This window comes from Platalea leucorodia, assembly GCF_965183815.1.
Source record: "Platalea leucorodia genome assembly, chromosome: 1".
NCBI classification, from domain to species: Eukaryota; Metazoa; Chordata; class Aves; order Pelecaniformes; family Threskiornithidae; genus Platalea; species Platalea leucorodia.
The window spans coordinates 107,640,943-107,785,121 of record NC_138823.1 but is presented as its reverse complement, the minus strand read 5'-3'; the positions used below and the strand labels follow the sequence as shown (position 1 = coordinate 107,785,121).

At 40.4% G+C, this 144,179-nt stretch overlaps 1 protein-coding gene across 2 annotated transcripts; it reads left to right on the top strand.

Moving 5' to 3' along the window:
• The first annotated feature begins 40,451 nt into the window (after nucleotides 1-40,451).
• RAMP3 (receptor activity modifying protein 3) lies at nucleotides 40,452-99,922 on the top strand. Of its 2 annotated transcripts, XM_082315936.1 has the most exons (5): nucleotides 40,452-40,506; nucleotides 43,454-43,522; nucleotides 63,567-63,596; nucleotides 66,303-66,435; nucleotides 98,563-99,922. In XM_082315936.1, the coding sequence occupies exons 3-5, from the start codon at nucleotides 63,578-63,580 to the stop codon at nucleotides 98,816-98,818; spliced, it is 408 nt and encodes a 135-aa protein (XP_082172062.1). In that variant the 5' UTR covers nucleotides 40,452-40,506; nucleotides 43,454-43,522; nucleotides 63,567-63,577; the 3' UTR covers nucleotides 98,819-99,922. The 2 variants fall into 2 exon arrangements, with proteins under 2 accessions (XP_082172062.1, XP_082172061.1); XM_082315935.1 differs by lacking the exons at nucleotides 40,452-40,506; nucleotides 43,454-43,522 and adding an exon at nucleotides 44,922-45,047.
• Nucleotides 99,923-144,179: the final 44,257 nt, after the last annotated feature.

Genomic DNA, 144,179 nt, shown 5'->3' with positions numbered 1-144,179 from the left:
ATTGTGATTAATAACCTGGCATGATGACCATGCAGACTGCTGGGTACAAATGACTTGTGAGAAGTCTGCAGCTGAAGCTGCTTTCAGAGGAAGCAGGAATACCAGCAGGGGGAAGTGGTGTGCCATTATAAAAATAACTGAACAGCAGGCTAGCGGCCGCTAGCTATAAAGCAGGGATGATGCTGAAGCATTCCTTTCGAAATTCCTGGACAAACTGTAGCTAGAAAAGAATATCCCGTGGCTCGTTTTGATTTCTGTTTTGCTCTTGTGAATACTTGTCTTTTCTTGCTCATTGTCTCCCTAGGACATTTCTTTCATCAAAATTGTGTGATGATAGCTCATCAGACAAAACATTCTCAAGGTCACATTGATGTTTCCTAATGTCACCTGGAAGCATTTCAGGGACTAAGGAAATGTTGTACAGTACTTGGAAAAAAGTCGTGTTTCCTTAGCAGTAAAAATCTCTTTATTAGACTGGTTGGAGTTTTGTCACAGGATAAAGGAGTTGCTTAGTCTTTTTAGGATCATTAATTGCTCTGTCTTTAGATTCAACTTCATGACATGATCTTATGCTGAAATCCAACTTAATTTTATGTTGTGTAGACTATGTATAAGATTCTCTGCATTGACTTATTTGCTATTTAGCCTTCTATTGCTGTCTTCATAGCCTTCTGTTGCTGTCTTCATAAATGAACAGTTTCTTATTTGAAAAACACGTTGAGTAGTTTGTCTAGTTTTTGCATCAATAGCTAGCTGCTCTGTAGGGTTTTCCTTATGTATTGCTTTACAATATATGCTTCAGGATTTTTTCTTGTATCCAAACCTTTAATTTCAGGATGTGGTGCCTGACTAAAATCCAGGCCTTGTTTACTTTTCTCAGGCCACTAGATGCTCTTTGCTGTAGTATCATAATCAGATAAGCCACATCTGAGGAGGGGAAAATAAATGAATGTTTCTTTCACACCATGTTTTTGTTCTGGGAGGCCGACATGGATGGACAAATTTCCTATAGTATTACTATGGTTCTGCCAACTTACTTACCACACCTTAGAAAACAGATTGACAAGCTTTTGCTTTTATTAGTTGTTCAGTAGTTCAGTTGGTTATTTAATATTAGTAATAATGTCTCTGATGATACTAGAGACAAGATTTGAATGGCTGCACTTGTAAAAAGGTGAAACACTTTTGCATACATCTGTACTTTCTCATTTTGAAAGTATTTAAAGAAAAATATGCCCCTTTCCATTGTGTGCTATGCAAATTGAGAGAGGAGAAGGTTCTTTAAACAAATAAAATGGTTACTGTTAGCAACCTGAACATCTGTCTGCTGGCAGAGTCGTCAGTGGCTACAGTAGGATCAGTCTCTGCACACACAGTTTTCCACATCACCTCTGTTAAATGTAAGTGTGAGAGCATGGAGGAGCAGAGAAGGGAAGAGTGAGTCATGTGAAATTCAGTGTGGGGGGTCAGTATAAAACATATTGTGTCTGTAGAAGGTTGTTCTTGCTGAGTGGTCTAACTCCATCAGTGTTTCTGGGCTGCATAACACCGTCATTTTGCACCTCCAAAGCCTTCCCTCAGCTGCAGGGTACTTTGCCTATGGCTAAAGATAGCCCTGCGGCCAGGTGCCTAATGTAAATAGCTAGACAAGGAATGCAAATATGATATTGTATCAATGCTACAGGAATTTCAGAGAGGGGGAAAAAGTTATTTTACTAAGTAAAATATTTCAGAGATATTAATAATATTTTTTTAATACAGCTTTCACTCAGGGGTTCTGTGTGACTAGTCACAGTCCTAGGTAAAAACAGAGAAGGCAATATTGTGTGACAACATCCATGGCACAAGATTATGACAATGCTGAGAAGATTTTTAAAACAAACAAACAAACAAGACTGTTTTTTGTGAGCTCTAAGAAATGGCTCACCCTCTAAGCCACCAAGTTCTAATTGGCAACTGGTCTGTTGAAGCTCATTTCATGTTCAAGAGGTTAGTTGGGAAGAGTCAGCTACGGGAGTGTTTTTGAAGTCTTAGAAAAGGATCTTGCAAGTCAGTTCCCCAGTGCTAGACAAAAAGGTCAAGTCAACTTCATCATAGTCTTCAGAGCAGACTTTGCAAGTGGGAAGAAGTTGAAGTTATTCTTCAAAATCATAACTTGATTTTGAAGCTTCAGCTTTCTGCAAAACCAGGCAACATAACTAACAGGTGTTGAGTTTTGTTGGTTTTGATCACTTTTCTGCAGTTTCAGTTCACTAACATGCTTGGTAAGTTTGTAAGAAAAAGGCATAGGTATTTGGAGTCCCACCACTCCTCTCCTAGATGAGCAGCAGGCAATTTAAATCCCTCGGAAATCTAATAAACTCTTTCCTAAGAAGTCTTCTTAAGACATTTTTTACAGCTAAACCATCAGTCTTCTGCATGCAGTAACAATTTTTTGGATGCAGTATTTGACCCTGGAAAAAAATGTAACAAAACTGTGATGAGCACATCCTGGGTTACCATTTTTGATGACAGTAACAGATTTCATGACCATTTCATAATATTTGTTAACTTTTAAAGGTTCACTGTGAAAGGCTTCCTGCTTAAAAATTTAATGTACTGCTTGGGTTTTGTTCCATTTATGCCTTAATAACCCAACAAAGCCGTATCACAGCACTTGATTTCTCTTCTAGGAAGTCAGATATAACGCCAATGCCACCATATTCAACTATGGCATGATGAACTACTTCAAAAATATTGGCATTGTTACTGAGGGTACCAAGTAGCAATGTAGACCAGTTCTCTTTTGTATGACAAAATCTTTGCTATTACTTTTATCAATATTAGCTCTTTAATGTTTGTGATATTTGTGCTGTCATCAAGGGAAAGAGAAAATAATATTTTGTTACTATAGCACCTAAAATTAACTTGAAATGTGTTTCTTCTTATTTGCAGTTTTTCTGTGCCTGTTTGTTTTGAAAGAGAAATATGAAAATGCTTAGCAACTTTGTTTTCATTTACATGTCATTCTATGACAGCCCATAACAAATTAATCATAGTAGTTTTATTTCTCTTAGAAGAGCTTATAGCTTCTGCAGTCTTACAGAGGCTACAAACATGATGCTATTCCTGTAGCTGTTTTTATGAGGATGTTTTCTAGCTGCCAAATATGTGTATTTTTAAAACGCGGTCATGTCAGCATTTTGAGATTCACCAGAATACTGTGCAAATTTGAAGCAACAGTAAATGATATCATGTCTGTTGAAACTCTTCCCTGTATCCGGCAAGTTCTTGTAAACATACAAGACTATCAGTCTGTTGAACAAAAGGGATATTAAATTTCTTTAAAATAATTGAGATTTTAAACCTCTTACTTCAGTATCCATTTAGGAATTTTTGTTTGCATAATTCCGTGTTTCATTTACTGTCACTGTCTTCTGTAACAAGTACACAGCAAAAAACATGTTTTGAATCTGTAGCTCCAGTCCGGTTCAGCTATATGCCACTATTTCTGGCTTTGGAGTGGATTATTACAGAAAGTACACAAAATACAGGCTGCAAGAACCCCTGTCTTGCAGCAGGAAAAAGTACATCTAATGCAATTTTTTTTTTTTTTGAATTAGAAATCCAGAATGAGGAGAATGTTATGGATCTGGGAGGACTTGTTGGTTAACGTCCACAAAGAACTTCGAAAGGTGGAATGCAATTGGGAAGCCTTAATTTTTCTTCTTAGGGATCCTGAGAAAAAAATGAACAAAAGCTAGGGAAGTTCAAAGAAATTGCAGCACCGTGCATGATGCCCCGTTGTGTAGAAAGGAGACTGCTAAAGATTTCCCAGAAGCCTTCTGTGTTCCTGATGTCTGGTGTTGATCTGAGTCACTGCCAAGACTCCCAGAGAAATCCACTTACAACAGCAGCACCAGCAGCTGGCTCAGGGTGGGTTAAGGTGGAAAACAGGCTTGCTCTTAGTGGGAACCGGACCACCTCTGATGAAGGGGGAAGCTGCCGTTGTTCTCTAGGTAAAAGCTTCCCCCATACTCTCTGGGTAGAAGCCTTACCAGCCCAGCTAGTATTGTGCTAGCAGAGCTTCTGGTTTGAGCTCAGGAAATTCATAGTTGATGATGATATTATTAAGACCTCACTACCCTGGTTTGTTGTCTGGACCCCAGTAGCCAGGGGCAAATAGTTCTGCAATGGAAGTTTCTTGGCAAGGCTTATTAGGGTGTCAAACAGGGCATCACTGCTTTTGGCAGGCAACAAATGCAGAAGCGATGACTGCAGCAGTAGTGTAGGTATAGTATTAAGCAGCACTGCGGAGGACCAAATTATTATGGCCACAAACAGGAACTAGACCCTAGGGAATCCATCAGTTTTGAAACATATGCCTTCCAAATGTCATGGCTGTCCCAGCATTCGTAACCGTAGCATGCAGTCACGACTGTGAGCTTGCCCAGCTACTTTTCATGATTCAGTTAAGCATAACTTTGTCTTTTTTTCAGGCAAAGCCTGTGTGATTGCATCAAGGCAGTTTGTGTATCAATCAGTCCAAAATTTTTGCTGTGGCTTAGCTGTCAAATAGGGAAAGAAATATTTTCTTTAAAACCATCTAATTTATTCATCACAGGTTTAAATTGCCTTAGTCTTTCTTGGCTTTCAAAGTGAGAAAAGTTTCTATTTTCTTCATTGTGTGTATCATGTCATTAGGTTGAGAATTTGGTATTTAAAACAAATTATCTTTTGGTGGGTCACGTAGTGAAATTTGTCAGTGTAATAAGCATTGAACTCTTCCTCTTTGCTTGTCTGTTATAACAGCAATACCATCAACAGTTATATTACGAATCTTTTTTTGCCTACCCTCTTCAAAATGTTGCTCAGAGAGAGCTTCCATTGTGTCTATCCCGTCTGTTTAAGGCGACACATTTCCTCTTGGATTCCTTCCAGGGGATGAGGTCTTGAAAGAATAGCCATATGTGAGGTATCATTTAAATTCCTGCTTTCATCAGGTATAAAACTAGTAAAGCTCTCTGTCTTTTCTCACTGTTTGTTATTCTCTAATAATTTCCATTTCTTATGCCTGCTGTTCATCAGTTTTTACAGAAACTGGCACTTTTCTGTTCAGTACAATGTTAAGTCATCATTTGGATGATTATTAAGCTAACAGTCAGTATTTCTGAGGAAAGGGCGTTTTTTCCCCAGAACTCCCATCTGCAAATGCAGGGGTGTTTTATTGTAATCCAGTAATTTATTTCTGTAATGTCTCTTTTTTTTAAAAAAAATTTTAGTGTGTTTCTACATGCGTCAGAACACTGTCTTTTCATGTGCTACCTTCTTTCTTCTCTTTGTCCTGGTTATTACTAAATTATTTTTCATGTTTGATTTGAAAATGGTATTGAATGCTCGCCAGGTTATGCCACACACTTTGGTAACATAAACTGCACAGTCTGTCTTAGAAAAAAGAAGTCATCGTCATGTTTTGGTTTTTTTTTTTACCCCTGAGAAATTGACAGGATGCCTAGCTTTGCTTTTTTATGGCTAGACATTTTTATATTTGCTCACAACCCTTGTTGTGCTGCCTGGTTCTTCAGCAACACCTGCCTGATCAACAACTGCAGAGGCCTCCCGGACGCCTTTCCTCCTTGTGCAGTGCCTCCTTGCACACCCGAAGCCCTGCCTGGTCATGTGCTACCTTGCTCTGATGGCTTCCTCAATAGCTTCCTTTTCTGCGCTCTCTGAAGATGGTTGTGACTCTACGTCACACCACTTAGTCCTCAGCGTCTGCTGCTGTCTTGTGAGGCTTGGGTGGGAGACAGTGATTACACCAGATGTCACAGGAGCAAATGTAAGTTCGTCTTTCCAGAAGCCAGCGCAGATGAAATGACATATTAGGTGCTAGTGACTGTTGATATTTGCTTTCGTAGGATGGACGGTCTGGGATGGGGGCGTGGGTGAAGACTTGCGTGTGTAATAGTACCCAAAAAAGAGCTGGATTGTTGAAATGTGAAAAGCAGCGAGGCATTTGAGGGTTTTTTGCTCTAAACCTGTGTTCATTCTTAGAGGTATTTTGCTGCCTTGCCTCTGGCCTGTAGTGGCTTGGATGAGGTGCAACTTAACATACACAACAGTGCAGCTGTTTCTTTGCCACATGCTATCCCTTGAATCCTTTTCACATAGTTCCTAAAACTATCTGAAGAAATTATTACAGTAATTTCTTTTTAAAAGGGAAAAAAAAATAACTTTCAAAAAACACATTTCCTGGAAGCAATTTAGTTGTTTGAATTTCAAATTCTCCAGAAAAATTATTTTTTTACCGACTCTTAAAATGACCTATGTAACATATAGTAATAGTTGTAAAAACAGAAACCAAACAAGGGAAAGAATTGGATTTTTGTTTTAATAAATCACAAACCAAGTGTGTGTATTAATTCAGAACACAACAATTAAAATTGCTGTGACATGATAGCAAACTGAATTTTCTGCTAAAATGCCAAACTGTCCTCTGAAAAAGTTGCAAATACAAGGTCAACTTCAGGAAAGAGTCAGTGTTTATGAGTTTCTTATCAAAACCATGTGAACTACAAGCTTTGCAGCATTTTCTTATGCAAGCTCAGGAGGATTCCTCTGCTTGATGCTCTGCCTACATTACAGAATATTAATCTACCTGACAGATATTTTTACTGTGAATCTGTTTATCACAAAATTTGGTATTTTAGTTTTTCTTTGGTATTTGTGTTATAGAATATTGATTCAGAGCTTAAACTTGGTGAATATATGAAATTAAATCAAAATAAAAGTATTTCTCCATAACTTTCTGTCAATTTAAGAAAGTAAGCCTAGCAATTGTTATCAGTAAGGACTGACTATTTTTTGGTAAGTATCTGACCAAAATCTTACCTTGGACTGCAGCACCTAATCTAAAGTTCACACTAACCTTCCTCTTCTTGTACCTTTAGTGACTGCAGTAGCCCTCTGGGCTGTGCCAGGGCTTTTCATTGCTGACTGCATCTCCTGCTGCACTGCAAAACCTCCTTCAGTCTGCTACAGGCATTTGTAACCCAAGCAGGTCTGCCTTTTGGGAGTGCTGAGCAGAGTTTGCTGGCTTTGGCTAGTCAGTGTGAATTATAGAGGCTATTAGGTGATCCCAAACTACAAGTGTGCAAGAGCAATCTGACTGAACAGCTAAGGGATCCTTTTTCTAATTAGCTAATGTTTTTTGTTGGGCTCATGAGTCAAGCAGAGATGGTCTGTGTGTAATGCAAATGTTGATCTGTTGGCTAAAGCTGGTCAAACCCCAGGGCTAAAGTGTCTGTCAATACTCAACTAGCTAATAATATGAGAATACGGAACAGAAATAAGTTAGTTTATACTTGAATATTATGTATTGGTTGACCCTATGAAGCTGTTGTTTGACTGTCTTTATCTAGAAATAAAAATTATTTAGAACAAAGTATAAACTAAGAAAATTCTTTCTGATTTTTTTAAAGTAAACCACTGATCTCATTTATAAATTCCAGAGGTCAAGACTGGGATTGATATTGGATGGATCAAATCCTATGTCTGAAATGGAAATAGAAGATAGCCCTTTAAAAGAAGATTGATTAAAAGAAGGTGAATGTACTTCAGTGTCCAGAATGAGAGAAAATTTGGGAAAGCTGTAGAGAAACACTGCAGAGTGTGAATATATTTCTACAAAAATGCTGAATTTAGGGAATGGTTAATAGAAGAAGAGAACTGAAAAGACTTCCAACAAATTTTGCTTGTATCGGTCAGGGGTGTATTTAAGAAAAAACTGACAAACTGAAACTGTGGAAGATGACACTGTCTCAGAGACGTTCAAAGTGAGTGCATCTCTTAACTTAGTCCATAAAATGAATTGCCAGTCCCTGATATGATTGCCCCATGTTCTCAAAGTTCTGATTACCACTGTTCTGGCTCGAACTTTTGGGTTAGAGGCCATCTTTATCTCTTCCTTTCAATAGGTACTGTCATGACGTTGAGCTTGTCACAGGTAAAGAGCTGTAGCAATCCTGTGACTATCAACTGCAAGTCAAGGACCGATGTTTCTGCTTCACATCCTTAGGTCACAAGCCTAAGAATTAATTTCTGTCTGAATAAATCACCTTAGTCTATGCTTGCCTTTTGAGGGGCAGGCAGCCAAGTGTTTGTAGCCAATAATCCTTTGGGATTTTTTTGGCCCATGATCTAGTTCTTATCAGACAAGGAGCTTTGGGAAGCAGTTGTTTTCCAGAAGGAAAAACATGTCAGAATAACTTATGGTTCCTACTGAAACATAATTTTCCAGAACTGTAGGTAAGACACAGTCTGCTTGAGGTTCAGTTAGATGTTCAGTACTTCCTTTGTGGCAAACCCTTCAAAAGGGTTAGGAAGGAAGACTGGAAGTCCTAATTCCCTCTCTTCTACCACCAACTAAAGCTGAATAACAAAACGTGCACTACTGTAGATCAAAAATCCCTTCTGTTTATAGCAAATCAGAACCAGACTCTTTGAACTGTGTGATATATATTTTTTTCTAACTAGCACTGTATTTTTTCCAAGATGCTCTTGTTTTCTTATGCTTTAAAGGCTCACCTAATGTATTTTTCTCCTGTTTATATTTCCAAGCACAGACTTGCAGTTGCAGTTTGTTGTATATTACATGCTTGAAATCTGTGTCATTCCCGTTGTGCTTCTAGCTTTTGTAGGAGTAAAAGCACTAAGGGATGCTTCTTCTCAGTTTTCTGCTTTCAGACAAAATCAAGGCATAAGTTGTGCTGAAATCTCAAATTCTTAAATAATTACATTGGCTAGCTTACATCCATTTTCCTCATATATGTACAGTTTGCCAAACTAAGAGTCGCATTATTGCCATGAGAATACCCTCCCTGCAATCCAGAGCTGCCGTTCTAGCCCATATGGGCATACCCAAGCTCGCTGGTTTTGGTACCAGCAGTGACAAAGCTGTTGAGAAGCTACCAGTGTGAAGGCCTTGGCTAGGCTTCTGCAATTTGTCCTGACCCAGCTTCACTGCTGTGCAGCTTAAAGCTACTGGAAGTACAAGCAAGTTTGAATTTTCCTCTGAAAGCCTGCATAATCATACACTACATTTATGTGAGTGTTGCTCCGGTGATTTCCACTTCTCCCTTTTCAGAGCCTCTTGCCAGTGTAGTACAGTAAGAGCGACCCTCTGTAATTCTCCAGATTTCAGCCACAGTTTGCCTATATGTGAATCCAGGTGGTGAAACCATTTTTACGCCTAGAAATTTTCCCATAAGAAAACATATTACTCTGTCACCTCATCCAGTGGGTGCCAACTGCTACCAATTTGTTGTTGATCTTCTCAGGTGGATTGTGGTAAGTGAGCAAGAATTAAGGAGAGCCTGTCTAAAATGCAGTCACATATAGGCTTGGAAGTCATAGGTGTTTACACTTCGAAAAACAAGAAGGGGTCCTGAGGTGCATCCTCTCCTTTCTTTTTGCCTTCTAACCCTCTGACTATGGTTAAAAACAGTTCTTTCTTCAAAATCCTGCCTGCCTCCTCCTGTCAGGGAGCGCCAGCCTCACCTCACCCGGCTTCTCCGGGAAGAGCTCACTGTTTCGGCGGATGAGCCAGGAACAGAGGCAGAGTCAATCATCTGTGGTAGTATTGTCATTAAAAACCTCCAGGCTGTGCCATGCCCCATCTGAATAGGACTTGACTGACATTTTGAGGCTTTGCTGCTTTTAAATTCCAGAACACCCACTGAGTTCAAACCATATTAGCATCTCAAGAAGGAACATCTTTCCCAAATGTGGGGCGCAGTGCAATATCAGCACAGAGTAGACAAGAGAAGTATGCAGAGCTGCATATGTATGCAGGCTGTAGCAAAATCAGCAATTTTCCATTTATAGGTATTGTGAAGTTTCTCACCTTTTTCTTTATGGTTTGGAACTGTGGAGTATGACTTTGCATATTAACAATGCAAATCTGTAACAGAGGAAAGTAGCGTATGAAATTTAGACTAGAAAATATTGAGGCTAGAAAATGCAGATATACTCCATATCATACCAAGGCAAGGAATTCAGATTATTTGTGATTGTCCTATTGAAATTAATCATAATCATTAAATTCAAATTTCTGGCTTTTATTTCCCTACTTTATCTGTCTGACACAGTTCAAATGACACACATGTTTTAACAATTTCAGCACAATTCTAGCTCATGCAAACAACAATACACTTAACAAGAAATAATTGGAAGTAATTCACATGTAAAACAATAAGGAATAACTCTGTCCAATTTGACACCATGTGATTATAACTTGCCCTCCGGAAGAACTCTCTGAGAAAGTGTATATGCTTTAGGTTTCAAAAATATCTATACAACATATAGCGAAAGTAATTGTATTTGACCCACTATTGTAAAAACTGAAATAAATTCAAAATTCTGTTACGCTGACTGTATTTAAAAGCACTGACAAGCTCTCTTTGAACTGAATTTGTCAAGCAGTTGGAATAATCAAGATTTTCTGCTAGAGCTGTTTTCAACAGCTGACTAGTTAAACCAGTTAAATGAAATTATGACATGGTAGAATAAAGATAAACTGAACCTGATGGAGTATATTCTGACGGTTCAATCAGAACAGAAACTACTAGGAGGGCTTGAAGAATTAATTGGATAAGGTAAGGGGAGCAGGAACTGGCAGATATAAAAATGAGTGATTTTTTTTTCTTTTAGGAAAAGAACGTGGTTTTAGATCATCTGCATGAGGAGGACCTATGTAACACATGACACACAATTCCATGAGGTAACATATTTTACAGTCTGGCAACTAAAGAGATTTTTACATTTAGTGATTAAACTTTCAAAGTCAAAACCACTTTGAAAGATTGTGTGCACACAGAAGGGAAATTCTTGCCGTAGTATTTACATACTCTCATGGATGGGATGTGGAGAAACAAAATGAATGTTGAAAGAGAGTCCTCCTTTGGGAGGAGGTTTGAAAAAAAAAGTTATTGTAAGATGATATTTGCTTCTGCAAGCCCAGGAATGTAAAGAATTGGGCTAGGAAAACAAAGGCCAATGTGACAGTTCATTATCTGCACGGCAAAAGAAAATTACAAGGATAGGCGAAGGCAAACTATTTTAAGAGTTGCATATGCTCTCCTTCCTACTCCCCACAAATCACTCACCAAGAGTAAATCCACTGCTGGTGTGCGAACTGCTGCTGTTTTCAGTCTGCCTGAGAATTCTTCACTTGACATTTCTAACTTTGACATCAGGGGCTTAAGTGCAAGTTTAAATAATATTTTTTAAGAGTGTCCATTAGCTCTGTTTGACCTGGCTATTGTTGCTTCCTTAAGTTGATACAGGTCTTGATTCCTACAGGAGTATTTAATAACATTAGCCAGGGCCACCTGACATATGAGACTGAGCATTTGGGCTGAATCCTCGGGCTGTGTAGATGAATACGCTGCCAGATGTTCTGTCCTTTTCAGGGTCCGCAGGCTTGGAGTAACCAGGGGCTACAACAAACACACCTACTTTTGGTTATCACCTACTGCTTTGCTACCCTATTTCCTAAAGACCCTCAAAAATCACAGTAGCACTGTCTGTAGTCATATTTATCATCAACCGTGTGTTGAACAATTTAGTCTACGGTTTGACATCAGAGTTGATGTGGATTAGACTTCCCAGGAGAGGTGGAAGGGTTCTCAATTATAGCAAATCTAGATAATCGATAGCAAAAATTCCAATAAAATCTTTTGTATTTTTGTTTAGAGTAAACATGTCCCTGCTTACACCAAGAACTGGCAACATGAAAAAGGTCAAGGCGCTGCTTTTTTCCTGGGTTGCTCTCTTAGTTAATTTGCTAGAAAGCACCATCTGAGGTTTCTGCTAAGAGAGCAAAAACCACTTTTGGTAATTACTATAATGTCCTTTCCAGAAGTCTTTACTTCTCCAATCCTGAAAGTGAGCTAAACTCAGCAACGAGGTTGCAGACCTTTAATTTCTCTTCAGGAATGTCATGCCTTTCCAGTGACTCACGAGCTGGTATTTGAAGAAAGGTAAGAGCAAAGGATAATGTACTTTGTTTTGAATGAAAGTGTTATATAGGGTGGTATCATAATGCAAAATTCAGTTTTGGTGAATCTGTGCTCTTATATTAACAGGCCAAAGAAAGTTTATCTGTGTAGAATTCAGTGTGTTTGTGTAATTAAAATCACCACTAGATGGTACTTTTCAACAGACTATAGTTGACTTAAAACAGCTGGTCCTTCTGTAACTGCCTTCAGGCATGAGGAAAGGCTTCCAAAGGGATGTGCTTGTTTATATATGTGGTTTTTTTTTCCTTAAGTCATCATTTTATCAATAATGTACAGGTTTGAGTCTTGGCATAGTGGAGAGAATGTTATTTAATCCAGAATTTGCAAATGGTCTGCATGGTGTATTGTAAATCTGTAACATTTTAAAGGAGAAGACTCAGGCTTTTCTTGTTTCTTTTATGGTGTGGATAGTGTTTTAGATGCCCTCCTCTTTCCCTTGTGTTCGCGAGGAGGCCTTCAAGGCATGGTGCTCTGAACCATATGGGCAAGTGTGCTGCGGCTGGGATATGAGTCCGCTCCTCTGAGCCAGAGTCATGACTTGAGTTAGCAAGGTTTAGCTCAGACAGGAGGTTTTAGTTGCTAACTAGCCAGTGAAGCTTCTTGGGCAATGGAAATGTACATTATATTTATTTAAAGGATGGCAAAGCAATTTCTTTCATATGTAGCAATTTCTTTCCTGCAGCCTTGTTTAGGAGTTGTAGGGATCTCAGACCTTTCTCAATACTGCTCTCCTTGCAAGCTGATAATGTTTCTATGCTAGGTGCAGTATTCTGCTGTTTTTCCTAAGAACATACCATCTGTGTGTGTGTATGTTATGCAATAATAAAACACTTTTATTTTCATAATTTTTCAACAGTTGGCTTTTTCCTATGCAAGGAATATTATTAGTAAAGCAATGAAAACAGTAAGTCTCAGCTATGTATGAGATACTCATATCCATGAGATTGACTCTTAAAACTGGTTTAAATTCAAAATATCTATTTCAGATAATTTTAGTCTTGCTCTTTAGAGAACAGCAACAGGCCTTGACATTTATTTCTATTTCATTTGTAAGCCTCAATATCTAATCACTTGTAGGAATCACTTAATAAAACTCAAACTCTACTCTTTAGAAGAAGCTTTTTATGTTTTGTAGCATAGGTTCTTTACAAGAGCAGTTTGTTATTCTTGCATGTAAACATTGCATTAAGTTTACAGACACTCATAGAGAGCTATTCAGTAAGAATGCAATGGCTGTGCTGAAATAAATTATTTAATAAATATATATTATTTAGCACCTTCCTCTGTGGTTTGCAGTGCTTTACAAAACTCAAAATGTTTTCCTTATTTCCATGTCAAAAGTGCAGAAAGGTTAAGGATCTGTATTCTTAAACTGAGATTTTCCAACTTGACATGACTAAAATCATAATTACATTTCTACTTGGAAATGGTGGAAGGCGCTGGCACAGATTTACTCTTGAAAGGACTGGAAGTGCTAATTAGTCTGTAGCCAAAAGGGTTATCTCTTGTCTCTCCAACCACTTCTTAAGCAAAGGGAACTCTATGGCATGAACAAGAACGTATCTTCCCTCCTACGGAGCAGGTAGGACTTGCATCAGGTTCATTTCTGATACCAAGTGGGCCTTAGGAGGTAAAAAGTTGCTTCTTAGGACTGAAAGAAAGAAAATGGGGCATCTGCAACTAATGCTGCCAGAAGATACTGCACTTTTCAAGCTATTTACGCTACTATATTTTATTCTGGACATGGAAATCTCACTGAAAACAATGTGAATCTTTTTACCATTCTATCTTGATAAATCAGCTGCAGTTGTCTCTCCGGTCAAAGAAGCTCCTGTTCTGTGCTCTTGTGTTTTCAGATACTTAACTTTAAAAAAAAGGTAAATATTGACACCATCACTTTTTATTTCTTTGTTTCCAGTGCTTTGTTCTCCTTTGCTGTCCTGCTATGGTTCATTCATGTGTCTTCAATGTTTTGATCATTTGCAGCACAGTTTCTCCTATAATTCTAAGAAACATTAACCTATTGTAACAATAGTCCCAGTGATCTAAATTTGCCTTTCTCCTCCACTGAAATGATATAAGTGTCTCAGTGAGAGAATAGCTTAAATACATCACACTTGTAAAGAAATACCTGTAGAACTGCAGTGTCCCACAGTTCTATTTCTCCCCTCCAAAATTGCTATGAAAATTGCATAAACAAAATGCCATGTTTCACTGGTTTTGTTTAAAACGTATTTATTTTTCAGGATTGTTGAAAAAAAACAACCCAAACCTGAATTAATAAAATAAATATAAATGATAACTCCCTTTTGTATTTGTGTTTTTACATGTTGAAGATCATGAGATACAGAATATTTACTTTTATGAAAGAGCAGGAAATTATATGTATGTCCTTGCTCTGCTTTGTGTTACAAAAGCAAATAGAAGTTGTTGCAATGTCTAAGTGGTATTTATTTGTTTTTCAAATAATGTGAAACATACTTTTCATTATTATCTTCCTTTCATGTCACTGGAACTCTCTTTTAAAAACAGAGGAATTTATGAAATTACTATTGTTTATATGATGTCCTGGATTTTTATGAAACAGACATAACATCATATAATAAGCCAATAGTGTAGTATTACATTTTTAGAATACATATTTATTAAAAGATTAATTCCATAGCACACACAATTTATTATTTATTGCCTGTGGGAAAAAAAATCTTTCCTAAATACAGATACAATTAAGAAATTGCCCTCAACTTTAAAAAATAATAACATAGAAGATATATTCTGCACTCTAAAGGAAAGCTAAAAAACATTTGATAAAAATATAACACAGCAAAATGTAAATGATAACTTGAGATTAATAGAGATCTACTTAATGAGATGGTGGAGTTCAGGGTCCTGAGGGAAGGGAGGAAGGTAAAAAGCAAACTCAGAACCCTGGATTTCAGGAGAGCAGACTGGCCCCTTCAGAGAATCTGCTTGGGAGAGTCCCATGGGATAAGGCCCTAGGGAGAAGGGGGACCTGAGAAAGCTGGTTAATATTCAAGGATCGCCTCCTCCAAACTCAAGAGAGCTCCATCCCAATGAATATGAAGTTAGGCAAAAATGCCAGGAGGCCTATGTAGAGGAACAAGGAGCTCCTAACTGAACTCAAACACATAAAGAAACATACAAAGGGTGGAAACAAGGACGGGTAACCTGGAAGGAATACAGAAACATTGTCCAACTATCCAGGGATGAAGCTAGGAATGCTAAAGCTCAAATGGAATTGAATCTGGCCAGGGATGTCAAAGACAACAAGAAAGGCTTCTGTAGGTACACAGGTGACAAAAGGAAGGCAAGGAAAAACGTGAGCCCGTTGCTCAACAAGATGGGGGACCTGGTCACACAGGACATGGAAAAAGCTGAGGTACTCAATGTTTTTTTTGCCTCAGTCTTTACTAGCAAGACCTGCCTTCAGGAATCCCAGACACCATGCACCAGGGGAGACTGGAGTAAGGAAGATGTACTCTTGGTGGAAGAAGATCCCATCAGGGAATACTTAAGCAAACTGGACTTACATAAGACCATGGGCCCTGATGGGATGCACACATGAGTGCTGAGGGAGCTGGCTGATGTCATTGCAAGGCCACTCTCGATAATCTTTGCTTAATCACGGTGGTTGGGAGAAGTGCCCAAAGACTGGAAGAAAGCAAGTGTCACTCCTATTTTCAAGAAAGGCAAGAAGGAACACCCAGGGAACTACAGCCTGGTCAGCCTCACTTCTGTCCCTGGGAAAGTGATGGAGCGACTAATCATTGAAACCATTTCCACGCACATGAAGGACAAGAAAATCATCAGGAGTAGTCAGCATGGCTTCACCAAGGAGAAGTCATGCTTGATCAATTTGATAAACGTCTATGATGAAATGACTGGCCTGGTAGATGAGGGGAGAGCAGTGGCTAGTGTGTACCTGGATTCAGTAAGACCTTTGACACTGTCTCCCATAAGATACTCATAGAGAAGCTGTTGAAGTATGGGCTGGATGAGCAGACAGTGAGGTGCATTAAAAACTGGCTGAATAGCCAGGCCCAGAGGGTGGTGATAAGTGGCATGAAGTCCAGATGGAGGCCAGTAACTAGTGGTGTACCCCAGGGCTCAGTATTGGGGCCAGTTCTGTTTAATATCTTTATCAATGACCTGGATGAGGGGATCGAATGCACCCTCAGTAAGTTTGCAGACAACACCAAGTTGGCTGGTAGTGTTGATCTGCTGGAGGGTAGAAAGGCTTTACAGAGAGATCTGGACAGGCTGGATTGATGGGCTGAGGCCAGCTGTATGAGGTTCAACAAAGCTAAGCCCTGCACTTGGGTCACAACAACCAGTGCTACAGGCTTGGGGAAGAGTGGCTGGAAAACTGCCTGGCGGAAAAGGACCTGGGGGTGCTGGTCGACGGCCAGCTGAATATGAGCCGGCAATGTGCCCAGGTGGCCAAGAAGGCCAATAGCATCCTGGCTTGCATCAGAAACAGTGTGGCCAGCAGGACTAGAGAAGTGATCGTCCCCCTGTACTTGGCACTGGTGAGGCCACACCTTGAATACCGTGTTCAGTTTTGGACCCCTCACTACAAGAAGGACATTGAGGTGCTGGAGCGTGTCCAAAGAAGGACAACGAGGCTGGTGAAGGGTCTAGAGCACAAGTCTTAGGAGGAGAGGCTGAGGGAACTGGGGTTGTTTAGCCTGGAGAAAAGGAGGCTGAGCGGAGACCTTATTACTCTCTACAACTCCCTGAAAGGAGGTTGTAGTGAGGTGGGGGTCAATCTTTTCTGCCAATTAACAAGTGATAGGATGAGAGGAAATGGCCTGAAGTTGTGCGAGGGGAGGTTTAGACTGGATATTAGGAAAAATTTCTTCATCAAAAGGACAGTCAGGCAGTGGAACAGGCTGCCCAGGGAAGTGGTTGAGTCCCCATCCCTGGAGATATTTAAAAGACAGGTAGACGTGGTGCTTGAGGACATGGTTTAGTGGTGGACTTGGCAGTGCTAGGTTAATGGTTGGACTTGATGATCTTAAACATCTTTTCCAACCTAACCGATTCTATGATGGGGCAGAGTCTACAGTCAGCAAGTTTGACACAAAAGCAAGATGACACAAAACTGGGAGGAGTGACTGATGCCAAAGGGTTGTGCTGCCATCCAGTGGGCTGGAGAAATGGGCTGATAGGGACCTCATGAAGTTCAACAAGAGGAAGTGCAAGGTCCTGTACGTAGCTAGGAACAAACCCATGCTGGGGACCACCCAGCTGGAAAGCCGCTTTTCAGAAAAGGACCTTGGAGTCCTGGTGGACACTAAGTTGACCATGAGCCAAGACTGTGCCCTTGCTGCAAAGAAGGTTAACCGTATTGTGGGCTGCATTAGGCAGAGTATTGCCAGCAGGTTGAGGGAGGTGATCCTTCCCCTCTACTCAGCACTGGTGAGGCCACACCTGGAGTACTGTGTCCAGTTCTGGGCTCCCCAGTACAAGAGAGACATGGACATACTGGAGAGAGTCCAGCAAAGGGCCACAAAGATGATTAAGGGACTGAAGCATCTCTCCATTGAGGAAAGGCTGAGAGAACTGGGACTGTTCAGCCTGGAGAAGAGAAGGCTCAGGGCGGGGTGTTATCATGTCTATAAATACCTGAAGGGAGGGTGTAAAGAAGACAGAGCCAGGCTCTTTTCCATGGTGCCCAGTGACAGGACAAGAGGCAATGGGCATGACCTGAAATACAGGACGTTCCCTCTGAACATCAGGAAACACTTTTTTATTGTGAGGGTGACTGAGCACTGGCACATGTTGCCCAGGGAGGCTGTGGAGTCTCCATCCCTGGAGGTATTCAAAAGCCGGCTTGACACAGTCCTGAGCAATTGGCTCTCAGTGGCCCTGCTTGATCAGTGCGGTGGGACCAGATGACCTCCAAAGGAATCCTTCCAACTTCAACAGTTGTATGATTTTGTGATTAACTTCAAGAGTTTAAAGAATACAATCATTTAAAAAGAATGTGCAAGATAATGTGGAACACAATATTTTGTATCCTTAAAGCTAGTTATTTTATAAGTTCTTTGTGTATTTAGTTTTTTTTTTCTGGTATACTTCTACAAAAGCCCTTTCTACCGTTTTTTGCTTTAGATGTATTCTACATTAACTTTTTACATTTGTGAATATTATTTTAATGTGTCATTGCAATGCAAGTTACTTATCAAATGTATAGTTTGCTTCCAGTATCAGCCCTAAAGAATTGCATTTGTGTTATTTGCACAAAAATAATTTTTGCTTAAATTCCACTTTTTTAAACATGTTTTAATGTGTTGATCAACACTGAACTCATTACTAAAATATATAGACTTAATAACAACAGCTAATAAAATAGGCAATTTATTCAATAAATATACACAAAATTTTTTTCATTTGAAAATAATGTAATCAGAGTAAGGAATGGGAAGTAGTAAATTCACAGTAAATTGAAGATATTATAGGAAACGTGAAATCTCTTGAGTGCTTTCCCTGGCAGAAGAAAGGGAAAATGGAGGCTGAAAGCAATGAGGACTGACCGACACCATGTGCAATTTGCTTCAGATGTCTTTTTGGCTGGCTGGCCAGGAAACCTACCATTGTCTAAGGCTTCACCTTAGAAGGTTATTTTTCTTAATGTGGCAGGTGTCTAATCTTTTCCTGAGTTTGATCTGATTTGGGCTTCTGTTGCAGCTTTTACTGTTTTGAACCAGTTTTTCTCCATGGGTATATTTATTCTGTTGAAATTCATGGTGCCTGTTACCTCAGAAGCTCAGCTTGATGGATGTGTGATGGCTCGAAAGCTGAAAGGCATGCCAGGAATGCTCAGTTCAGCTGCAAATAGTGGCAGTTCCTGCTTCAGTTTGGCATGAAGGTGTTCCTTGACTGAACAGGCAGATGGACTAAGATACTGGTTCTCAGAGATACCAAAGCTTGTGGAAGACGTTGTGAGTAAAAGAGTGGAAGACAGAGGGTTTTGAAAAGCATTCTGTTCTGGCTCAGCCTGCGCCGCCTGAAGAAGTTATAATTAGCTTAAACGGATGAAGTAGTAAGAGTTTGCTATGGGTGCATCTACATTAGTGTTTTAGTCCAAATGTAGAGCTCATGCATTTTTTTAAGTGAATCTCCTGATCGTGTCCCCTTACTGCACCTCGGTTCCCATTGTAGAGCAGTCTCAAAGCACGTGGGTTGGATGGCACTGGGAAGAAACAAAGTTGGAAGATGTGGTCCAGGTGCATACCTCATGAACTCAGGATGGCAGTCAGCATTTGATCCATAGGATCAGGCTAGTGCTAAGTAAAACTCCTGAAATGTGTGTAGTGTGGAGACTGGGACCTTATCACCAACTCTTTCAGCCATTGGGCCATGCTGCTTGGTAATGCAGTCTTCATTTCGGGAGTGGATACATAAACAGCTCAGCCTGCAGAGGTAATCTGAGGGGTTGGTAATGTCTACTGGGAGAGGAGGAAGAATAAACCAAGTCTGTTCATAGACAATCCTTTGGCTGGGGCTGCACGGCTAGAAGGCGCGTCCCCTGGGTGGTGGATAGGGGATCCCTCTCTGGAGGGTGCACCGGATAAAATTGAAGAAGGTGCCGCGAACCAACGCAGCCTAAGGGAAGGCCACCCTGACAGAAAAACCACTGGCCCTCCAAGTCATGGGGGTTGGGCAGGAGGCCAACTACCTCCTCCCGGAAAAAAAATAAAAAGTTGCAGAAACGACGAGCATCAACTTTCAAAAAAACCGAAATGGCGGAGATGGAGAAAATCAGTAATGAAGTGAGGAGGAGGAGATGGAACTGGATCGGTCATGTCCTGAGTCCGACAGAAGACTGCGCTGCCCTTGGGTGGACTCCAGAGGGAAGAAGAAAGCGGGGTCGTCCAAAAACGACCTGACGTCGGATGGTGGAGGTTGAGAGGAATGGTGCAGGCTGGAACTCTTGGGCACGGCACGCAGCTGCAGACCGATTGAAGTGGAAGAACGATGTTCGCGCCTTGTGTGCCTCCTGGCACTGAGAGAATTCAGTTCAGTTCAGTTCATAGACAATATGGGTCTATTTACATGGGGGCTTTTGGGTAAAGAGTTTGCTTTAAGTGTTAAACTTTAGGGCTTCTAAGCAAAGGAATAATCTGCTTTCTTCATGTGTTTGGGGAAGCAGGACTTTGTGTACATTAGTTGTCAATGACAAATTGGCATTTAAAATTCCCTTGTTTTCACATGAATGGCTCTCAATAATTGCTGACTGCTCCATGTAAGACACAGCATAAAAGACAATGAACACAACAAGAACAACATAGTTAATACTTTTTCCATTGCTGTGTTTTCTTGTCCTGTATACCTTCAGCTCTCTTCTGGTTTGGATTTAAGATTTTTAAAATAGTGATCTTATTACATTTTTAAGTATGTTTTTATTATTTTTGTCAAGCCTCGGAGTCAGGACAGGCAGAAAAAGCTGTCCATAAACATGCTTAGATATAGCAAATACCAGAAATAAAAATAAGAGGACAAACATATGAAATAATACAAAATTAGTTTTAGAGAACCATCAGGTATTGGAAGGTTTATTTTCTCCTTGTACTGGGAATTGCTATTGTTATTATATTCACTTTTTCCATCATCTTGGTCAGCGTGAGCCAACTTTTTTAGTGGTGAGAACTAGACACTGATTTCAGTGTCTGATTTCACCTTCTGGTGTCCACATGGAGATGACTGGGGAGGCTTTGTTCTCCAGGGTGTTCTGCTTTTATGTGTCAGAAAGCCTTTCCTCCCTGCTGTCAGTAGCACAACTCTTCTGCTTGAGATAGATACTCAAATGCCAGTGAAAATAAGAAACTTCTCAGGAGCCTGCTCCTCAGGTATTCTGAATCCTACCCCACTGTCACATGTGTTGATAGGGTTGTGGGTGGTAGTTTTTGAACTAGAGCACCCGATCTGTCTGCATTGAAGTAGAAGAAAGCAAGTGTTTATTTGTAATGCAATTTAAGAAGGAATCATGTTGCAGCTGATCAAGATTTGGGGCTGGACCTGGTTTTGAAAGTGGGGCACAAGGGTAGTATTTTGTTGTCATTACCTGTGCGCTTGCTCAGGATCCTTTGATACCTCCATTCCCCTGGGCTCTGGCCTGGGTGAAACGTCAGAAGATGGCTCCATGACGCCAGTGCTCCACTGGTGTGATGTGTTTTAAATGAAGCCAGAAGCTCACCAGCACCGTTAGGCTGAGGGTGCTCTGCCCGCTGCCAGGAGGGTGCAGGAGCCTGTCAGAGGTTCTGCTTGCTATTCCACACAGGGTCTGCCTTACCAGCTTGTTTGTCGGAAATACCATGGCACTCAGATGTGGGCAGAGATAAACGTCAAGGCTTCTATGCTCTTCCTAGATAGCATTTCTCTTGCTCCTTTTAAGGGTAGTATTAAAACTTTAGGCTTACCTAGCTATCGGTTCGTTCCTGCTCAGTTACGATAATTCGCTGGGTTTACGCTGCACTATCCTTAAGAAACAGTTATTTTAAAAAGGTGAAAATGGTGACCTTAGAGATGCTTATGTATGTGTATTGGGTTTAGTTATCCTTGCATTTAAGTCCGCTCATACTTTGATACAAATAATTTATTTTTCTTTTTTGGGTTTCCGGGGGGCGTGAGGAGAGAGAAGACCATTGTTTATTAAGTGTGGTCCACAGTGTGTTTGTTTTCATCCCATGTTCTTAACTTCCTCTGGCCAAATCTAAGGCAAAAGTCATGAGAGAGGTCATATATATGCCGCCTTGGCCTCAAAAAGTCTGCCCGTGAGTGCCAAAGGGGACTATTGGTCAACGAGAGGGCTTTTCACAGCCAGCATCGCGGCTGAAACTTGAATGCTTGTACTCTTTCGGACTTGTGGTGAGTTGCTGCTGTAGCTGTGTTCTTCATTACGTGAGAATAACTCCAGACACATCAACTGAACTAAAAATATTACTGAGTCATTTACTGTTGGTATTTTTTAAAATTTTTTCCTAGTGTGCGCAGTCACTAAAGAAATGTGTAAGATTATGCTACCTGAAGTAGACATATGTGTAAACCTAATGCCAGTCAGAGTCATAGCTGAATATACCAAGGGGTCAGGTATAGTTTTAATTAGGAGCATAGTAGGCTAATCATTAAGAATTACATAATTGAATAAATTATATCAGTTTGCCAGCCTATTCTGAGCTCACTCTGCACTTCCAATTAATGCTAAAACCTGAGCTAGAAACTACTAATGACTTCTGTGGGTTAAAATTAAGAGTGTGTGGGTGGAAATTTTAAAACATTTTTCCTGCTGAGGTATAACACATTTCTCTGAGCATTTCAATGCTGTATATACACGAACAAAATAGTTCACTGTACTGTTTGATTTAGGTGACACCATTTATCCATCTAAAGTTGGAGATATTTGAAAGTGTCGTGATGTTTGACAATTACACCCATGACCTGTTTTGTTGCTCTAAAATATAATCTTAGGAATATCTACTTTTATCCATCAAGGATGACTAGAAAGAGTTATCCCTTTTGACATGAGGGGTTGGAAAAAATTGTATGGTCTTGCAGGTAAACAAGGAGTTAAGGATAAAATCTAGTTGTTTGAGTTTGAAAATTTAAAGTGCAACCATGGCTTTTTAAAAGGAACGTGCCAAGTCCTGAACCTCAGAGTAAAAGTCATGTCTTTTGGTTCCTTGTTCCCCCAGATAATGTTATGTCCAAAAAAAACCTTTAAAAGCTTCTTTTCAGAGCGAAGCGCCCTTTAGTAAGCCCGTGCCTCTTTTTTCCTTCTTTCTTCTCTTTAGTGCTATTTTCTTCTCCTCCTCCCTTGACCCAAACCTGCACAAAGCAATAGCCATGACAACAGATGACAAAACACTTGGATGCGTTTGGCACGTGCTTTCATTCTCATTGGGACATGTGCTGATCTGGGGCTGCCAGCCTCTCTTGTTTTATGAAAAATGTTTCTTTTGGCTCTGTAAAACACAAAGGAAGTGGTTATCTCTGCAGATCCACATCTCCGAACTTTAGAGAAACACTGAAGGACCTGGATTATAAGTATTTGTTTCCTACTGTTCAGTTTTATAAGCATCATTTTTAAATCTAGAAAATCCAGTGTCCAGACAAAGAGATTTCACCGTTCCTTAAGAAACCTAAAAACCTTTCTTTGATTTCAAGAGCCCTTTCAAGGTAGGAACAACTTTTTGTGTTCATCAGCTGAAAAATCATTGGAAGCTCCACGCTCTTCTTACACAGTTTCCACCCATCTGTTGTGGTAACAGATGACAGCAAATTGTTTTGCACTCAGTTTTCCCACAGGAAATTTTTGCTCTATATTTGAATCAGGAAACATTTTATGAACAGTTTTAAACCACTGTGTGCCAAGAGGTAGGAATGGTGATGTATTCCGTGGAGAATGTCTACAGTCTCAGCTAACGTGACTTTATTTTTCTCTACACACCTGTTTCTTACCACTAATATTTTCAGCAACATATTTTTGCCTTTTGTCAGTCTTGTGCCCTTGTGCTCTCAAAAGATTTAATAATCTTAATTTTTTCCCTCTTGACGGTAAACAGGTACACATTACTTACGCTTGTACTCATGAAATTCAGTCAGGGATAATCACATTTGACTGAGTTTCAGCAATTAGAGACGCTCTGAAGCTTTTTATTGAAAATTGCATTGCTGTGCATTCACCTATGAATGCAGGTGAATACAGGGGCATACAGAATACTTTATGGTATTAGTAGACCAAGTCCAGAGCAATATGGTTTTCCTCAACAATATCAAAGCCACAGTAAAACTAACAAAAAAGCTCCTTGATTAACAAGAGCACCACCTTCTGGCACTGAAGGAGAGGTAACAAAAAGCTGAGTGGCCTTAGGAATATCTCCTAGAGGTAATATCAAAAGCTTGCACCTTTTCTTGCATGTCGAATCTGTTTTCTAGTGAAAATAGGGTTAAAAGGCAGGATATTGAAAGAGAACGATGACCAGAATTTGTGTAAGAAAAGGGGAAAGGAGAAAACCACGAGGGTAAAACCTGGGGTCAGGGCTGTGGAGATGCCAGAAGAGATGGGAAACTGTAACAGGAGGGAGAAGCATGAGGTCTGCAAGCGTCTAAAGGTGCGTTGAGGGACCTGTGAAAGCAGAGAGCCTTACAGCCAATGAGGGAGAAAATTTAGTGGGCTTTCCTATGGGGCAGGTGCCTGAAGGGAATGCAGGGTTTACATGACTCCATCCAAAATGATTCCTCTGCCAGAGATATGTTTTTTTTTTTTTTTCTTTTAACTCCCCTCTTCAGTCTTTCCATCCTACTATTCTGGTAAAAATCTGGTTTATATAAACTCTAGATATATATTCATAGATATACTCATGCATATGAGTCTATACTTTGGCTATACTGTTCATGTATAGAATCTGGTATGCTTTTGTTTTGAAAATAATTCTTTGTCATTTTGCATAGGTATAATAATATACTATGTTTAGCAACCCAATTCACAGATCAGTGCCATCTGTTGTTAAGATTGCCTGACTCACACCTAATAACTTGTGCTGCGCTGTAAGAGTTCCACACTGAAAATAATCTTGTTTAAAATATTTTTATTACTTATTTTGTTGTAATAAACCCATCCTTTACCACAACTAATGATGTACAGATGGATGTCATCATGCTACTTTGCTATTATAACCATAAATAATGTAGAAAACAATGATTATGCTAGTAGCTGAGCAACTGCATCTCAGTTTTGTATTATACTTTCCTGGGTTCTTAGTGCGTGTGTTTATTTTTATGTCTTAAGGCAAGCTTATTCTTTACTGCAAAATTTCCAGGCTATGTAATTTCTGCATTCTCATCACAATTTTTTCCAGTTACTTCAGTACTTTCTCAGCCAACACTTCTGTAATGGTTGACCCCATATGTTTTGTGTTCCGAGGGTGTTTAGAAAAGGAAGCCAAGGGACTGCAGATTCCCTAAGCCAGTTCGCTGCCCTTGATTTTGTGTTTATATACATCATGGTTTTAGGCAGATACGGGCTAAATACCACCCTTGCTGTAGCCACACAGCTTCTTGATTGTCTTGCAACATGGGCAGAGCAAACTCAGGTCTGGCTGCAAGAGACTGCATAGGCTTTCCCTGCATGGAGGTCTACATACTGGATCAAACTTCCCACAAACACAGGACCTGGAACCAATTTCTTCTGAATTTTTATGAGTTTTAGCTTCCAACCCAGACTTAAGTGTGCAGCTCCATTTCTAAAACAAAGTATGGTATAAAATCATGTATTATAGCTAAGGCTTTCTGCTTCTCCCGTTGTCATCTTTATCAGCTTCTTCCCACACTTAAGGTGTTATGTCCTCCATCTCTTGCAAAGTTGTTCGTGACCAGTACCCCAAAACATCTGACACTTCTATTATGTCCAATATATATGTGTATCACCTCAGTAATGGATTAGATACAGTTTTCGGAGCTGACATATTGACATACTAGCATTTAGCTTTCTGTAAAATATCAGTGAGCTCTTTGTAAGGTCTTTTAATGGACTATTAGCACGAGATGTAGCTACAGCTTCTGGCTGTTTTCCAGCCTGTTGCCCTTATCGACAATGGACAGCACAGGAAGTACTGAACATAGATTGCAACAAAAGGAAATTCAGGTTAGATTTGGGGAAAAACAGCTTTTGTGATGAAGGTATTGAAGTATTGAAAGAGATTGAGAAGGTTTTGAAGCCTTCATTTTTGGAAGTCTTTTACAACTGTTCAATAAATATTGTGGTTCCTGCCTTTGGTACCAGAGAGAGAATTAATCACCTCTGGATTCCAGCACTGTGATTTGATTGTATTTTAGGAAGAAAACTTCTGTCTTGTGGTTTTTTTTTTTTCCCCCCTTTTCTTTTTAAGCAGTTATAGGAGTTTACAGAGGGAAGAAGGAAGGAGACAAGACAGTGTTCATTAGAAACAGGTTAATACTATGAGTGGTGCATATGAGTCTGGTAACCTGTCCTGTCCATACTGGCAACCAGACTGTGTTTAAGCAAGTGATTTTCAAGAAACAGTTAGAAAGATGTATGAGGTAAGACTGTCATACCAGTCAGCATGGGCATTTTAAAACAATGTTTGAAAAGGTCAATGTGACCTCTTCTTTGGGATGCAGCAGTATTTGTCAGATGATCAGAGCTGAGTTCTTCCTCTGTGTTTTTTCCTGAACATACCTGTGTCATAACAAAACTCTGCAGCAGTTCTTGCCTCAAGGGGGAAGTCTGAACTCTTCCCAGGTAACCAAGAAAGGATGTGCTCCACCTGCTTTTCTGCTGCCACAAGGGAACAAATCATTGTGAAAGGCAAAATAATGACTACTTTCTTTGATTTGTCTTATGCCAAGGTTTACTTTACACATTATCAATGGCAAGTCTGAAATATGTTATTAAATATATTTGATATCTATGGTGAGAGTAAAGCAGAGGAAGAAGGGGAGGGTAAATTCCCTCTTTGTAAAATGTGATGGTAAAGCTGTTTGAATCAGACCCTACAGATGAATCGAATACTTACTTATTAATGTCAGTAAGCACATCGCTTTCTACTTGGAATCATGGAAAGATCTCAGGGTATTTTGTTATCTGTTTGTTCATAATAAGTGAACAAATTTTGCTCATTTAGAATAAACAGGTAAAGCTGCACTCAGGTGTTTCTACTTGCAAACCTTCAGTGAGTTACTGAAGTGCTACTGCCCTTTCCTTCCTGTAGGGAAAGCCTAGAAATCCCTCTGTTAAGCATTTTGCTTTTTTCCTGCCTGCTGGGCTTATCTATTTGGTTCTTAATGACGTTCACAGTGTAGACTGAGTCTCAGCTCGGTAACAATGAAGCAGCTCTTCAGTCAAACTCTGTTGTAACCCATGTTTTCAGAGCTATCACAGCAAGGATTTTCCATCACAAAGAAAAGAACTTCTGAGATGTTGCCCTAGAGCACCTTTTCCGTACCGTGCTTGGGTGTAGCAAACATTTATTGGGTGTGTATATTAATTTTATATTGCTAACAATCTCTTCTTTAAGCCTTTCCCTAGTCTTTAATAGAAAATATTCCTAGTTCCATTGAGCCATGTGTTTCATTATCCACTTCTCCCATCATAGCACCGATGCAAATGTGATGCTTGGGTCTTGAAAGGGCAGGCCAAAGTGGTTGGGTAAGATGGCAAAAGTTGAGTAAGTGTAGCTGAGTGCTCCAAGATTGACGCTGGCAGCCAACAGGAAGCCATAGCTTAGACGACTTTGTGGTAATTCAAATACCAGACAAGTGAATTTTTCAGAACATCAGTTTCCCACAGGGACATAAAATCTCTTGGTTCCCAAGTGAAAGAAAGAAAATGCATGGCTTTATTTTTAACCAAGGGAGGCAGAGAAGAGTTTACTGGGGAAGGCTGTAAGATGTCCGTGTTGAGTCAAAAACTCAGTTGTCATTGGCCCTGCACTGATCATGTTTTTGCACTAAACGTAGAGATTACTCTGGGAGCTGCATTGTGGGATTCCAAAGAGGCTTAGAAGGAGGGCTTTTTGTACCCTCACTTGTAAATTATGTGCTACATGACTCAAGGCTAGTTGTGTGACCTTCTGGTTAGTTTATCTGCCAGCAAAATGGGTGTAATACTACATTGTATGAATATAATATTAATTTGAAGTTTAGTTGCTGTATTTATTTAAAGTCTTTTGAAGGAGCTAGAATCTACATATAAATGAGCCATTATAAAACACTTGCAAGGTTTCTTGTATATCTTTAGATTATAGACCTGTTTTCTTTTTTCTTTTTTTTTTTTTTCTTTTCGTCTTTTTTGAGGGAATTGTAGCCCTGACTGTAACAGGAATTTTCAGAGCAGAAAACTTAAATATGTTGTATCCATGCCTCAATTTCATTCACTTTTTATTCTTCTCTCAACACATTCTTTTCAGACCTGAAATTCCATCAGGTTTTTAGATCTCGAGCTTTCTGGTCCTCTATGAATGTACTATTTCAGGGTACAGGGACCCCTGTACCCCAGGGTACAGGGTTCAGGGACTGAATCCTTGCAATCTTGTTTTCTGATGCTTTACAGACTGATTACTTCATTGCTTTCTAGCATTCTTTCAGAGTTTGAAACAGATCTGATAAAAATTGAATACCTTTCTGGTTTAGCCACTGAGTGGTACTGAATGGTTCTGGCGTTCATCACCTTGACAGCTATTCTTTGGTTAGTTAATTAAGTATCGGTTGGTCCTCAGGCTTATCATGGGCAACAGTGATATTTGTTTTCTGTGATATGATTATTTCTTTTTCTGTCATGCAGTCTAAGTGAATTTCCTCTTTCTCTTTATAATTCTGTTTGGTTGGTTTCTTTCTATTAGGTTTGCTAATAGATTATGTGTACTTCTCAGCTTTCTGAACTCTTTCAAACTTTTTGCTGATCACTGTGGTTTTTTGTGTGATAGTTATTTTCCTCTCTTTCCCTCCCTGCCCTAATTCCTGCTTTCACTGTCCTCTTTTCAGTTCTCTTACCTGCATACTTTTCTCAGCCACCTGTTCCGCTATGTAGGCACAAGGCCTGTGTGAATATCGGTTAAATAGAAAAATGTGCTGAATGAACCTTACTGTCTAGCAGATGAAGGAAGCAGACCACACATGGAGTCACCTGTTCATGAACAGAAGCACTTTTGCTTCTTTGCACTTTGTGAGCTACATGCTCTGAGCTCACGTCATCATTGGTTAATTATCATTATTTATTCTCTGTGTGCAGCGTTCCTTGTTGGAAAAACTGTTTCCACCAAAACCAAAACTCCCTTTGAAAACTAAAAGTCCTAAGATACACATTTTTCCAAATGTGCACATTCACCAATAAACACAGGAGATAAAAAAAAGAAAAAAATGCTATTTTTTTCCTATCATTTTACTAACATTGAAATGCTAAAACTTGTGCTTAACACAAAAGTTATTGACAGACCAATGTGAGTCAGTGACTAAAACTCCACAACTCCCAGAGACGCTTATTCCAAGATTATGCTGGTTTTCTTTATTTCTTCGGTTTTCATCTTTTTTCATTTAGTTTATTATCATTGGACTAACCTTGGTTTAGTCAGTTTTGAAAATCGATCAATTTTACATCGAATCTCTTGTCTCTGTTATATTGATTTATAAACCACATATAATAGCTTTTCCCTTGCTCTTCTCCTTATAATACTTGTTCTTTCTTCAGCAGAACCTTTCTTCAAGCTCTGAACCTCATGGCTTTCATCTTCATTATCTTTTATATTCTTCCTGTCAGAATCTTTGTTCAGAGAGTCATCTTGGCTTTTGTTAAAGTGCATATCATAAAAGAAAAATGGAAGTCACCTAGTCCAATTCCCTCAGACTTGTGGCATTGTTCCCTACTTCGTATTTTTCAATACTTCATCTATTTTTAAATATCAAAAGATACAACAGCATTAGTTATTTGTATTAGAAAATTATACAGTAGCTTGATAGCTCACTAAATTATCTTCTTCACACTCAACCATTTTTTCTCATTAATGCTATTTGCATATTGTACTTCTAAATTTGTAAGAACTGCAAGAATCCCCTTCTTTTCCAATGAGTTTAAAAATATTCTTTTTTGACCTTTACCCTATAGTCATGATTTCATGTCTGCCTCTTACTACTCATTTTTTTTAAATCTCCGTAGTCTATTTTTGTTACCAGTATTAGTCTTTTTTCTGGCCTCTCTTTAAAGCTTTGCCTTTGTTAATCGTGATGGATTTGAACAATTCTCTTCCACTGCAAGTTTTATTGTTGTCTCTAATACCTTTATCTGTATGGTACTGAAGAGGAACACTTTTTACTTAGCAGTCCTGCCAGCCTCCGTGGAGGAGCCTGGATTGCAGGTCATAGTAAGTGATCATCAAATTAAATTGACAATTCCCACAACGGAACAAAAAAATAGTGCATGTGCTGTGTTTTGAGATCCTTGACAATCTGCAAGAGAATGTGGAAGTGTAGAGAAAGATAATGATCCATTTCTGTGGGAGACCAAGACCCCAGGAGGAAGAAGCTTCAGTAGGTCCCCACTCCATGTGCGGTTTCCTCTCTATTCTTTGTCTCCAGAATTTATGAGCCTGGCAGGACTTGCCTTGAAAGATACCTTGCCAACAGCTGTCTTGGGATGTGCCTGCGGACCAGCAGGCCTGTGACCACTGTCACAGTGTAAGAGGTGGTTCTCTCTGGGGATTTGTGCACCCTTCTATTGCATAAAGTCCCCCCCTTGTACACGTGGAGATATCTGCATCCAATCTGGGGGATGACACAGCTGAAAAAAGAGAGAGATTTTCTGATTTTTCTTTTGTAAACTTCAGAGAACTTCAGGACAGGTGGGACACATAAGCCACGAGCCCCCTTCCATTGCCAAGTTCTGCTGAACTGGATGAAGACACTGAATTTTGTGGTAGTTGTTGCCTCACAGAACAGGCTTTGAAACCTATGTCTCTGCCAGGAGAGCATGAGAGACAGGGAGGCTTAAACTGGACGGAGTGCTTTGACTTTACTGCAGACACTGGGAATGCTCCCTCATTCTCTCGGAGGCACATTAGAAAGGTAGAAGTTGGGACAGTGTTAGGGGGCTCTCGAAGGGAGAGATCTGGGTGTGATAAAAAGTCTGTAGACAGATGGATCCAATAGCACTGGAGAGTCTGGTGAACCTTTCTGGAGTTCAAGGGAAAATACCAAACATGGGGGCAGAGCAGGAGGAGAGCAGGTTATCTGCTGGGAGATGTGGGACTGCTACAGGAGTAGTGGTGTAGACATGTTGAAGGGACAGGGAGTAAGTTTACATCAGGTCAGCTTACAGTTCTGGATTTTTCCTCACTAACCCTCTGTCGTCAGTTCAAAAACAGTACAAGATGACCTCTACCTGAGCTAGACAAGGGATGAGGGGAAAAAAGGAACCTCACAGGATCTGGGAATGCATTTGGATATTTAAAAATCTTTCATCATTAGTGTTGTCCCTGTCATTGTTAATGACTTATTGTGTCTTAAACAGCTCTAAGTCTGCCTCTTTCTTCCATTTTCATACTCTTTACGGATGGGAATTTTCAACTGCTGTCTGCTTTGATATCTCCATGTTGCCATATTTCTCGCTGTGATCTCATCATAGGTATATTCAACTTCAAAAAACTGAAGAGAGAGATTTTCATGAAACTCTTGATTACTATACTAGGTAAATGGTTAGCTTTCTCAGCCTTTAAATACTCTCTGCACAGTCCTTGCATTTTAATGACTTGACCACTTGAACACAGATGTTTTGGCTATTCACTTCTAAAGCAATGATGTAATTAATGTTCATTAGCAAACAGGGATACTGAAATGCTTGTTTCTCTGTGGGTCAGCCTCTATTTGGAAATGAAATTTGTTGCAGAAGAACTACTGTCAACCAGCACCTCAAGACCCCTGTTTCAGGGCTGCTCTCAAGCCACTCCTCTCCTCGTCCTGCTGTTAAGCCAGTTCATCACCCCTTCTTTAAATAGTCTGAATGTCCAGATGTATTTAGCAGGACACCCCTCAGCTGTGCCCAGTGCAAGGCCACCAAGGGCAGGGACAGCCCCCTGGGCCTCCTGGGCACAGGGACTGCCTCGGGGCCAGCACCCCAAAGGCCTTCCTCCCAAGGATGCTGGGCACAGGGGCGGCGGGCGGGGCTGCGCAGGGGGGGCCCCGTCACCCCCATGTCACAGGGCCACCACCCGGCAACGCAGCAGTCACAATGCCCCGGGCAGGATAAAAGGCAGCATCGTCCCGTGTCCCGCTGCCATAGCTGGCCTGGGCGCAGCCCGAAGACATCCCAGAGGAGGTCCTTGAGGAGCCGGTGGAATTACTTGGTGAGGGCTGGGGGAAGAAGACTGGAGCCTGGATGAGTCTGCTGGAGGTTCTCCACTGCAAAGCCAGCTCCCGGAGGGGTCACTTTCAAAGCCCATCTGATGGATGGAAATCCTGCTTCAGCCTTTGGGGAACAGATGCAAGCCCCTCAGGAGACGAGCAGAACCACCAACCCCTGGAGCTTCCCGAGGCTGTCAGGCCTTTTCAGCTGGATAGCAGCAGCGAGAGCAAGGGAATGCCTTCTTGAGGAGCACTGCAGAGCTCGCCGTCCTCATCCCCAGCGGAGCCAGGGCAGCAGCCGTAAGGAATGGGATGCAGAGGTGTTGCCAGGGGTCCCGGTGCTTTGGAGCAGCCACCGGTGCCCTGCCAGGCGCGGGAAGGATCCTTGCCCCCAAGGTCGATCAGGCCGGGGGCCTTTGGCCCCTCTGGGAAGCCCCTGAGGTGGCAGCAGGTGGAGGGAGAAGAGGGCTTGGGCATCGGCTGGGAGGCGTGACCAGGCTGTGGGAGGAGGAGGCAGGTCTTGCTCACATGCTCAGGGAACAGCCGATCGCCAGCGCTGGGGTCAGGAAGGAATTTTCCCCCGGGCACATTGGCACTGCTCCCCGGGGGTTTTTTGCCTTCCTCTGCAGCATTGAGCACGACCACTTGTCAGGGCTCCTCTCGTCCCTTTTGGCTGGGTTCCTGCCTGCTGCTCGTGCACCACGAAGATGGCCTCTCGTGCCCTGCAGCTGGGGGGAGGAAGGCTTTTTTTTCCCCACGGTGGGCTAGCAAGTGTCCCCGGGGGTTTTTGCCTTCCTCCGCAGCACTGAGCACGGGCACTTGCCAGGGCTGCTTTGGGCCATTTGGGCTAAGTACCTGCTGCTCCTGCTCCACGAAGGTGGCCCTCGTGCCCCGCATCTGGGGGGAGGAAGCTTTCCAGGCTCCCAGGGGGGCCCAGGGTGGCCCCCGGGGGTTGCTTCTTGTCCTCTGTAGCACTGAGCACAGCCCCTTCTCAGGGCTCCTCTGGGCCCTTTCCACTCGCTTCTCGCCTGCTGCTCTTGCACCTCCGAGGCGCCGCTCGGGCCCTGGCTCTCCCTGGCTCTTTTGCCCATTGCAAGGGTGGAGCAGGAGCGAGCTCTGCTCTTCCCTTGGCTCTGTTTCCCGAGCTCTTCTTGCTTGTGCCAAACAGCCGGGGCTTGGAAGGGCTCCAGGCTCGCTGCACCATCCGCAGCTGCCACTTTGCAGCTCTCCCTGCCTGCAACCCAAGCGCAGGGCAGGCACGAGAGCGCTTTTCATGCATCACTGGCCGAGAAGCACAGCGGAGCAAGTTTTGGAAGGCAAAACGTGGGCTTGTCATCGACATGTGTCCTGCTTTTGAAAATACCCCACAGCACCACACACCTCTTCTGCTGCTGCTGCTTTTCTGTGTGTGGTCGGTACCCATCCTCATTCTTCCAGTTCTTCTTCACTCTTCAGAAAAGAGGGCCTGCTTGGCCTGTGTGTCTGCTGCTGCTTTCTGCAGCTCTGTGCCTTGCCTTTGCCAGGCTGCAAGGGAGGTTTTTTCAAGCTAAACTGAAGAATACATCAGCCTGCTCCTGGCTGCACATGTGCATTGTGTTAATGCTTGTGAGCATGGCTCTGAAACGGATTCAGAAAAATGACATAAAATAGCATAAAATAACATAAAATAAAATAACATAAAATAAAATAACATACAAAAATAAGATATCATAAAATAAAATATCATAAAATAAAATCCTGTTTCCACTTGTAACCTTTTTGATTTGTGTCCTTGAGAGTGTTTTTGGAGCTGAAAAACCCCTGAAATTTCAGGCAAGTAATGGTCTCCTTGTTATTCGACTCATCATGAGTGCAGGGAATAGAAGAGAACAGAAGGGTTGAGTTGGAAGGGACCTACATCGATCCCTTGGTCCAACTGCCTGACCACTTCAGGGCTGACCAAAAGTTAAAGCCTGGCATTAAGGGCATCATCCAAATGCCTCTTGAACACTGACAGGCATGGGGCATCAGCCATCCCTCCAGGAAGCCTCTTCCAGGGTTTGACCACCCTCTCGAGAAAGAAATGTTTCCTCAGGTCAAGTCCGAAACTCCCCTGACGGACGCAGCTTTGAGCCATTGCCACACAATGTCCTGGCACTGGGTACCAGGGAGAAGAGCTCAGCACCTCCCTCTCCACGTCCCCTCCTCAGGAAGCTGTCGAGAGCCATGAGGTCGCCCCTCAGCCTCCTTCTCTCCAGACTAGACAAACCCAGAGTCCTCCGCTGCTTCTCATAGCACACACCTTCCAGCCCCTTCCCCAGCTTTGCTGCCCTTCTCAGGACACATTCACGTACCTTAACATCCTTTGGACATGGTGAGGCCCAGAACCACACACAATCCTTGAGGTGAGGCCACATCAGCACTAAATAGAGCGGGATAATCACCTCTTCTGGCTGGCTGTGTTTGATGCACCCCAGGACGCGGTTTGGCCTCTTGGCTGCCAGGGCACCCTGCTCACTCCTGTTGAGCCTGCTGTCAACCAGCACCCCCAGACCCCTTTTGCAGGGCTGCTCTCCAACCACTCCTCTCCCAATTTAGACTTGTGCCTGGCTTTACTCCGTCCCAGGTGCAGAATCTGGCGTTAGGGTTGGGGGTTATGGTTAGGGTGAGGGGTAGTGTTGGGGTAAGGGTTAGGGGTTAGGGTAAGAGTTAGGGTTAAGGTTTAGGGTTAAGGTTTAGGGTTAGGGTTCGGGGTTAAAGTTAGGGTTAGGATTAGGGGTTACGGTTAGGCTTAGACTTAGGTTTAGGGTTAGGGTCAGGAGTTAGGGCTAGGGTTAGGGGTTAGAGTTTTGCTTAGGGTCAGGGTTAGGGGTTAGGTGTTAGTGGTTCGAGTTAGGGTTAGGGTTAGGGTTAGAGTTAGGTTTATGCACATGATGTCTCTTGGGATGGAAGATGAGCAAATGTCCACCTTGTTCCCAAGTTTAAGGTATTTTAAATTCTAGAACGGAGTATATTTTTTCACACATCTAAAGGCACATGTCTGCTCTGGGAATTCATAATGAAAGAAGATGGTCCTAATTTTTCTTTTTTCCTCCTCAATCATTCAATCATTTCTAGATTAAATGCTTTCAATCAGAAACGATCTCTTTCTGCTAATGCCTCTGCTGTGTACTGTGGCAAGTCATGCACTGAGCAAGCCACTGCCTTTTCTTTTTCAATCATCTTTTTCCTTGGGCTGCAGGTTTCTCTTGGGCCTGAGATCCAAGGCTCAGAATTGGTTTAACTTGTTAGGGCTCGCTCTTTGTAGGTGTTTTTACAGACTGGAAGACAACCTTGGTTATGCTTCTCGTTCTTCTTCTTTTTCCTTTGAGTATCGGCGAACCTGCTCCTCATGAAGCAGAATTATAAGCTTTGTTGATGCTCAGTAAAAGATGTATTCCTTTTAGGTTTTTTCTGCAGTGGTTTGATATTTTGTGATGGTGTATATAGAGGCAGCTGTTCACAGACACAACGTGTATATTGAAGCAAATTGATGTGGCCCCCATCACCATGTGACTGCTGCATGAATTTCTTTTCGTACTGATGTCCAATGTATCTGACTGAGCTTTTAAAGGAGCATAAAGAGGCTGTGGTGAGGCTTGGCCAGTTCCTCCATTGCAATGTTGTGCTCTTGGGTAATATAAGATTAGGTCCGTGATGTCATTCCTGGATGTCAGCACAGAACAATCTCAAAACCTAGCTTCTCAACACAGGGGAAAACAAGAAAACAGCTTTGAGTATTTTCTTACATTATTATTTGTCTAATTTTTTTCACTCTTACTTTGTTTTAAATAAGAAAACTCTTAGCTGCTTTTCTGAAGATAAAGTTTGCACAGTAGAGGGAGCTGAAATTTTAAAAAATATATTTAGTGTGTTGTTGCCTGTAAAGACGAGAAATGTGGGTGAAGTAATGCATGAGGTTTTAGCATTGCAGTTCAGGAAGATGATGGACGTTTATTCCAAGCTATTAAGTGAAATGTGTCAGAGGATTTTAAGTCAGTGGTGTTAATTGTCTTACCTGAGAGCACTACAGATCATAAACAGCAGAGTAGATGCAACACGCTGCTCAACCGTATACTTTGCAGCTGATTTTATTAAACTCCAGCTTACCTTGATGCTGTTTATTCAGAAATACTCATTTAATGGAAAAATTTAAATGAGATATAGATCTATAAGAGAAACTTTTCAGTTACTTTTTTATGCTTTGGGAATTAAATAATCTTTCCAGATTCTTTAAGTGTTGGGTTTTTTATTTGTCTGTGTATTTTAGTTGCTGTCAGGCTGGTTTCAGTGAAGCCTGAGATTCAGTCCATCAGAGCTGCCAGTATAAAGGCATGTGTATCTACCCCTGAGCCTGTTTCTGTGAAGACGATCCAGGTTAACCTCTCATTTTCCCACCTCCATGGGATTAAACTATTTATGCTAAGCCCATTTTGATAAAACCTGGCAAAGGAGAGGCTGAATGTTTAGCTGGTCTGGTAGATCTGGAAGAAAATATAAACCAGTCTTATCTCTTGCCTTTCCAGAGCTACAGGCACCACGCACGCTCTAATGAAAAGTCCCTCGATTGGTGTTTATTTCCAACACACATGGGAATTTATCAGAAAACCCTCCAAAGAGCAAAACACCCTGTCTTCTTCACTGTGCTTTGGCTGTGTAAGAAAAATGACCTACCTGGCAGCAGGCCTGCCCGAGCCTGCCGTTTCGGACATATCTCTGAACATGTGCATGGGAGCATTGGGCGGCTTCTCTGGTCTGCTGAGGGCAGAACTTCTTTCGAGCAATTTGGCTGGGGCCCAGCTGCTTTCCTAATTGCAGAGAGGGGCCAGCTTAACCTGCCGCCTTTCAGAATGAAGACAAGAAGTTTGAAAAAACAGATTTAAGGAGTAGGAGTTTCTTAATGTGATGAGCTGGTGGGAACGCGTGAACTGGTGGTAAAAGTGGTTATTGTGAATTGAATTAATAGGGGATGTGATAGACAGAATGAGAGCTCCGGCTGCGTGGACGGTCACACCTCAGGCAGGGGGACAGGAAGGCACAGAAAAGATCCACACGTTGATTTGTGGGCTTAAAGATGAGCTTAAATTTGTGAGCAGTGTTTTGGAAACAGAAATTGCCAGTTTTACATCAGATCTGTGCTGTTGTTACATGTATTATTAAAAGAGATGGCTTTATAATCTATTATTTAATCATCGTAAATCATTCATCCGTCTGCTGTTTCTTTGCAGGTGACTGCAAGAGTGACAGTTCAGGCTGTTACCACAGGGTGTCTCTCACTGGTAGAGTTTGGCATCCTATCCGTTATGACCCATATAATCTCCAGGCTGATAATTACTTTCTCTTATTTGGTCAAGATAATTCACTTCAAAGGATTTCTTTGATTAAGCAAATCCATTAATATGATCTCTAGATGATATTAATGCTTCTTTGCTTGGGTCTTCTCGGTTACTGTTTGGACAGCACATTTTTCTATAGTTCATTAAGGAAGATTAGCATCTTTTGAAGTTTACTTTAATGGAAGACCTTCTATCAATTAATTAATATTTGCTAGGTTCCAGAATGAATTAACTGAGGAAAGTAAATCTATATGATATTATTGCAGGAAACATCTGTGCCCACCTCTTACACAGACCGATTTAATGTAAACCCCTAGAAGTGTTCACCGGAGGAATAGTCTCAAGCTCGGGCTTTCTGAGCCCATCCCCAAAACTGTCACAACGCTACCCAAAATGCTGATTTCATACTCAGCAAAACAGAAAAATGAAAGAAATGTCCAGGAAATTATGATTTTTTTGATCTTTTTATTCATTTCTTCCAAGAAAGGATGAAATGTTATAAGAAATCTGTTAAAGGAAATTTATTCCTTTAAGAGATGGAATTGCTGTCTCAATCTATGAAAACAGCTTTCCTCACAAGCTCAATCATAGACATGTATTTTATTCAGAATTAGAATAGCAATGTTCTGAAGAGTAGACAAAAAATAAACAGAGATTGTTCTCGTAGAGGAACAGTTGGGATACATGTGCAGAAGACAGAGCAAGTTAAAAATATTTGGAGGTAATGCTGCCTTTTAAAAGTAGTTGCCCAATTTATGGTGTGCACAGGTATGTTTTTCGTTAAATATTTATGCTGCTTTTTTTTTTTTTTTTTTAGCTCAACATGCACTTTAACCACTCTTGGGGAAGTATATTTTTGTTTCGGGTTATTCTGTTTGGGGTTGATTTTGAAACTCACATTTATTTGAACCTCTGATGGATGATTGAGGCAAACGACACACTTGCAACACCAGTGAAAAAAAAAACAAAACACGTTCTTGCTTATGTTCAACACCTCTTGACTTCACTATGAACTTTAAACCTTAGTTTGGCTTTTTGGCCGGGGGAGATTTCATATTATCTGATACCTCTCGCTTCTCCTAGTGCAGCGCTGTACTTTTTACACTGAGCTTTGCTTCAAGTATTCCTGTTACCCTTGCCAACATCAAGCAGTAAATTCCACCTGAAATCATTGAGCTGCAACTAATTAATCAACCAGCTGATAGAGTAGATGGAGACGGTGAGTGTGCATGCGTGCTGGTGGTACACCACCTGCTGTGCCTGTCATCCACTTACTCACATCCTTCCTCTGATTTAGAAATCTCCGGAGACAATGGTAAAGATAGCTCGCCTTTGGAATATTTTACATCTGTATCTACCAACAAAATAGCTGCCTATCTCAGTTAATCTAAGTTATTTAAGGTATTTGTGCTCATGTATATTAGTTGTTTACTTCCTTTCCATGGAACAATTTAGTGTCTGGTAAATTTAACTTGTTATGGGAACTATTGCTCTCTCATTTTGTTGCTTCTGATCTTTTCTAAGTTGAAAACACAAAGGAGCAACGGTAAGAAAAGATCCTGTGTAAGATTTCACTGATACTTTCATGAGATGCAGTAACATTATACTACTAGAGTTAAAAACAGTGAGAGATTTTTACAGCAAATCAACTAACTATGAAGGGCTAGATATTCTGCTAAAGGTAATTATGAAGAATAAAACCTTCATAAACAATGAACATTTGAAAAGAGAATCTTCCTTCCTTTCTTCTATATTTTATATTTTTATTTGAGGATAGATATTATTTCATGTTAACTAATCCATAAACACAAACTTTACTTTTAATAATAGCTGGAATTTCCTTAAAGTGTAGGTTAATTCTCAGTGAATCAGAGATTGAGCACAGCTGTTTCAGCAGCATACGCTGCTGTTTGATGTAGACTGAAGATAGCAAGTACTACCAAGATAAATCTTCAACTCATTGTTCCCACCCATGTCCTGCTCTTATTTTTGTGCTGCTCCAGATGCTTGAGACACATTATTTTCTCAAATGAGAGTTACGGTCACTTGTCACACTGAGCTACTCTCTGTCGCTTGGCATCAGCAGACCCCGAGCAGATGCCGTCTTTTCTGTAAGTGCAGTAAACTTGCTTACAGCTTTAATTGATGCACTTGTAAATGCAAACAGTAGCCTCATTGCTATGTGAGGGAAATAATTGGTCTCCTTTATTGAAGCCATTTGGAGGGAATCCCGAGGCTTATGAAAGTACGTGCTCAAAGGGTGAAAAAACCCTCATGAATGGATACATTTGAGATCCCTGGAAAGATCTATGACAGTGATGGAAAACGCGAGCAATGATGTGTCTCTGACACGTCATCTTTCTTTCCTCCCTTCCCCTTTTTCAATGGCAGTGACGATCAGGGATGTGCTTTAGGCACACTGCCAACAGATTTTCTCCAAATTTCCCATTAAGAAGCAAAAGTATTTACTGTGCATCGTTTCTCGATCCGGGGAAAGGGAGGCAGTACTTGTAAAGAGAATGTATGACACTGGGGAAGCTCCCTGGGTCTTGTCCTCGAATAATAGAAGCTGGAGCTCTGCACCATCGCGCTGCAAGGGAAACTGGACAAGTAAAACACCATGAGGCAATCTTTGTGCCTGTGTTCACATCTTATGCAAGCATTTTTAGCAAATGCTGTGAGATGTGTCTGTGGAAAGAGGTGTAAGGGATCTGTGCATGAACTGGGGTTGCCTTGGGGCTGTAAAGATGACAAGATTAAAATAGGATGACTTATTATGATAGAAATCTAACAGTGTGAATGTAATAGTAAGTTGAACTCAGCCTTAATGAAACCATGAGGTTTTCAAAATTTTCTATTTTACTTTAGAATGAGAACTAGAGGAGGCATTAGGACTAGAGAAAATTAGAAATGTTATATATCGAAGTCATTTTGTGCTTCCAAATAACCATTTATTTACGATATTTTCCATTTCATATAGTGCTGCATTTTTCCATGGAATGGAAATTTATGGAATTTCCCGCCTAAGAAATGTCCTAGGATCTGTCTTGCTCAGCCCTAAAGCCAGTCTTCCATGTGCCTAAGAAGGACAATTAGTCTGTTTTCATGCTAAGGAGATGCTGGCTGGTTCATAATTGCACTGATCAGAGTCCACGTGTGGAGTCAGAAATCCTGGCCTCAGACTGAACTCAAATAGGCTTTGCTGCTTTCTGTCGCAGGTAGGTTTACGTTCGTACTGTGTGCTGCTTCACCAATCTCTGCAGAGTCAGCTGAATATCAAGGGTTATAAATTGAATATTCCCTCAGATGGCTGCAAGAGTATTGATGTCTCGATCCTGTAAGATTCCAGACTTCAGCTCTGTAAGATTTTATATCAAGAGAAATTGTAACAGCATTATTATTTCTAAAAAGAAAAAAAAAATATGTGTGTTTTCATCTCTCTTCTTGTACCTTTCTCCCTGATTTTCCAACTGAGTTATTTCTCAGAGACACAACCATGTATGGAGACAGTCTACATATTCCCTTGCTGGCATTTCCCAAGCTGCTCAGACAGCCTGTTATGAAAAAATAAATGCATTTTCTGAGTAAAACTTCAGGGCCTCTAGAATGTAACTGACAGTGAAGTGTTTAAAAACCCATAAATTAATTTTGGCTTTATTTAGTCTAGAAGGAATAGAGCGTTGTGCACATTTTGCTAATGTTTACGTTAAAAATGAAGGCATGATTTGTTTCCCATGCCTGAGCCAAATTACAAAGACTTTCTGTTGCGCTAAAGCTTCTGCCTGATGTGCAAAAAGAAGAATAGCCGTGCGCAACAGGAAGAGAAGATCACGACACGTATGACATGCAGTCACCAGCCGCCCTGGGATGCTCCTTTTGATAAGAGAAAAACATCTGGGAATCAGTGAGACATCCCAGCTCTTACAGATTCGTGCTCACGTCCCTTGTCGAGTTTTCCATCCTAGAAACCAGTATGGAAGCAAAGTAATTGAATGTTCCGGTTCCTTCAAAGAAAGCCTGCGTGTTGTGCCAGGGGAAAGGCTGTCATGTCATAGCTGGGTATCAAAAATAAAATGGTCTTAGAGGTGCTTCATGCTCACAGCTCAGCACCTCTGAAATTGAGTGCAGATTGGAACATGTACACACTGCTTAGACGCTTCGATCTGAACACGGGAACCCTGCTGAAATCACAGAGGATATTCACATGTGCCTTAAAAAATGCAGTTTTAGAAGGCTGGCAAAATATTTGTGTGCTCCCCTAACCCGTGTCTGCTCTTACGTAAAAAAATGAAGATCTTTACATACAAAAATGTCCTTTTTTTCTCCCCCTTCGGTTCAGGAAATACAGGCATAAAGAGTTTCAGCTCATCAAATTCAACTGACTTAAAATCACTTTGGCATTTATGTGCAGTCAATATACCACAGTGTGGCCTTTGAGTCACAGGAAGAAGCCATTTTATTCACTATGGGTTTTTTTTTAGCATGTTTGTACGTTTTCTATATTCATGGTAAAAAGACAGGAGAAAAGACTTGTGTGGAATTATGCAAGCAGAATATAAAGGAGGAAATTATTTTAATGACCTGCAGATGCCTTTTAGTTTTTTAAATTTCTGGAGCGGCATGCTCCTAGGAGCACTGAATGGGAAAGATGACCTACTTTAGTTTAAAACCACAGATGAACCGAACCTACTTTTTCAAACCTCACTCTAGCAAGCAATCCCATTAAAACAGGGTCTTAAAATCTTAATGTATTTTTTATACAAAATTGCTGTGCCAGGAAGAGGAGAAGACTTTCCGTCCAACACTGGGCAAGGTCTCTCCGCACAGGCAAGCGGCCACTCTATCCGGGCCAATACTTGAGGCAAAAAGGAAAGGCAATGTTGCTTTCCATAGTGTAATGCCTTCACTTTGTTTTGTTTTCTTTTTTTTTTTTAATTATTTTATTACTTTTTAAAACATTTTTTAGTTTCTGTTGGGTGAATTTAACCTCTGGAGCAGGAGAGTTTATTACCTTATCCCGCACTGCCCTGAACACCCTAGCGCTCACGGTAATACCTCTCTTGGATGACTTGACTCCTTCCATCTTTTCTCATCTCAGACTCCTTGGGAAATTTCCATACTGAAACAACTCCCTACCTGCCTATTGCTATCATTGTTTTTTAGTCAGTGGCTTATTAGCAGATTTAAGTATTTTAAAGCAATGCCTGAAGTAATGTGATTGCAGCACCCTCTGCAGGGTACCTGAAAAGGGGTTCGTGTGACTTCTGGAGGCTGCCTGTTCGGAAATTACAAGAGACTATGGTTTTGGGGTTATCGTTACAGCATGTTGACAGGGATGGGACTCAGAGCTCTGCACAGCAAAGGGAATTTATGGCGTCTCTTATCTGAAGGTGAATCAGATTGCTGCTGCTGGCGTAGAGGCGTGATGCTAAGGCAGCTTTGTAGAATAAAAAGGTTCACAGCCTTTCCGAAGTAAATTTGTTGGCCTTACTGCAATAGAGGGGGAGAAGCAGTCTTCAGGAAAACCTTCAAACAGCCCAAGTTGCCTCTTGCTGATGGTTCTAACGCTATGACAGTTTTGTTCAGATACACCTGTGAATCAGACTTACTCATTTTAGATCACGTTGCTGAAGAGATCACCTAGCATAGTTGGCTTGTCATTCAATACAACACGCTAGTGCATTTGCCTATAAATTTTAGCTATTGTTCTCCCTCAAGGATACCATTTGCACCTTCATACTATCTGCTGCAAGTATAAAATGGGAAGTGCTTGCTGAACCTTGCTAGTTGAAAGCAGTAATGTTCACTTACAAAATTTGCCAGTTTCTTGTCTGAAACAGGTGAGGAAAACAAATACAAAAGATGTAAAGGAAAATTATCAGCATTATCTCCATATCCTATGTGTCAAAAATGCTGTCTGTGTACTGTATATTGTATAATATATTGTATATTTTTTAATGTGTAGTATTGCATATAAAGCACAATACGTCCTAATCCTCCTGAAGATCGGTCCAAATTCTTGAAAATACTAATTGTAACTTTAGATATTGCCAGTAACAGATTTTATGAGGGATATCAAGATCTTACTGGTAGGAAGGATGTTAGAGCAAGTCTGCAGTGTATGCACCTTCACGCTTGTCACTTCACTGTTGTTCCTTCTGGCAGGGGCAGCTTGCAAACACTCCTTGCAAAGCAGAAGCGGCAGCCCCTCCGCTGAAGGATGACCTCCCTGAGGTATGGTTTATTTATGGTTTATGGTATTTTACAAGGTTTGCTTTCAGCTAAGAGGAAAAGGTGGCATGCAAATGATAGGAGGTTCATTATAACCGACACACTTAAATGTCTCCAGAGCTATGTCAACGCTGTGGATTCCCAGCCTTCTCTCTGGTTTCCCAAGTTTTCCATTTCCTTCAGTGTGGATAACAGCATAAATCAGGCAGAGTTTGCTTTTGGAGGCACGTGCAATGGGTAGTTCTGCGGCTGCGTTGGGGTCCCACTCTCCAAAAGTGTTTGAGAGCACTGTGCTATGCAAGTGTGCAAAGTCAACGGGAACAACCTGACTGATATATAAAAGTACCCTATGTTCTTATGTATGGCATGCAAATCTTTCTGAAATTTGAAGTTTTATGGTACATTTGACCTTTAAAAATGGCAGTGAGTTGAGCTTCTACTGAAAGGCAGTTACTGAGGTGGAGTGTCCATTTACCTAGAAACACACTCTGGCTCTGTATTACTGAGCAGTACAATTATTTTTAGCTAAGAAGAGGCTTCTTCAGCAGCTTCTCGGTCTGGTGTTTCTTGCTGGAGATGCTAATTTCCTAGAGAGAGAGCTCCAGGAACACAGCCTTTAAATATTGATGAAAATGAGGAGCCGTACCATTCTCTGAACAGAGCCACGCAGAGATGAAATGGCAACATAAAAATACATTAAGCATTTTCCTAGAGCTCCTGGCTGCTCTGCTCTGGCGCTCGGTGGCGTTAGGCCAGCTCGCTGCCCATGTTCAGCTGTAAGTATTAAGCGTGCTAACGTGTGGGTGCCCTGCAAGCCAAACTGAATGGGCTGCAGGTGGGCTAACACAGGTGGCCCTCCAGCCCCTCACCCTCGCCCCCGCTGCCAGGATGTGGTGGCAGGAGAGGAGAGGCTGCTCCGGCTCCCAGGACAGGGGGCAAGGGGCCCCTGAGCCCCTCGGACACTTGGGACCAGAATCTGCCCCACGGAGGGGAGGGTCCTTCCCCCCCAGACACCCGCCCGGCCCCGTGGGATGGGAGCGGCACCCCTCTTGCCGTGGCTTTTGGGGGGCCTGGGGGCACGGCTGCCCTTGCCTGCACACACACACACACACACACACGTGCACGCTCACACGCGCAGCGGCGCGCACTCGCACACGTGCACGCGCATGCAGAGGCACACTCGCCCGCGCACACACGCGCACACACGCGCACGCACGCTCCCAAATGCACACCCCCATCCCCCCGGTGCAGCCCGCCCCCCCCCCCCCCCGGCGCCGGGAGCACCCCGGGGGCGGGGGAGCCGCTCCCCTCCGCGCCCGCCCCCGCCGCCGCCGCCCGGGGCTGGCCGCCGAGGCATGAAGAGGAGCCTCCCCGGCGGGGGGGCTGAGGCGGGTCTGGGCCCTGCGCGGCTGCGGACCGGCCGCCCCATGCGGGCTCCGTCCCCCGCGGCCCCTCGCCGCCGCCCGCGCCGGGATGGAGGCGCCCGGCTGCTGCCGCCGGCGGCAGCTCCCCGTCCTGCTGCTGTGGGGTGAGTGGAGGGGGTCTGGCCGGGGGGGGCCCGGCAGCCTCCGGCGTGTGCGCGGCCCCCACGGGCAGCGGTTTTTGCCGGGGCGTGGGGGCGAAGTTCGGGAGAGGTGTGAGCTCCCCCCTCCCTTTGCAAGAGCATCCCTTGGGGGGGGGGTTCGCCGGGGGTGCCTTGCGGGGGCCGCCCGGAGAGCAGGCAGGGCCTTGCGGGTGGGCCGGGCCGGGCCGGGCCGGGGGGGCTGCGGCGCTCCCCCCGGGCTCTCCGCCCCGAGCAGAGCGGCGGCTTCGCGGCCGGAGCGCTTCGGCATCGCGGGCCGGGCTGCGCGGCCGGGCGGAGCGTCTGCGCCGCCGGTCCCGTCCCGCGTCCCGCCGCCGGCGACCCTCCCGCCCGGGGGGAGCCCCGAAACACGGCCCCCCAGCAAAACCGATCGCCAGCTTCTGGCGTTAGTCAGGCTTCCCGGCTCGGATCCCAAATCCGATTGTGGGGAGGCAGGTTTGGCCGCTGAGGATGGCTTTCTGCTGCAGGCGAGGGGCTGATTCCCATCACCGTGGTGGAGTTACAGTCAGGCAGTTGTAAAAGTGCAGGTATCCTTCAGCTCTTTCACTTAATATAGGAGTAACTCCACTGCTAGAAAAGCTGTGTTTTGTTCTTTGTCAGGTAGCTTGTTTTAGGACTCGGAGATTTAACATGTTCCAGTCAGGTCAAAAGTTGCTGGGAGCAGTCAGTTCTGATCTTCACTCAACAGTAAACCCAGAGATGTAGTTAACTCCCCACGAGTCGCAGATAGGGGAGAAGAAAATCAGGCCTCGTATGATTAGAAGGTTTATCTGAGGACTTTATAACTTAGTTTGCTAACTTCATGCCCCTTCCAAAATACAAAGCTGGTAAACACTGGACATCTTTCTGTGAAAAGACTCACAAATGAATGGATAGTTATATTGACAGTGTTCGGTAGCATTGTCTTGATCTGGTCTGTCAAATTAATGACATCAAGTGCGTAAATTTGCTGATTCTCTGTGGCTTGAGGACTGCTAAAATCTTACCTTGATTGCTCAATTTTTTTGTTATTTCCCGGCTGAAAAGGAATAAAAAAATGGCCAGCACCTGTCTTGACATGTGAAGGGTTTATGCAGTCTTGAACTTAGGGAACCAGACAGTAATCTTTTTGTATGGGGAGACATCCTGATGTTACTGTGACTTTTACAAAGCAAAATTGCTCACTGGAGATTTCTTTGCAGAGAGTGAGTGGGGTGAGGGACAATGTACTTGTAGCTCAGAAAACTACAGAAAAACATTTTTCAGTGGAGAGACACAGGTAAATCAATTGTGCTAGACATTTTTGACTGTGCTAGTTGCTTTCTTAATAGAATAACACACAAAAAAATTTTAAGGATATCTGTTAACTGATAATGCGTTACTTTTTCTTGGAATTGGAAAGGATAGATATAATCAAGAACTAATGAAACCAGACTAATTTCCTATGGAAAAGCCCTGAAAGTTTTATGATGTGAAATTGAGGTTTTTAATGAGGAAAGCCTTAAGTAGTAGAAAACGAAAGTTCTTCGAGTAATGCAAACACACTTTTAATATCAGTTATTGCGGAAGGATTTTTACTTGAACTGAATGCGCTCTCCTCCCTCTGATTAACCAGAGGCCTGTGACCTGTCTCATTAAGGTAGAACTCTTGCCAGGCTCCATCGGTGTTAGCTCTCACTGAGTTCAGTGTGAAGCCTGCCTGGGTGGGGACCTGGACCGTACTTCTGTAACCTCAGACCACTGCTTTCTACATATCTTTCTGCCTAGGGCTCTTGAAACATTATCACTATGTAGAACCATCTGCTATGTTGTCCCTCCTCAACAAGGATGGCAAAAAAGGCAGTGTGTTTGCTTGCTGGGAGCTCAGTGATTATAGGAGAAGTTGGATTTGCTGCGTGTGTATGGGGTGTGTGTATTGGGGGGAAGGAATGTGTGAACTGAGGTGTCACAAAGGCACTGTTTCCCCTATGAAGTGCTGATAACATCCAGAATGGGGTGAGATGCAGAGCTGGAAACGCCAGCTGTCAGGTGAAATCCTCTGTACTTTGCTTAGCAGAGCTGTAGGTACTTAGAAGATATCTACTTACCGCAGGATCTAAGCGCCTCAGAAATAGTGATGTATTTGCCATAATACCAGATTCTTTTGTCCACTTCTATGTATGGAAACTGAGGCAAGGAGAAACTTAAGGGCTTGACCAAGACTTTTAACAGACTAAGTAGGTTTTTTACACAAGTTGTCATTTTGGCATCCCTGTCCAAACATTTGCTCCTTCGTCCTTTACATAATGCCTGCATTTCAGTGGCGCTATTTGTATATGAGTTGAAAGATGCTACCGGAGTAAAGCTGGATATTTTTTTAAATTCTAGAGGAATCTTTCTCAGTATATGTATGTATATCCATATAGAGAGAGATGGTATGATTCTTATGTGGAGCAGTTTTCCTGTGCAGATTTCAAAGCCTGTCTATAGTTGTTCGCGTTTCATAATCCTGTTTCACAGTGGTTAGCGAAGCTTAGCATTTTGGCCAGAGGTGAACAACCGGACAGTTGGAAAGCTGGGAACAGAGCCTGGCTCCAGGCTCATGTTCTTACTTTCTGTTTTAAAGAACATGCTTCATTCTGCAGACGATAATGAAAAGGCTGTGTATTAAAGTCCGAATTCTGTAAGGTCCTGAGCTCCCCTTGCGTGGAACACAGCGTCCGTAACTCCTGGGGAGCTTGGACTCTAATGAGGAAAAAAAAAAAAAAAATGAAAACAATTTTATTGAGTTAAAGTTTGAAAACCAAATTAAGTTTTTTTCCATTATTTTCTTGTGAATGTATCATGCTGTTCTGCAGCTGCAAAGGGTGGAACGAAGAAAGGGAAAACTGTTGTGGGAGTCCTGAATTTAATAGACCCAGGTGGGTATGCGTGTAAAACAAATAAACCTTTGCAAAGCAGAACATGTGATTTTGAAACAAAACTAAAGAGTTTTAACAAAAACACTTCTCTACCAAAAGGATGCTTCGTTTTCTAAAGACATGATTTTCAACACCAGGCAAACAGGTCAGCCGACCCCGTCAACATCCATCCTGAAAGCAAAGCGTCGAGTGTAAATGCAACCTCTGTTCCAACTTGCTGTTGGATCCAGACGTCCTTCCCACCATCCTTCACCCTTTTTGTGTCTCCTGATTCCTTTTTTGGGAAGGCGTTGCCCTTTTCCTGAGGTCTGCAGGGACAACAGGAGACAGGTTCGTAGTACATGCACTTGATAGGGCTAGCGGCAGTATTTTCTGTCGGAGTTGAGTTGTCTGTGGTGACTGCAAGTGGACCGCAGGTGGTAGTGCAGAGCATCAAATGCCGTCTGCAGCTGGCTTGGTCCCAGCAGCCAGGAGGAATGGCGCTCTGTGTTTGAAGGTAACTCCAGATTGAAGGTGGGAAGGAAGAAGATGGGCTTCCTGAACATGATTTACACCAATGAGATCCAATCCTGGAAACCATTTTAGCTAGAGCTCTTGCTCTTAAATTAGTAAGATTTTCCTACCTACATAGTAGTTAGGTTTTTAAACACCTTTGAGGTCTGAGGCCTTAGCTTTTAAGTTTGCTTTAGCTAAACCTGCGAGGCAAACTGTCAGAGGCTGCGAACTGAAGCTAGAAATATATACTGAGATAGACAGGTACTGCTATAGGTACAGATACACGCAAACCATGTGATTTTAAGGAAAAGGTCTTGAGCATGACTGGGTGGGCTTGAGGGGAACTCTGGGAGGTTTTGCCCATTAAGTTGTATTTAAACATTGCAGCACCAGCAGTTTTTGTACAGTTTGTTGTTTCAGATTCTCCCACCTCTCTACTGATAACAGAGATGATTCATGGCTTGGATTGGAGGCAAACGAATGAAATTCCAGTTTCTCCTACCAAGGAAAGAAATACAGCGAGGGGGTCCTTTACAAAACAACATTTGCTACCATCTGTGTCTTTACGGTTGAAATTAGCGCTTGAGAGAGAGGTATGAAGAAAGCAAACTATGTTCTCATTTAGGGCTCATAAAGAGATTAATTTTCACAAACATAATGAAGCCTGTTTTAATTCACACCTTTTTGTTTTAGTGAAAGGTGTCCCATGAACCATCTTATTTCAGAATAGAAGTGTAGAAGTGTATTATTTTGTGTTTTATGAAAACGGCCTGTGCTTTTTTCTAAAATAAGAGTCTCTTCACAGCCAGGCTTGCATTGAGATAAACTGGAAAATATAAATGAAAAAAAATAACATTATTTTAATTTGACTGTCTATGTAGAACAACCTAAAAAGCTGCCTGAAGAACTTTTGGGTCATTTGGGAGGAAGATGTGTGGGTATGAAAAAAGAAAAGAGTAGGAAAGCAGAATAGGAGAAAGGCTTCTTGTCCACAAGTTTTTAGGATTGATCTCTGTTCATATGCTGGCTTCTCTGAAACCAGTCTGAAAAGAGGAGGCAGCTTTGTTCCTCTCTAAAGGCTTTAAAAGAAAGTGCGTTGGTGCTGTTAGAAATGGTCTGAAGGCTAGAGAGGGTCCCAGCCTTTGTCTTTAAAGCAGCTTGATGTGACCTACCATATTGGCTTGAACAAGGGTCATGTCTGCGTAACAGCTGGTGGCCTCAATTTATGCCCTGGAATACAGAATTTTGTCTGTGTGAAGCCAGGTTTATGGCCTTCTGCAGATGGGATGTCACTTGCTTCACCTATGCTCCAAGCCAAGGAGACTCTGATCTGAAGAGGACAACGTGATAGGCACTGCTGGGGCCCTCGCACAGCACTGGGCTGATGAAAGCACATCTTGTTCGCATCTAACCAGATTAAGCTGAGTAAGCAAAGCACTATGCAGAAGCGCCACACCCTACAATAAAGCATCTGTCTTATTACTTTCATACCCTAATAAATGTGACTAATTTGCCCTTATTCTGGAGAGCACTATCTCGGGAAAAATTCTGCAGGCAGTGTGAGAGGAAATACTGTCATTCACGTTGGCCAGTAATGATTGTCACTTCTTATGGGAATTCAGAGTTTTGTTTCCAAATGTTGGAAGTGACAGATTTCTTTTGCATCCTTTTGTGTGCAGAGACATTGATGCTGAAGACTCCAGTCTTTAGAAAATATTCTTGCCCTTTTTGTTATCTCAAAATACATAGTTCAGGATTTGACAGGGTGTGCTGCTCTTGGTCTGTGTGGCCCTCCAGCCTTCAGTAGAAAGGAAAAGAGAGTTCACAGCCATAGGGTATTGCAAAGAGACTGGGAGATACTGGGACAGGATTAGCATCCTGTAGAAGTCATTTAAGTGCTCATCAATAGGATGTGAAGTCCAGGTTTCTTCCAAGACTTAAGCTCTTGGACTTTAGCTTTGGTCTGTAGTCCTCTTTCTTGCTCACCCTCTGTGCACAGAAGAAGATCTTCAAGGCTGCGAGGGAGATGCCCTGATGTGGTGGTGCAAAGGCCACACGAGTGCTTGCAGTCAGTCTCATTGTCTGAAGAGACTTGGCTGTCTTGGGGTGCCCGGACACATTCTGCAGCTTTGGAGTGGAGGGGCCCCTTTGCTCGAAGGGTATCTCAGCCTTGGCATCAGAGCTTTGCTGCCTAGTAGCCACATGGGGCTGTGGAACAGATTTTCTGTTCACGTTTGGTTTTGGCGAGTTGCTGCAAGTGTTACTCTGTCCTTCCACACTCCTTGAGTTCATGAGCTGTTCCAGCTTTACTCCTCAACAGTCTCCAGGTATCAAGAACATAACTTGTCCAATTTAATATTAGAAGATATTTCTCTAAATGTATTTAGCAACGTGTGATATACACTTACTATGATACAGCATTAAGCTTACAAGTTCAAGCGAAATAGCAAAAATAAATTTGTTTTGGCTTTCAATTCAGAGATGCTCAAAGCTTAATATTTCCATAGAAACATTGATTGTCATACAGTATGTGTGAAATCTGCTCTATTCCTATTTTATTTTTAGAAAAGCAGATCAATATATAGTTTTGTTATAAGCTAAATACATACTTCAAAATAACTCAAAGTTAGAACTTACTGCATCATATTAAAAAATCATGGAAATCTCCTTCCTTATTTTTGACCAGTGGACCTAGGCTGGATTTGCATTCAAGCAAGCCAGCCTTTGCTGTTAGTTAATGTTGCTGTTGAAAATATTTCCAGGGGTACGTTTGGGGTGGGAAGTGTTCTGCCATAAAATACTTGTGATGCACAGTGAAGTAGCGGTAGTGTTGCTGGAATACCCATTGGTCCAGTTTCTCTTTAACTAGCTCTAGTGTAAACCAGAAACACCAACAAAGTCAGAGCAATGTGAAGGAAAGGTCAAAGGAAAATTAAGCTCCTCAAAATATTTGTGTTTTCATGTCTTCCTGCATTTGAAGTTTTTGGAAAGAAATGTTAATGTTCTTTCTTGCATTTAATTAAATATTTTTGATAATGGGGGGAAAAAAAAAATCTACCTGGGTGTAGTAACGTAACATTTTAAGCCTGGTATTTTCAGTGAGTTTTAATTAAAGTAGGTTCCAACTCTTCTTTTTCTTACCTTTCTGGTGGGGCAGTACAGAACAGGTAGAATATGCATTACAACACCATAAGGATGTTTGATTCCTATACGGGTCTGCTGAAGATTTTGGCTCTTACAGGCTGAGTATGCCTTAGGCATATTTGGGTTTTCTTTTCCTCCCAGCTACTTCATACTTTATCATGCAATGAATTATAAAAAACCTTGTCAAAGAAATAAAAAGTGTTGGCAGAAATAATAATAAAAAAAAACACCTCTTGTAGGAAGTAGGGGATTCTCCATCACTTGCAATCACGAAATCTACACTGGAAATGTTTATGAAAAATATCCTGTCATTTGAGTAGGCGTTATTGGTTTGGTGCAGAAATTGTTGGAAGACTTTGTTTACCTTGTGTTACAAAAGGGGTAGATCTGGATGATCCAAGGGATTCCTTCTGGCCTTGGAGTGTATCATCACTCCACAGGGTTTTAAAATAAAGACGTTTGTAAGTAAGTTTGTAAGGAAAAGAATTGTTGACACATTTGCAAAATGAGGGAGAGGGAAGTCCTCATTCTTCTCCCGTTTCTACTGATTTCTTGCATGACTCAAAAATCCTGAGGAGGGTTTTCCTCAGACTTCAGGGTGAAAAAAAGTTCACCCCAACATGGGAGCAAAACCATGGGAAATTTCAGCCCAAGAAGAACGCCTCCAAGACTGTGAAAGCAGTCAGGTTTAGATAAACTGTTTTGCAGCTTCACTGATGGTGTTAGAGTTAAGCAAACCCTTATGTTCTGTAGATCAATAGAGAATAACCAATATTGGTCAGATTATGTCTATACTTGCATTTTAGTTCCTGTTTTTTGGGCTGAAAGATCTGAATATGCAATGAAGTGGCTGGAGGTCTATTGAGTGCTCTTTTCTTTAAGGCGGGGTGAGTTAAAGCACATCACTTACTCCTCAGGGCGTCAGTAAAGAGTGATAAAAAGGCTCCCATAGCAATGCAGGGAGGCTGGTTTTATGCAAAAGTAAGCAGCCAGCTCTAATGCCACTAGCTGAAGTCCCGGTTACAAAAGAGGTGTTAGCTGAGGAGACAGTCACACAACAATACAGTTGGCTCTGGTGCTTTTTTTTGAATAGCAGGACATAAATTTTTTTGCAGCTGGCTTTATGCAGATGTTTATTTGTGTAACCCCCAAAAGGAGCTTTCACTTTATTCTCAAGTTATTGAAGGCATTTTTATTATTTATAGGGTGAACGCTTGAGAAAAAGCCTCTGCAAAGAAGGTTTGGATAATAACCACAATAGGGTGGCTGTGCAGCAGGGGACTCGGGGCTATGCATCAGCCATTCCAGAGCTCAAAAACGTGCAGATTTGAAGATCTTGGAAGTCTGCTCTTCAGGGTTGGTCATGTTCACTGGTTCAACCTGGCTCCACAAATAGCAATGAATGATTTCTTCTGCACTCCCTAGCAATTCTCTTAGCTCAAGAAGAAATATGGTTTAACATTTTTCTGCACAGTCTTTACTTTTTTGGTTTTCCATACTTGTTAACTGGCATATTCCTAGCACAGTCTTCATTTTCCGATGTAAATGTAAGCACTGCTGAGCTGCTGTTGCTGAAATGTCTTTTGGTCTTGGGCTGGTTGAGAAAACAAGGTCAGACATACCACCCTCTTTTTAAATTTTCTTAATAAAATACTGACATGAAAGAAAAACAGGACAGATTATTAATGGCTGTAAAGAAAACTTTAATTTAGATTAGGGTTTACTGTCTTGTTACTTTATGTATACCTTTGTTACTGTAAGTTTTTTTTATGGAGCAGTTATTTTAAATGCTTTGTTTATATTACTCAGGAGTAATTGTAATCAACTTTCAGTACAGTGTTAATATATGAAGATTGTGGATGGTGGGAAGACGAAAGAAAAGTTTAAACTTTTCACTGTTATATCCTCTTACTCCTTTAGTGGCCCATGCCTTTTGAAAAACAAAGCAAAAGAACTGTGTTAAGAAATGTGAAATGAAAGAAAATACAGAAAGTGCAAACGGAGAGGCACCGAGTTCTGCGTGAGCAGCCAGACATGCCCTGCCTTGCCAGCTAGGCAGTGTGCCTTGAGAGGGGATACCTGGGAATTTGTGCCCATCTGGGGTTCAGGTCTGCTTCTCAGATCCACTGAGAGGAATGATTTACTCCAGGATTGGCCTAAGTGATTTCCTATGCCAGTTTGCTGCTATGCAAAGTTTCTTATGTGGATATCCATCCAGGGAGAATTACGGCGTGCAGGGATCATGCTGCCATGCCGGACTGGCAAGTATCTGTTTTCAGTGTTTATTCCTTGGAGCAAGGGTGCTATAGTCAAGAGCCGTGCACACCTACTATAAGCAGGTACATACATAGCAGTATAAGTAGGCATGTGAAGCTCTGAGATTTTGTTAGTGTTTCATTGCTCTTTTGAGTTCTCCATGGCAATATGTCATTTAAAATATTCTGTGATCGTGTAGTTGAGTATCCAGAGCTCTGGAACACTGGTAGGTGAGCTGGGCTACTGAAGAAAAACAACCCACATTTGAAAGGGCAGGCCAATGTATTATTTCATGGTAGATGTAGAGGTCACTGAAAGCATGACTCCACTGAACTTATGTTATGACTCGACACAGTATGTAACAGCATTAGGATTCTGCGAGAAGAGTACACATAGCATCAAGAGAAGGTGGATGTGCAGGGTGGGGACTTTTGTTGTCTGGTCAGAAAAGGAAAAAAACATTTTCCCAGGCCTTCTATGATGGCAGTATCTTGATTTAAATGTTCTGCCTGTCAAGGGAAGAAGAAACTTTTAATGTCTTCAAGTATCCCATGGTTTAAAACACTTCCTCAGGAGGGAGTGTGCCGTGACCCTCCTCTGTGAAACCTTCACAGGTCATTTCCCATTCCCAAGGTTATTTAAAAAAAAAAAAAAAAAAAAAAAAAAATTCCTTGGCTTCTCTTTCAGGCTACTCCACAGGAGCAGGTTAGAGTCCTTATTTGCCTTGAGGGACTGGTTTTTTACCCTCATTCACAGGTGGATAGGTATAGAGTAAAATAAGTATTGTGCTGACCTTATGTTTCCTTATTACAGGGAAACCTTATGTCACGTCACATTTTCTTTTGTGTTTTCCTGCCTTTTTGACTAATGACAGGCAGCTGGGTTACGGTAACGAGCACCTATTAGATCAAATGTGTGCCTCCAGGTGATCAGGTGGTACAGTGTCAGACTGAGGTCTCGGATGTGGATGACCAACTTAGGTGGCTATCACAATTCACATGCGGGCTGGGGGTGTGCGTCTCTCCACAGTAATTGCAAGCCATCTGGCCTTTTGAGGGGAATAAATCTGAACTGTGCTGCCTCATTTGTTGATGTACCTTTTGCATGACTTACACAGCAGACACGTTTCACAATTATCTTTTAGGCAGAGAGACATGGTCATGTTCTTCAATTGCTTTGGTAACGTTTTCTGAGAGAAGGAGGTAGTGGTGAGATAGAAGTCCTGGCACAGGTCCACCAGTGGGGTCACACTGTACACAGCGTGATGCTTGTTCCTGTTTGTGACCTTAGACAAATTTCTTACTAGTTTTGTCATTATTTCCATAGTTGATGTAAAATGGAGACTGCAATAGCGATACGTCACTAGGCTATAATGAACCTGAAGAAGTGCAGATGTTTAGGGGGCGAAAAAAAGATGTTCACCTCCTCTTGCTAGAAGCGTATTTATCTGTAATCATAAATTATTAAGAGCTATGATGTGTTTGGTTTAGAGATTATACATCTGTGTGACAACGACTGTATCCCAAGACCCAGAAGACCAGGTCTCACAGGCAGAAGTTAGATGACAATGAGGAGCACAAAGCCTTTGGAAATCCTGTAGATACATCCCGAATAACAGTCTTTTCCTAATATCCTGGGGAACACACACAGAAGTGAATTCAGCCAGAGATGGTCTGGGTTTGTTAGGAAAGCTGTTCTGCTCATCTCTGCTGGCTGTAGGCTGTAGGACCTCCTGAGGATCATACTCCTTTGGAACTCTCTTCCATCCACCTTTAAATCAAATCACAGTCCCTGCATTGTTGTTAAGTGTAATCTTTAAACAGTTGCTAATGCCACAAATTTCTTTCTACTCTAGAAAGAAAGGTACTCCTCTTATTCTTCTTCAGTTTTACTCTCTGGAAGGATCTCGAGTTGGGATTTCCATCAAGGAGCATATTTGTCTATACCACTCTTTTAAAAGAATGTGAAGAGAGTTTACTTCAAGCAATTGATTCTCTATTGGAATATTTAGTTCATCCACTGTCTGAAAGTGAGTGGCTGTAAAAAATACCATTTTATATTTCAGTTGCGCAGCGCTTCATCAAAAACATAACGAACAGAAAAGGTGAAGAAAATGTTACATGGCATTTCAGGTTGAGTCGTGCAACTTCTGTTGCAGTACAGATCTCAGCATTTGTTGATTGCTAAGTAGTCCCCTCCCTAAGTATGTTGTTGAACTGGTATGGTTAATTTAAATATTTATTTAATAAATAAATAATTAACGTATAATAAATAAATATTTAAATAGAACATATTGGTTGTATATTTATTTAAATAAAACATACTGGTTTCAAACAATGTAGCAGAAAACCCATCCAGCACCTATGGAAGTAGATGTAGGCTGTTCAGAAATTGTTGAGTATTATTTATATGTTGCCAGCAGTGATTTAAGAACTTCATAAAGGAATGTAAAGGACAATCATTTGTATTTCTGCTCTGAAAAAGTCCCAATTGAAATATGAGTTCAGAATAATTGTCAGATTTCTTTGCAGTCACTAGAAAGCTGGGGAACTCTGAACCAACATGAGACTGAACAGTTGATGCCCTCAGTAATGCTCCCTGTTGATTTGCACTGATGAAATGAAAAAGCTTAAATTACTTTCTTTCATGCTTTTCTTGCTCTGCAGGAAGAAGACTCTAATGTCCAAAATTGTTAACTGTCTGAAATTACCTTACCAATTCAAAAGCAATAATGTAATGCCTCAAACTGTGATAAAGTACAGCACTGAACTGCGCTTTTAGTTTTGAATGTTACATTTCCATGGCTCATATACATCTTCCATATAGTTCACACAAGGAAAAAAAAAATATTAAAAAGGATTCAGCATCAAGGCAGGGGATAATGCAAAGCTGACTTCCGAGTTACACTAGCTTTCTAGATAACTTCTTGGATGTAGGAACAGATCGATCCACCTTGCCAACAGGTTTACCTTCCTCCTGCATCTCCATGTGCTAAGGCGTGTTTTTTCTGGGCCAATTTTGAATGCAAGTGTAACACTTCTTTCAAGTACTATATTTATTGCAGGCTTCTGTTTATTTCTGGCATCCTTCCTTTGTGTTGGGTTCCTGTCATTGCCCGGCTCTGTGAACTTCAGTTGCCTCATTTCCTCAGCTGCTTTCACACTACGTGATAACGTTCTTGCGTCCTGTCCCTGTCCCCTCCTCCCCATCCCGCTCCGCTTATAAAGAAAAGTGTCAAAGGGACAGTTAGTAGCTAGGAACAAAAGATGACCTTCTAAACCATATATATCGTAGCGAAGGTTATTTAAAGATGGGTAGGTGGGGCTTTAGTTTTTGTACCAATAGCGTTATTTTTCCTTTCTGTACTTTTGCAACAGCCTCTGGACTTGAAACAATATGGTCATTCGTGTTAGCTTTCTCTCTGAGGGCGGGCCACCTGAGAAGATATGTTTCATTTTCCCCAGAAATATATGCATGCATTTCACTGTGTAGCAAGTAGAGGTATCCAGCTGGACCAGTTTTTGAATCATGTTCATTAAGCCTGGGTGGAAGGCCAGTTTTTTTTCCCCCCCCTGAGTGTGTTTCAAACTCTTTCATAGCTGAAGTTTATGCTTTGCCCATCTATGTAGCAATTTCATGCTAAATTGTCACTTTGTTATCTCTGCTGAGTGTTTAACATCCTGGTGTGATTAGCTGGAATAAGAATTGGGCTCAGAGAAGCAATTTATCGTTTAAAAAATGACCCGGAGCTGCAGTTTGTGGGGGTATGAAGTAGGCCTGTAAGGGCTGTAAGGATAAAGGCTTAAGCACAGGCTGCAGCGGAGGGAGGACCAGCCAGCTCCCTACAGCACTCGAGCAAGGTGTCTTGTGTGGCTGTTGAGAAATACGTTGCTTCAAGCTTCCACAGCCCTGTAGGAAGCTATCACTGTTAAGACTCTTCTCTCCGAGTTGCAGGCAGTGGCACTGCGGGTGTTAAGCCAAATCTCTTTCAATAACTCGGTTATCACGTCTGGTAAGTCAACGTATGTCAGTCAGCTCCTCAGCGGACTGAGGTGGTCAAAACTCAGTGAGTGCTCTTTTATACTAGCTAAGGATCAGCCTCTTTTCTCCCAACAGCTGGCGCAGCAAACCTTGGCTTTTAGCTGAAAGGACAGAAATGGTAAGTTCTTTCACGTTTCTCTTACTGTTGGGACCAGTTTCTGTACTCCCAGCTCTGTGGCCATATCCTAACTTGGTCTCACCTCTGCCCCTCCTGCCAGCACTGTGCTTGAGCTGGTGATACAAAACTGGGTGCCCTAACGTGATGCAAAATTGGAACAGAGAGATGTACCTTTATATGCCTTTAAGAAATGCTTACTTGATGGTATTCAGCTGAAGCTAGGTATAGAGACTATGCAGGGAAAAAAGTGGGTTTTATGAAATATATTTGAAGAAACTGTTTTGTCTTACAGTCGTCTTATTCAAAGCAGGAGGGCTCAGACCTTTGTGGGACCTTTAGGGGCTTTCCCGTCAAGTTTCAGGATTGCTCAGCCTCTTTAGAGTCTGAGGTGTCTTGGCCACATACGTTTGACTTGCCCCCCATAGAGGGCTTTTAGAGAAGTCTTTGGAAGGCATCCACGTGACGCCTGTGTTAGCTCATCTTTTCCTTCTGTATTCATAGAGACCCTAGTGAAATGAGGCTCTTGAGCTCATAAATGCCCAGGAAGACAGATAATAAAGAAACCCTACCCCAACTGTAACCAGTGTTTTTCTGATGCAGTAGGATGCCTCTTGACATTGTGTCAGAGCATAGGTGAAGTTGCTTCTGTGGGAGTTTCTTATGCATTAGATACCCTGAAGTGTCTGCACATTCCTGCCAGAAAACCTGTAATGGTATAACTTGGTGGTTACATAAAAGATTGGTGAATTTAACATGATCTTTAATACCACCTATGCAACAGGTAACTTTATGTAACATTTAAATACCTGGAGAAACATTTGTACACTTCTGTAAAATCTGTTTGTTCAGTATTTAAAATCAAATTTATAGAAAAAATATGGGTAATGAGATTTGATCAATATGACAAAGTGATATTAGTAGAGTATTAATCTCTCTCCCGTGTTTCCAACATATCATAGGTACATGACTGCAGAGCAGCAGTTGCTATTTCAAACTGTGGTTTTAATTGCTTTCATGAACTGTATGTTGGAGCAGTTCTTGCGCAGTTATGTGCTGCTATCAGTAAAACTTCAGGTTCTGCAGAGAGGTAAGTTTTTGTTTAGTGCATAACTTCCAATATAGATCTGATGTCCTGACATATAGTGAAAGATTAGATGATGGTAATTGGCAGGATTGTCTTTAAAAAGAAATATAGAAGTAGAGTCTTGACATGAGGTTTAACTTGAGGTCATTATGTGTTCTTTTTTTTGTATGAAAATTATGATTGATAAAAATATAGTTTTGAATTGGACATCACAAATTTCAAAGAATATACATAGGATTACACTGCTGTAATTGCTGGTGAAAAACTGCATACAGCGGTCAGGTAAAACAAGAATTATTTGATATCTGTATTCTGAGAAAGTATTGGAGTCGTTCAAAAATCTCACCATCCTGTCAGTAATTGCAGCATCCTGAAGAAATGTTCAGGCAAGGGAAAATAATATTCTAACATTTCCCTCTTACATACTTATACAAGGTTTTCAAAATTGTTCTTACGAAGTGTTTGGAGGAGCATGCAGTAGGAAGAACACACAGCAATTCATATGCTGCTTCAGATTTATGAAGCAGTTGCAATACAAAGACTTTCAGTGCTACTTTTAAGCCTCTGGAAAAAAATACCAGTGAATAATAACAGTATAGCAGAAAAATAAATATTGAGAAATATTTATCCATTTCACAGAAAAACAGAAGTTTATATGCTTGAAAAATTATAGGACCATTACCCTCTCATGTATCCCAGTAGTGAATTTACATATTGCTGTGAATCCCATTCTGAATTCCCTTTTTAATGGCAGAAGAATGTCTGTTTACAAAAGGAGAGCGGAGAGTAGATCATAAGAGGCTGCAGTGAAGGTCTAGGATCAGATTTTCTTTTATTTCATGGACAAGATTTTGGAGTAGGTTGTTAATAAAAACTTTGTTTTTTCTGGGTTTTCTTATGTGGTAAGTTGGCCTTCGCTGGACGCCAGGTGCCCACCAAGCTGTTCTATCGCTCCCCTCCTCAGCTGGACAGGGGAGAAGAAATATAACGAAAGGCTCGTGGGTCGATATAAGGACAGGGAGAGATCACTCACCAATTACCATCACAGGTCAAACAGACTTGACTTGGGGAAATTAGTTTAATTTATTACCAATCGAATCAGGGTAGGATAATTGGAAATAAAACCAAATCTTAAAAGCACCTTTCCCCCACCCCTCCCTTCTTCCCGGGCTTAACTTTACTCTCGAGTTCTCTACCTCCCCACCAGCAGCACAGGGGGACGGAGAATGGGGGTTGCGGTCAGTTCATCACACGTCTCTGCTGCTTCTTCCTGTCAGGGGAAGGACTCCTCTCACTCTTCCCCTGCTCCAGCGTGGGGTCCCTCCCACGGGAGACAGTCCTCCATGAACTTCTCCAACGTGGGTCCTTCCCACAGGCTGCAGCTCTTCATGAACTGCTCCAGTGTGGATCCCTTCCACGGGGTGCAGTCGTTCAGGCACAGACTGCTCCAGCGTGGGTCCCCCACGGGGTCACAAGCGCTGCCAGCAAACCTGCTCCAGCGCGGGCTCCTCTCTCTCCACGGAGCCACAGGTCCTGCCAGGAGCCTGCTCCAGCACAGGCTCTCCACAGGGCCACAGCCCCCTTCGGGCGCATCCACCTGCTCTGGCATGGGGTCCTCCACAGGCTGCAGGTGGAGATCTGCTCCACTGTGGATCTCCATGGGCTGCAGGGGCACAGCCTGCCTCACCATGGTCTGCACCAGGGGCTGCAGGGGAATCTCTGCTCCGGCACCAGGAGCACCTCCTCCCCCTCCTTCTCCACTGACCTTGGTGTCTGCAGAGTTGTTCCTCTCACATGTTCTCACTCCTCTCTCCGGCTGCAGTTGCACAGGTTTTTTTTTTTTCCCCTTCTTAAATATGTTATCACAGGCGCTGCCACCACTGCTGATGGGCTCAGCCTTGGCCAGCGGCAGATCTGTCTTGGAGCCAGCTGGCATTGGCTGTGTAGGACACGGGAAGCTTCTAGCAGCTTCTCACAGAAGCGACTCCTATAGCCCCCTGCTACCAAAACCTTGCCATGCAAGCCCAATACGTTCCGGCCCTCATTCTATTACTTTATCCTATGTTGCTTATCTTTTCTTTTCCTTTCCAAAGGCTCTTCAAACCTGTTTTTCCCTGTCTTTCATTCGATGGTGCTTTCTTTCACCTCTTGCTCCAGCTCCAAGTTGGTTGGTCCCTTCACATCTGATTCCACTAATGCTAGGGGCTGCTACAGTGTACGGAGAAAATAAAAGTTAAAGGCCATTGCTATGGTCCATTATTAGCATGATTTAGCGTGCAGGCAATTGGTATAGTTAAACTGAACTCCCTTTTCCCTCCCTTAAATGTTGGTTCAGGTAGGAGTGTATGGCAACTGTTTGTTTTGGGATCGTGGCAGTATCTTCCAACACTGTGATCCACTTTGCTTCCTCTGTGTGTCTTCTAATGAGATGTGATGGCATCAGCCTTTCAAGAAACAAGCTGAACTTGCCCCTTCTTAAAAGAGCTGCTGGAAAGGTCATACTTTTTGTGTAAACTATCATGGCCAACAAGATGTAGTCTCCTGATTAAATCTTTGTTATGAATTGAATATCTGGGAGGAAAGAAAACAAAGAGGGGTGGGCATGATAGCACGTGCTGGTCCTGATTGTTGTTTTACCCTTCTCTGAAGGTATCTGAACTTTTGGTTGAGGCTAGGTGCAAAACATCCTGTGTTACCTTGTTACGAGCAGATCAGAAAATGCAGAAAGCATGTTTTCCTGTGAGCAAGGGGATTTGTGAGCACAAACCTGTGAGCCTTTATTCGATACTTGGTTTATCACAGCTTCCCTGCCTGACGCTGGAGTAGTCACTCAACCTCTCGTCTGTAAAATGTGGATGTGTTGTTTTCTCTTACCAGTTCTCTCTCATTGTAAATCCTGTTTTATTTGCCTCAGTGTGATCTCGTGAGGATTACTGCAGCAATAACTATGAAGGATCTAGAGATCAGTGATAGGAATTGATGGAATAATAATTGGAGGTGCAGTCTGTGATCCTCAAGGGGAGCGTCTAGGGCACCTGTGTGCATCTAGACTGTTTCCTCAGAATGGGTGGGTTTGACTTCCTCATAAAGTGTGTGCTTTTAATTTGATCTTCAGTTTTCTGCAGTTGATAAGGCACGTTTTCAAGTGAGGATTAAAGAAAAACCTACCCAGGGAGTCAAGTATCTTTACTAGTATAACACCTAGTAGCCTGGAAAGAAAAATGCTCTATTTGTGAGAGAGATACAGCCATCGGAGTGTATAATGGAGTTTCAGCTCTGTGAGTTTGGATGCAACAGAATTTTCTGATACATGGATTCCTGCTCTTCACAGTTTCAGTACATTCTGGCTCATTAGTAACTAAGACAGAGATTAATTCTTGTCTGGAAGAAAAATATGTGCCTTAGAAGGATCTAAATTCTTCTCAGATGTATGCATGCAACGATTTGCAGTTTACTCAGTCAAGAGCTTGGCATATCTCAGTGAACGCGCAGTCTAGATCAATATGATTGGGACTGATATTCTGCTACATATATCTTAATTCATTTTACTGGAGTGGTGTGTAGGGTATAAAAAAGGAGCCTGAGGCACCCATCTGTGTGAAATTACTCATTTAATTTCTTATGAAAGGTTAACACTATAAAGATTTGTCAGCAATTTTTTTTCAGTGGGACATAAAAAATAATTGAAGCCACATCCCTCTTAGCTATATTTGCAAGATCCTAAGTGTGGCTGGAGCTGTATGAACACAGTGGGCTTCTGTTAATTTAATCCATCTGGATGTACTGCAGATTGTTGATCAGAAGACTCCTTCTGTCGGCATAGTCTGGGTTTCTATTTGGATGCTCTTCTGACATATCTGTGTTAGTGTGATGTCCATGTGATTAGCTTATGTGTTTTGAATGTAATGCTTTTCAAAATGTATGACTTCACTGTGCAAAAGGTGGAGACCATGAAACACAGCATTACATTTCTAAATGAATAGAGTGGGCACTTATTTATGATTCTGTTCTTGCTTAATTTTAATAGCAAAACAATTTTTTTTTTTGCTCTACACTTTAGAATGTGCAGTTCATCTACATTTTTAGTGAATGTGTTATCTTCTCCAACTTTTTCACCCTCAAGAAGCTTAAAGTAAAAATTTCCCTGTCTATAACCCTTAATGTTGGAGGCTACAGGAAAGAGTGATGTGAACAGACCCATAACAAGTCTGCATGATTCAGCCATTTAAAGGATAGATAAAAAGGAATTTAAAAACATAATGTTCTCTAAATGTTCATTTTTCTATTCAGACACACTCTTTAATAAAACTAAAACTAATGTTTGCATGAACGTTTTGAATATTCTGTTGAAACCTAAATTATGCACAAGTTTACTTGTATCTGCACTAATTCTTTTATATAATAGTATGGAGGTATCTAACTCATCTCTCTCCTTTTTTCCCCCCTAGTTAATGGTCTAATGACGCTTGGATTTGCAGGTGAGCTTTACTTCTAAAATTCAAACTTCTGTTTCTGTTTTGTTAATGGCAGCCATTTGAGAAGTGCTTCCATCTTATCTCATTTCAATTAGTCAACCGTCATGCATTTTTTACAAGTGGTCTTGTCCATCAGCTCTATGAAGAGTGTTGTAGTGTTTTGTAAAGGTCAGTCTCAATAGTGATGGTAAAATCATAGAATTATTCATAATTTTGAACCTCTTTGCCCAGGGATTTAGACAGAAACCCTTGTGTCATCAGATTGTTCCTGTCAAATGACTCTGTCAGAGTCTTTTCCGTAACCCTGCAAAATATTGATGTTATAAAGAGAGCCAATCAAAAACACCAAGGCCATGGAAAATCCATTTAAATACCCTGCTGGGAAGGGGCTGGAGTAAACTGTCAGCACACATGACGTAATGGAGGAGAAACTTGTATTCTGTTGGATTTACAGGGTTATAAATCAAGGGATAGCTGGCTGTTTAGAATACCCTGCCAGGGAAGGCAGCTTTGCTTAACTTTTGTCAAAGCATCAATGCAGGATTTAAGTTGCCGGCTATGCAATTTTCATATCTGGTTTTGAATTCTGCCCAGCTTTAGTGTTCCATCTGCAGATCTAGCTGTGCAAAGTATAACTGCTGCAGCTGCCAGATGAATTGGCGGGAATGCTTAAATAGGCACGGTCCATGCTCTCACGTAAACTTCCCAAGGACAAAACTACGCTGCCCCTTTTTCATACCTTTCACCATTTCTATCAGTGATGATTAATTGTAGTTCTGATATTTTTTTCTGATATGGATGAAGGCTTAGTGTCAGCTCTAAGAGCTCTGACAATCAGACATGACGAAGGAGGTAGGGTCAGGTCCCAGTGAGTCAGCCATACACCTGGAGAGGTTTGTGGTCTGTATGAAGTAGTAAGCTTAGGGTCTCAGGTGCAGCATAGGCTGTCCAGTTATGGGCCTGCTGCTCTTGGAAAGTATGTGAAAGCAAAGTCTTTCTTTGGTCAGATGTGATGGCTGTCTCTTGTTTGGCACATGGCATCACTGAGTCAGTGACTTCCCCAGCTAAGGAGTCGGCTGCGATAGCTGGAGTTGAATTGCAAGACGCTCCTGCCTGGGCTCTGAAGGAGCCATCTCCTTCATGGGTGAGACACTTAATGCGCACTTGAGCCTGTTTTACAATCGCATGCCCCATTTTGAATGGAGATGTTCAAGTTTCTGATTGATGGCTGGGTCATGATGTGAAGCCCGAAACCAGTCATCTTGCCTTAGGTTTTTTTGGACTAAATAGTAAGGAACAGTGCTCTGTTCAGTAGGAGAGCTGTGCCTGACTTCTCATCAAGCGAAGGCTTGCACACCTTTGATCTCACTTCATCTGGCAGTGTGTTTGCCTGTCACCACACAAAATTAGAAGCGCCGGCTCTTTTCAGCAATGATGCGATCCTGCTCTCAAAGTAACTAATAGAAGGAAAAGAAATACCTCCTCTCCCTGGTGTAAATAGGGTCTCAGTGAAAATGCAGGTTCAGAAGAAAAAGGTGCGAGACCTGATTCTACTTAGACTTCCTTTTTCTGTGATTAAAAAAGGATGAATTGGTCTGTTCTTCTTGGCGTTATTCTTAAAAAAAGCTGTTCCTTCAGAGTTCTCAGGAGGGTTGCCTGACACACGGGTTTGTTAGGGTTGCAGTTTTGTTCAGGTAAATCCTTTTCTCAGATTTGTGCTGCTGTAAAGAGAAGAAATCACACTGGGTTTTTTCCTGACTAATTTAATTTAGACATTTGTATTAAATATGTTGACATACATATACTTACAGGTAATTCTTAATGTTCTACAAAATATATGCATTTTGTATATAGAAGAACAATCAAAGTAGTGGCAATTACAAAGGTACAGCAAGACATTTAACTACTTAATCAAAACAAAATGTTTCAGCCTTATCAAAATCAAATGCTTAGTCTGAATAGAATTTTTTCAGAATTGTAATTTTATAAGAAATATCAAAATGCTATCTTTGTATTCCAGTGCAGGCGTGGGCTGGATGAGAAGAACCTTCAACTTTGACTCTAAATATTGTAGAGTTGCCATTACAGGTTTCAAAAGATACAGGCTTGCTCCAGTCAAGGTTAACTCTTTCTTTGCAAGTAGCTGTATGCTGTAACATCAACATCTGATAATGGTAGATAATTCCTTTAGTGGATGTACTGAAGAAAAAGCTTAATTGTGACTGTGGGAATTCAGGCCCTTTAGTTGGATAAGATATACAAATGTTTCTGATGTTGAAGTACATTTACAGTCATACAGTTAGTTGAACGCGATGCATCTGTGTAAGCTTGAGAAGTGCTTTCTACACTGAAGTATATGATGAGTAACTCCAGTTACCTTTTAACTAAAAATGCAAATGGGCAGGAGTAAGTTAGTATGAGTAGAAGCTAAGTAAGATCAGAAAAGTGACTAGGTAGGTTCCTCTATGCTAGGTCTAAAAGATGACACTATATATGGTACCCTATAGTATTGTATACTAAGTTACGTTTTTAATAAATTTACATAAAGGTATATTTCATCTATTTTCTAAAATTGTTTAGAAAGTTGAATGTTAAGTTTACAACAATGTAAGTGGCACGCAGAGTTATGTGAAGGAGTTTGTGAGTGATGTGTTCTTGCATCTTCTATTTCAACGTCTCAGATTTAAGGTGCTTTCTGATTTTACCTAGGTGCACGTCAACAGGCTAATCTCTGCAATGAATCTCTTATGTTAGAAAAGTTGCCTGCCTGTGGAAAATCCTTTGAAGAGATGATGAAGAAAGTGGACTCTAAAAAATGGTGCAACCTGACAGAATTTATCATGTAAGAATTAGTTTTGGTTTTGATAGTTCTCACATTATAATGGTGTTTGTCTTTTTAAAAAAAGGATCACCTCAAATACCAAGAGCACTGTAATGCCTGTGTCCCTAATATATCCCTAATGCACGTAAAATGTTTGTTTTCCAGATAAATTGAAATCCTCCTGTATTTGGTTGCCAGTTGCAGAGGGCTAAGCTTTAGCTCTTAAGTCCCTGCAATATGGCCGCATGCACACAGAGGCCCAGCTCTTAACTCGAAGAGTGCACAAAATAGAGCACTTTAATAAAAACTAACCAGTGGGCTAACCAATACTATCTGCTATTGCTTTTACCTCAGACAGTTATGTTTATATTTAATCTATATTTCTGTGCATTTTAGGCAAATGTTACTTAAATAATTTTTTTTTTCTGTGAAACTGCTAAAGCAATGTGCTTTTAGACTCACGCTATTCTGTTTTCTCTGTTGGTAGCAATGCAGTTCCCTCCTCTGATTTCTTTTTTTCAGTAAGACGACAGGAACATTTCATCAGACAGAGTTTCAGAAATCCACCTCTTGTGTGAAATCATCTTGTCCAAATGTAAAATGATTTGTCCTACTGAAACCGCTGTGGCTTGTTTCTTTGCCTGCCAGATAGCATGGAGAGAGTGAGCACCACTCGTTTTGTTTGGATGACTAACATACTGCAAGACTGACAGTAGTGAGGGTGGCGTTTTTATTTTCTTATCTCTATTCCTGTTCTGTAGTTGCTAGAGGTGTTTAAACATCTCTCTATAAAGCTGCACGCTTCAAACTCTGTGCTGAAGGAAACTCACAGGGCTTGTGTAATGGGTGGCATTTTTGGCTTGGCGGAGCATCTGCTGCTTCAGAATACGTCTGCTCATGCATAATGCTTTGTTTTCGGAAGCGCTGAGTACCCTCTACGCCAACTGAAATCAGAAGAAACTGCAGGTGTTCCGCACTTCAGAAAACGAGACTCAAGTGAATTAGCTCTGGTGTGGTGCGAACCAGCCTGAGGCAGAACATCTTCCTCGATTTTAAACTGCACTGGTGCTGTTTCGGGGGCTGGCAGGGTAGCCACAAGCTAGCTGTCACCACCTCTGTTACAGTGTCATATAGCCCCAGATACATTCTTGTCTCATGCGATCTTTGGTCTTGTCTCCTGTTTAGTGTCACTTCATGTGATGGAAGATTTTGCAGTCACCTTATGTAAGATTTTTAACTAGCTCATCACCAATAGACATGACAGATAACGAAATGTTGGACTGCTGTGCTGTTGCGGCAGTTCCCCATGTTTCTTTTACCACTGACACCCATGTTGAGATGTCCCACCTGTTGATGTTGTTTCATAATCTCACAGCATATTAACAACTTAGATGCTATTCCTTCTTAGCATTTTTATTTGCATGCCCTGAAAGACTTTGCAACCTTACAACCTTTTAAAAGGTAGATTCTTCAAACTCATGACACTGGAGTGAAAGATGCATTCATGCAGCTCTCTCCAACCGTGTGGAGGAGCAAGAGGAAGTAAGCCCTTCTTATCCGGCTGGCAGAAATTGCATTCAAATCTGACAAAGAAATGTGCGTATACAAAGGAAAAGAAAATCCTTGCAATGCAGGTACTGCTAAATTTATTTAACAAATATCCGTACATTATGGGGCAATAATTTTGTAGCTCATGTAGGTACAAGTTGTTTTACTTATTTTGAAGGAAGCACTGTAATTTTGCTCCATTTGATCTTTGTTACAGTTGTATTATAATCACAAAACTGAGTTCTTTGCTAATATCTGGTTCATATTGATAAGTGTCCTCAACTAGTGGGACTACTTGCAGGAGAGAAAGGTACCTACAGGAGTCAAAATATTAGACTCTGCCTTTGTTAATGCAGGTGAAGAAGCAGGCAGCTTTTTGCAAGCCTTACGCTAAAATTTCTTCAAGAGTTTAAATATTTTGGTGCAAGGTTTTCCCAAGTTTTGGAGGTGACCGAAGTGTCTGAGTTCTCCTGACTTTCAATTAGAGTTAAGAATCCACCTTGCTTTTATCCTTTCCAATTGCGCTTCTCCTTTGGTGTCGCTTTCATTCCCTGTACAGGGAAATTCCTACCTGTCTATGGAGATTGTTTTGTCTGAAGAAATCGGTCAGTCTGAGGGGTTGCTCATTTTTCCCCATATGCAGTGCTAGAAGAAGAATTCCAGCTTATTCCAAAGAAAGATCTCTTACATTTTTACATAATATACTGTTTTATAAAACTTCTTTCTATCACTTATATTTCAAGTTCTAGCTTAGGAGACAGCAGAGGGAGGAATTTGTTTTGGAATTTATTTCCTGAATCAAGTGTTAATCAAGCATTATCCATCTGATTACAAAGTTATCTTAAGGGTTCATTGCACTGAAGAAACAGCACATTTACATCTACCTTTAAGAATTTTATTCTTTAGAGAACAGACGTTGTGATTTGATGTCATGCTTTATGTAAGAAACGTATAGGCTAATTTCTTCCAGCTCATTGGAGGAACCCTGATGGCTGGGACTGAAACACTTCTTTATTTGGAGTATTCTGACAAATTAATGAAAAAATGGTATTTCTAGCCATAGTCACTTAAAATTCAGATATTTAAACCTGGTACTATTAGTTCACCCTGATTTTACATCTAGCCTCCAGCAGTAAAAATTAGTCAACCTGGATCAGATAGTGGGTTAAAACTGTGAGTTTTGTATGAAGGAAACTGTTTCTTCATATAGTAATTTCTGTACGGCGCTTCTCGCTTGCAGAGATCTTGCAAAATTTGGCTTTGTATCTTGTATCAAAATGCAATCATTTATGGAAATCTACTTCTTTTCTAAACTCTTTGTTTTATGGAGGAGTTCTAGCTTTTCACTGTAAATGGCTGTCCTTGGTTATGGGATTATAAATAGCAGTTATCTGCATTGCTTCACTGTTTGGCCAAACAGTCGTGAGAGAGATTTCAGTGACTTCAATTTGCTGTAACTTAATTATACTGTAAGATTTTCTGACAGCTCCGTTACTTATTTCTTAACTTTGTTCTTAACAAACTCGTGTTCTTTCAAAAGCAGCCTTTTGACTGATTTTAAACAGATGAGGCTCTTGTGTGGCAGCAGGTACTGTAAACCAATATAAGAGTTTGTCTCCACAGCTGATCATGATCTTGCTGGAAATCTGTAACGATCATATATAAACCGTAAAATTTCAAGTAAAGTTTTACAGAAACACTATCAGGAGAAAGTTTCCCTATTAGTTTTCACATTTTTCTGTGAGGATTTATACAAATACTCTGGATCAGATTGTCCAAAGGTGTTTGAAAGCTTAAATATGATGAGGCATCCAAGTGGGGTTTTAAAATATTTTAAGACATTTTGACACTGTGGGTTTCAGTGGTTCTTGCTTGGACACCAGAATATGAAGCACAACCAGAAATAGCTTACAAGAAAGGTAAAACCTTCCAAAAACAGCTGGAGACATTCGTTGACATAAGAGGAGGGGATCAGCTGTTCACAGTTTTGCTGGTGCTTTTAGGCTATTCAGAGGCAGCCCTGAAGATGAAAATGTGACTGAGTGGTTTAAATGACAGGAAATTATGGTCTATGGCAAGTGAACAAGCGGAGACTGAAGTGTGGGTGAAAGCTATGTGGGGAGTTAACAAAAGCAAATAGTCTTTTTGTTCACCAGAAGACTGGAAATCACAGAAAGCTTTTTATTCTTAATGTGTAATATTTCTGTTTTTATATATATATATATACACACACACTAACATATATATTTCTGTATTTTTATATATAATATATATAAAAGATATAATATATATAAAATAACATATACATGATATATAGTAACATGTATGTTATATTTCTGTATTATATTCTTAATATTTAGCAACAGCAACTAAATATGTAAAATCTACTACTGTCCACAAACCTAAGCTCGTTATTAACGGTCAGATTTTTTTCACCGTGCTCTACGTGATAAATCCTGGTCTGGTTACAATGGGACTGTAGTTGAGAGGCCAGGTGTGACTAATTCCTTAAACAAGAGGCCAGATGAAGATGGGAGTACCCAGAGCTGTCTTACACGAACCTGAAAAAATTTTGCTTATTGTAGTTGTGTAGATTGCTTTCTATTCTTAGCTAATGAAAGAGTTTTCTAAATACTTCTAACTAGATCCTGGAAACAATTTAGCTAGAATAAACAGTCTCTAAACAAATCTCTGTGTCTCTCCCAGACCTAACCCCTATGGAAATATGGGACTGAAATGTGCTCATGCTGGTTCTCAGTGGCTCGTTAAGCTTTTGGCCTGCTCCCAAGCACCTCTCTCTTCTGCATCCCCGTTTTCCAAATGTTTCTGAGTGTACTTACTAGCATTTCAGGAATTTTGAGGCCAGAGAGATCGTTATGGCCATCTGGTCTGCACTGTTGAATAATACAGGCCACACAATCTGCCCAGTAGTCACTATTTTAAACCCTGTAAGAGTGAGTGAGTATCTTATGGGAAGGCATCAACTCTTCATTTCAAAGATATCAAATGAGTATTAATCCATTACATCTATAAACAGATTGTTCCAAAGGGTTCACTGTTCACAGTCAGAGGAAAATGTGTCTTATTTCTCATCAGTTTGCCTGACTCCAGTTCCCAGTGTTACCTTCTTATATATTTCCCCGATACAGTAAAACTCCTCCTGTTGTCAGAAATCCTTTTTTCCCAATTAAATACAATCAAGTCACTTTTAAGTCACCTCTCAATCACTTTTTTTTGGGGGAGGGGGGCAAATTAAGATCAAACTTTTAAAGCCTGTCATGATAATGCATATATTTCAGACTTCTTGAACCCTTTACAAGTTTTGGCAGCTTTTCTTTTGGAGAGTGGATTCCAATCTAGAACTGAACATTTCACCCAGCAGTAGTTTGCATAGTATTATGTACAGACTCCCTGTTTTTAACTCTAATCCTACTGGGTATTCAGCATTTTTCTCCTGCAAAAATATTTGTGTCTTGCATTAACACTCCTAGCTACCTAGTAATTCCAGGAGGACATGCTCTAAAAGCTGTACATGTTTTTAAATCCCTTTCAGAGTGACTTGTAAGTGTGACATACATTATTTGTTTCTGGATCTACCATCTTGCATTCACCAGTGTTAAAATGCATGTGGTTTAGATAAGTCCACATTTGTGAGTGGTCCAAATTAGTCTCTGTAACTACACCAACATCTTCTACTCCTTCACCATTTACTATACTATTTCCATACTTAAGCAAAATTATTTGTTTGCTTCACTTCATTGATAAAGATATTGGGCCAAAACTTTTGCAGTGGCCCTCCATGAATGGCAATTACTTGTTTGTCATTAGTTTTCCAGTTGCATTTATTATTAATTCAAGGACTACCATGATTTTTCATGGTTTTTTTTTCATCAGAATGTTTTAAACAAAATTTGATAAAACATTCAGTCTTTAAACGTGAATGAATGAAATACAGTGATTATAAGGAAGCATGTGGTATCTGCTCACACAAAAGTCCCAAAAGATAAATTTGAAAAATACATAAGAAAATGTTTTGGACTCCATGTATGCATTTCTGGTTGATTGGCTGCTGTGAGAACAAACACTATAGAGGTAAGAAATACAGATCTATACAGTATGTCAACGCAAAAAGCTTTAGTACCAATGTATACCAAAAAAAGAGACATATATAAAGAGCTTTGATTAATTAGAATCTTTTACTTAGTAAATGATATCAAGTCTTGTTAGATTAACTTTAATCTTTGCTGTTAGTTAATGCTATGTTGCATTTGTTATAGACAAAGAATTATACTAATTTTTTTCATAAGGGCATCCAGTAACTCCATTCAAAGACAGCAGTTAAAAAACCCCTGTCCATATTGAACTATACTGTAGCACAATCCAGTCAGCTTTCCTGATTTTATTATATCATTATATCTAGAAATAAAGTATTTTCAGTGGTAGTAATAGGGCTAATGACATTGCTCTCTGACATTTATGTACTCTCTTTGTTGACATACCACCAAGCACTTTCTCTGTTTAGAAGTATGTGGATCTCCATATCATTGATTTGGGCTTGTTTAAGTTTTTCTGCACTAAAAATTCTTAGGCTGTAAGAATACAGAGAAATAATCAAGGGGTCACTATTGGAAGAGCGAAGCTGACCATGATGTAGATATTTAGTCATAGGCCATCTCCTTTCTTTGATTGAAATGCTAAGAGTTGATGCTTAATTTACTTGGCTGCCAGAAGGATCCTGTTTTAGGCAGAAGATGCACATTGTGTGTCTGGGGCATTGGGCAGCAGATGCCACGAAAGAACACGACCCTATTGCCATCGCTCAGGCAAGTGTATCAGGAAATCAAAACGAGGGCAGGATACTGCATGGTTCCGGACAGGGAAAGATATAGTGCAGAGAGCACCCTTATGTCTCTGAGTAGAGCTGATCAGTCTCTCTCAGATGTCATTAGGGACAGTGACGGCAAATGAGCCCAGAAAGTGATCTTCCTTCAAAGACATCCCTTTCACCAAAGAGAAATGCATGCCTACATGTTTTATACATGTCTTTTGCTGCACACTTACTCAGTTGTATCCATACACATTTTGTCACTCCAACAGTCCTCTCTTAAACCGAGTCTCCACATAGGCATGCCAGCTTGAAGTTTTCTAAGGAGCGCATCCCCAAACTAGTTTCTCATGGATCCAAAGCAAATGAATGCTTTTCTTTAGCTGAATCAATTTTTATTTAAAAAAAAAAAAAAAAGAAAAAGAAAAAAGAAATAACAGTTGATAATGTAATATCCAAAAGATAGCGCTGATATGTAATTTCCAGTGTTTGAGTCCACTAAACATTTCCTGAGGGGACATAACAATAACATTTTGTTGCTATTGGACTGAAATGAGAAATGTTTGTTATCTTTAATCTAGTCAGGTGTCATCTATTTCAGTGTAAGGCATTCTGTTACTTCAAGCCAGTATTACTGTTGCAACAGTCATCTCACAAGTGTATGAAGTCGCACACTGCTACCCTGGGAGCTCCCAGCCAGTCATTCTGTGTTTGCCAGCTGAGGAATAGCTGTGGATTGAGAGGCCGAGGATGAAATAGCGATTTGTGTTTTGGAAGAGAGTTCTAGCAGAGTAGCACATGTAACGAGACGTGGCTTCTCTGTTTCAGCAAAAGAATTGATTGTAACAGGCTTCTTCCTGCAATCCCTACATTTCTTTTTACCTCATCAAGCCTGTCTTCACGGCCCAGACAGCCCCGAATTTGCTGTGAGGCAGTGGCCGTGTGGCACTGCTCTATGGCACCTGGAAGATATTACAGTTCTGTTTTTTCCAAAGTTTTAAATTTGAGTCCTTAGTAGAATAGGAGAGGGCAAAATTTGTCTTTAACTATATGTCTGAAGCTGATTCATTGCATGTATGTGGGTACCTGGTGCAGTTCCCTGCTTTGCTGTGAGCATGGTCCAAGGTCTGTCCCCACGCTGAACAATCATTTTATTTTCTGTACAGCCTCAGTATCTTTTTCCTAGAACCTTTTGCATCAAAAATGAATCCTTATAAACAGAAGCAATAGGTTTCAATCCCATTGAAAATGACGAAGGAGGTCCACCCATGTTCTGTGCAGATGTTGAAGATTTAAAAAAAGAATTAAGGAGAAAAGATGTGCATGACTAGAGCCAAATTTGATCTAATCTTCTGGAAAAATAATCCTAAAGCTGTTGCTCAATTTTAAAGTCAATGGGAGTTTTGCCTGTTACAATTTGGCCCAACTAAATTAAACTAAACTAATCATAAAAGTGCCTAGTTTTCAAAGAAACATAGTAAAATATTAAAGAAAAGAAAGCCAGATGACATTAAGATCAATGGGAAAATAAACCGTAGAAGAAACATGTGCAATCCAAGATGAAATTATATGCCCCCAGTTCTTAAAGCTTGGACCTAATAACTTGTGCTGGCTGAGTGTGTATGTAAGAGCCCTCCAAACTGAGTCATTTTCTTGGTCGGTTGTATGAGGTTTTTTCATCTTTGACTTTTGCACCATTGACTGCTGCAGGAAGTCTGATCTAGATGCTGCTTGGTGATTGCATCCAGCTGCTAATGTCAAAATATCTTTAGAAGAGAAGTGTACTGTGAAAATCTCAGACAAACCACGGGGTTTGTTTTGCAGCTAAGGTGAGGCACTGATTCGTGTGAGCTAATTCGTTCCCACAGTAACATGTCTCACAATTAGAAAGTGGGCACCTTTGGCTCATTTTTTTCAACGTTATCAGAAAAGCCTCAATTCTGGATTTTTGCATGTGATTTTCTCACACAAAAGACCAACTGGGGCTGCCTGGAACTGAACCTTTGAGTGGCCAGCACATATGTGATTTTAGATCCAGAATAGTACTGATTAAAGGGAGTCCCACTCTTCCTCAGCTGTGCCATGTGTGACTGTATTTGTGTTAGGATTTACATCCCAGTAGACAGACTAGTACATCGGTTATGCTTTATCTTGGACAAAGTCATGGTAAAATGCTACAAATCACAAATGTTCTTGCACAAGAAAAGCTCACTGTATTGTTGCCTGCTCTCCAGATTATCTTCTGCAATGTTTCTGAGTAATGTTCTGTATGTCTCTGAAGAGTAATTCTCTTTTTTGCTGGAAGATTTACTGGGGAAGGGAACTAAAATTCCTTATTTAGCCTGGTGTAACCCCTCCCAGTTTTGTCGGCCCAGATTTTGTAGAAGAAAATATTCGTAGTGTCTCTGTGAAGGAAGGTTGAAGAAACCTGCACTTTATGTGGTCTCATGTCAGTGTCATTTATTTACCATTTAGTATTTGATGCAGTATAGAAAAACAGGGACTGCTGTGGTAGATGCTAGCATTTTCTACTTCTTTGATAGGGTGGTCTTCCTTTGGGCTTTCCATACAGATACAGTTGCTGCTATTTTTTAAGCTCTCAGTGAAATGCAGATAATGCTGATATTTCATCGTTTTTACCTGTGTATTTCTTTCACCTCTTCAAATATCAAAATGTACAGTAATTTTGTATTAAAAAAAATCCTTCTAAAAACTCCTAGAGGTCATGGCAGCAGTGGCAAAACCAGGTACTAATTACACCCAATAACCTATTATTTTCCTTCTGTGACTCATGCCTTTCTTTTCAAAAGCAAAGAAAAGCGGCTTGTAAATCAGTTAGGTGTGAGCAAGTAAAGCAATGGAAGAGAATGTCATATTTGAGCAGTTGTGTGGCCATCATGCTGGTAGCTGACAATAGCAATTTTTCATTGTAGAAATAATAATGTTTGCAATCTATTATTTAAAAAATTGGAAAGAAAAGAACCCTGCAGTTTAGAGGGAAAAGAAAAAGAAAAGAACCCAAATCTCACCAGATTGCCAGATGCAGACTGTGCTGAAAATGTGTACCTTCACATGCTGTTTGGGATCAGCCGTTCTAGCCACAAAGTTGCTGTGAAGTTAATGCAAAAGCACAGCTTTTCCCTGAATGAGGCTGTATTCTAACATCTTTAAGAGGAACTGCATTTCAGGTGAATCTCCATTACTTTCATATGAAATATGTTAGCTTTGTTTTATATTGTGTAGATTAGAGTATGTCCTGATGAATTTGAATAAAGGGGTTAGTTTGAATTCAGAGACCAGGATTCCACATCAGGCAAGAATACTCCATTACCGCATAATTGCTTTCCTCCTGATAGATGCAGAGGCTGAAATATGGTTAGTTAATGCAGTTATAATTTTTCTCCTTTACTACATAGGAGAGGGAAGGACATTTTATACAATTCCTGGCTGTGAAAATGAAATCTATATTTGATAATTCCAGGCAAGGGACTGAATAGGCTTATGACTTTGGACACTCATTTTTAATATTTTTTCTCTCTTTATGCAAAGTTATGGCAATGCACTCCTAAATCTGTGTCTGCTGTGGCCACCTTACGTGATGCAGAAAGGTGGTGAAAAACATTCATGAACATCAAATTTTTAATGAATTATTCTAAGTATGACTTCTGAATTTTAATGATGTATTAAGGACATTGGCATTTATGAATTCTGTGAAGACCTGCAGACCATTTTGCTTATAAATGCAAAGCCATCGCTTTGTTCTGCAGCATATTGTAGAAATAGCTATGCTACAAACTAGCAAAGCCGTATCAGCTTTTCATCCGATGAGATTTCTTGGGTTTTTGTTTTAGACGCTGGAAAATCTTGCTTTTTACAAAGAAAACCTTGCTTTGAAGAGCTTCCTTGAAACCAATAAACGGGTTGAATAAACAGGATAAGGAGAAATTGGCCTATCTTTTGGGAGGCTGTTGAATTAAATACACAAACTTCCAAGAGCTCAGATTTGGTGAAGTAAAACAATGTTATTTGTTATTTATACCACAACACGTTGTAACTGCAGACTACAAAGGCCCTAAGTCAGGGATACCATAGCTGAGGAATGGGGAGAAGAGAAGATGATTGGAGTTTGTTCTTCATCAAGGATAACTTTCTTTCTTGTTAAACCAGTGGGGACTCTGGGTCTGCCATTGAGAAAATGATGATGGCTATACCATGCCAAAATAGTGTGCTTTTGCAGCCCATTCTCCATCTCTTCAAGGTTTTTAAGAGCTCAGACCTTCCTGTTCTTCAGTTTACAGATGATTTTGCAAATCTTTATGAAAGTTCTTACCAGTGTGAGAAAAGAGAGGGATCTTATGAGCCTGAGACTAAGTAGGAAAAAAAATGAACTTTTCATTAGCAGTAGCTGAGAACTCTTCAATTTTTAATATCAGATTTCCATTTTTCAAGTGCTTTTTTCAACAAGTTTTGACATCTGTTACATTTATTTGTCACGAGTCATTGTTTTCAAAAAGAGGGTGAAATCTGGCATTTGCCAAAAGGTCGCCAATGTAAATATTGATAATTGCTTCTTAAAGTTCTGAAGGAGTTTTCAACACTGGTGAAGTTAATGTCACCAGAAGACACCAGTTACCACATTTTAGCAAGGGTGCTGTGAGTCAAATTGATGTGTACTGCAGTAGACGCATTGGACTAATGGCTGGTAGCTTGCACCCACAAGCGTGGGATCGGTATGTCAGTGTTTACTTTACCAAGTCAAACAACAAATAGTTCAAGATATAAGAATATAATAAGCCTCATGAGTAAGGTCACTTGCAAAATATAATGTAAGCCATTTAGAAGTGATGTTAGAAAGCAGTCTGCTGTTAAATCTCATGACTGTCAGCTGATATGCCCTTTCAACACCTTTCATGCCCTCTTTGAATTTTACTGTGGCAAGATCAGTAATAGAAAACAGTCTTCATGGAGCTTATTATTAAAGATTGTATTTCAAAATAAGCAATACATAAGATTTCTGTCTAAAGTTACGTGGTGGTAAAATAATATGGCATAACTGATAGACTGGTATCAATTATGCAATGCAAATATCACGTATAGTGTATTTTTAGAGGCAGTGAAAATGAAAAAAGAAGATAAATGTGTTATGAAAATGAATACTTAATAAAAACTTTTGTGGTTCTTCTGTTTTGGTTTGCAAGACAGTTTCTACATTCTTGTTTTCTAAATGGATCAACCACGAACATATAACAACGCAGATTAACTCAGCAGAGGCAAAAAAATAGATTTTCTTGCTTCGGGCTACATGTGGTATTAGTCATGTGGTTAACTGTTGACAGCACGACGAGGTATGAATTAATACTACCCATTTATTCTGTATTCAGGGTCTTGTTTCAATTACAGAAGTTTATTATATAACAATACTTTAAAAAAAAGTATTTTGCATGGTTAATTGACAACGCTCTGGCGTTTCTGTTCACCCTTGCAAAACAGTATATAACTCAATGTTGGAAAGTATATCCAAGACAATAGATGCAGTGTTCTGCACTCTTAAAGACATTAGTCACCTTCTACAGCCTATTGTATAATTTGCAAAGGGCAGACGTATGTTGCTAGCTGCATTGATAAACTTGATGGCAATGTATGAAATGACTATAGTACTTATGAAAAATAATAGAGGTACAGCAGGCTTGCAAAATTAAAGATCTTTTCTGTGATAAGAACTGAATGTGTAAGGGGTGGAAAGAACAAAGGTTGCCACGGCATAGTGCATAGGTGAACGATTAAGAGCACCATTGTTTTCAGCTTTCATGAAACTGATGTTTTACATTTCTCTTGGGTATACAAATGTCCTTCACACATTTCAATGACTGCTAAAATGTACTGTTTCATATTAAGGTGAGTATCAGTTCATAACAGACAGGTTTTGGGAAGGCAAATGTTAAAATGAACATTCTGGCATCTAGGGCTGGGTTCTGTGTCTGCCTCCATTATGGAGCTTGTGGGACTAGGAGTTATCGGTGAGGCCCTGAGGCTGGTTTTTATCCGCAGTACAGTAGCTTAAGAAGCAGAATGATCTTAAGATGGTCTATGTTATGTATAATTAATCACATCGCACTGCAATCTATCATGGATTTTTGCTTTGTATTACTGGGGAGTATATATACCTAATATATATATATAGGCTGACATGCAGCATACAGGTGTAAGGTATGAGTGTTAACTGCTTATGAAAAAATAGGTACAAAAATGTAAGATTGTTTCTGCTTTTGACTATTGCTGTGCACGGGGAAAAAAATAGGTTTTTTAACTGTCAGTGTGAAAATAAGGCAGTGTTTTCATCATCTAAAGAGGAATTAGATAAAGGCTCAAAAAGTAAAATCACCACTTGGCTAGTCGCAGTGCTTAAAAATTAACAGACCCCATAACAGCCTTCTTAGGGCAAGTGTTTGTAATCTTTCACAGGCGATGTGCCATATTACACTGTTCTTTCTCAAGGTAGAGCTTAGCAGGACCCAAGAAGAAGTTGCGTAAACTCAGCAGAGCCAGAAGCTGAGAACCAGCTGCCCCTCTCAGGTGACACCCTCAAGATGCTGGGTCCCCCTGCTTCTGATCTGCAGCCAGTCTTACTGAATGTCATTCAAAATCTCCTGCCATAGTATTTTTTGCACCCGAGGCTGCTGACTTGTCCTTAGGCAACTCCAGGGAGTGTTGCAACACTCAAGTCTTCCATAAACAGTTGTAGAGAAGGAGTAGAGCCCTTCAGGTCCACCATTTGCTTCTGTTGTCTGTATGAGATGTCAGAACAGGAATTTTATTGTATATAAACGCATTTTCCATAAATAATCAGGAAAAACACTACATTCTTGGCATGCTCATAAAAATTAAGTAAGGAGGGGTATGGAAACTATGATGGAAAGTTCAACTTAGAAGCAGATTAATTGGTTTTTATTTTATTTATTTTTCATTTTGTGAACGTGGTGTAGTGGGTGTTTCTCAAAGTGTAAGCCTGGTTGACCCGTGATTTCTATTTCACAGCTGGATATCATCAGATATTTTTCTCTTCTGTTTCCACTTTAAGAAATGATGCTGTGGTGTTAGAAAAAGGCTTGTGCTACTTTGGACTAAGTAGAATCTAATAACAGCTTCCACTCAGCAGATGACACTTTAATATCCTTTTAAAAATGGAATCCGAAGCAGTTGTTTGTAGACGTAAGGTGGAATGAATGAGGAGGGCTCTTCTGTTATTTCTTTCCCTGTGAGGTTTTGTCTGCTGGTCAGAAAAATGACTATGTTCACAGGTGCCTGTTTTGAATAGCTGTCTGGGGGCCCAGCTGTGTAGTACTGATGTGGATTAGAGCCACATTTTCTCTGCTTGCATGTCAGCTTGGTTCATCTAGATGGAAAGAAAAGCCTTGAGCTGCTGAGATGATACAGAGAGTGTGCTGTGAACGACTAGCTCAGAGCAGCTCTGGGCTGGGGACTGGCTCTTCCCTCCTGACTCTGGCTCCTCCCCAGGTGTTGGAGGATTGGACTGAAGCCGGGTGAGCATTTCATTTTGGAAGCAGTGGTGGAATAATGGTTTTAGCGTGGAGCTGGAACATTTTGAGAAAAGTGGTGTCAAATAAGCCATTATTCAGAGCAAACTTTACAAGGTGAATGAACAAAGCGACTGATGTGTTTGGGAGAAAGCAGAATTGCCTCAACAGATGACTGATGGTAGTGACTAACCTGAATATGTGCATGCACCAAGTGCATTTACACTTGGGCTGACTGGAGGGAAGATGGTGCAAACCAGTGGTGACTGTGATGGTAATACTTTTGGGAAGGAGTTGAGCTTAGGTAGATACAAGGATAGCATATTGGTTGCATGTTTCTCCATCACTGACAGTGGCATATTTGAGTAGAATTCTTGACTAGCTTACTTTTTTTGTGATGCCTTTTTTTTTGCTACACAGAACAGGTGTGGGATTCATCTGTCCAATGTACTAGTTGTTCTGGACTCCCTTCCTAGTCAGTGGAAACTTAAGGAAGGTGTCTTAAAAGAGGTCATATACATCACGCCCTACAATTACTCCAGTGTCTCCACTGACTATAAAGGCAGCCTTTAAGTTTCTAAGCATGCAGAAGTTTGCTTTGAAATCTAACCTGACAAGAAATAGTGGGAATGCACCTTCAGATGGTGGTGTTAGCTTCTTAGGGCTCTAATCTCCTTCATGCTTGGCCTTTGAAGAAGGATATGCGCTAGAAAATGCTAATGGTTTTCTTAACGAGACTGAAGGGAGTGGCAAAGCTGATGGGGAAGAAAATATACCAGATCTTAGTCTGGTTTTGTCTTTGCCTTGGCATATTGTGAAATAATCTGAATTTGATAGAGAAATAGCTGATTGTAAGAGACAAAGCAGATGAGGCAGCAGAGATTGTGCATCTGTGACTTTCAGCACTGGGAAGTATTCACTAGAAATCAAAAGATGGTCTGATCATTTGGGTCTGAATTTTGGAGTACTTCCTCCTTCCCTTCACACGTTCTAGTACAAGGATTAAAATTCTAGATATAAAATTTTACATACTGATGAATATAGCAACACAAAAACATGTGATGTGTTTCAGTGCTTGCCCCGGAAACATGCTGTCTCCCATCATGAGTAAGCCCAAGAAGATGAAGGGCTTTCACTAGTTTACCAACTTGACAAAACGTTTGAAACTTGATCCATAAGTCAAAAGTTTTAAAGTTTACATTGCACTTACAGAAACACAAGCCTGGTTTGTTTGACTGTAAGGGGTAGGTATGTAATGATTCATGCTATTTTATTCAGCTGATGTCACTTGACAGGTATGTTTGTGGTCTGGTAGAGAGTATGGCCAGGGTGTTCCCTAGTATGTTGTCTGGCCAATTGTATTCTTACCTAGGTGATATTTTAATTGTGCAGCTGGCAGGAATTGTCACACTTTAACCTTGTTCATTTTAGAACCATACCTCATTTTTTTTTGCCTGTCCTCTGTTTTCCGGTTCTTGTACTTTAAATATGAGGTGTCTTGTGGATATATGTTTTTGGAAAGTTAAAAATTATTTTCTAAAGAAAATGCTCTGAATTCAGATACTACTTTGAACCAGAGGGGAGAATTTATGTTAACCCTGGTGGGTTTGCTCACTCACTTCTACCCCCCTCCACCCCAGTGGCGCAGGGAAGGAGGAAAGGACGAATAAAAGGAAGAAAACTTTGGGGTCAAGATAAAACAAATAAATAATTAAATTGTTTAAGAAGTGAAGGATAAGTGGAAAGAGAGAGAAGAAAACAAAACAAAACAAGTGATGCAAAGGCAATCACTCCCCACGTCCTGTGGGTAGACCAATGTGCAGCCAGTTCCCAAGCAAAAAGACAACTAACCTCCCTAAACCCCGCTTTTTTCCTTTTTATTGCTGAGCATGATGTTATATGGTATGGAGCATCTCTGTGGTCAGTTTGGGCTATCTGCCTGGTTGTGTCCCCTCCCAGCCTATTGTGCACCCACCAATCTACTCATTGAGCGGGCAGAGTGAGAAACAGAGAAGGCCTTGATGCTGTACAAACACCGTTTGCCAACAGCTAGAGCATTAGTGTGTTCCCATACTGTTTTGGTCAAAATTCTAAAACACAGCACCATATGAGCTGCTACGAAGAAAATGAATTCTCTCCTAGCCAGGCCCTGTACAATCTCCACCCCCTATTCCATACCATTTATGTCCTGCTTGGGAACTACACTATCCAATACATTCTCATTAACCACTGGCCCCGTTCACATCCTTTGATTTGTACACGGATATCTTCCCTTAGTCTGCAGGTCATCCCTGTGAAATGTCCATAACATGTCCACTGAGTTAATCTAGTCTGTGACTTGGGTTCTCTCTATTATGGTGGTCGCTCTGAACAGGAGGGGTGTGTTGTGTTGAGTTACTGGACACCAAAATCGGCTCAGGTTAGGTCACTGCTGCACTTGTTCAGCTTTTGCAACGCTGTTGCTTTAGGTGATGCCTGCTGTGGTACTTCCTAAAATAGACAACTCAAATCATGTGTTATTTTCCCCTAAAGTTAAATCTCCTTGAGGTACACATCGGATTTCCCCATCCTCCTGCATTACCCACCGTGTGTACTGGGTCCTTGAGCAAAAGCAGTCCCACGAACAGGTTTGCCTTTCCCCAGGGGAGAAGCAAACCACGCTGTCTTTCCCAGCCAGTTCCCCACATGCATTACAGGGCCCTTATCTCCTTCTACAATATGCAGGGGTTTTATTTGGTCAGGGCTAGGTCAGTTACCTGATCCTCTGGTATTAACTAGCCAGGTGGCTTCTGCTAAATTTGCATCCTGCTGCTTATGTGTCCCAGTGCCCATCCCTTTCAGTATGGTCTTTAACAGTCCACTGTGTCTTTCAGTCTTTCCGGCAGCTTGTGTGTGATAGAGAATGTGGCACACCCAATCAGCGCCATGTTCCTTGGCCCAGGTGCTAATGAGGTTGTTTTGGAAATGAGTCCCGTTCTCTGACTCAGTTCTTTCTCGGGTGCTGTGTTGCCACAGAACTTGTTTTTCAAGGCCGAGGATGGCATTTCAGGCAGTGGTTTGGGCTACAGGGTATGTTTCCAACCATTCAGTTGTCACTTCTCCCATGGTAAGCAGGTGACATTTGCCTTGGCAGGTTTGTGTCAGTGCGATATAATCCGTCTGCAAGGCCTCCCTTACTGATATTGCAGTCACCGTCCTTTACATCAGAGAGGCTTTACTCACGTGGCTCACTTGATTATGGTGCATGTTTCACATTCATGAATAACCTGTGCAATGGCTTCAGTAGTTAGGTCCACCCCTCGATCTCAAGCCCAAATGTACGTTGCATCTGTCCCTGATGTCCAGATGTTATATGGGCCCACTGAGGTATAAATAGTTCGCTCTTACGTTCCCAGCATTGGAGCAACCAGGTAGACATTCGCTCACCTGTCTGATGGGTGAAATCTTTTTGCCTATCTTGGAGCTTAGTCATGCATAGGAACTAGATAATTTTTGCCTCTTTTATGATTTATATCTCTTTCCTCTCCTGTCTTGCTGCAGAACAGGCTGCCTCTTCTGATTCTTCCCCTCTCCCCCCCTCAGGAGGAGCTGCTTCTCCTCTTACTAACCGAGTTGACCTCTGCTTCCACTGTTTCTTCTTGACTACAGGAGCAGCTATTATAGTTGAGGGTTAGGTCTCCGGTTTAGTCTCAGTACCCATTTGTGTGGCCTTAGAGCAGGAGACCTTCTTGCCCCTTTGAGGGCACTGGGCAGCAGCTCGATAAGCATGGGCCAGGCCCCAACACAGCTTTAGAAGTTGCTGTGTTACATAGAAAGTGTTGCCAAGCTTGCACCATACAACAGGAACATGAGACACTACGGAGTAATGGACAAGATGTTTGATGAGTGCTGGAAACACAAGTCTTAAATCTTGACAGAGTTGTTCGGAAGATCTATCCAAAGTGCAGATGTTGAAGCCCAGGATTAAGGGACTAGCTACACTGATGTAGCCACTGAGAATTTCATGGGTCTTGGAAAGCAAACTATAAAGGGGAAGATAAACAGCCATATTAGAACATCTCTTTGGAAGCAAAACCTATGTAGTTCTGTAAAGATTCTGATACTTATTTTTATATTATTTGCATGTCAGCATTGCAGGTGTGCATGTGAGGGTCTGAAATACAGCATTATCTTGAGAATCTATTAAACTTTAGAAGAAAAAGACCCTAAAGTTCATGCAACTCCTCAGCCTTTGAGGAGATGTGAATACTTAGGAGGCTGCTGAAACAGGCAGTAGCTTGAGTGCCTTTCTAAAGTAACTCTTGATTTACACTGTTTTCTCTGAAGAGAGAATTGCCTCCCTCGCTTTTTGCTTAAGAGTGTTGCCCCTGCTGCCATCTCTGCACTGCTCACAAGGCCTTTGGAAGCAGAGTGGGAACTGTTCATGTTAGAGGTCAAGACTGGCGGCAGCCTGGTCTGCAGTGATCATGCCCTGGTGGAATTCACAGTCTTGAGGGATATGGGCCAGATGAAGTGTAGAGTCAGGACCCTGAATTTTAGGAGACCAAACTTTCAGTTGTTTAAGGGATTAGTGGATGGGACCCCCTGGGAAACTGCCCTCAGGTATAAAGGAGCGGAACAGAGATGGCAGCTCATTAAGGACATGTTTATAGAGCACAAGAGCTCTCAATTCCTATGTGTAAGAAATCAGGCAAGGAAGGCAGGAGACCAGCATGGCTAAGTGAGGACCTCCTGGTCAAATGAAAGTGTAAGAAGGAAATGCACAGGCAGTGGAACCAGGGACATGTATTCTGGGAAGAACATAGGGATGCTGTCCAGATCTGTAGGGGTGCAATCAAGAAAGCTAAGGCATAGCTGGAGCTGAATTTGGCAAGGGATGTGAAGAATAATAAGGGCTACAGGTATGTTGGTGAGAAAAGGAAGATTAAAGAAAATGTACCCCACCGATAAATAAGATGGGAAAACTGATGACAACTGACATAGACCTATTTTGTCTTTTTAATTTTTAGGGGGACATTAATCATCACTGGAAACGTCTTTTATCTCCATACAAACTAGAAGCAGGTCATGTAGATCATGGGAACAAAAAAGCTGTTTTCTAGCAGCAATCCCTTCAGCTCTCTGAAGGAGGTTTGGTTTGCTGGCAGAAGAGCTTTTCTTTTAGGTCTTGCCAAGCAGAAATGTGTTACCTTCTCCCCATGAAAAGTATTCAGTGGTTGGAGACTGTTAAATGTGAAGTGAGAGAATAGGCTTCTGTAGCAATTCTGTTCCCTGTAACTTGTTTTATGTATTGGCTGCTCCCGTTCATTAGAGATGTGTCTAACAAAATTGCAGCATGTGATACCTTGAATAAAATAATAATTCTGTGTAACGTCCTTGCTGCTAAACTGAAAATTTATAGCTTGCATGCACTGAAGATATTTTCTACTGATAAAATTCTCCCATTCTAGAGACAGCAAAATACAGCTAGGACATTATTTTTTTGAGAGAACTGTCCTTATGAAATATTTCTTTTCCTCAAAAACCATGTTATGTCACATAGGATTGGAAGTATTTAGTGCTTTTACAAAATTTAGCATTCAAACCCATTCTGCTTCAAAGTAATACTCTAATATGAATTAATTACACTGATTTTTGGGGAAAGTGTGGGTTTTGTTTGTTCATTTTTCTTAAAGAAGAATCACTGCTGAACAGTATTGTTCAGTATAATGCCCTTGTATCACGATAACTGTCCTCACTTAGGATGTTTAATGCAATTAAATTCTCTGAGCCGCTGAGCTATCCTGTGCTTTTGTACAATTTCTCCTTTCAGCATGCTGTTAAGTTGTATTTTTTTTCTCTACTGACTGTTGGCAAGCAAATACCTGTTTGTGCATGGAAAGTCCACAGCCACCTGCTATGGCATTTCAACTGAGAGGTAAAGAGCAATGCTGAGCAGGAAATAAGTGACAAGCGTAAGAGTTCTGTTGTGACTGGGGTGGTGGTATTTGAGGGTGCAGTGTCACCAGCCAATTTATAAACTTGACACAACTGAGGTTTTCTACACACAGATAGTGCTTTGTGCAGTCAGAATACTCCAGGAAGGAAAACAACTATTCTGTAACAGTAGGAACTCAAAAATTAACCTTCATGGACATTGTCCAGCATCCTTTAACTTTGTTATCTCTGAATCTGCTTACTTGAAGATATCAAGGAACATGTCAAGGCCCCTTTCCCTCGGTTGTTAGATTCATTTACATTGAGCTTTGTTTTTCTTGAAAGAAGCTGGAGGGGCTATAGAAATCTTGGAACAATGAAGCTCAGTAATCTTGTACAAATGTTGCTATGGCATTCCTTAGACTTCCCGTGATATTGCTTTGAATATAAATGGGATAGGACTTGATCAACAAGGGCACTTACCATTTGTCTAGATGATGTCGGTCTTGCTATTCTTCATTTCCAAGTAGTACTGAAAAAACAACTCACTTTGCAGAAGCATAAAAACATGTTTACTAATAAGTTGTGATGTACACTGTTGGCTACAGTTCTGCAAATGAGATCCCTATTCTTCAAATGAGAGCAAACAAATTTTCTTCTCATTCATATGAATTATTGCTTTTGGAGTTGAGTAGGGACCTGTGCTTTGAGCTTCAGAAGAAAAGGAGTCTCGCAGTGGATACGTCTGCACAAAAGCTCCAGCACCAGCTGCAGTGCAATGTCAGCTCAACTGTCTTCCTTTAAAACCAGGTAGATTGGGAACGATACCAGTCCACTCCACAGCAGAATGGAGCTGAGCACAGCTGTCTGCAAAAATGAGTTACATGAGCTTGTTCTGAGGTGCATGTAGGTAAGGCTAAACTGTTTCTAATATTCAGGCTGGCCAATTGAAAGTTACCGTGGTATAATTGTATTGCGCTGCATTGGTTTCGTGGCTTACTGATCTACAGATTGAAAAAGCATCTTTTTATTTGTCATCCATTTACCGTAAGAATAAAGGTTATAGACTAATGTTGTATAATTATAATTACAGGGAAAGTTACTGTGTTAGAATTACCTAAGTTCTTTCCAGGGAATGATTAGTGAGAAATTATTATCTTGCTGCTTGGCCAGATTAATACAGTTCAGTCCCTTGCCAATTTATGGTATTGAAGGTAGGAGTTTTTTGACAACATTATGTAGGCTGTTTACAGGGAGGCTTTTTTACTGCCGTTCCCACTAGAACACCACCTCCTTTATCTGGGTCTGGAAGTGATGATTTAAATAGCAATAAAACATTACTGTTGAGGAATTCCATTCTAGGTCTGTGGTTTAGCAGTAATTTTGTTTTTCCTGTTGCTGAATTTGAGGGTTAGAATTTTTCAGTGTGTTCAGTGATTTGGCTGGAGGAGGAACTCTCTTCCTGCGGGAACACTACGTTTCATTAGACCTAAGTTTAGCAGAACATTGCTGCAGCTTAGCAGTGACCACTCCCACAGTGGTTTGCCAGTAAAGCAGTTAATGTCCATGCTCATTCTAGATTTTCATCTACATTTTGAAGTAGATTAATAATACTAGGATTAATATGTTTAGTTTAATAGTAGGATTAATTCTTAAATGATTAGGGGCTAGTACATTGCTGCAGAGTTTGATGGAAAGGAGCACATCTTTTTTTTGCAAATTGGCAGGAGTTTTGCTGGGGACTGCAATGTTAGCGAAGGTGTCTTTGTGGTTTTGTATGCATTTGTTTTGCTGTTGAGACTTAGTTATTCAAGAGAGCTGACTCTAACCAGGGCCCCAGACAAACTGCAAACTCTGCTGCTGCTCATGCAGGTTTCTGTCTTTTAAGCTGCTCCTGTGCATCATTTTGCTTACTTTAAAGCTAGCAGCACAGTATGTCTTTCCAAAAGTAAAGCTTGCTTCTGCATTGTGGAAAAAAAAAAGCCAATAGCACTTGGAGAGAGTAGAAGACAGTATCAGCTGGTAACACCCACCACAACAGTACTTCATATAGTCTTCGGACAAACAGGCTTGCAAAACAGATCTTGTGAGAAGTCGGACATGTTTTGAAAGTACAGAAGAACCTAGCTACCCATGAGCAAATACAAAACCTGCTTTTTGTCTGTCAAGGACCATGTTCCCTTTTTGCAGTACCTGGAGAGATGATGAGCGGTCACAGATGAGTTGATGGTGATGAGATTCCATAGGTGACAAGAAGCCTGGTGCACAAGTATTGTTAGGAGCAAAAGTTTGGCTCTCACTAGGGAGTAAACTATTATCAGGTGTCCATGCATTTTTCTGTATTTAAGACTGGAATCAGTGCCCTGAGTTTATTCTGAAAAATCAGCACATAAATGCTATTGGTCTCTTAAGAACATTCCTGGTTCCATGTATATAAGGAACACTGAGATTTCTTTTTGTGTGGCTGAGCTGAACTCAAATGTCTGGTCTATTTTTAAATGGAATTATTTATTTCCTGACTTATTCTTTTCTGCTATGAAATGTGCATTTTCCCAGACATCAAAGTTCTGTGACGGGGTCATCATTTTAATGAGAAACTATGGAAGGGAGAAACAGCAGGTGTGAAAATCAAGCTTAAAGTAGTCACAAGTATTGTGAATTCTTAAATCTGTTTTACCACCTCACCTTTATGGACTTATTTGCAGCATGTCTCAAAAGTATGATTTCAAGTTGTCAGGATATGCAAGTCTATGTAACATAAATTTCTTTTAGTGAGCTTTGCAGGATCTATGCAGAACTTAAAATTGGCAAGCCATTTGTTGAATGTAGGCAGGGGTTTGATCTTCGGGTGAAAAATACAAATTTGATGCATTTGCAGGGGAATGAAGTGAGATGAAAGCAAGATGTAATGAGTCCCACCCCCATTTTGTGTCTGATTTCTGGTATTGTGGTGTGGTTCACTTGCTGTGCAATGCTTCAGAAGCCTTCTCTTCTAATAGCCCGTCATTAGGGCTCTGTTGAAGCATGTTGGGGATCTCATCTGGCCTGTGTGCTGAGCTTTGCTTTTTGTGGAAACAAAGGGAGAGAGGAGGTGGATAACAATGCAGAATTAGTTTGTAACCAAGTTCGCCTTAACCTGGGAACTGTGTTGCAGTCTTCAGTAACACAAATGAAACTGGAATTTATATCAAAGCTTGCATGAACTCTCTGGGAGCAGAGCCTCTTGTATGTGCTCAGGACTGAGGTACAGGGTGTCTTTTATACTTTGAATTAAAGATGGTAGTTCATATATTCCTTATTTGCAAATGAGCAGCTCAGGTCTCAGTCACTCAGGGATCTCCTTCAGGCTGTTGCAATTTTGTGTATATTCTGAGCTAATTGCTCAGGTGTAACTTTGTGCTTTGTTTTCTGTCCCTGAGTTCAGTGTGGGCAGCATTTTCTTTTTCTGTGTATGTCAGTCAGGTGCAGAGGGAAGAGCAGAAAGAAGTTCAGGGCATCCTTCCATTCCCCTCTGTCAGGTTCTGGCAGACCTGGTGCTCTGTTGGCCAAGTGATCCCCAAAGACCGAGCTTTTCTGGAGCTCCTCTTTCTCTGAAAAAACAGGCCACTTTCTGGCCTGGTTTCCTAAGGAATTAAGTCATAGGTAGTCGTGGTGTGTGTATGTGTGTGTGTCTAGCTCAAACAGTGGAGATTTCACAAGGAGAGAGTGGTTTTCAGTACCCCAGTTGCAGGATAAGAATCAGAGTCCTCGTAAGCAGCGTGGGTTGTATCTAGAGCCTGGTCCTGAGCCCAGGAGACCCATGCTCTATTCCCGGTTCTGCCACGAACTACTCTTCTCTGGGCAAATTGTGAGTCTGTATTATGATTGAGTTTTCTCATCTAGAAAATGATGAGCACGTTTGCTTCCTTTGCAAATCAATAAATGAAAGGTATTAGATGACACAGAGACATTATTGGCAATTTTTTTTTTTTTGCCTATATCCATTAGTAAAAAATACAAACCACTAAAATGTTTGTGTATAGAAGCCAGCGTCTGAAATAGCAGTCTTGGACGCGTTTTTTGTGTTACTATCCCTTATTTAGAAATTAGTTGTTTTATTTTAGCTAGTGTTTCATAACTGCTTCACTGACTTTGAACCCAAAACTATACAGTTTTCCATGCTGGTTTTATTTGTTTATTCATTTTTCAGTGGTATCTAGTCTCCCACTGTCACTGCAGGGATACTTACATGTGTGAGTTTTTGAGTACAGATGTTATGAAGCGATATGGAAAATATGCCACATTTGTCTGGCTCTTTTATAGCAGAAATTGTAAAGGGAAGGCTTCCTTTGCTTTGTTTAACCTGCTACCTACAGTTTGAGCAGCCCAGCAAACAGGATTGAGAATGAGAAACAGATACAGCTACTGTGGGCTTCATTTTAACTCTTACAAGGCAATCAATCAAATAATACAGGGATTATTGTTATATACTTGGGAAGATTTTGGACATCTAAACTGGGTGCCAACTATTTGTATATGACACATGTGGTCCCTATTAAGGTAGTCATCAGAGACTATATTGTCTTTTATTACACAGTATTTTTGTGAGGTTGGACAATGCTACTTCAGCCTCATTTTACAGAGGGACAAATAAGGAACAGAGATGTCTAACTGAGGAGCGCATGCAGATTGGGTTGGCAACACCTCTTCTTCACGAGCATCTGGATGACAAACTGCTGCAGTTCCTTGTGGTGCTCCAGCGTCGTGCTGTACAGCGTGATGGTTCAGAAACCCATTCGTGAAGAGTGCATATCGTGGTGCTGGAGGAGGAGGAGGAACACAGCAGAGTGTAGAAACCTTGTCATCTGTGCCAAGTTAAACCTGCTTTTTGGTTATACGACCAGAATTACCAAATACTTTTGGAATGATTGTAGCTGAAATTACAAATAACACGCATGATTTCAAGGGCTTTTAGTGACTTTCTTTAGGGATTTCACTAGTTTTAAAAATCTGTCTCTAAACAATTGCTGTAGGTCTCGTAAGGGCTCGTTTCCTTCCAGACCCACACTACACGCTTAAGCTCTGCTTATAAAATAAAATTAAGCACAAAATATTAAACAAACAAATATGTCCCAAACAACCGTTCACACAAGACAGAAGAAAGAGGAGATGTGAGGAAATACATCAGCATTACAGTTATCTTCATTAGCTGTAATATCATAGTTTTCTAAAATGAAAGGTACATTATAGTAAAAAGGTAAATTTTAATTAATCCTCTTTCTCCTCCACATACAGTCTCATTCTCTTTCCAAATACCATTTTGTGGTTAAGCTTTCTTCTCAAAGTTTGGGAATTGGAAGTGTCTTTTTTAGCTCACAGCACTAAAGGCTGTTTTAAAAATTACTCTGCTTTCTTTCAGCTTTCAGTGAATAACAAATGGCCCTTCTTTCCCCCTTGCCATTCTCTCTGTTTTCCATCAAATGTCAGTGTTACTACCATAGCTGCTGGTGTTGGACCAGGGCAGAGAGCAGGCATCAGACTTCCTAAAATAGTACCAAATCCTCACTGTTACATGTTAAGCTTATTCTGAATTGAGATAGCGGGGTTGCTGCTGCAAACCTGGGCACATCTGTTTACCAAGGAACTTGTTAACAAGCAGCTCTGCCATGTCTCAGGAGCTTACGCAGAAATGAGCTGCGGTTGGAACTGTGATCTCTATCAGCTGCTCTATCATCAGTTGTAATTCAGGTCAACTTTAGAAACTGAGCACTGATGATTTAAAAGCAGTGAGCCACAGATGACCCCGTTCTTACGATAAAGAAATGTACAATTTTAAGCCAGAAATGCCAAATGTCCGGTATGTGTGTTAATTAACTCAGGAGCTTAATGTTAAAGTTGTGTCAAACTGGTGAAGGGATTTGCCTCAACTTGGCAACTTCCAGGAGAATTCGTGTTCACCACTGAAATAGCACATATTACTTCACTGCTACTCTGAAAACTAGCTCAAGAAGGATTTCTTTGGAGAAGTTCAGCCTTCTTCATTTTAGTCTTTGTCCCTGATGAGTTCATGATTAAGTAATGTATTCTGACATAATTCGTTGTTCATGCAATAGCATAGTAAATAATGGTTTAGACAAACTATATTAATGCCACAGCTCTTGAGCCAGATCTCTGCATAGAGCAGAGGGACACTGCAATGGTGTAATCATCTCTAAGGAGCAAAACAAACTCTTATCTGGAAGATACAGTACATGAATGACCCTTTGCAAGCCAGACATTTGCAGAGCATTTCAGCATTTGGATTGCAGGATGTGAGTTCCATGTGCTGCTCTTGCATCCTGCATTTTCCTGTGCCCTCCGCAGTGCGTTCCCTGTGTCTCTGTTTCTCTCTTGGCTGGAGAGGTGGGAATTTGTGAGGTGGCTGACAGCATCCGAGACCCAGTGCAGCCTCTTCAGTGTATTAAATACATCTTTTTCCACACATCATCACTGATGGTGATGGCTACTTAGGAGGTGCGGTGCGTATAAGAAGTTGGATACATATGCTTAAGTTTTTGTGGGATTAGGATTTGCCTTCACTTACTCTTTTCATTTTTGTCTAATTCAAGGCAGTTATGGGACTGGCTTCAATAGGCATGGCGTAGTGATAGCTTCAGAGAATACTTCCCCTCTGAACTGGTGTTCCTCAAAAATGGGCTGAGTTTACAACTAAATAATCATTAAAATATAGCTCAGGAGTGGTGGAAGGCAAAGCCCACTTGATGGTAGAAGCTTCTGGCTTGGTAAAATTCCAGTGCTACTAAATTTTTCATCTGTATAAGATAGTACCTGGTGTCAGTCTACATTTCCCTCCTTGTTCTACATTTGCTTAATGTTGTTGTTTCTGCTGCTCATTGGAGATGGATATTAGGTATATAAACTACTGCTTACATCTACAGTTGCTCTTTATATTTACATTTTCTTGCTGTATCTTTGGGAAATTAACAACAATTTAGTAATAGTTGTGTACTTTAGGGTTTTCAGTTAGGTTTATTCAACCATTTTTCATTTTCCATACAGCTGTTGATGTGAAGCCAAGGGTGGAGATCTGTAATTATTTCAAAGGACACCAGAATGTATTTATTATTTTCAATCCAAGTGAGTAAATCTGTCACAATACCCATTATTTAGTGGCATGAGAGTAAACTGTACTTTATAATGTTGTCATTAAACCAGTGAGGCATTTTTTGCCTCCCCCCCACCCCCATTCATTTCCTTCTTTATGTTTTGTAGTGCATTATTTTCTTCTGGCTGAAATCTATATTGGAGATGCACAACAGCAGATCTGATCTGATCAGGGAGGTAGAAGTGTGTCTGTGAGAATACTCTTGGCAGAAGATACATGATTAAAGGAATGGTGAGAGACAGCCACAAATCTGTTTGGAGAGATGTTGAATGAAAAAAGCTCAGAAATATTCCACCATATTTGTAGGCTCACAGCTGATTATAAAACTAAAGCTTTCCTTTTAATGTGATGGTGAAACCTCAGGAGATAATCATCTTAAGGTTTGGATCCTTATTTGAAGTTCATCCAGACTGTTACACCCTTAAATTCTACAAAATCTGGCTGCATATCACACAAGAATAGGCTTTTTTTTTTTTTTTTTTTGTGAGGTTGCTTGATACTTCCTGCCTTCACTTCATCTGTGGAAAATGCTATACGAAGAGCCTTTCTCATCATATGATATTTATAATTATTATTATTTCAGCATTTCTCATTCCAGACTGGGTGGAGATTACAAGGATGATCATTCACTTTGAACTCTAATTTAATATATGACTATGTATAAAGACATTTCTTGGTTGAACCATCTGGGGAGAAAAAAAAAGACTTTTAAAACATCTTTATTAAAATACGCCACATAACTTGTAGTATCCTGGAACAGTGCCTCTAGATTCCTGTCCAGGATTGTAGGGTAGCAGAAGGAGTGAGTGTCCTTGGAGTATTTATTAACTGATTTACATCAAAACTTGTTTATGCTAGAGAGAATTTTCCCTGTATTTTCTGAATACTTAGTGGAATCAAAATAACAAAAATTAACTCATAGCGTATATACTCTGCTGTACCCTTCCATAATTATGTTACTAATCATGAAGCTGATTTATGTAAAACGGGAGAGTGAAAGTGCGGTGATTGTTTTGTTTTTTAATTCCTGACCCATCTCATTAAGCAATGGCAAAACACCCCTGACTGCGTATGTGCAGAGTGTCTCTGGAGTGGTCTATCCATGAGTGCTGGAGAGGTGGCAAAATTCTCTTACTGGAACTTCTGGTGGGTCTGCTGGCTGCAGCCAGCGAATGCCTTCAAAAGTTTGTCTTCAGTAACATGATATATGGTACTCTGCTTTTTGACAATTGTTTGGGATTTTTTTGAAAGAACAATTTTTCTTTGGAAAGTGCTCATTTGTTGAAACTCTTAATGACACAATTTATTTGTCTTCTTGGTCTCATGAAAATTTGGAGGAGGGATTTGTATTTTTTTTTTGTGTTTGTAAACCAATCATCTCTGCAGTTTTTCTGTGCAGGGGTGTTCAGGAAGAAAGAGCAAGAATTTACCACATTCCTTCCTGGGGATGTGGCAAGCTATGGATGAGATTCAAGCCCCCACTTAGACTGAGCAGCGCCCTGAGTGGTAGGCAACTGGGTGCCCTGAGATAGGTGAGATATAATACATCCAGCTGTCTATTTAAATAGTTTGAGTGGGCACTCCATGAAACACTGTCCCATTAAGGCAAATGTGTGCACTAACATTCCTGAAAATAACTGCCTGTTGTCCAGGTTCTTGGTTATAGGTAAATACATATAAATACATTTTCTCACAGGTAAAATAACTCACAAAATAAAATTTTCCACAGTTTTTACAAAAACTAACCACACGATTGTTGTTATGTGTTTTAGTGGAAACATAAAGTACAGGAGAAAAAGTGTTTGTGCTCTGAAAATGAAGTGTTGCTCTGGAATATTGAAAATTGTCTTTCAAGACAAATGTGTTACAGCTCAGAGAATGCTCCAGAGAGGAATTAAGTATTTTTCATGTTCTCTGAAAGTATTTTCAATATTACACAGTATGACCAAGTAGTTGGTTCCTTACTAAAACTTACAATGATTCTCCTGAGTATATCAGGGGAAAGCATATCTTTATATGAATTTTGGTGCTCAGACTATGCTTAGTTTTGTTTTTTGGTACTGGCCTACTGAACTGAGTTGAAACTCACAGATACATTAATTTTTCAGCCCGCTGATCACAAAGCTTGTGACCTGGCTCCCAGTGAATATACCTTTTCTGAGTATTAACTAACTATGGTGCTTGTAGCTAGCCTGAAAGAGATGAAAATGTGACTCAGCACAGAGAATAATAACCTTCCCACACCTCCTTATAATCCAAGAGGTGAAGTAGCTTGTGCTACTGTACTGCTCTCCAATTACTTGGTCTGGGAATAGGTAGAAAATGTAATATCTCATTCTTTCCTTTCACAAAGTGTGTAATTTTTATGCATTTGTGTTGAAGTACCTCCAGTCAGAGGTCAGAGCGTCTTTGTGATAGGCATTTTATTATACAGAATGAAAAGGTTTCCTACTCTAGCCTCTACCATTTGAATAAAGAGAATTACATAAGGCATAAGAAAATTAAGTATAGGAGAATCGAACTGGAATTAAATATCTATTAACCCCCACCTCCCTCTTAAAAAAGCCCAACAACTTGCAAACCAATTGATCAACTACAAAATGCCCGTGCCGTAGTAATGAGGATTCAGTTGCTCACTTCTGGGGCAGCTGTTACACAGTACCATGCAGAGGATTTTTTTTAACGTGAACTTTCTGTTGCAGTGCATGAACTCTAAATTACTAAATTACATAAATATTTACACGAATTGAGCTTTACTGGCAGACATGTAATTCTCAAATAGTTGAGATTTTTTTCTTATCTACATTCTCACAATTGTGTGAAAAAACAGCTATAGTGCAGGTAGCTTTTTTTTGAGAGAAAGAGGGTGTTAAGGGAAAATTGTAAGGAATTCAAACTATTAAGATAACATTTTTACTCTGTTTTGGCTCTTAGGGATTCAGTTTTTCAAATACAATATAACTCCCTAATTATTTTTATCGGGCCTTTTGGCAACATTTAACCAGATTTTTCTAGCTATGTTGTACTTGAAATGCAAAATCAGTGAGAAATGTTTTTGTTGACACCATCTAACATATATGAAAAAAACTTACAGAATTCTTGGAAGAACAGTGAACTTTCTATAGGATTTTACACCCAGAAAAAAAAAGAGAAAAAAAGGGTTTTCTATCATTAAATATTTCAGTTTAGGGTACTTTTATTTAAAGTCTGCCCAGGTCACCAGGATTTATTGTTGGTTTTGCTATTCTGCATGAACAGATGGGCAAATTGAGGTGGCTGTGGCAGCGGGGAGCTGGAGTAGCAGTGGATGGGACAAGCTTGCTCACCAGAGCAGGGCTGGAGCAGAGCCCAACGCTCTCTGGAGCCCTGCCTGGTGTCTGTGCTACATGAAGCACTGACCTGTCTGGGCAACTGGGTGCTACCTCTGCCATCTCTGCATTGTAGTCTGTTGAACCTTGTAGGCATGCCTTTAGATGTATTATTCTTCAGGTCCTCTGGGACTGTCTCTCCCGTATTCAGCTAGACATATTCAGCTTCTAATTTTGGCCAAGGACATAAAGAATGGATGCTACCGGGTCGCATGGAAGAACGACACTATTAAAATAACAAATATTTTATTTTTAGCTTATTTCCTGTTGTTTCCCTGCAGCTGCTGACGTTGTCACAAAAGCTTCCTTTCTAGTTGCTTTGCTTAAAATATACCTACGTTGTGCATATATGCATCTGCGTGTTTGCTCATGAATAAAGCGGCATCAGCTCAAACTCCCTAAGAATGAGAACCGTGAGGAGGCTGCAGAAGGACCTTTCTGTGAGGCTTTTTCTTCTTCCTTGAACACAGCCCTGAGAACGTAGATGCTCTGCAGCCCGTATTCTCAACACGTGTGCTTGTAGCATGGGCAGGCAGACATTTCCCCTGACAGACAGGCAATAGGGAGTGGACGTCAGTCTTGACCCAAACACTGAATATCTCTCCTCCACTACTTCACAGCAAAGGATTGAGTCAGCGTTAGTCCTGTGCAGTACTTAATGTCAGAATGAGTCATTCATCAGGAGTTACTGTATTTACAAGTACTGAAAGGCAGGGTAGGGCCTTCGGATAATAGTGCAGGATGCTATCCCTTGAGGTGTCATGTGGTTTCTTGCTGTCTCCTTTCTATTTTTAATTTCCCTTTGAAGTGAGTTTATTGAGTCACGCAGGACTGAAAGAAATATTTAAAAATGCAACAGACAATAATTCAGCTTCCTTATTTCTTGCCCTATTCATGTACTGACCAGACACTCTTGGTCTTCTCAATTTCCGATCTCCGTCCCCAAACTCCATTTGCTTCCTGAATTTCTTCAGCTTATGATAACACCACAAAACCCATCCGATTACTCATTTAGGCTTATTGTTTCCTTTTTTTTCCTGAGGGGTAGCCAATTCTCATAAATATAAGTTATCCCTGGACAGGTAAATTTCAGCACATGCTGTGTTGAAATCAAGTGTTAGGCTTTACAAGGGGTTCCCAATCTTTCATGAGCATTGCGAACATGTGTAATTAGGAGTGATTATTTTTTTTTTTTTTTTCCTACTGGGCATTTGCTGGAGTTAGGAAAAAGATAAAGGTTGTCAAAAGCTAACTTTCAGTGTGTTTATTTTCCCATTATCTTCTTACTGACTGAGGGTACAACAGAAATAAAATTGTTACACAGTAATGCATGTTGTGGCACAGTCCCAGCGTCACATCATCATTTTTGCCACAACATCATGTCCAATGACAGGTGAGGCATGAATTATCCATATTTTGCTAAAATGTCCTGTTCTTGGGACATTTGTATGTATGTTTTTTAAAGATACTGTAGATGTTTGCAGTGAGGGGTTCTAATTCTACTTAAGTGGCATTAGGAGGTCCTGTCTGTAGTAACAGCACCCAAAAGACAGGGTTTTGACCACTGTCTGTCCAAGATCTCAGGATTTCACATGAAATCCCTCAGTTGTATGAGTATGTGTGAGTCCATTCTCCTTCTGGCTCACTGTGAAGTATTTGTTACCCACAGCTTCCATTAAAGATCCTTCAGCAGAATATCTACATGATAGACCCACTCTTACAGATTCTATATGGAACCCTATATAGCTTTCGCTAAGTGTGATATGCGTATGTGTTCTGTTTAAACTTCTCTTAATTTTCTTCTTCTCCTAGGTATTACGACAACTTTACCCAGTGCACAGAACGTGAAGCCAACAACGCGAGTTGTTTTTGGCCAAACCCCCTCGCAGAGGGGTTTATCACTGGAATTCATAAACAATTCTTTTCAAACTGTACTTCAGAAAAGGTTCACTGGGAAGATCCACCAGATGAAATTCTCATAACTCTGATCTTGATCCCAGTCATGTTGACATGTGCCATGATAACACTGGTAGTATGGTGCAGCAAGAGAAGTGATATCCTGGTGTAAGTTGTTCCTCTAGGCTTTCCTTTTCTCCATTTCCTTCTTCCAAAAACATTAAGCAAGGAGGACGAAGAGAGAAACTCAACATAAAGATTTCAGATCTGAAATGGAACCTGAGAGATACTGAGATGGAGACAATGCTCCTGTGAACAAAGAGCTGCCTGCTGCTGCTGCTGAAAGTCACTGCTTCTGAGCATGGCCATCAGTGTTGCTGGTGCAAAGCTCTCTACTTCCGTCGGGCCTCATCAGCATGGAATTCACAGGCAGCTCCCAGAAACAGGAGAGTCCCCAGGCAAACGGATGCCTTAGCTGCAAAAGGCGTAAAGTTACTTTCCCATGGGTAAAGCTTGTTGGTAAACTAAGTAAGTTTTGCAAAACTGTAAGTATATGTACACATGGTGTAACATTGGCTGCAGGGGAGATCTCTCTTGAGTTTTTGTGCAGGGCACTTAAGGTTTTCATCTGTGAACCTTGTGACTTGAACAGAAGCTCACTGGCAAAGGAGCTGAACATGGATGTAAGCAAGTGGCAGCTTTTCCTGGAAGCTAGTCAAAAACATCATTATCAAGAACTGGACGTATTGGCCTGGCAAAGAAACAATTTATGTGTCCAGTGACTATCCCCACGGGGAAATTATTATGCCATGTTATAAAATAGTTTATAAAATGCCTTTAAGCATGGCTACTCGGAATTGTATGGATTACAAACAAACTCTGGGAAGATATACAGGTCTTGTTTTACAGAGCTGGAAAATGTGAGAGGAAATTGGTTGATTATAAATATACTAAGGAGTAATGAAGAAACTTTCATATGCCAGACTCTTTATTTTTCCTCTTTTATAATTATTATTCTTGACGACTTGTGTTCACTGTATACTCCCTGCTCTCACTTCCATTTGTGCAAGTGATATCCTACAAATAAATATAAAGGTGTCATGTTGATTGAGGTGCCTTTCAGAGTATAATTTTGTACATAAATAAATCTTCATCCCAGGAAGAGTGTGGGAACTAAAGTATGAACATCAAAGCTTGGAACAGACATAGGAGGAAAGAGAAAAAATTCTACTCAGAAATCTTATTCTATAAAGCTATTCCTATGTAACAGTTTAAATAAAGATTATATGCCCAAAATAAAACAACTTCTATGTTTGTGTTGTAAACCTTTCTTTTCTGTCCTTTCACAAAATGCCTTTCAGTCAAATGCTCTTCTAAGTGAGCAATATCTGTTAAAAGGGACTCTTCATTTTTCCGTATCTTATGCATGCAAATAAAATACAGGTTGAATGGCCAACTAATGGCATTTCATATCTCTGCTAGTTAGATTTTCTCCTTTAAGATTCTGACCCAGTGTTTGAGATTTATATCTGTGTGTATGAGAAGCGTTTCCAGGCTTGAATCAACTTTGAAGTGCCCCCTTTACTAGAACGGTTTATATGTAGATAAAGAACACCTATAGCTGTACTGGTTTGTTCTCGCATCCTTTCACAAGGGTTGAAGGCACTGTCTTGTTTTTTCATTATTCTAATGTTAGAATGATGCATTTTCTAAGGTGTTTCCTATCTGTTTCCAAAGATACTTTTTCATTCTCTAGATGCCAGCAGAAAATTGCTCTTTGTAAAAGAAGAATGACATATGTACTGAGGATTTTGGTTTAGTTTTCTACTTAACTTATTTTCTGCATTAAAATGTTTTGCTCCACCAAAACTAGTGGTGAAGTAAAAAAAAAAAAAGCAACCCATTCATTTGATCCAAAAGATTGTTTGGTTAAGCATTTTGTGTGGCCAAAGCCAATTTTGTTTTCTGCATGGAGTTTCATTTTAATCCTCATTTTACTTTAAATTTCAACAAGCTTCAAAGCAAGTTTCAAAACTTTAGTTTGGAAACCACATAGCAAAAATTCTGACTTTTTCAAAAACATGTTCATTTCTATTTAATTGCCATATTTGGTGCAAATTCTTGACCAGTTCTGGTTCATTTGAAACTGTGTTCACCTGATCAACAGGTCATCTGGGAGATACCGGCCAGCTTAATTCAATATAAAACAGATTGGCCTGGTACTAAATGCAGAAGAAACTGTCACCTTGATGACATCATACTACTGGATGTGTTTTGTGGTCTTTAAATAAATGCCATGTTTAAACAGATTCTGTTTAATTTGACAATAAAATCTAGTGTGAACTTTTCAAAGATGCTAAGAAATGCAAGATTCAAAGTATAAAAGATAGTGGATTTTCCTTCATGTGCTGTGCGGGATTGGGGAGGATTCTGTCACTGCCGTGAGCTTTCGATGTGAAAATTTAAACTTTTTTTGTGTGTCTTCCCCATCCAAAGTGTGATATTTTACTATTTTTTTATATACTTGATAGAAGGGCGGAGAAGTTGAAACAGTGCGTGGGAAACGACACTGCTAATTTAATGCAGCCTCAGTGGTTAAATCTGGAGAAACATTTATAGTGTTTTAAGGAAAAAAGGAACCGCAGTGTCCAGTTCTTAACAGCTGTGTACAGTAATAGGGAACCAGAATGCTAACTTGGATCTTTTGACATAACTTGTGCTGTGAGTTAGTGAGGGCTAGTGGTTATTTTCTACTGCACGGAGCTTGCTACCTTTCCCCCAAAGCCTGTTTCCATTGCCAAGAAAATCACATCTGGGACCAAGAATCTGGCTCATTTTGTAATTGCGAATTAATTCTATGTTACAACAGAATCCCAAAGGAAAATAGGCAGAGAGTCAAACAGAAAGTAACTGGTTCAAAATCCTTCCTAGAATTGGAACAGTGGTTGATCCCAAGCAACGCGTCAGCCAGAAGAGAAGTGACAGGCTTGCTAAGCAGCTAGCTGACATTGCTTAATTCCTATGAGTTGTGGGATTTTTTGCATTCAGGAAGAACTGGGAAAATGTGTCTGTCCATGGGGTATAAGAGCTTCAGCAAAGAGCTGACAGAAGAAGATGATTAGCAAGAGCAAGGCAAAGGCTGAGAGGGCTGCCGTCACTTTCAAGAAAGGTATCAAGGGTGAAGCCCAAAGGAGTAAAGGAGCTACTGAACTACAGGGAAAAAGATGGTCAAGAACAGAAAGCGATGTGGGACTTCTTTCCAAGGAGAAGACCTCACCATAAGCAGGGTAGTAGCAAATGTCCCGTGGTGCATTGGTAAGGAATGGTGAGGAAATCCTGCACGTGCTCTACGTCTCTGCCGAGTTCATGCAGAGGGAACCAAAAGCCTTTCCTTCACCTCTGGCATCCCCCCAACCAAATGAATGTCTATGGTATAAAAGCCCCTCTTGACATAGTCTGAATGTCCAGATGTATTTAGCGGGACACCCATTAGCTGTGCCCAGTGCAAGGCCACCAAGGGCAGGGACAGCCCCCTGGGCCTCCTGGGCACAGGGACTGCCTCGGGGCCAGCACCCCAAAGGCCTTCCTCCCAAGGATGCTGGGCGCAGGGGCGGCGGGCGGGGCTGCGCAGGGGGGGCCCCGTCACCCCCATGTCACAGGGCCACCACCCGGCAACGCAGCAGTCACAATGCCCCAGGACAGGATAAAAGGCAGCATCGTCCCGCGTCCCGCTGCCATAGCTGGCCTGGGCGCAGCCCGAAGACATCCCAGAGGAGGTCCTTGAGGAGCCGGTGGAATTACTTGGTGAGGGCTGAGGGAGGAAGGCTGGAGGAGGCTCGACGAGGCTGCTGGAGGTTCTCCACTGCAAAGCCAGCTCCCGGCGGGGTCACCCTCATTGCTTATCGGAGGGATGAAAATCCTTTTCAGCTGGATAGCAGCAGCGAGAGCAAGGGAATGCCTTCTTGAGGAGCACTGCAGAGCTCGCTGTCCTCATCCCCTGCAGAGCCAGGGGCAGCAGCCGTAAGGAATGGGATGCAGAGGTGTTGCCAGGGGTCCCGGTGCTTTGGAGCAGCCACCGGTGCCCTGCCAGGCGCGGGAAGGATCCTTGCCCCCAGGGTCGATCAGGCCGGGGGCCTTTGGCCCCTCTGGGAAGCCCCTGAGGTGGCAGCAGGTGGAGGGAGAAGAGGGCTTGGGCACCTCCTGGGAGGCGTGACCAGGCTGTGGGAGGAGGGGGCAGGTCTTGCTCACATGCTCAGGGAACAGCCGATCGCCAGCGCTGGGGTCAGGAAGGAATTTTCCCCCGGGCACATTGGCACTGCTCCCCGGGGGTTTTTTGCCTTCCTCTGCAGCATTGAGCACGACCACTTGTCAGGGCTCCTCTCGTCCCTTTTGGCTGGGTTCCTGCCTGCTGCTCGTGCACCACGAAGATGGCCTCTCGTGCCCTGCAGCTGGGGGGAGGAAGGCTTTTTTTTCCCCACGGTGGGCTAGCAAGTGTCCCCGGGGGTTTTTGCCTTCCTCTGCAGCACTGAGCACGGGCACTTGCCAGGGCTGCTTTGGGCCATTTTGGCCAGGTGCCTGCTGCTCCTGCTCCACGAAGGTGGCCCTCGTGCCCCGCATCCGGGGGGAGGAAGCTTTCCAGGCTCCCAGGGGGGCCCAGGGGGGCCCCCGGGGGTTGCTTCTTGTCCGCTGTAGCACTGAGCACAGCCCCTTCTCAGGGCTCCTCTGGGCCCTTTCCGCTCGCTTCTCGCCTGCTGCTCTTGCACCTCCGAGGCACCGCTCGGGCCCTGGCTCTCCCTGGCTCTTTTGCCCATTGCAAGGGTGGAGCAGGAGCGAGCTCTGCTCTTCCCTGGGCTCCATTTCCCGAGCTCTTCTTGCTTGTGCCAAACAGCCGGGGCTTGGAAGGGCTCCAGGCTCGCTGCACCCTCCGCAGCTGCCACTTTGCAGCCCTCTCAGCATGCAATAGAAGTGCAGAGCAGGCAGTGTGTTTAATGCACCCCAGGATGCAGTTTCCCCTCTTGGCTGTCAGGCCACACTACTGACTCGTGTTGAGTGTCCTGTCAACCAGCATCCCCAGATCCCTTTCTACAGGGCTGCTCTCCAGCCATTCTCTCAGTTTATACTTCTGCCTGGCATTACTCCCTCCCAGGTGCAAAATCCAGAAATACTTGATTGGACTGAATCTGCAATCCTGGAAAGGCTAAGTGAAGATTTGAAAATAGGCCTTAGCCTTTACAGAACTTTTTGAATTGGGAAGAATCTCTGTGTTTCAGGCTGGCCTGGGTTAGTAACTTCTGCAGGTCAGTTGTGGATGAGAACCCCTCTGCCTAACAGATCGTCATTTGCTACCTTGGGGAATGAGACTTAGGATCATCCCCTTCTTTGGCTGGTGTAGGTGGTGTCTCTGCCTATCTAAATGTCATCTGTGGATCCTGGTGGCAGGTGTCTACCTGCTCCAATACATCGTTCGGATCTTTTGGAACCTGAGGCGAAGTATGAATTCTGCGAGGCAGCAAGACAGTGTGTAATTGTAATGCTGCAATGCTGGACATTGTTTTGCTTAACCAGTAATCATCAAAGGCATGAAGGTACTTCATTCCCAGAGAATGAAAGACCTTGACCTGAATTTGCAGCGTCTGTGTTCCAAAGGGAAAACAAAAGGTTGCGGTTTTTTTACCTCGTGGATGTGTTGGGAGGATAAGGACGATTAATGACTACCATTGCTTCTGAATGCAAGAAGAATGAAGCTCTGCCGGTGCTTAGACAGAAATACCTAAGAACATGTGGTGTTGCCTTAATACTGAGAAGTACTTCAGGACATAGCACAAGCTATTTAATTTTAGTTAAAGACTCTGTGTTTCTGCTGCTCTAACAGAACTTTGCAAGAATGAGCCGAGACCCCAAAATAGCTCTGTGAATTTGATAAAAAAAAGCAGATTTTCTGCATAGTAGGAAATCTGAGGTACTGAGAGCTAGAGAGTACTAGAGGCTCTGGAGCACCAAGACTACTACCTTGTCTTTAGGTAAACTCTCAGCAGAACATTTGGAAAGGAGACAAATAGTAACGTTGCATGATGGGCATATTCTGTCAACACCAACTGGGCCAAGATGCTCAGGGAATGGAGGCAGGAAAATGCCATATTTCTGGATCCCAGGTGGTCATGGGCAGCATATAGGCACCAATTTGCTTAGAGCTCACTGTGAAAGCTAAGTCTGCTCTAAAGTGTCTGGAGCCACATTAATGTGATACTGTACTTGGCTTTGAGAGTTGTGCCTTGTTGTATTGCCTTGTGCATAAAGCCTTACTAATTCAATGAACTGACTGCTGGGCTGGAGACAGCTTGGGGCTGGGGAAGATGTGCCTTTGTAGAGTTTCCTGAGAGTATGTGTATACAGACAAGACTACCAGGCACGTTACTGGCTTTTTTGGGAACCTGCAGGACTGGCAGCAGCGTAGCTGGAATTACTCCTTAAGATTTGCCATTCAGAGATATCGGAATTCTTCCTGAATCCTTCAGGGTAGGATATGTTTTCTTTGTAATTTTTTTATATCTAGAGTGTAGGTATCTACATGAGAGCAGGCTCTCTAATCTCATTTTCATCACATTCTAGGGGAGACACCTGTTTTTGGTCAGATTAATGGTCCGATTAAATGCTCTCTAGGAACCATCAAATGGATCCTAGTGATAGTCTCAATGTGGCCTCAGCTACAAAGTAGACATCTAAATTACAGAGGATGTTAATTATGCTCCCAGGCGACTTAATCCTCTGTTCTTCAGTGCCCTGTCTGAAAAGGGAATAATCGCAGAGGGGTGTTATGAGGATAAAAACGTGACTGATCAAAAGTTACTTGAAGAATACTGAATATGTAGAACATATCTACAACAATCTAACAATTCAAAAATCAATGGGTAATACATGCAGGGAGAATTTTCAGGATTCAGTCCATTTGGCTAATTGTTTTTCTTTGTTGTTGATTTTCTTTGCTTTGCAGTTATTCTTTTTAAACAGTAAATGGACTAGAAGGGAGAAATAAAGAGCCTATGGCTGTTTAAGCAGAGCCCTATGTATTTGAAAAATGACGTTGTATTTCCCCTCTATGATTAACATTAGCATGGGTCTTTTGTTATCTTCATTCTCCTGCTGCTCACAGCAGCAGGAGAATGCAATTTTTGTCTGACAGTTTCAGTAGCATTAAAGATGCAGGATGACAACAGCGGAAGCTTTTTAGCACATACATAGCTGCTTAAAACTGAAATAAGTTGACTGGCTTGGAAACCAATTGCACTGTTCTTGGAGAGCAGACCAAGGGACTGCATACAGACAGTGAGTGGGAACACACAGATAATTCCACTGGCACAACCTCCCTTTAAAGCCTAGCTTAGTTACTCAAAAATAACTGAAGAAAGCCTGACTAGCTCCATCGTGTATGTAAGAGACTGCCTTATTTCTCCCTTCCCTTTAACAGGACTGTAACATAGCTGCAAGGGGATCTGCTGCTATTTTCCAGCTGGGCTAATAGTTTGTGTGTACCTTATGGAGACTCCTGTCCGCGATTGTGTGTGTACGATTGTGTGTGAACGGTATATCTGCTCAATAATTGACGCACAAACACACTCTGTACAAACCAGTCAGGGTTACATGTGTGCTTGTCACCGTAAAGAGGAATTCCCACAAGCTTATCTGCATGACAAGCCATTGGAGGCACGTATGCTATTTCAGCGTATTTCAGCCACTAGCAAGAACACAGAGCCAAGCATCATTAGAACCAAAATACTTGGGGGAGACCAACAGATACAAGTCTTGGAGCATGCCTGTGTCTGATCAGACTCTTATAACACTGTTACTTACAGATCTTGTCAGATAGAGCTGGAGAGGGCTGTTAGGTATTTTATATTTGGTCAACTGCTGTAAAAGCAAAGATATTTTATCAGAATTGAACAAACAAGTGTTTTTGTTAGGAACTTGAATAGGAACCAATTTTGAAGGCAATGTTACATTAAATCATTCCTATTCCAAATGACTGGAAAGAGGCTTGGATTTGAGTGAGCTGTAGGAATTATAATAAATTAAATATTCACTTATAAATAAAATCATGCATGTGAAGTTACATACTGATTTTTAAGCGGGTCTTCCGCACTTGCATGAATTTTAACCTGAATGAAGAGAGAAGGATAAAGAAGAAAGAGAAATAAAAATGCCAAAACATTCTATGAAATATCAAGAATTATATTTATTTATTTAAATAAATTCTTTATTATTGCTTTGGTTTACTCTGCAATGTAGACTCTGTATAAAAGTACATTACTTTCTTTAAGGTCAAGCATGTGTACTTTACCAAAGGCATGAAGCTACTAACCCAGTCAACTTTGGACATGTAGGTGCCTTGCTTTCTGTTTAGTGAATGGTGGGATGTCACTGCTGCTTAAGTCTTTTGGGACATCTCCAGATGAAGATGTTGGAGACAGTTGCGGCAGGGTCACGGTCTCTGAGCCAGCAGGACTGAAGGAAGAGCTGGGCCAAATTTTAAAGGAAATGTCGTTAGTCCTAATGGGGCACTGTAATATGAGTGCTTCGTTCAGCTTGGGGCTATCTGGAGTCAGTCTGCAGGCGTAGAAGCCTCGCTTGGGAAGACTCAAGCTCGCTGGGTTTTGACAAAGAGAATAATTTCTAAGGATAACTATTAATAAGTGAGGTCACCATTTATAGAAATTTTATAGGATCAGCATCTTAGAGACCTGTGTACCTTTGCTGGGATTTTGAATAAGTGGATTCCCATGAGCTTGAATCTCTAAGGGGAGATATTTGCTTAGAGTACAATATTTATGAGATGGTTGCAATGAATTTTCCTGTCAGCAGTGAGTGAATCCCAGCTTTTTTGGACTGCCTAATTTGTCCCAGATTATTTTAAAGTGAAAAGATCTGCCAGAAAATTTTACCCTTTTTAGGAATTCATCTGGGCATTAAAACTACTTTTTAAAACCTTTGGAGAAACACCAGTATTTGACAATCGTGTTGGCAAAATATTTGCAGACTCTGCATTTTTTTCCGTCTTTCAACAATTTGATTTTGCTAGCAAGAATAGCATATTTTGGGAGTACATTCTTTAGCAGAGTAGCAGAACTGGCAGTCCAAATTTAAAAACACCTTTCTAATAACTGAATCTGTAATACTTAACACAAAATACTCTGATAAATCTACTATATAAACTTTGTTTTCCTGTAATGAGTATAAGAAAGTCAAGCCAATAAGCATAATTTTAGTACTTCACCTGTGGTGATTGATCACTGGATCCTCTCCGTCTGCATGCTGTATATAATCTGAAATAGTTCTGAAATAAGGTTGAATAATTTTGATTTAACTGCAAAAAGGGAAGGAAAATGGCTCTGGCTACATACAGTGAATTTGGCAGATTATAAGACTGAAAGATACAGTGCTTTGTGTAACATAAAGTACTGTCAATTTATGCTGTAGAGTGACAGTTTAGAAATAGACATAAAGGACAGTAATAGGCCACAAATATTTCTGATACTGCAGAAGTATACTAACGAAATTGGAGGGTTTTCATGAGGAAAAACAACATTATAATATTTGCTTAGATACATCAAGGATCCAGTATGATAGTTTATGCCAGTTGAGGCTTTTATTAAAAATAAACAAAACCCAAACCCTGGTAAAGAGCAAGAATACAGTTAGATGAATGCTTGAAAGAGCAAAGACCTAGCTCTGCGTCAGCTTCTGAATTTTCCTAAATATAAACAGTGTTTGATTTGAGTCTGTCAAATGTTTTTGCCATGCTGTGGATTATTGCGATTAATGATCCTGGTTTCCAGAAGTTTTAAGAACATTAAATTCAAGGGAGCAAACACAGTTAATCAAGTAAAATTTATAAAACAGAATGCAGCTTAAGTAACATGGATTCCAGAGACCATAATGCAGTGAATTCTGTGTTAAAAACCCCACATTGCTCATCTTGTGTTTTTTTTTCTTTTTTCACAAATACCCCTGCTCACATTCTTCTAGCGTTATCTATTGTATTACAGTTTTAGCCTCTGAATGTCTATTGATTTGAAGTGTAATCTGAAAACCAAAGGATCTGACTTTAGCCTGAGATCTGAGTCTTTAGGTCAGTAATCAGCATAATGGCATAATCTACTTGGAGGACTGTGTATGTAAATGTGATAATATTCTTTGATTATACTGCTGCTCAGTCTATAAAAGTGCCAGAGTTAGATACACACTGAAAAAGGATCAACATTCAACCTGCCTTTCAAATTGAATTATCTGAATATATCAGCAGCTGTGGAAAGTACGTGGGGGAATTACAATATCTCTTTTATCAGTATTTAGCCATTGGGCTCTAGTGCATTAAAAATAGTAAGTAAATTAATACTACTACTACTACTGCTACTACAACTACTATTAATTCCTTTTTCCTCTGTAATGAACTTGTGCAACTAGACCAAAATATATGTCAGTCATTATAAGTTTCTGCTGACAGTAATTCTATTTTAAAAAATCTATGTGATTGGTTAGCTGAAAGGAAAGAAAGAAAGAAGTGGGTAAAAAGTATCCAGATGAATCCAAAGTTATAGACACCGAGAACTTACTTAGATAAAATGTCTGATTGCTGTTAACTCAGCATAAAAAGATTATTATGGAAAGAAAGAATTTATGTCTCACTGAAAAAACTTGATTCCTAGTAAACGTGTACCAATAGCCTTTTAAAAAACCTAATTAAAAATGTCTCGTACTTCTCCAAGCAGCATCAAATATTTGCAAATAAAGATTTGGATCTTGCTTGGACAGTACACTGTGTAATGTTTCATGGGTAGAATGGAAAGATTTAATAAAATCTACTGCAGGGTGTATGTAATATAACTGAAATTGTAAAGTCATGGTAAAGAAAGAATACATTGAGCCCTGCTTCTCCCAGACTGATACATTAAAAAAAAATTGCTAACAGGAGACAATAAATGTGCTCACAGCATGTTGCATTTAAATTAATCATGTACATGCTGAGATCTATCCATAAATCCCTCCTGAAGTAGTGATTTGTATAGCTACTATATGAATTTCTGTGCAGTGAATGAGTATCTTCCATATTACTCAAGGCCATTGCTCCAAAACAATATACAGTATTGGAAACCTGTCATGATATGGGCCTATAATAAAACCCCCAAATCTTCCAGGGTATAAAAATTTTGACATATAAAATCACTAAAGCATAATGCTTCCATAGGTGTTTTTTGCATGCATCTTTATATAGTTGGCTGTTGTCCATCCTTCTGAAAATTCTCCAAAATTCTACGCAGTAAGACACTGCAGTAATGCAGTAAGTGAGGCTTGGTTTGTTTGTTTTTTAAACTGTGAATTTGTCTTCTTAAAAACTCTCACAACAGTCAAAGCAATTCATCTGAATTCTAGTTCATTCTTTCTTTACTGTGAAGTCTCTTTGCAGAGTCCTGTGCCCCCATACTGAACAAGTTTGGTGTTTTCTTTTTTTCTTTTAAAGTCTAGAGTAGCATGATTGAGAGATGATGCATTTTTGTTTTTACGTTCTCTTCTTATGAACAGCCAAAGAATTACACTTCTGGATCTGATCCTTCCTGGTCCTCCAGTACACTTTCTGTTCGGCTCAAATGCCTTTGAGTCCAATGATGGAGATACTCTGCAGCCTGGAGAATTCAAAGACCAAGAACTTTCCCTTTTAGCTCAATGGCTTTAAACAAATGTCAGTCAAACATTAGTTCCACCACTGCATTTCTCCACTCTCAATGCAGACTAGAGAGTCTTACAAACTTTTGGCCTCCAGAAATACACCAATCAACATTTAAGGTTCTTTTAAAATGTTGCTGGTATTAATAACATGTTAGCAGATGGAAAATATTATCTATGCCCCTTTATCTTGATTTCTAGATAGGTTAGAGAGATGTATAAAAGGAGAAGTAAAAAGAAATGCTCGCATATTTTCTAGAGAAAAAAATGATGACAAAATTGCTAGCTTATATAAAACTTGATGGAAGTTTTACAGCACCTGTAACAAGTGTGGTGTCAAAAATCATATGATCAATGTAAGCATTTAAATTTTCATTGTATTGGTAAAAATAATTTATGCAAAAATAGTTATACACTGATGTTTTCCCTTGTTTTCCAAATTTCCCCAGTGTATTAAAGTAAATATTGTACAGAGTTTTTATAACACAAGTAGGGACAAGTAGGATGAATTTGTCATACTCATATTTTGTTGTGCTCAAAGCTATTATTAAAATCAAAGTGTTCAGAGGAGAAAGGCCAATGCACTAACCAATTGGACCACCCAGCTCACAGGCAAAAATAGAAGCAGCATTCTCTTTGTTCAATATATGTTATTCTAGCTCATGGGGATACTTAACTGAAGGGAAAAATGTGGTTGTTGATCTTTCAAATATTTCTTATAAATTGAATGCTTTGCTTCTTTTTGCCCTTCTGTAATGTACTATCCAGCAAAAAAGCCTTGGAATAAAAAAAACACGAGTCGTGATGTCTCTTATGAAGCATTTGTTTCAGTGTTCAAGGATACAGCCACGGGAAGAGATGCCTAACTAGGTTTGGTGGAATTCACAAATGGCCAGCCATACAGTATGGTAAGCGTCCAACAAAAGTTGGCTCTGTTTTGCACTTATGCAATGCACTTTATTGACATGGAGAATGAATGTGCCACTTATGGTAAATTGTTATCACTTGTGATTCATGTACTAGGGTTTTCAAGTCATCTTTTTATGTATGAATTCCGTCAAGTGTCTCATTTCACTGATAGCCATCCAAGACAGTAAATATCCATGATCAAAACTGAGTATGACATTAAGAGTAAAAGCTTCTCTAGAAGGTCCTTCCAAAGTTTTCTCAGTCCAGTCAGGGGGAAGATTCCTACCATCAGATGTGAGCTGCTTCTCATTTACCGCGACACTGAGGAGATACGTGGGCAGTGCAGAAACCCTGGCCCCGTGGTGGCATGAGAGGTGTTGGCATCACCACTTCCTCAGAGATGCAGTGTCATTTGACCACTTACTCAAGGAAGCACACAGAGTTTTGGGAGGCAGCCTTTTAAAGAAGAGAAGATCATGAAGTCAGCATACAGAAGCTATGAAAAAATCCTCCATCAAGGAGGTTTTTGTTGCTACTGATGTAACCTGAAAATGAATAGCTGAGAGTGATCGATATTGTGTACCGTGCCTCCCAGGGCTCTGTGGCCGTGTCCCTCTTGCCCTCGGGGACCTGGTGGTGGTGCCCAGCCAGACTTGTTGGGGGCAGCCATGGGGCTGGGACAGGATGGCCTGGAAGGAGCTGTGCAGGTGCGAGCTGTGAGGAGTCACCTTGGGGCCTCCCTGCTTGCTCAGGGCTGCTTTAATCTCAGCCCTTGGTCTCAGCCCACACCATGGGCCATGGCATGCCCATCAATGTCCTTCCTGCCAGCAAGCCAGGCCTTGTCCCAGGCTTGTCCCTGTGCCCTGCTGGCCACAGCTGGGCCCCACGCCACCTCACCTGGCTGGGTGCCGCAGTGGTGAGGGCCTGCTGCCTTGCTCCTTGACACCTGGACACTAGGGAAATGCTGATTAACTTCTTATACACACTTTCACCCCTCAAAGAACATCACACGGAGTTGTTATTTTCACAAGCCTGTGATTACTGACAACCACAAGGTGCTTCTGCCCCATTCACATTACATTAAATAAACCACTACAAATGAGGGTGAAAGGATGCATTTCCAATATGTAAATTAAGAGCAATCTCCAGGGCAAATATCACTTGATGTTTGTAAGTTAATGGCAATAAAAGCAGTAGAGCTAAATCACCTGGTTAACCTGGGAATGTTTTCATTGAATTGAAGCCAGAGAGCAAACTTGAGCTAAAGTGCACGTCTATCAAAATGCAATTTACCAGTCAGCGCTCCAAGGGTGGCATGTAACCCCCTGACCTGGGAAGTTTGTTTATTTTGGCTCACAATTTCAGTGTCTTCAATGGCTTCAGTTGCTTCCTGCACGAGCTTGTAAGCTCGTACATTTCCATGGTTCTTTCCTGACTTGTTCTTAAATGACTTAAGGAACTACTCATGCACCAGTGAAGTCAATGGAGGTTTTGATCCACCGGCCTGCCTCTGGCTGGATCATGCCAGAACTATGACATTTATACAAAGCAAAAATTGGATCCAGCTCTGCAACTGATGGAAGAGAAAGAGCAATGCCAAAATAAAGTTTGACTTTGACTGATGTTGCATTTTTGATTCAGCATTAATAATCCAAATTGGGACTTTTGAGTGTCATCACAAATAAAGCCTCAAATACTGTGGGGAAATTTTGCCCTTTTTGGTGGCTGAAGGGCATTAAAAGGCAAATGGATATTGCCATCTACAGAAGAACTTTCAAACCAGGTACTTGCTTCTTGCACCAGTCTTTGACATTGTGGAAACAATTAATGTGTGTGCTAGCAGTCATTAGCTAGACACTAGCCTCTTGGAAAGTTTTGTTTTTGAAGTAGGAAATAGGGATTTAGAAGTCAAAGAAAAGTCAAAGAAAGTCAAAGAAGTCAAAGAAAAGGGGGGGGGCTGAAAAAATAGTCTGAAACCAAATTCAGTTTATTGTCCCTTACAATATCTTATCTTACAGCTTTACAGATAGTAACAGAAAATACACCTGAAATCCCAGATACAGAATCTGTGTCAAACATTTCTCCTTTTTTAAGACTCACTACAAGTTCCTTTACATTCCCCCCCACTAAACATGAGGTATGAGACAGACACAAGTCTTCCAAAATGGAAGATCATTTTTTGTAGTAACCCATATATGAGAACAACAGCAGTAACTATGAAGCATGCCGCAAGCCACACATTTCCTGAGACTGATGATCTAGGCCAAAAGTTAATGACTGCTGTTAATGTCACCAATGCATACTATTTGTTAGGATCCCACCAGAGACTGTTCATATCAGAGAAATCATTTCAATAACTCCCAGGATCATATGATCAGCCTCCTCAGTCTTATTTCCACTCTCTGGGGTGAAAAAAGTGCCTGAGAAAAGAAGAAAATGGAAATATTTATAGCATTGTGTTATGTGTTTCTCTCTTAAGTAGTTAGCAGAGTTTCTGGCTGCTGCAGTGGATCAGAAGCACGCCGTGACTGCCTTGCACTATTTATATTTCTCTTTCGAGGCTAGCATTAGATTGACAAGGAGACATCTAAGCAGTTGACAAGGACAATGCAATTTATAAGAAACCTACTTGGCGGTGTAGGGTCACTTTTACTTCAGCTACCTTATAATGTAATTCATAGGGAAGTTAGGTCATTTCTATTTCAACTGGCTTGTATTTTTGTGGGGATCCAAAGCAACTGTGGAATCCCAGGAGAGTTCACTCTGACCGTACCCTAGCCTAGGCTTTTTTGGGTTGATTTCTTCTGAACATTCAAATCACTCTGCTCATGCTTAATGTGAATGTCCTTTGCCTCTACCCTGGTTTGGGCTCTTTGCACTGGTGTTGAAGTGCAAACCAGGCACTCCCCAGGTTTCCTACGCACCAGTTTATCCATATGGACCAGGATGGAGGGTTGGCCTGGTGGATGTGTTTCGCCCATTAATCACTGAGGTGCCTGAAAGCTACTTTTCTTTAATGTGTGTAATATAATGATTAAGCTCAGGAGAGTGAGTTGATCGTCTCTCAAAAAGGTGCCATGTTTTGGATCTCTGCCAATACAGTCCATACAGAGGGCATTAAGGATGACACCCAGGGTATACACCCATGGCAAATAACCTGAATAGAGGAGCCTACCACTTTCTATTGACTTTACAGTCAGACTGTGGGAGTCACTCATCGGTGCAGATGTTATTAGAGGCAAATTCTCTTCGACGCTCTGTGTAGATATCTGATTACATCCCTGAGTACTCTTCCAAAATTATTTCTCGTATAAAGGAAAAAAAAAAGTGGCCACAAAACATTTATCACGCTCGCCTGCTTTCACATCATTCAGGTAAACTGGTATGGCTACTGGGAAGCACGATCTACTATTATTTATCTAGAAACTGCAGTCAGAAATGAGAGTCCTGGTGTGCTATATATATGTGCATGTATATATATATATACAACAAACTCACAGTTACAAATACTGGAGAATTTTGAGACGCTTGTGAACCAAGGTGATGCATTAGCCAAACACAATTGTGAGGGGATGGAAATTTGCACAAAAGAGCAAAATAAACAGTTAATTATTTGTGTGCCTATTATTATTATTTTAAAATAAAAGTCTGAGGAAGTAAGGTAAGATTTTTCCCACTTACCAGGTACATAAGCTACAGTACCAGACAGTGGCACAGTACAATGACACTGAAAATAAATTCATTTTACTGGGGAACATTTACTAGTGATCAAAAGATGAGAATTATGCAGTGATACATTTTGGGAGTTGGTCTTCATGAGTTATGAGGATGTCATAGATTAGTAATCTTAACTGAATGGAAACAAAAGCACACAGTAGATTTGGTGGTAATTAAAACAGTCATAATTTGCTTTATTTTGTTCAAAATACAGTAATACATTCACATTGTTGGTAGGAAAATCTCCATTCATATTTCTGTCCAAGTCTTTTAAACCACTGACAAGAAAGCTGTGCCAAAGAATACGTCACAGATTTTGTATGAAATACAGTGGATGCTGCGAGAAGTCTAGTGTTTTCCAATTAGACTTTTTTATTAACCACATTTTCCCTGGTGTGTAACGCAGGAGCTGGAAATATTAGGTAGATTTAATAGGTACAAAATTCTAATCTAATCTAGTGAACTCCTTCACGTGAAATATGGCTAAATTGTGGAACTTACTGCCCCAGGAAGTTGTTGAGATCAAGATTTCAGTGACAGTAAAAACCAGATTGACTTACTGTATAGAAATCAAGAATATTAATGTTATCAAAGCATACAGGAGTCCTTGTTAGTTTTGGAGACCATATAGGTTTCTGCCTTGAAATCTGAATCAAAAAATATGTAATGCAGAGAGTGGCTTTGGAGGAGCAACAGATAATTGTGTGTATGCTTCTTGTTCTTGATGTATAACTTGCAACTTTCATTTGGTTTCTTGAATCCACATATTGCCTGCGGGAGATTGAGAAGGCATTTCAGGAGGAGAAGCAATAGCTTTGCAGAGTATGACCTTGGACTAGAAAACAATAACTTGCTGTTTAGCCCAGAGAGGATTGTACTTGAAACTGAAGTTTTCCCTAAAGGAGCTGGCTTGGCTCAGTGGCCACAGCTGAGCCTCCAAGTGATTTCTGTGACAGGGAAAGGAAAGAGTAGAGAAGGGGAGAAGAGTTCTTAGCAAGTACAGCCTCCAACATTCCCTTACTTTTCCAAAGGTAAAGCTACTGACAGCAAAAAAAAATCTGTCTCCTGGGCACATACAAGCTTGAGCTAGATGTGAAGTAGCTGGCTGAGGCATATTAGGAGAACAGATACCTTCCCAGTGCAGAGCTGTTTGCAGGCTAACAATGTAAGTCAGCTTTGCCAACTCAGTTTCAAGTTTATTTCTACACAACGAGCAGGTAACAAGTCAGCTAATTTCCAGAAAGCTTTGATATGTTTGCAGTGTAACTGAGATGCCAGCGATCCTAGAATGGGGATGGGATGGCTCTGGTGACAGCTAACTACCAATAAGTAGCTACTACTTACTTAGACCTCTAACTACTCTTAAGTACTTTCTGCATTAAGCAATGTGCTTTGTTCTTTGCAAACCTGAGGTGACTAGAAATTATATACTTAGTTGCAAAAGTGTAAACAATATTGAATATATAAGTAAGGGCTTGGCCCAGCTGAGTGAAAAATGAAGATGAGCAAATGGTAGGGTAGGTGAATTACTGCATGTTGTACTGTAGGTAATTTACTGAGCAGCTCAGGGTTTTGTCATCCCATCTGTCATGGACATTTGTGAAGGGAAAGTGCATCTGCTTGTTATTCAGACCACTACTTTCAGAGGGACTTGTAAATTAAATTCTAATACAAATTAAAGTATTAAAAAGAACAAGCATTTATTTTAAGGTGACAACATATCTGGCATCTAGAATTGTGAGCAGGTTGCCAAACCTTGTTTTAATAGGCTTGAAATTATTTATATGTGATTGCAATGTCACTGGTCAAGCCTTGAATTTGGGCTATAAAACTTTGAAAGTTCTTATTCTAATTGTCATCTCCCTATTTTTTATACTGTTTCTGCCAGGACCATCCCATAGGCCTTATCAAAAATCTTTTCAGAGTTTCTGGAGCCGTTCGGGATCTCATCTTAGCCTTAATGTTCTCACAAGGAATTGGCTTTGATACTGATGGAAATTTTACAGAGTGTGAATGAGATTAGGCCCCAAATACGTAGAAGAAGGAATTTCCCACATGAAGCAACACTACTTGGTGTTTGGTACTCCTCACCCTTTCCTAAGCTTTGACTCACTATTAATTGTGTCACTTTGGAGGAAAAACAGTTGATGTTTGCTTGCTTGTTTTCCTCAGAAGGGATTGGTTGCCTCAGTGCTCAGGACCATGTTGATACAGATGATTGTACAAGAAAGACATGGACCTGTAAGAGCAGGTCCGGAGGAGGGCCACAAAAATCATCAGAGGGCTGGAACACCTCTCGTATGAAGAAAGGCTGAGACAGTTGGGGTTGTTCAGCCTGGAGAACAGAAGAGGGGAGACCTTATTGCGACCCTTCAATATATAAAGGAGGCTTATTAGAAAGACTTTTTACCAGGGCATGTAGTGACAGGACAAGGGGCAACAGTTTTGAACTGCAAGAGGGTAGATTCAGATTGGATATAAGGAAGAAATTCTTTATTATGAGGACGGTGGGACCCTGGAACAGGTTTCCCAGAGAAGTTGTGGATGCCCTATCATTGGAAATGTTCAAAGTCAGGTTGGATGGGGCTTTAAGCAACCAGATCTATTGCAAGATGTCCCTGCATATGGCCTGTGGTTCTATGTTTCTATGACTTTTCTGGCTTAATTTTTTTTCAAGTTAAAAAAATACATATTTTTGTTAATCAAAGGTTTTGATTATTTAATATTTATTTTGCTGGACCCTGTTGGCTTAAACAGACCCCCAAATTCCCCAAGATATTTATGCTGGCATTTTGTTATGTAAAACAATGTTTAGAAACTTTACAAAAATGCAAATCCTGTATGACTGTGGATCAGGTATTGACTTTCCTTTAGAGCTTTTTCTTCACCATTTTCAAAACTTCTCAGTAAGAAAACTGATTGTAAGAATCATTTCTTTATTGCCTAGTCACAGGCTTGATTACATAACCTAATCTACATGATCCTCAGTTCCCATTAAATTTATACTTTCCTAAATTTCCTTTGATCTTTCTTACAAATCTATTCATGTTGTAAATCATAGGAAAACCAAGATCAAAAAATTGATTGCTAAAGTGATTTTGTAAGCGGCTGCCATTTCACAGGCCATGAGTAACCTGAAATTGCCAGAGACTGGGACTTTGATTCATCATCAAGTTACTCCAATTTTATTCTGCTGTTATTCTACTGATTCAACTGAGAAACCCTGAAGTAAAGCTCAATGATGATGAATTATGCCTTTGGTTTTTTTTTTCTTTCTGAATGTAAAAGTTATATAGTAAATAATATTTGCTCCTCACAGAGTAGCTATGAGGGGAAACATACTTTTCCTGAATATTAAAGATGCAAACTTGGCAGCAGTTAAAAGAAAAGTATCAGAGTGTAGAGGGTTGGACTGGATGGACTGGATAGCTCAGTGAATTATTTGCTTTGCAGTACTGCTGTTGACATTCTTACTTCTCTCAGGACCCCTTTGGAAACAAATGAATATATCTCTTGGGAAAGAGGCACATGAAGCAGAGCTAGGGAAGTGATTATAATTAAATTAATTCAGAACTGTAACTTGGGTATACTTTGTTCCCATAAGCAAAGAGGGATCTTCCAGAATGAACCACTGTGGTCTGTGATTTCATATTACCTTAAATTGGCCAGCTTCTCAGGGTTTGGATACTCAGTGCTTCCTAAAACTAGGGTCCTTTAAGGCTAATGGTGGAGTCAAGCCTCCTGAGCCTAGCTCTGGTGCCCTGTTCCCAGGACCACCTTCCCTTGAGTGTTCATTGCATATTGCAACTAATCTTTCAACTTTGCAAATTTTTCCCCTGTTCTACTACTTCCAATCCTTTCATTCCATCTTGAATACAGACATGTTCTTTATGTTCTAATTCAGATTCCTCTTGTTAATTAGTTTTTAATTTTGCAAATAAACTTCAGGCAATTCAGTCTTGTTGACTTTTTATGTTTCTAATAACTGCTGCACTCATTTGGCTTCTGCTCTGCTTACCCAAAGACCACACTGTAATTTTGTAGGCCTGTCTACTGAGGTGGTCCACCAAGTGAGAATAGTTGTATTTTACTAGTTGGCTATATGGATTCATAAAATTATGTAAGGAACATAAAACTTCCCTTGGACTGTTCACAATCAGTGATACAAACTTCAGAATTAAAAAAAAAATAATATTTAAGTGGGACCAAATGACAGATAGTTTTAATGAAACATTGTCTTTGCAATGTATGAGAAAGAACCCTGTGATATGTCTTACTTCACCAATGTAGTCTTCTGGGAATCAATAAAGGTATGACAACTTAAGTCAAGCTAATAGCGCTAGATAACTAATGATGTGTTGTGTACAGGTAACAACAGTTACAATGACTGTGATGGGCACTTTAATGGATGTTTTCCACTGCTATACATGGAACTGCTAATATCCACATTTATGTTGCAAATTGTTACAGCGGAAAAAATATTAGTCACTTCTGTCAAAAATTAAAATGGAAATCTTACAGGGCATACATCCTATTTTTCCATTAGGCTTTAGGCTAAACTATGTCCTCTTCTGTTGCATGCTTAAGATTTTCATAGGTTTGTTCATGTGCCAGTTCTTCACAGCATATTAGTTGCCTGTTGAGAAATCTATCTTCAGCATTTTATACCTGTGTGTGGTCCAGAATTCTGGTATTCACAGTTTGGAATCTGCTGCAGAATTTAACTATGTCTTTTCCTTAGGAGGAAGAGTTTCAGGATGCAGGCCTTTTCCTGGCAAGTACAAAGACATTGTCAGCTTCTATATCGTTCTAGAGATATAACCCAAAATTTTATTCAGACTTTGGAAAAATCTATTTTGCTTGACACAGACTATGACTTTTTCTTGCATCAGACAAATCCTGTATAGGGGACTGTGAGTATAGTATGCTATTTACAGATGGATTACTCCATGTTATAGTCTTCCATATGCTCTCTTCCTCTTGCATCAAAACAAGGCAATGGTTTTTCTGTAATAAGGATGTGTCAGGTCTTACATAGCTTCTGAGATGCATTCTTTATCTGTGTCTGCCTGATCTCATTTTTTTCCTTGGATAGGTCATGAATCTTTGTTTCATACCTAGGAAGGTGCTTGAATTATAACCTTGAGTAATTACATGGAAAAACAGGTGCTTGCTCTACCCCCCTCCCCCAAATAAATATGCACCCAATATTATTCTGTGCACCTTTAGTCTGTAAGAAATTGCTGCAATAGTCAAGAGAAGCTAAGTAATGAACAAACATGGGGCAGTAGTTTATCAACTTGTTGAAATGTTGATGTAGCAGAGATGTCAAAAGACCAATCAGTAGCTCATCTGATGAAAAACTGAGTAACCTTGGATTAGCCACTTAAATTTACTAACTCTGACTTGCTACCTATCAAAATAAACTTATGGCTTAAATCTGTTATCATTACTCAGAAACAACGAAAATCAAAGAACCAAATAGACAAAAAAGATCAAAGACCAAATAGACAGGTTCATCAAAGATTATTAAATACTGTAGTCTGATGGAAAACTTCTGATTTCACCAAGACAGTGATTGCTGGAATCTGGGAGGAGCTTGTAGAGCTATGTTCTACACTTACCTTATTTCTTCTCATTTCCTTAGGACTTTATGGGTCCTGTGAGGGATCAGCAGACGGACCTTTGGTCTGATCAACAGTGTTTATCTTATGTAATCCTCATGTACCGTTATTGGCTTCAGGGGAAACAGAGAACTATCCCATGCCCTAGTGGGATGGCTTTTCCTATGCATATGGTAGGGAGATATATGCCATTGGTGGCCTATGTAATGGGTTGATATTCAGCTCTTTTGAAATGCTGTATCCAGTAGGAGAGTGGAGACAGTAGGTGAGGGCATGGCACTGGAGTCCTTGTTTGGAAAGTTTGGAGATGTAATACAAGGGGTGACTACTGAAGCTGAGTTTCTGGTTTGAGAAATTAGAAAGTTGAAGAGTATAGCTGAGGAAAGAGAAGCTGTTGCTGCCATTCCTAGCAGTGGTGATACCAAACCAAAGTAAGTTAGGGTATTCATGAGCAAGAGCATTTAAAAGACTCTGAATAAAGTAGTTCTTTGCAGGGGTCTGAGATCTTCCACTTAAAATAATCCTGAGGTATTTTTGATTCAACTGTTTGACAGCTTCTTGATACTAGGGGTTCTAGCATATGACTCGGCTGACTGCTATGAGTTGGGTGTGCATGGTGACTTCTCCTGTGAAGACAGCAGTAAAACAATCTTTGAAAAGATCAGTTCTATATCTGGATTTTGATTCATAAATGACTAACAAACATATTATTTCATATGTCTAAAGGATATCATGTTAATAAAAAAATTGCATTTTTTCTGTACAACAGTAATTAAAATATCCCTGTAAAGTTATGATTGCTTGATGAATTAGAGTATGACTTGGAATGTGTGAGAGAGAAAAACACAGGAATGAAGAGAAAAGCAATAAAATCTTCTTTATTTTTTTAGTTGCTCTTTTCACAAAACCCTCTCGCTGGACCACTTAGACCACATCTCATTGAGACATTTACTTCCCATCTGCAAACTCTAATTTCCTATGGGATTTGTAATGGAAAAGCTGGATCCAAGTGTGATTTGACTATATTTCACTGTTCTCAGGGAGTTTATAGTATCTTTGCTTTGGAACCCTTTCTCTTTTGGAAAATGCTACAAAACAGCTGTCTTATTTTTCAATTCATAGTTGAGCGGAAGTATCTGTAAAGCTAAGCTTTAAATCCTGTACTCAGACTGTTGAATGGGGATAGCAAAACTGCGGTATAGATCAAATGTAATTCTGTCACAGTCTGCAAAGAAAGAACAACACATGTCTTTAAGTATTATGTTCTGGAAAGCTTTTCAGTGGTTGCTGAGTATATGGATCCAAGCATGATGTATGGGGTTTGCATTCTGTTCTTTTTACGTGGAACGGAAGAGCCTGAGTATACTCATAGTTTTTAGCAATCACATGGGGAGAGGAAATGGTGCATTTTTATTTACGAATCTCATGCTGAGTTTCCAGAAACAGGGAAAAAATAATCTTTACTTGTACACTTGGTTAATTTCATTTTTGAATTCACAGTCAAAGGCTGAATGCAGGAATCATAGTATCGGTTTAAGGTAAGATCCATCTTAAAAATCAGTTCTGTGAAGTGATGAGTTATCCCACTTTCATCTGACTTTAGAAAAACATTCTATTATTTGGCATCTATTAAAACGCACTCAGCATTTTACAGGGTGAAGCTTGGAAAAAGATCTAAAGCATTAGTATCTTCAAACCATTGTAGGAATAAAAAGTATCTGATTGTATCAGTCATTAAAAATCACAGGGTTTTTTTGGTTGAGTGATACTCCAGAATAATGTCTTTTTGCTTTAGCTTTCTCACTGTATTGCTATACCACTATCTAATCTACAGGCCAGTTTTCAGAAGTGATTACCTCTGTGGTTCCCTGATAACAGGAGAGGGATGGATATTAAGTAAGAATAGATGAGGAGGCCACAGACTTATGTACCCTTATGATAAATTGCTCACTCTCTGCTTTGGAATAAAGTTTCCTAGGGAAATGATTCAGCAACCTATAAGGAATAGGGAATGTTTGGTTGCATTGCAAGTGTATGCTTATAAGCGATGACATTATTATAGTAAATATACATATGAATAACATTGTCAGATTAGAAGAAGAGCAATAGAAAGAGCCCGAGTTAAGAACACCAAGAGAAATCCAGATAAAACCCATTAGATTATAGAGGCAATAAAGTACATAGTACATGCCATCTCATTACGGAGTATGAGACCATATGGCAACAGTGTAAAAGCAATGGAAAATGATATTAAAGAAAAAAGGGGAAATATTGCAATTTATAGAAGCTTACAATGTAAATGAAGTAACAGCTTGGCTCAGTAGTTTGCAGGAAGATTATACAAAAGTCTCACAATGACTGTGTGATCCTGAATGGGACAAATTCTGCTTTAGATTCCCCTAATCTAACTGAAAAAAGTATTTTTAAATGACTGAAGAACTTGCTTGTAACAAAATACTTAGTCTTTACTGCAAGGCTAATATGTGGTTCTGGGTACGTAGATGAAAAGGGGTGATCTCTGACCCCTCTGAACTTGAGTCTACTTGAGTTGTTTATTCTTGTTTCAAAAAGGAAACATGCTCATATATGTGTCCATTGTGAACCTTCCAGACTTTCTGAAGGCACTTAACTCCAGCACAGGCACAGACACTATCCCGTAGTTATTCAGTCACTTTAGGGAATGTGGGGATAGCACAACAAATGTTTATAGCTGACCTATAAATCCCAGGAGGTTCAGAACAAAAGCTCCTAAGAATTCCTATGTGTAATGGTACAACAGGGCATTGCCACAATAAAATTTCCAATAGGTTTCATTAAAATGGAAAGGACAGCTTTGTGGCACTAAGGCAACATGTCAAGAAAAGAAAATCAATACTTACAGAGGCTAATAACACACTTACTTGTTTTCTTTTAGCACAAAGTTTGAAAAGAAATAAGGCCCCTATTTCAGTATGAAAACTCATTCTAAAGGGATTAAACCTCCAGTAAAATTGAATCATTTCAGCTTTATTCAGTGTCTTGACTATAGTTCTCTTACAGATAGGGACAACAGCATCCCATTTGATTGAATCCCTATTTGAAAAACTCAGTTCTTCCATATGTCTGATGGTGTGGTCTCCTCAAAAAGCCAGACTTGCAGTTGGCACTGGGCTACCCACAGGAGCCTATGCTAGTTTACCGCAAGGGGGAAGTTTATGTCCTAATGGAGTTAGCGGGGAAGTAAGGAAACAAAAGAACCATTATTTCAATATATTATCTGCCTCATCAGACTCAAACAACTACTTTCTTTTTTATTGCTCCCTGCAGTATAACCAAGTTTGATAGATAGTCCATTACCTCCAAGACCATTGTTCTCTTGAACAAATACCGCAAAGATAAGCATTTGCCATGCTGTTGTTCTGTTTCAACAAACATGCGAACAAGAACAAAGTCTTCTGAACTAAAACCACATTTAAATCATAGACTGGATGAAATAATTCTTAATCAGGCATCGCCTGATATGGAATAGTTAAATGACTATATTGCTGCTGTAATGTGTGACGGTGAATTATAATTATTGTTTTTACTGCTGGAAGCAAAGCAATGCCATGCAAATATGTATTCTGTGTCTCTCTCTTTTTCTTTAAATACAAAATGAAGCTCCTTACACAACAGAAAGTGAAATTGTGTTGGGGGAACCAGTGAAAGAAAATACTAACTGGAGGCAAGAGGGCTCTCCCTTTGTGTTGAGTTTATTTTATAGGAGATGACCAGCAAAGACGACTATGCAAAAGACCAAATTACATTCTGATAATTTGGCCCAGACCCTCAGAACAAGCTGACTTATTCTGAGTTATGTGAGGAGCAGACTGTATAAGAAAACATTCAATTCACTTTCTTACAGTAAAAAAGCACATGCTTTCAGCTACGTCTCTAGATGTTTCTTCCTAGGTGGCAGGATTTCATATGGCTGCACTTGCAGTCCTTTTTCACTTTTTCCTTTTTCCAGTAGAATTGTGACACCATAAAGTGGTTACTTTGCTGTAGGTGAGAACTGAATTTACACTAAACGTGGATGTTCCAGGATATAGTTAGAGTCTGTAGTGGCTCCAACTGGGTTTAGCTTTTGTGCTGTGGTGGAAGTCTGATTAGCCTCCTTCAAGCAGTGTATGAAGTCAGCTGTCTGTATCAAGACAGATGAAACATTCGAAACAAGACGATTTTGAGGCCTTCTTATTTAGACTCTGCCTAAATTGTTCACTGAAAAGAATGGAAGATTGTCTGTATATCCTCATCTTAGATGATCATGACTACTTAAGATTAGTACAGAAATTGAATTGGCATAGCAGGAATCCTCTTTTTCTGAGTAGCACCTTCTATTTGAATCCAAATTACCTTTCCTCTCCTATTCAAGGATTTGGCCAGACATGTTGTATTTATTGTTTATTGCTCCAAATTTCTAGTCTTTAAAATTAGAAACATTGGCTTCCTGCTCCTCCCTAGGGAACACACATCTGTATTGAACAGCTGCTGTAATTAATGCTTGCACTTTCAATAGTGCGTGGAGAGTGCTTATAGGCAGCTCTGTTCACAAGTAGAGAACTCCTGCTATTGCTGTAGTCCAGATATACGTGGTATGAAATACAACACAACCTCTGTTTTTTTTGACATAGAAAATGTGTATGCATGTGATCCTATTAAAGAAGAAAACCTTATGGATTAATGGATTAATTTAGCCTTTGGATTCTGTGGTGAGAATTGCTTGATGGCTTAATTGTCAGCAAATCTATGAGTGCGAGTATAGAAGACTGACTATGAAAAGAAGTACAAATTCTCTCCTGCTTGCAGCTTGAAACTTGCCTCATGGGCCTGGCAAAACAAAAGCATGGTCACATTAGAAGCTGATTTTAATATGGAAGCCTAATTTTAAAATGGAAGGAATCTTGACCAATTATTTTGTGCTTTCCAATTAGTAGCTCTTGAACATTCATTAAATATGTTCTGTTTAAGAATTGTAGTGACTTAAAACTAAAACAAATTCCTGTTTTCAGCATCTGTGATGGATGCACTCGACCCCTTAGCCAAACTAGAGGTAGTTTGGTACAGACTCCAAAGGAGATAAAGGCCTGAGCCGTAGCTGGGCCAAGAACTCCTCTAGTTCCAATCTGTTCTCTAAAAACCCACAAAGGAACAGAGCGACACAGTGAGCATCGATGCTTATGAGCTTGGAACACCGATCACGTGATCGACACATGAATAGCGGGTGGCTTTTCCCAGACTCATTTATCAAGGAACAAAGTTAGTTGTGGGTACAAGGAGTCTCCTGCATACCTTTCCCATCGCATGTAATTTGACTATGAGCCAACCACTTTATCCCATAAATATGAGAGCCTAAATGAGCCTTCTTTGAGCTCTCCCTGCTAGGCAGCGTGGCTGCACGGCGGTGATCTCCCCTTGAGCTGGGACGCCTCTCAAGGTTGCTCCTCGAGGTAGAGAGACCTTTTACCAATAGCAGATCTTTGGTAAGCGACTGATACTGCGCATAACCTTGTAGTATGGTAACTTTGTTTTTGTCTTGGTAACTTTGTTTTGTGCCTTGATAGTTTTGAATCACTGTTCAAATGATTGTGCTGTACAGTAATTGACTGAACCTTGCCACTGAACAGTTAAGTTGCACTTTTACAACATCATATTAAAACCACTTTTGCTAATACCTTTGACAGTGGTTCTTTAAGCGATCTAAATCACGCATTCGCGACTGCATCCATGTTTTAAGTTCAGAATTTAACTTTTTAGAAAAGTTCATTTTTTTAGTTGTAAATTCTGATATGTTGTCAACCAAGACTTTCAAGTAACTACATCTAAACTGTTAAGTTAAATAACGTGATTATGTATTTGGTCCAGGGCAACCTGCTCTAGCTGATCAAGTTTCGAGCAAGACAGTTGGACTAGAAAATATCAAGAGGCATATTCCAGCCATGGTGATGCTCTGATTCTGTGCTTCTACTCCTCATTTCAAGTGTAAGCTTTCAAGTAATTTCACAGATGTATCCAAAAGGTGTAGGTACCCCAAAATTACATTTTTTTAGGAAAAATCTTGGATGAAATTATTTGGTTAATTTTATTTACCTTTTTTGCAGGCTTGGTTTATGAAGCTATACAAAAGGAGATCTTCAACTATGTAGGAAGGAAAAGTTATTTAGAAAAAGAAAACAAATGATGTCATTTAAGAAATCAGTGTTGATATTCTAGCTATACCAAGTGAAACTCTTTCAGATGTAGTGTGGACATATTATTCCTTAATCTACCACTAAATTAGCTATGTTCTATGTCTGAGAATTTTCTTAGTTGCTTGACCTTTTTGTATTTTTCTAGAAATTAACTCCTTTGTTCTGGTAAGAGGACTTCCCATTTAATATCTTCCTCCTGGGCCACATCTACGTATGTCGCTCAAGGCACAATTTAATAAATTTCAGAATTTCCATAATTTTCTATGAGCAGAAATGCCTGGATTAGTCTAGGAAGCATTAGAACTGAGTGAACCATGCTCTGCAGTTGCACACAAACCCAGAATCAGTCTTCTTAGAGCCACACAGTCAAATCATTAACACACTTTTAAAATATGTCTGAGAATTAGAACATTTGCATCTGTACTGCATATTTCATATTTGCAGTCCAGATTTAACTCCCTTTTTATGATCTTGATCCAGTAAAATGTTTTCTCTTCAGAAAACTTCAATCCAAAGGTAACGTTGTGGTTATTTCCCCTTGAGAGTATTTGACATCTGGCTTGGTTCAAATGCTTAAACTGTCCAAAGCTAAAATTTCAAAACATAAAAGGGAAGCACTATTTCCATTTTGATGCTTTCAGGAGATATTAAGTCAGTCAGATTCCTCATAAAATAATGTTCACCCTATTGTCAACAAGTCCTCAGGGAAAGGGACACCTATTTCAAAGGCTGCAGCACCTGGCAGTCTATTGTCCCTGCATACATGTGCCAGCATAAGAAGTCATTGCACCTACATTTGTTAAAATATGACAGCAAAAGTGGAAGAAAGCTAATGAGTTGGAAGGCTGCTCAGAATTTGTCTGCAGTGCAAGCAAAACCAGATTTTTCTGAATCAAGGATGTTGGACTACAGTGAAGCTCTGGCATGGTTGCACTTGTTATGGGAAAGGGAATGGCCAGAGGTAAAATGGAAACCTGGACAAACTTCCTAAAGATCTAAAAGTGGCAGGCTTGCTGCCACGGGGGGAAGATGTGGTGTGGAGGTGGTAACCACTGCTCTTGGAGTAGAAAGAACCAAAATCCTAAGTACCTGCCCTGTTAGACACTCATACTCTTTCTGAGTTTTGGAAACGTCAAAGCTGGCAGAAGAGCCATGCTGTGATCTTTCCTACAATATATAGAAGCCACCTGTCTCTCTAGCTGTGCTTAAGAGCAATTTAGCTGAAAATGAACCCTAAGGTAAACGCAAGTTAAGGCCATCAGATGAAACTTGTTCTCTAGAATTACAGGTTAAAGTTTTATGTTAACCTTGATAGAGGCTAGCATGCATTTTACATTAGCTGAAAAATTATCCAGGTATATATTTTAAACAGAAACTGCTTGGAGAATTAATCTTTACATTACATAGTATGTGTAACACATATAATTGTATGTAGCAGTCAGGGCCACAATGTGGTAAGCAATGAACCTGCAGAGTGTTAAGTAATGGTTCCTGTCTTGAAGATGTTACAGTCTTAAGGAGACAAAGACAGTGAAAGACGAAGACAATTAAAGGACACAAAGAGCCAGGGAAGGAAAATGAAAGAAAAGCTCAAAGTTAATAGTAATGATGAAAATAGTAATAGTTTTTTTTGGCAATTTCTTGCAGTCTTAAGCATCTCAATTTGCTTTACAGACATTAAGCAACTTAACACCAAGATGAAGAGGATCTTGTCTCAGAAAGTACCTGGGTTTTATTTCTAACTTTTCAACCATCTCCCAATGAAACTTTCAACATGCATCTTGATTGCAAATTCTCAGTTTTCTGCCCATAAACTGGTATCATTTATTGCTTATGGTCCTGAGCATTGAAACTGTGATTGACAGATGAAAGCTGTGTTTTACATGAACACATCCTGAGCTGTATTTCTGGATCGAAGCCAGTGGAGATCATTGATATCAGAAGCTTACAATGTGAAGAACAGGGTACTTTGCTGCTTAGAGTTTGTGCTTTGCTTCATAACCCAAAGGCAGATGGAAACATTTTAAACACAAACTGGTCAATGCTTCCACCCAGGCTCTTAGTTGATGTAAATTACTTCCAAGGATGGCAATGATTTACAACTGCTGATGACTCGTCCCAAATCATGATGCTGCATTTTGAACAGCTCTTGTTTTGACTAGTGCTCTGTCTGAGTGTGCTCAGCCGTATGGTAGACTTTAGGACTGGTGGCTTTCTCTGCTAGTGCTAACAGTCTTACTTAAATTTATTTAGCTTGATAGCATGGAAAACTGAAAAGTATTTTGAAGAATGCTTCTATCAAGTAGAAACTGCAGTCTTAACAAGAGAGGCGCCAAATTGGAGATTGTCCTTGTAGTCTTCAGGCTATACTGGAATTGTGTGTTTACATTTGTGGTTTTATGTAATTTGAAACACTTGCAATTCTGGCTAGAGAAATACACCTTCCAGTGATTCACAAAATATAATAAAAATGAAAGCTCGAAGACATAAAGACTAGCAAATCCCAAAGCAAATGATGATATTTTGCCTCATATCTACTAAACTTTTATGAAGATTTCTCTTTCATAATGGCTTTGGAGCACACTGAGGATGTAACATTATATATCAATTAAGAGGTAAGACTACTCTTCAGCAAGGTCTGAGCTCCTTTCCAAAAAGTTTTATTATGTTACTCATTCTTATTATAAAAAGAATGTTTGACATGAGACCTGATATATTTATGAAGTGAATAATATCATTGCCTGACTAAGGAATCTGAAATATGGTCGAAATCAGCAATGTTACCTTAAGCAGATTCATAAATATTAGACCTCATGGGCTTATGACAGGTAAAAAGTGATATGCCTAGTAAGTACATTACTGATAATATACAGGAAGATCTCCAACGTTTTTGAAGTGTTTATAAGCTGCTTTTTTAAAAAAAAAATAGAAGTCGAGACAAATCTTATATGAAATTTCACACAGGTGTGAGTAGCCCTTTTGGGCCTGATCCAAATCTCTTTAAGCTCAGTTCACTGATGCCTGTGGACTTGAGTCAACTTTGACACTTAGTGGGGTTTTTGCACCTTATTTCAAGCATAGAAACCGGTTGTAGGTCTGTTCCATGTTCTCCTCTAAAGCACGCCCTCCCAGGACTTTTCTATGGGATTTCCAGAGATCTACCCAGTGCTCTCAGCTCTTCGAGGTGGGCAAATCTCAGGAAAATGCTCCCACCAACATCAGTATATTTTAATCGAAATACATCTTTGCCTGCAATGGCCAGCTTGTACAGTGAACATAATTCAGAGCTCCATCTGTTGGGTAAGTGGATATATGGTATGAATACACTAAGCAAATAAATGGCATCACATTACAGTATCAGTGCTGTGGTGTTAACAAATGAATAACCTGGTGCGTGTGTGTGCTGCCTATTGATTGCCTATATGGAACCTAGTTGGCTTCTTTTTTTCTCACTAATGTAATGAGGAAATATTTGTAAGGAGTAATTTGCCAGTGATTAGGTCTCAACGGTCTCAGCGGATCTCTAGTTTCTCAGACCATTCAGGTGTTGTACCTCTCCTGTTCCATCTGTTTCTAGTTTCTAGGCTGTTTGGGATATGAAGGATTTGGTTTGTTCAGCTGACTGTGTTTACATCATAATATTGAATCAAAATTATACATATGGAAAACTGGCTTTGAAACGGAGAATAGGGAAATTAGCTGTCTTTCCGTCCTTTTTCCACTAAACAGAATGAGAAAAACTAGATCTTGCGGTCCAGTCTTACAAGGTGATGAGACTTTCAATATCCCATGAAATCAAGCTATGAGAGGCTTGCAGAAAGGGACGAGTTCCATACCTGGTGACTTAGCTAGTGTAGTTGTGTGTGCCTTTTCATTGCCTATGCAAATGGGCTTTAACAAGGAGTTATAATTTCTCATGTTTTCTTGTGCCAGCGTGGCGTAGGTAACACTTTAATCACTGAAGTGGATGGATGAGGTGGATGAATAGAGAAATAAATATCTCCTTTGCACTCTTTATGTAACTCTTCAAACCAGAACAGTTTGTACTCTGTGCTGCTGTCTGATTCACTGAGCTGCTAGATTACCGCTGACGTTTTGTACTTTTAGAAAAGAAGGGAGAGAACTGGTGAAAAATCTATGGGCTGCTCTATGCAGGCTTCAGATTTTTACAGGACACAAGGTTTATGCCATCCTGCCAGTGGAAGCATGTGCTTCACTCCCACATTTTTGAAATGAGTTTCACATGACAGTCACACAAATGGTCCTCTAAAACGTGTTGAAATTCCTATATGCAAAATAATCTGTGCCTGATGCAGTTTTGTAACAATTCTCTTAAAGCATTTATCTTCTATTCTTTTGGACGTTTGTGGAGTTTTATTTCCTTAGCAAAGTTTAGTCAAGTCTGCATAGCAACTGGCAGCAACTGTATATGCACCTTGTACCCTTTCTTTGCTGCTATCAAGATTTTCTCATCTATTTACACATACAGCCATTTGTTGGTGGTATACTGCTCTGGGCAATCTGTGTTTAGGAACATAAATATTCCATACAATCCTGCTCATTCTTTCCCTCTTTACTGTCCTCTGGTATGCAGCTTTTCTCTTTGTGCTCTCTCTTCAGTGGATAAGGCGAATTAGCATTTAGCAAGAACAAGTCATGAAAGTAATACACTCACATTTGTATTTAATTTATATTGAATTCTTTATATTTCCTTTATGTAAATAGGCAACGATTTCTGCAATTTAGGCTAGCTGGTAACCATGGATAGGTATTATTTGCCAATGAAAGTTCAGGGTGGGATTAGTTTATTTTAAAATTCACTAGTCTATAAAATCCGATAGCTACTTCTTTTCATAAACTACCAATGGTAAAATTATTACAGGATTAATGACTGAATTAAGCCATCATAAATCTTAAAAAATTATAGCTGTGCCACATACACAAGTAGCTGATGATTTCAAGAGTTGCATGTGTTTTATTGCAGGGAAGACTAGATGGTAATGTTACTGCTGCTGTATCCCCCCATGCCAAGAAATAATGACTTTTTTTTTTTTTTCTACAGCTGAGCAGTTTTGTATCAGTTATTCTGCTCTACAACTTCTCTTTGGTACAAAGTCTGCAATTTAAGATGGTACGGTCTGTTGTTTTCTTTACCTCCTATGCTTACATCCAATACATTTAAACCTAATGGATTCTGTGCAGCCCTCCATATGAATTTTAGCAAGGAGCATTGAAAATGTTACACATTCTCCTCCATCTTTCTCTCCTGAATGTCTGTTGAAATCATGGAGGATTAAAGTGGAAGTCTCAGCAGCTTAATGTGGAACAGGTGTTATCTTAGTGTGGCATGACAGCTCCGGTGTTTGGTGTATGGGAAATACTAAATATAGCTCCGTGTTCATCAGATACCTTCATTAATCATGTTGTTCTCTCTATTTAGGATATCAGATACTTGATTTACTCATTACTTGCTCTCAAATGATAAATACTGGCTACCTATTATTTGCTACCTTTTGATTTTAGACCAGATTCCCAACTAAAAATTAGTTAGTGATAACCACAGTCCGTATTAGTCTTGATGTTACATCCAAAGACCTTGCTCAAATTTGAAGTGTGAATGTTGGAAATTAACCTCCATCCTCCAATAAATAAACATGTGACATGCAAAAATAGAACTCTGTCATCATGAAAAGACATATTCAAAGCTGACATTGGAACAAACTGAAATCACAAGACCATCACTACAGCAATTAACACCTAGAATTTTCAAAAGTAGCTCATATCCCTGAGTATTGCATTTGTTTGGTGGATCCTGTTTAAGACCTCTTTAAAAGATTTCATCTTCTGCGGCTCAGTGCCAGGCAATTTAGAAGAAACTTGCAATTGGAAATCCTAGCTCCACAAGTTACCTAAGTGGCATGACTACTCGTATAATTTGTTGCATACAATATTTGTATTCTTTTGCATTTATATTCTTTATGTATATTCCATTGATATGTCTCAGAATGACAGAAAAAAAAATACCTGCCATATTTCCGTTTGCTCCTCTAGTAAAAAGTTAGTCAAAACTATCTAAAATATGGGGAAAAGGAGGCTAAAAATTATCTCTGGCTTCTGGCATGAAGATTCAGACATTGTAAAATCCGTAACATCTCCTGGATGAAAGCACATCATAGATGCAAGGTATGACACATGCTGTATGAGGAACTCCTGAAATATTAAAGACTAGTAATTAATTTCTCTGGGAAGCTTGGAATAAGCTGAGCTAAAACCAGGCAGAAACCTGTTTTCAGCTATTTGGAAACACTTAAATACAAGACAGCTAGAAAAATACTGGAATTCTGTTTCTGATTGAGCACAGGCAGAGACTTAGAACTAGGAAACTAATCCAGACTTGATGCTAAATAAGTTTCAGGTATGAACAATTCCATTTAGGTAAGTAAAAACTTAGCATATCTCTCCAAATAACCACAGAAAGCCATCTGAAACTGGGCTGTAAATCAAGACTTCCTAAATGTCACTAAGGTTTGTCATTGTACAGTCAATTACTAGACTTTATTTGAAAAATGGGTTGGGATGAGAACTGAATGCACCTTTAAGCAAATAGTTTTTGAAATAGTTTAACCAGTTTGGATTTCAGGAACTTGAAAGTGCTTTCCTGTGTATAGAGATCAAAAGTAAGTGATGTTAACACAGTCAGATGTCAGCTGGAGGGAAGTGTACAGTGTTAGGGAATAACCAGAATGGAGGAAGTGAGCTTAATTTATGACTTTGAGGATTAAGGTTTATTGTCTTTTTAATACAGCTAAATGCAAATGCTATCATCATCTACCTGACTAAGACCTAATGAATGTTTAGCTTTTTTATAGACCTCCCCAAATCTAGATATGGTGATATCTTGAGGCCATAAATTTCACATAATTGATATACAATGTGCAATACGTTTTTCCTACACATGCTGACTTCTACTGTACGTGTCTTTAGCTCTGAACTATAAGAAAGAACGATCAGTGAATAATTTACCATCCCAATTAAAGCTATTATATCTGCTATGTTTGTTCTTATTTATCTCATCCTAAAACTGTACAGTGTCTATGCCTATAGTCTCTCTTCATATGGAGTCATTCTAGCCCTCTAACCATTTTCCTTACACATCTCTGACTTCTCTCTTTCTGCTATAAAAAATGTGTCATTGCAAAGCTTTTACAACCAGGTACCAACTTCCACAATTCACTTATACATGAAATGTAGTGTTTATTTATAAGTTTAGCCATTCTCTTTAGCCAGCTATGCTGTACGAGATGTAAGCTCTGGCCTTCATGGTTTAATGAGAACTAGAGAGCACTAGAAAACAATAGGAACCTGGGACTATAATCTGACATGTATGTTCTCATTTGTCAAATGGCTAAGACGTAGGAGTAGTATCACAGTGTGCCCTTCCATGGGTATTGTTTATCCTCCATGCTGGGTTTTGTGTGTCTCCCCCTCTCTCCTGTTTCTGTAAATGGATTCATTTGAACACAAGAAAATCACCCGTCTAGCAGCTCCCTGCCAGCCTTTCTGAAGACTTCGTCCTGTGATTAGCTTAAACTGCAGCCTGTAAAATCAAGATAGAATCACTCTAAGAAGAGAGTCCTCACAGGCTCTGATCATCTAAGACATGGTCCCAGAAGTCTTCCCAGCTGGATTGTTTACTTCAGTAAATCTTATTTATATGAGTGTGGTTTGCCAGGTCAGAATGATGCACTAAGAATTACATGCTATTACCTCAGCTGATGTAGCTTGCTTTGTTTTTAGTAAACTGAACACTAGTTTATATTGGCCAGACCTCTGCCCTTAATTTTTTTTTTTTCAACTTTTTTTTTGAAGGTCTCTACCTAGAAAAGTGTCTAATCCTTTAAGTGCTAGGAAAGAAATCCTAGCACCACCAATATCAGTGGCAGGTCTCCCAAAGACCAAAGTTGGGAGCGGTACTCCAAGGAGATGTTTAGGAGCTATTACTTTAAGTGTGTAATGGCAGTACCACCATTTCTGCCTAGGAGTTGCTTGACACTTCTTATTCTACATCTATGAAGTTAAGAAATACTGCCCAGCTGTAGTATTTCTCAAGAAAATTAATTCTCACATTAAGAGATGAACTGCATACAATTTTGTTGCTGTTCTGATCTAGGAAGAAGCCAGTATAAATTATGAATCAAAAAGCGATATTGGCTCTAGCACAAGGGAATCTCATAAAGCACTAGGGAGAAGGAAGGTTAAATTAAAACGTTTAGGCGTTTAATCAAAATCAGCCATCAAATTCATTTGATTGACTGGAAGCAGGGACTTGTAAAGGTCAGACACTGCAGATGAGTCATTATTTATGATCCAGCTGATATAAACTGACAAGCCTTTTCACACCTGTAGGGAAATGTTTCTTAATAAAAAAGAGAAATTTCTAAATTGATTTACAGTCAGTAGATGCCTTGTTTTTCATGTCCCTGCTCATCTTAAAGATAGAGAAACCTCACATAAGCTGTATTAACTTGTTGCTGTCAGCATGGGTGTTTTCTTTGGTTTCAATATATGTAAGAGTGTAGTCCTTCATATTTTCCTCTGTTCCTTCTTTTTTTACTTGGTTTCCTTTCCTATATTTAAGCACTTGCCTTGCTTAGAGCTGGGTAGATAATATTAGGCAAGAAATGTCTTGTTATAGTTCATTTTAGTAGATAAAAAATGTTCTAAATTCTTTTAAAAAACCCAACAAAACACAACCTTATTTTAAAATAAAACCGAAAACCAGAAAAAAGAAAAAACAAAGCTTAAAGAACGATCATGTCCCAAAGATGGACATGTAGCTTTTGTTGATGTTGGCTTATGAAAGCTTCTAAGAGTGCACGGGAGTTTTTTGTTCTTTTTTATTGCTGATTTTTTTAATCTTTGCTAGGGCTGTGAAAGAATGAAAAGAAAACATTCTTGATCCCTTGGAGGCTGGGAAAGTCTTCATATTGTTCCTCATTCAGAGGCACTGAAGAGTTAATTCAGGTAACCTACTTCGAAACACTCCTTTGAAGTTAGTATTGCTTTAATGAAAATAGTTAAATAAAACCAGAGCTCCTGGTGTAAAGCTGATCCTTCAGCGTTGCTGTGTAAAGGTATTAGTTAAAGTACCTTCTTGTCTTTGTGTTGTTACTTCCCTTAACCTTGTGGTGAGGATATGCTGAGCATATCAGATCTTTAGACTCGTTACTGAAATTAAATATTCAAAGTAGTTTCTTTCTATATGTTTTTTAGGATGTAATGAAATTATTTGATGAAATATTTTGTAGCCTGCACTCTGAATGTTTGAATTTGTAATGAAGACTCTGCCATGTCTAAGGGTTTGTTGCAAAGCAGTTTGTGTTTTCAAAATATGATATGCTTCTATTTTGCAGAAACCGCCTTTTTTTCTGGAGCTGACAAGGATAGGTGCTACCTAGCCTTTTGCACTGCAGTCAATTAATGGTCCCTTTTTCAAGTGGGAGGAAAAAAGCAGTTATGTGACATTGCCTCTGATAGAGAGAATACCAATATAGTGTCAGGAAAACCTCGTTTCATCCTTGCTGATGTAGCTGGAGGTTTACCTCTGAGCAGAGGATCTAGAAAACGTGTAGGTCACTGTATATGAGAGCCTTTTTTGGGAGACAAGCATCTCATTGTCTTAGGTGAATAAATTGTGCATAATTCCTATATATGCTTGAATGATGCCCTGAGTACAGTAAGTGGGTGGAATGATCTAAACATTAGTGAAGTTCCTCATGAAGGACTTAAATTGTACCTTATCCACAGAAGTCTTGAAGTGTTGGACAATTTCCAGAAAACTAGAATTAGTGTTATCTCAGCATTTACGTAGAACTACTCAGAAATTAAAGACAGGTAAAGCTGTTGTGATTTCCAAATGAAATAATGGAATGTCCCAAACAGGTTTTGATCAAAAAGACTTACAAGAGGAATGATGCAAATCAATTAATCAACTTAAGGAGAATAAAAGTTTAACTAGATGTGGTAAAGCTGATCGAAAACATCTAGTGTTCTCTAAAGGCAGGTGGTCCATGGCTAAGAAGTGTAACTGTAGACACTATTGGTATGGTGTCACTCAGTCACGCAGGTAGTGAGGGAAGATCTGTGGTACTCAGTGGCCTCACATGTGACAAATACTCTACCTATCTGAAGAAAAGGTTGCGAGAGCAGGGGCAGGATAAAGAGAAATCCACGTCAATTTTGATAAGGTAGCTAAGGTCTGAGGACTTTGAATTGCATGAGTTTTATGTTGCTAACACTCTGCTGGCTTGAATAGAGCTATTTCAAAACATATAAAGATCATCTCAGTGTATGTTCTTATTGGAAAGAGTGAACTTGCTGTGTTTTTACATAGAAGTTACTTGGCTAATCATAATGTTAGTGATCCAGTTTAGAAAACAATCATTCCCAGGCTGAAAAATAGTTTTCTAAAGCAGTAAATGATTTCTTCAATTACCTGAAAATGAAACATTTAGTGTGAGCCTTAAGAATAAGCTACTTAACCTTGTGATTTTTTTTTCTCTTTTTAAATGTTGAAGAATTTGAGGAAAAGAAATAAATTGGTGTTAAATGGTCAATTGATGAAATTATTTGATTGCTGTTTCTACCATTTCTGCAGATTTAGTATTATGACCTTTTCAGGTTCTTTATAACGAAACTTTGCCTTCCTGAAAGTCCATCTTATCTAAAAGGAAAGTCAAGTCACTTACAAACTTTTTGATCTGCATGTGAGCAAATTACATCATAATTTCTGACAAGTGATCACTGCACGTACCACTTTAAATTGCGTGCAGATTTCACCACTAAAGGAATACCACCTGAGTCATCAACAAAACTTAAAGCAAAGACTACAAACAGATAAGCCAAGACTTTAAGCTAAGAAAGCCTCGCCTCAGATTTGACAACGCAAGTTGAATGTTACCATCATGTGTGGATCAGTCACAACAGGGAACAAAGCCACTGCAAAATTTGTTGTTTCAATGTCAGCCACATGAGCTACTTGTTTGTCTCTGTTTTCTGTGGATACAGGGGTAAGAAGACCAAAGCTACAAGGTTGAGAACACTGATTTATCTTCTGAGGTGGTAAAGGACTGTGTCTGATCATACTATGTTCCTCATCATAGGGGAGGGTACTTGACAGTGAGAGAAAAGTCTTCACCATTATTACCGCAACACCAAAGGGAAAGATACTAAAAAAGTAGAAAAGATGCTTTACAGTAGTTACCATAGTACAGGCAGGCTGTACTACGTACAGGCTGTGGTACGAAAGAAGTGAGAAAAAAAGCTGCAATTTCCACTGCTGTTCCAGGTTCCCCTGGAACAGGGGAATTCAGTCCCTTGGGATTTACACTCCAGCAAGAATACTAACACACAACAATGGCAACATCGTGCTCTCATTGTGTTTTGAGAACTGGAAGCTGTGGGAGTTCCCATGAAATTAAAGAAACAAAGCCTCTCTTTCCTCCAATAGTTTTTGCTTTTTTTTTGGGAGGGGAGGTGTGTGTGTGTGTCACAAAATCAACTGAACTATGTAAAATAAAACACTGGAACATATTGACCTCAACAAAGAGATCTAAAACTGGTGTAAGTAACAGATAAGCTGTTATAAACTGATTTATGGTTCCTGAATTCCCTAGGGAACTTGGTTCCCTGACTAATAGTAGGGCAAGTTTTTGTTAATAAGCTGCAGGGCCTCAGTAATGATCCAATTTGAATGGAAACAGCAATGGCCTAGAATATGTGACTCATCTTGGACCTTGACTTCCCAGATGAGGTGTGTGCACCATTACACCGGGTGGCAATGGTTGGGCAGGACTAGCTAGTGGGACAGATGGGAGAATTGTCTAGCCTTTTTTCCTCTAGAAAGGTAGGAAAATGAAAACTGCTGAGTGGAAAAACCAATTGCTGAACTCTTCCCCCCACTCCCTCTCCCAGCCTCTTCTAGAGGTATTTTGGAAGAAAAGCAAAAGCAGATGGAAGGACATATTGAAATTTATCCAGGGAAAAGACATTTTCTAACTAGGTCTATCAGGAATATCAATATCTGCTTCACCTAACAAGCATGCTAAGATTTAAGCTTTGCCTTTGTCAAAGGATGTTAGTCAATGCTCTTCAGAGTTAACCATTAAGCTTATTATTTCTCATAGTCTGAGAAAAATGATACTTTCTTCTCTAGAGATGTTGCTAAAGGGAATTTAGGTGGAGTAGACACAAGAACAGAACCAACACGGAGTAAGATAAAATTCAAAGTCTGTTTGTCATGTGGGATGAGTATTGAGGCAAAAAGTGATTTCTGTCCTATAACACTCTCTCTCAGTTGCAGAAATCAGGCCTCAACGCCTCTGGTCCAGTTCAGCCTGGCAGCATGGACCCAGGGGGACAGGACAGTTGCTCTAACCACTTGATGTGGCAAAGTCCTGGCTGGCAGGTTGGCCACTCTGCGTAGCAGTTCCACTTTGGACTCAGCCTTTCACATGATGTCAGGCACCTGTGCATATGTGTTTCTCCTCTTCCTCCTGCCCCTCTCCATGGGGCTACTGTCCCCACTGTTTATTACTTTCTATACTGGGCTGTTGACATGAACTGCAAATTGCCTCACCTAACTACATAGTTCCAGGACAATGTCTTTGATTTTCTCCAAGGCCAATCAGCAGTGTCACTTGAGATTTCTATCACCTTCTGGTCTCCTACTTCAAATGTATCAGGAAATCGTTATATAACTGTTGCTGACTTTGCAAAGTTCATCTATTCCTTCTGTTTTCTAGCTGCTACTGGATTCATCTAGTTAGAGCTGGGCAGATGCAGTCAAAGTCTCATCTACCTGAGAAGCTCTTTAAGGCTGGCTTCAACCCAGGACAGAAATAAATTAAAGAAATATTTCCCTGTCACTTCTCAGCTCTGGTATATGTCGCTAAAAACTTGCCTAATCAGACACACCTTTTACGTGCAGCTCCAAACAACTCAGTAGTACGGGTGCTGACTTGGCGCCCTGCGGTGCTGGCAGGGTACCCTTGGCAGACCTGGCTGTAGGCAGTAAGAAGTTACTGCCTCCTGGTAACATCCTTGTTTCTCTTCCAGATGCTGTATGCTGTATCAAATTTTCACCAGCAAAGCCTGAATGTATTGAAATGTTCAATGTTATAGTAATAAAATACTTGGTGTGGTTGCCAGATGATATGGTTTGTAAAAGTAATTTTGTTTTCTCACAACAGTGCAGGTGATTGATAGAGGAAAAATCCAGTGGGGGCTCATTATTAACATTGCTTTTCTGGCAGATCTAAATATTGCTTCAAATAGATGTAGGCAGTCGCGGGTAGTTGGACACAGAGGAACCTGTTTAAGGTTTCAGCTGAGACTTATTATGCCCTCTGGGTCTAGAGCAAAAATCCATTGCAAGAATACTAGTGCTTGAGACTAGAGTTTGGGACCAGGGGAGATACCATAATGAAAGCAACTAAGGATTACTTTATTTTTTTTTTTTTTAAATCTTAGAGAAAAGCCACACTAGGCAGCTGAGTAGGTATTTAGCAAACTGGAAAACTGGATCGGGTAAATCCTCTGATTTTTGTAATTGATTGTGTCAAGAAAAGGTTTTAAATGACTTTGATACCTATATAGATGGAATAGTGTCCTGCATGTGGATGAGATACATATACATGAGATAATAGATGACACACATAGATGAAATGACCAAATACATGATGCTTTTCGAAAAAAGTATGGGATCAAATCAGGTGTCACTTCTGAATCATTCCAAACCTCTACCTCTTTTGCTTTTCTTGGTTTCATTCCCAAATGAAAGACTCTCACAGGAAGACTCTGGTTCTCCCACTATTACCAGGCCATTTCTGGAGCCAGAAGTTAGATGTCTGATTTTGGACTTTCAACAAAGTATGTGAACCTCTCAACCTCTCACACGTCTCAGACTCATTTGAGTTCTAATTGAAGTATATATTTAGGCCAAGTTTTGTAAAAGAACCCAAAGTCATAAATGGGATTTGAGCTAACAAATCCCTTGGGTTCATGAAAAATCCCAAACTCAGGCTATAGTCCTCTAAGCAATTAAATAAGTAATTAAATCAATATGTTTGAATTATTTCCTTGAAAATCTGTATGTCCATGTAAAATTAAGAACACGCAGTAGATATCTGAAAGATCAGGGGTGTAATTTGCTAAGAATTTTTGCAGTCCAGGTGGACATGTTTTTGTGAGTAACAAATATTTGCACATTTGTTCTTTCTTTGAGTCACTTCCTTCCTGTAGGCTTTCATCCTTAATTATGCTGCCATAGTAAGGGCACCTTTCTTGTATTCAATTATTTGTTTCCTGTTTATTTTTCTTTGAGAAATGATCTCAGTTCTGTGCAGTTGGCTTCTCTCAGGAGAAATGCATTGCTTTTCTGCTCATTACCAGTTTTTAATTGTTAGTGAAAGTATGGGTGGTTCCATCCTGTGTTCCAACAGAGCCAGAAAACACAGTACCCAACTCACCATTCCCATAGACTCTGACAAGGGGTGAGCTGGTTTGGTGGAGCTCTGCAGTGATCAAAATATTTCTGGTGGACTCTTTCTCTGCTCAGCAGTATTCTCTTGTTCCTCTGAAATAAGTTTTCCATATCAGTGTATCTTTTTGTATTGAAATGACTTTCACTTCACACTTTTATTACAGATTACAACATCGTGTAAAATAAGGAAAAATGAGAATGGAACAAAGCAAGTATTTCAATCAATCTGAAAAACTTTTTTCTTGAAACTTTTCTTCATATGTTTTCTTTGCTCCAGTTCAGAATGAAAACAAATTCCTAAGCAGAATTTTCTGTTTGAAATTAGCTCATATGTATGATGATCTAATGGATTGTTATGTCATACCAGAACTTCAGAGAGGTACACACACACTTAAGGGCATTCAGGACAATATAATATTGGTTCAGGACTTATACTTTTTTTTCACATGGTCCTTGCACTTCCTGGAATTTCTTTGATTTGATGGTCCTGTCCGAATTTCAAAGAGTATCCAAGTGCTTTCTTCACATTTATTTTCTTCTGGTATAGAAGAAAATTCCTGTAAATCAACCTTCTCCATGGTATCTTTTCCCCATTCGCTCTTACTTCATTTCTGTTTCTTTCTTTCTGTGACCTTATGGAGCTGATGCTTGTATCAAAATTTTGCTGTCCTGATGGCTTCCAAGGGCTGAAGACCAGGATATTTTGTCAAGCTTAATCTCCTTACAGTTATCTGTATAATGTCATGATCTGATGGGCAACAGCAAGGGTTGGATTCAAAACTAAAAGGGGCATGAGGGAAAACAGTTGTCACCCAGAAACCTGGGGAAATTGTAATAATCCTTCTGGAGCTCCACAAGATAATTTTTACCGCTTTAATATATGAATCGAATTGCTAACAAGCAATGTTTTTACAGAAAGGAAGAAAAGAAAACTCTAAGATAGATAAACTGTTATTCCTAAAGTGTAACAAATAACAATATCACTGCTTTCTGGAAAGGCAGCTGCTAGATCATCTGATTGCTTACTCTCTCCTGCAGATCTGTTGCTGTTTCAGTCAGTCTTGCTGGGTAGCAAAGTCTGATTTAAGTTGTGTTTAGCTGTTGGATTGAACTACCTTCTGTTGGTTGCAATTCATGCCTCATTGTCCTTGCTGCTTCTAGTAACTTCAGCTGAGCTAACAAATCTAATTATCTCAACTCTTATGCTTTGTTATATTTAGAAGTATAATTCTGAGAACTGAACACTGGTAAAGCTCAGCTCCTTCTCCTTCTTTGCACATGGACCTCTTGCAAAGCATAAGCCTCCAACTTTTCCACCAGTTTTTTTCCCCTCCCAAAGTTCTGTTTTTTACACCCAGGTGCTATTTGCCAAACCCAAGTGTGACAACTCATTCCAGAAACAGTGAATGGACTTAGGTTTTTGTAAAATCATAAACTCCCTCTACTTTATAACATAACTTCATCCTTCACAGAGCTATTCAATTATAACAACAATACACACATAAACCAACTGTTTTAGGCCTGCCTATTTGTCCTTTCTATTTCTCTCTCCATTGCTCCATGACATCCTGGGCTCTGAACTGCTCCCCATTCCTTCGTATCGGATCAGAGTTTCACTACATGAAAAGAAAATCAATCCTTCAAAAGGAAACGTGCAATTCATCCTTCAAGAGCCAGAGCTGTATGCTTTCCTCTAGCCTGAGTGTAAAGATTGATCAGGTCTTGTTCTGCATCTGGCTGGTTTCATTAACATGAAGATATTAGTCAAGGACATGAGTTTGCAAAAATTTCATTAACTGGCTGAGATGTCAGCAGTATATGGAAAGCTCTTTGCACATGGAAAGAAGGTTTGCAGTCCTGAGGCTCAAGTGACCCACAAGAAGCTCCTTCTGAAAATATTCCCTCTTTCATTTCTTCTATGGACAGCAAAGTTCTATGTGCCCTGTGTGGAAGCAAAATATTTGTGATGCTGGGAAGAAAAAAAGCCATCCCAAGTAGCACAGGGCAGACAGGGATAAAAGGAAGAAAGGAGTGGAAAGGTACTTGGAATCAGCTTGGAAAGAAGCACTTAAGTGTGAAAAATTTTTAAATTTTAAGGAGGCTTTGTCTAAGGATTGCTTTGTCTGAGGAGAGCTAGAGGGAAAGCGGACACTATAACTCTGCGGTCTTTGAGGGGAGATGGGATTCCTTGTGCATTCAAGCTGGTTAAATATAGCTAAGATAATGGTTTCCCTAGTATGATGAAAGTCACCTCTTGGTTTATTGGGTACTTCACATACAAGTAGGAGAGAGGAAAAACATGTACAGTAACAGGAAAGGGCAGAGTTCCCAGTTCTTGTTATTTTTCAAACAGCTAAATGAATGATCTACTGATCTTACGTGAATGTATAAGAACCTAATAGTCCCTAGAAATAAAAAGACTCTAACCCTTTCTGCTGCTGCTGCTCCAAAGAAAAAGCTTCCCTGCTTGGTCTTACTCTAGCCTATGAGCTCAGAAGCAGGGAAATGAGAATGACAGATCACAAGAATGACAGATTAATTTTAGTTTTAAATCATATTTTCTAAGGTTTTATATGTGATAGTTTAAAACCTGAGGTCAGCAATACTGCAAATGCTTTTATAAAGCACAGAATGGTTGTTGTCACATATGAATCTTTCTTTAAAAAAACTTCTTATTAAAGCTGGTGAAATCCCTTTAGGTGAGATGCTTTCAAGGGAAAGTGATAAAGCCTTTTTAGGCTTTATCAGAAGCAAAAAAGTTCATTGTATAGGAGTGGATGAACAATCAGCCAGTCAGACTTTAAATACACTGCAAAT

Excerpts from the sequence above, each read along its gene's own strand:
- RAMP3 (XM_082315935.1), top strand. The coding sequence starts at position 44,993 with ATGGAGGCGCCCGGCTGCTGCCGCCGGCGGCAGCTCCCCGTCCTGCTG. Across the intron at positions 45,048-63,566 it reads CCCCGTCCTGCTGCTGTGGG|TTAATGGTCTAATGACGCTT; the intron begins GTGAGTGGAGGG and ends TTTCCCCCCTAG. Across the intron at positions 63,597-66,302 it reads AATGACGCTTGGATTTGCAG|GTGCACGTCAACAGGCTAAT; the intron begins GTGAGCTTTACT and ends GATTTTACCTAG.